The sequence below is a fragment of the Hemiscyllium ocellatum genome, chromosome 3 (assembly GCF_020745735.1).
Source record: "Hemiscyllium ocellatum isolate sHemOce1 chromosome 3, sHemOce1.pat.X.cur, whole genome shotgun sequence".
Classification (NCBI taxonomy): Eukaryota; Metazoa; Chordata; class Chondrichthyes; order Orectolobiformes; family Hemiscylliidae; genus Hemiscyllium; species Hemiscyllium ocellatum.
The window spans coordinates 63,173,996-63,318,174 of record NC_083403.1 but is presented as its reverse complement, the minus strand read 5'-3'; the positions used below and the strand labels follow the sequence as shown (position 1 = coordinate 63,318,174).

The following is a 144,179-nucleotide window of genomic DNA, read 5'->3' as shown; positions in this document are numbered from 1 at the left end:
ATACTCCTAATGTAAATACATTTCTATTAACATCCAAAACAATCTTTCCCAAACTATATTTTTAAAAAGGTATGAACATGCTACAAAAGTACTCGTAAGGTCAACATGAAACCTTTTCAGACTCAAGAAAACCAATAAATTAAAACTGAAAGAACTGCGGATGCTGTAAATCTGCAACAGAAACAGAAATTGCTAGAAAAGCTCAACAGGTCTGGCAGTATCTGTGGAAAGAAATCAGAGTTAACATTTCAGGTTGAGTGACCCTTCCCCCGAACTTCCTAGTTCAAAATTCAAAACTCCAAAATACTAATGTATTACATACTCAACATCAACTAGTTCATTTTGTAACAATCAATATAGCAGGTAAGTTGAGTGGACATGAGGCCTGATCTTTTCAATATCATGACTGACTTGAGAGCAAAGTTCACACACTCAAAACGTAAAATATGTGCAGCTGCTCTAAGCAGATTGGTATTACATGTTCAATGAACATCTGTGAGCTCTTCCAACTTTTACATCATTTTCTGACTTGATTTTCTCCCAAGCATTGGCAGGACTCACTACAAAACCAGTTGTTACAAACTGTAGACGAAGAAAGAACTCTTTGAAATGCGGTCCATGTGTCTAAATTTAACAATCGTTCATGACTCAAACATAGCTAAAACATCAGATTTTATTTCCACTAAAGTGAGTTAGTGTCAGTATAGAATTGATCTCAGGAGAATGTACAGGAAAATATTACTTTTCAGTCTCTAACCTGGCAAATTATGCAGCTGATTATAGTACTGTTAACAGGTTATTTCTTTATTTATTGAAAATCAGACTGCTTGCATCCATAATTTTGTTCTTCTACTGTGATGATGTCCTCGCAAATTCACTTTTGATCAGCTAAAGTACTCTTTTGTGCTGTGTGTTAATGAGGTGGTGACTCTATTCCATATGTTGGCTTAATATGTCCCATTTTCTTTTCGTGCTGGCATCCACTACAACAATTCTGATTTGTGTGGGTTGGGAAGAAACTAAAACAAAGAAAAATGCTATTAATATAGTGTCTTTTTACCTCAGAACATTCTGAAGAGTTTGAAATGTTGTTACTGTTATAATGTGCAGAAATGCAATGTGAAGTTAGAACACAGTAGGCTGAATGGAGCGCATGGGTCAATTTTGAAACATCTACTTAGTTAAGTAGTTGAGGAGATTTATTGGAGGAAGTTGGTGTGTTCCATCATCTCAAGGTCTGTATAGAGCTAAAGAAGGAAAAGGAGAGTTAGCAGTTATAACATTTGTCACAAAACATTGCAATCATGATTCCCACATATGACAGACGTGGAAACCTGATTGAAGGAACATATAGATAGAATAATGGCAAGGATGCACATTGATTTTGGAGGCAACAAAATATTCTGTATTCTAGAGCAAGGTTTGAGACAGAGGCTTTGCAAGAGATGGGAACAAAGCCTGAGAAAAGAAGCCATTTACAATGTCAGCTAGCACAGTAATACAGTCACTGGCCATTTGCTGATGTGTTTCTCTACATAACAAGAACAATATTTCAAAAGTGAACACCCTTGGAATGTAATGAAAAATTTGAAGAAGTTATATGGCATCTTTTATCCAGTTCTCAAGAAGGTTCACCGGACCTGAAACGCTAACTCCACCTTCTCTCCACAGATGCTGCCAGACCTGCTGAGATCATCCAGCAATTTCTGATTTTGTTTCTACATTAACTCTTCCTGGTCAGATGTTAGGCTGAGGCCTCATCTGCCCTCTCAGATGGTCATTAGGAAGCACATGGCATTTTTCTGAAAGGGGAGGGTGCCTAGGAGTGGGTTGGGGGAGAGGTTAAAGGGACATATGGTGTCATGATCTATATTTATCAAACAACATCATGTAAACAGATTATCTGTCATTACAATGTTATTATTTGTGGGAACTTGTTATGGACAAGTTGTTGCCATGTTTCTTACCATAATAAAAAGGGACAGGAGTAGCCTTTCAGCCTCCTCTACCATTCAATAGCATCATGGTTCATCACTGACATTCATCATGTCCACTTTCCTGTCCTTTTCCCATAACCTTTACCTCCACTACAGATCAATAATCTCTATCTATCTACCTATCTGTCTATCCATCTATCTACCTAGCTCAGCTAGCTAGGATTCTGTCCCGACAGCTGTCAGTGCTAAGAAATTCCAAAGACTCCCACCCCTCTGAGAGAAGGAATTCCTCCTCATCTCAGTCTATAATTGGCAACTGTGCCCTCTGGCCTGAAACTCGAACATTTGTCTGGGATTTTGCATTACTAGTCCGATGCCATTACAATTGTGCCACCACTTTCCCATTACAGCAGTTACTTCATTTCAAAACTACTTAATTGCCTGTAAAGTGTTTGATATGGCCAAAGTTTCTGAACAATAGCATATACGTGCAAGTCTTTCTTTTGTCTTTTAAATAAATGCAAAATATTTTTATGAGTCTAAGAGGTTTGTTACAGACTTAGTAATAAATAACATGCTGCTAAAACATCACTAAAGCCATAGAAGTATAAATTTAGCAGCTTTTGAGCTAGACAATTTAAATAACATTGTATTTTGACAATTTAAATATTTATTCACAGCCTCTAGCCACCATTTTGCTGACTGTACCTGGGATATGAGTGTTTTGTATAACAATAATTAATGACAGTCCCAACAACATTCTAAGACTAATTATACACACTTTCCCCTTCTGTTCTGTAGAAAACCACATTGTGCCATACTGTTCTCTAGTGGCCAGTTGTGGCTTAATTTGAGCTGCGCAGCTGATTCAAAGATAGGTGAAACCCTAAAAGAGCAATTTTTTTTTACCAGCCGTTCCACAGCTTATCTCAGAACTGACTATTTCTCCACAGAAGCAGAAATTAATGCTTTTAAACATTTCTTTAGATTCTGAGCATAATGTATGCTGGAAACTCAATGCAATACTCAGACAGCATTGTATTGTTAGGCAAACAGATAAAATGTGTCCTTTACCTAATCAAGGGATGATAATTAAAGAAAACCAACAACACTCTTTGAGATGTTAATTTGGTCTGCTGACCTTCAAGAAATTCAATGGGGTAGGGTGATATATTTATGTCTTGCAGGTACAATGTAAAAAAAATTACATTGCCATCTCAGAGTAAATTTACATTATCATCTCCTATTCAGAATCAATAAGAACATTGCAATTAAAATTCTGACCATACTCTGCAGTTAAAATAAGATTAACACCAGATCTTGCTATTAAGGGATGATTTACATTACATTGTTACTGGAGATAATCTGGTCATTGCATTGTGTTTTGAGTGGCATGTGACTGTGGGAGAATGACTGGGGGTTGACTTGTGGGCATTACTGACTGTGATGTAAAAATCCTCTAAAAAGGAGAGCTGTTCCCTTGTTCAGAGACTTCTCTTGACACGCTTCACAAACATTGCAAAAAGTGTTAAATGATCCTCTAAACCTTGTACTGGCTTAATAAACTTTGGCTGTTCACAGATGTTGCCGTATTGCAGTTGTACCAAGTGCATAGGAATGTCAAGAGAAAAAGAATCTAACTCTTGAAAAAGCAAGAAAAATGTCACTATATCTGGATAACAAACCTTCATCTGCCAGTATTACTCAAACAGTCTTTTATCAACCTGCTGTGTGTGGAAACTGGGTTATGAAAATCGTTTGATACTTGTTAATGTAAATAACAGCATTTACATTTCAAGAGCACTTTAAGATGCTGTGATTGTGTGCAAAGTGCTGCAATAATCCAGTTTCATTCATTGTTTGATGTACCTTGACTGAAGCACATTTCTTTAAACACAGTATCAGCTTCTCTAATACAGACAAATTCAATTTTATACCTCCATAACGTATCTTCAATTCAACTTGTGCCTGTTCAATGTCATAGAGTCAGAGAGAAAAACAGAAAAACAGACCTTTTGGTCCAACTTGTCCACGCCAAACAGATATCCGAACCTAATCTAGTCCCATTTGCCTGCACTTAGCCCATATCCCTCAAAACCCTTCCTATTCGGATATGGAAGATATAGACTGTAGGGAAAAAGATGGTGACATCTTGAAAAATGTCCAGATTACAGAGGAAGAAGTGTTAGATGTCTTGAAATGAGTAAAGGTGGATAAATCCCCAGGACCTGGTCGGGTGTATCCTAGAACTCTGTGGGAAGCTAGAGAAGTGATTGGTGGGCCTCTTGCTGAGATATTTGTATCATCGATAGTCACAGGTGAGGTGCCGGAAGACTGGAGGTTTGTAAACATGGTGCCACTGCTTAAGAAGGGTGGTAAGGACAAACCAGGAAACTATAGACCAGTGAGCCTGACCTCGGTGGTGGACAGGTTGTTGGAGGGAATCCTGAGAGACACGATGTACATGTATTTGGAAAGGCAAGGACTGATTAGGGATAGTCAACATGTCTTTGTGCGTGGGAAATCATGTCTCAATAACTTGATTGAGTTTTTGAAGAAGTAACAAACAGGATTGATGAGGGCAGAGCAATAGAAGTGATCTATATGGGCTTCAGTAAGGCGTTCGACAAGGTTCCCCATGGGAGACTGATTAGCAAGGTTAGATCTCATGGAATACAGGGAGATCTAGCCATTTAGATACAGAACTGGCTCAAAGGTAGAAGACAGAGGGTGGTGGTGGAGGGCTGTTTTTCAGACTGGAGGCTGTGACCAATGGAGCGCGACAAGGATTGGTACTTTTTGTCATTTACATAAATGATTTGATGCATGCATAAGAGGTACATTTAGTAAGTTTGCAGATGACACCAAAATTGGAGGTATAGTGGACAGCGAAAAGGGTTACCTCAGATTACAACAGGATCTTGACCAGATGGTAAAAACAATGACTGCAGATGCTGGAAACCAGTGAGCCTGACTGCCTTTATTCCTGATGAAGGGCTTTTGCCCGAAACGTCGATTTCACTGCATTTTGGATGCTGCCTGAACTGCTGTGCTCTTCCAGCACCAATGATCCAGAATCTTGACCAGATGGGCCAATGGGCTGAGAAGTGGCAGATGGAGTTTAGATTAGATTACTTACAGTGTGGAAACAGGCTCTTCGGCCCAACAAGTCCACATCGACCCGCAGAAGCACAACCCACCCAGACCCATTCCCCTACACTTAACACTCTGGGCAATTTATCACGGCCAATTCACCTAACCTGCACATTTTTGGGTTGTGGGAGGAAACCCACACAGACACGGGGAGAATGTGCAAACTCCACACAGTCAGTTGCCTGAGGTGGGAATTGAACCCAGGTCTCTGGCACTGTGAGGCTGCAGTGCTAACCACTGTGCCACCTGCCACCCATTCAGATAAATTCAGATAAATGTGAGGTGCTGATTTTGGGAAAGCAAATCTTAGCAGGACTTATACACTTAATGGTAAGGTCCTAAGGAGTGTTGCTGAACAAAGAGACCTTAGAGTAAAAAGTGAGGTCTGCAGATGCTGGAGATCAGAGCTGAAAATGTGTTACTGGTTAAAGCACAGCAGGTCAGGCAGCATCCAAGGAACAGGAAATTCGACGTTTCGGGCCAGATCCCTTCATCAGGAATCATGAAGGGCTCTGGCCCGAAACGTCGAATTTCCTGTTCCTTGGATGCTGCCTGACCTGCTATGCTTTAACCAGCAACACATTTTCAGCTCAGGAAAGAGACCTTAGAGTCCAGATTCATATCTCCTTGAAAGTGGAGTCACAAGTAGATAGGATAGTGAAGAAAGCGTTTGGTATGCTTTCCTTTATTCGTCAGAGTATTGAGTCCAGGAGTTGGGAGGTCATGTTGCAGTTGTACAGGATATTGGTTAGGACACTGTTGGAATATTGCATGCAATTCTGGTCTCCTTCCTATCAGAAAGATGTTGTAAAACTTGAAAGGGTTCAGAAAAGATGTTGGCATGGCTGGAGGATTTGGGCTATAGGGAGAGGCTGAACAGGCTGGATCTGTTTTCCCTGGAGCTTCGGAGGCTGAGGGGTAACCTTATAGAGGTTTACAAAATTATGAGGAGCATAGACAAAGTCTTTTCCCTGGGGTCGGGGAGTCCAGAACTAGAGGACATAGGTCTAGGGTGAGAAGGGAAAGATATAAAAGAGACCTAAGGGGCAACTTTTTCACGCAGAGGGTGGTACGTGCATGGAATGAGCTACCAGAGGATATGGTGGAGGCTGGTACAATTGCAACATTTAAGTGGCATTTGGATGGGTATATGAATAGGAAGGGTTTGGAGGGAGATGGGCTGGGTGCTGGCAGGTGGGACTAGATTGGGTTGGGATATCTGGTCGGCATGGATGGGTTGGACCAAAGGGCCTGTTTCCGTGCTGTACGTCTCTATGACTCTATGACCTATCCAAATGCCTTTTAAATGTTGTAAATGTACCAGCCTCTACCACTTCCTCTTGCAGCTCATTCCATATATGCACTAGCCTGTGCATAAAAAAGTTGCCCCTTCGGTCCCTTTTAAATTTTTCCCCTCTCACCCTAAACCTATGCCCTCTAGTTCTGGACTCCCCCACCTCAAGGAAAATACCTTGTCTCTTTACTCTATCCACGCCCCTCATGATTTTATAAACCTCTATTAGGTCACTCCTCAGCTTCCGATGCTCCAGGGAAAACTGCCCCAGCCTATTCAGGCTCTCCTTGTAACTCAGATCCTTCAATCCTGGCAACATCTTGTAAGTCTGGTCTGAACCCTTTCAAGTTTCACAACATCCTTCTGATAGGAAGGAGACCACAATTGCACACAATATTCCAAAAGTGGCCTAACCAATGTCCTGTATAGCCACAATATGACCTCCTAACTCCTATAGTCAATGTCCAATAAAGGAAAGCATATCAAATGCCTTCTTCACTAGCCTATGTACCTATGACTCCACTTTCAAGGAGCTATGAACCTGCACTCCAAGTCTCTTTGCTCAGCAACACTCCCTAGGACCTTACCATTAAATATATAAGTACTACTCTGATTTGCCTTTCCAAAATGCAGTGCTTCACATTTATCTTAAATTAAACTTCACCTGCCACTCCTCAGCCCATTGGCCCATCTGATCAAGATCCCATTGTACTCTGAGGTAACCTTCTTTGCTGTCCACTACATCTCCAATTTTGGTGTCATCTGCAAACTTACTAACTATACCTCCTATGTTCACACCCAAATCATTTATATAAATGACACAAAGCAGTGGACCCAGCACCGATCCTTGTGGCACATCATTGGTCACAGGCCTCCAGTCTGAAAAGCAAACCTCCACTACCACCCTCTGTCTTCTCCTTCAAGTCAGTTCTGTATCCAAATGGCAAGTTCTCCTGTATTCCGTGAGACCTAAGCAGTCTCCCATGAGGAACCTCGTTGAATGCCTTACTGAAGTCCATGTAGATTACATCAACCGCTCTGCCCTCATCAATCCTGTTTGTTACTTCTTAAAAAAACTCAATCAAGTTTGTGAGACATGACTTCCTATGCACAAAGCCACGTTGACTATCCCTAATCAGTCCTTGCCTTTCTAAATGCATGTAAATCCTGTTCCTCAGGATTTCCTCCAACAACTTGCCCACCACCAATGTCACGCTCACTGGTCTATTGATCCCTGGCTTTTCCTTACCACCTTTTTTAAATAGTGGCACATTAGCCAACTTCCAGTCTTCTGATATTTCACCTGTGACTATCAAACATACAAATATCTCAGTAAGGGTTCCAGCAATCACTTCCCTAGCTTCCCACAAAGTTGTGGGGTACACAGGTCCTGGAGCTTTATTCCCTTAATGCATTTTAAGATATCCAACACCTCCTCCTCTGTAATATGAACATTTTTCAAGATGTCACCATCTATTTCCCCACATTCAACAGCTTCCATGTCCTTCTCCACAGTTAACTCTGATGCAAAATACTCATTTAATATCTCCCCATCTTCTGTAATTCCACACATAGGCTGTCTTACTGATGTTTAAGGAGCCCTATTCTCTGCTTAGTTACCCTTTTGTCCTTAATATATTTATAAAGTTTATATATTTGGATACTCCTTAATGCTATTTGCCAAAGCTATCTTATGTCCCATTTTTTGCCCTCCTGATTTACCTCCTAAGTATATTCCCACTGCTCTTATACTCTTCGAATGATTCACTCGATTTATCCTGTCTATCCCTGACACATGCTTCCTTCTTGTTCTTAACCAAAACCTCAATTTCTCCAGTCATCCAACATTCCCTATACCTGCCAGCCTTGCCTTTCTCCCTAACAGGAATATACTGTCTCTGCATTCTTGTTATCTCATTTTTGAAGGCTTCCCATTTTTCAACTGTCCCTTCATCTGTGGACATCTTACCCCAATCAGGTTTTGAAAGTTCTTGGTAAAAACAAGGACTGCAGATGCTGGAAACGAGATTCTAGATTAGAGTGGTGCTGGAAAAGCACAGCAGTTCAGGCAGCATCCGAGGAGCAGGAAAATTGATGTTTCGGGCAAAAGCCCTTCATCAGGAATACAGGCAGAGAGCCTAAAGGGTGGAGAGATAGTGAGAGGAGGGTGGGGGTGGGGAGAAAGCAGCATAGTGTAGGAAATAACCTGGGAGGTGCAGTGGGAGAGGGACTCCCTGAGATTCTTGTAGAGAGAGGAGGAAAACTTCTTCAAGGCAGGCATCCTTGCAAGAGGATTCGCAGTAGGGTTAAAATCAACTATGTAAAAGCAAGGACTGCAGATGCTGGAAACCAGATTCTAGATTAGAGTGCCTACTACCATCAAAATTGGCCTCCTTCCAATTTAGAACTTCAACTTTTAGATTATGTCTATCCTTTTCCATCACTATTTTAAAACTACTGTTTGCTGGCCCCAAAACGCTCTCCCACTGACACATCAGCCACGTGTCCTACCTTATTTTCCAAGAGTAGGTCAAGTTTTGCACCTTCTGTCGTCAGTACACCCAGGTATTGAATCAGAAAAATGCCTAATACACACTTAACAAATTCCTCTCCAACTAAACCCTGAACACGATGACAGTTAAAATGCCCTTCTATAACCACCCTATTATTTTTATAAATAACTGAGATCTCCTTAAAAATCTGTTTCTAAATTTCCTTCTGACTATTGTGGGTGGGGGGGATCTATAATACAATTCCAATAAGATGATCATACCTTTGCTAATTCTCAGTTGTACCCAAATAATTTCCCTGGCTGAATGCCCAGCAATTTCCGCTTTCAGTACAGCAGTAATGCTGGTCCTTATCAAAAGCGCTACTCCTCTCCTCTCTTGTCCTTCCTATAGCATTTGTATCCTGGAACATTAAGCTGTCAGTCCTGTCCATCTCTGAGTCACATCTCTGTAACTACCATGATATCCCAATCCCATGTTCATAACCATAGCCTGAGTTCATCTGCTCTCCTTGTTAGACCGCTTGCATTGAAATAAATGCAGGTTAATTTATCAGTCCTATCTCATTCTCTGCTTTGTTCCTGCCTGCCCTGACTTTTTGACTCACTCCTTTCCCCAACTGTACCAGTCTCAGACTGATCTCTTTCCTCACTATTTCCCCCGACGGGTCCCATTCCCCGACATTACTAGTTTAAATCCTCCCAAGCAGCTCTGGCAATCTCCCTGCCAATATATTAGTCCCCTTCCAATTCAGATGCAATCTGTCCTTCTTATACAGGTCACTTCGATCCCAGATTACAATGATCCAAAAATGTGAACCTTTCTCCTTCTACCAAAACTTCAGCCATGCATTCACCTGCTCTACCCCCTATTTTTACCTCACTAGCTCGTAGCACTGAAAGTAATCCAGATATTACTATCCTTGAGGACCTCCCTTTTAAATTCCTGTCTAACTTTCTATATTCTCCCTTCCTATGTTGTTAGTTCCAATGTGTACGCAGACCTCCTGCTGGTCCCTCACCCCTTTGAGAACATTCTACACCCTCTCCAAGATATCCTTGATCCTGGCACCAGGGAGGCAACACACCATTCTGATTTTTTGCTGCTGGCTGCAGAAATGTCTATCCGTGCCTCTGACTAGAGAGTCCTCTATCACAATCAATCGCTTGGAACCCGATGTACCCCTCATTACATTACAGCCATTCTCGTACCAGAAACGTGGCTGTTTGTGCAAATTCCCCTGAGATTCCATCACGCCCTACATTTACCAAAACAGCATACTTGTTTGAGATGGGGATAGCCACAGGAGACTCCTGCACCACTTGCCTCCCTCTCTTACCTTTTCTGCAGTTATCCCATTTACCTGACTGTTTCTGCAGCTTTTATCTCTTCCTATAACTATCATCCATCAAACCCCCTAGCTCCTGTAAATTTCTTATTGCCTCTAACTTCCACTCCAACTGATCCATGTGATATGATGGATTCACAATCAAAGGTACTTCCATACACATAATCACCAGTAACATGGAAACTCTCCCTAAAATCCCATATTCAACAGGAAGAGCACATCATTCTACTGAAGGCCATCTTTGCTCCTTCACAATCTACAGACTTCGGGACATTAAATTGACAATGAGTCTGCACTTTATGCTTAACACTGATAAAGCTGAAATGATCCATGCTGTTTATCGCATGCCACAAATGCCATTCCTGAAATAAAAATAAAACACTGCAGATGCTGGAGATCTAAAATAAAAATCGAATGTGCGGGATAACCCAGCAGCTCTGGCAGCATCTGGAAAAAACTGAGTTAACATTTCAAGTCCAAAAGGACTCTGATAAATGATTTGTTCATCTGTTTTTGGTAGTAATGGCTAAACGCACAATGTTTCAAGAACTATAAATTCATTATTGTATCATGCCATAGTACCATTATGATTTATCTGAATGACAAAAATAGGCAAACAAATCCTTAATTTTATATTTCATCTTAAAGTCAGCACCTCTGACAACATAGCACTCACACAGCATCATACCGATTTATTTGCCTAGATAACTCAAAATTAGATTTACACCTTTCTGACTGAGAGGCGACAAAGCTATTAATTAAATCAAACTGATGTATGAATAGTTAATCTCATTATATATGCAGTTCATGTCCTCTGCTAAGTATCAGACAAAATTTAATACAGAAAATTACTTAAACCACTTTAATAACAAAAATAAGTGTCATGTTACATTTCAGTGAAACTCCACCTTTAAGCTTTCATTTCTCAAAATGTGCACAAATGTGACTTAACATTAGAGATGAATCTCTGAAAATAATCTTTGAATCTAATTCCCACTGGTATGACAAATTCAGAAAATTGGCCCTATTTTCTTGGCTCTGACAGATTTCTAATCATTATAAATAAATTATCAAAGGGATACAAATATGTAATTGCTTGCTTTATTGTGCTCAACTGCTTCGATATAATTCTTTTTTAGCAGTTCAAGTCTTCATTTCTCATAAAACAGTGTGACTTACAAGTACAAATTCATTCAATGTTGTCCCACAGAGACTGAAAAAAATGTTCTGTTGGCAAATTGAGAACCCATGCATGGTCTAGAAAATGAAATGATTTCAGCAACAGACTTTCTAAAATGTTAGTTTTAGGCATAAAGAGAACTCTTGGCAGATATCTGAAAGCCCAGTTTGAGTTTTGGTTGATTTCTTTCTGTTTTTCCAGAAGGTTACGTGGAGTAATTGCAGTAACTAAACCTAAACAGCTGGATAAACATTTACAGATGGCTCATAGATTCACACAACTGCATTCTCATGGCAACAACCCAAGATCAAATATTTAATGCTGTCACTTGCCATGATTCATTCAGTTTACTTGGGAAGCAAACATGAATGTTAAAGATCACAAAATAAACACTGGCAATCTCTTTTCTTTGAATATAATTTAGATTACTGGATGTCTTGTGACTTTATACTAATATTGAGTAAAAGTGCTGGATTAGGATGGAAACATTATTGTGCTCTAAATAAAGGTGTTGCATACAAATTCCCTCCCTCAGCTCATAAAACAAGACCGAAAACAGACAAATGAATGAGTTATTCATCACAATGTTGTTTGTAGAATCTTTCTGGAACAAAAAAATTATTGTGTTTGCTTATAAGAAGGAACACTCATGTAGGTAATAAATATACAAAGCATTTGACAAGAGTTTACGTAAGTTTATTTTGTTCCTGTATCTATTTATCATTTTCCTTTTCCCAATATTTGATTTTTCCCTTTGTTTTTAAAACACGTTCAATTAAGAGACAAACTTAGGTATTGAGGTTTGATAACAGCAAAGAATAAAGTGGAGGGAGAATCACTGTTTGGAATGATACCAGCAGAGGCAATGGGTGACTTGGATATGGGGAAAGAGTTAGAAAGTTTGAATTAAGCTGCACCAAGGGAGACTAGGGACAGAGAGGTCGAACTTCAGAGAACCTGGGGAACCAGTTAGCACCTTGCAACATTTGAGGAAAGAAGAGTCAGATATTGCTGTTGAAAACTGAGGTTTAGCAGTACTTGGAGATGAAGCTTGGGTTTGGCAACACTTGTAATAATTAAGGTCTTGTACAGGAAGAGATGAACTCACACTCCTCAAATTTTATTGATCTCAGTTGAGTCTAGTCCTGGTGCAATGCCAAACTTCACAGTACAGCTTTGGAAAGTAAGGGAGTCGGTAAAGAGAAAACAGAAGGTCAAGAAAAGCTATGTTTCAGGGAACCACATTCCTCTGAGTTAATGAAGGGCAGAATTTGACAGAGGAAGTATTAAATATGAAAGAACCAGAGTAGCCTGAGACAGAGGTTCAAATGGCATTGAAGATCACTGATGCAGCAGATGTGTACAGAGACATCTCAAATGAGCCAATGCAGTACAAAGATCTTGAGCACATGCAGAATCTGACAAAATTTAGGAACAAAAAAAGCTAAGTGCAGGAAAGGAACCAACCGAAAACCCATGATAAAAAGTTAATAACGTGCAATAGATTTGTAACAGTTTATTGCCAACTTTATGTTGTTTAGATCAATTGGCTAGATGGCTGGTTTACAATCCTGTGCGACACCAACAGCATAGGTTCACTTCTTTTACCAGCTGAGGATGCCATGAGGGACTCTCTTATACAACCTCCTCCCTTACCTGAGGCATGGTGACCCTCAGGTTAAACCACCACTAATAATCTCTCTTTCTAATGAGAGGACAGGACTATGTTGACTTTACATTTCCTTATTTAAATGTAAAAAGGTCTGAAAGGGTCAATACATGAGAAATGAACATAGCACTGCCAAATATAATGTTGTCATATTGAATGTTCAGGAAACAGTTTTGAGTTTTGAAAAATGAACAATAAACATCAAGATATCTTGCATAGCCTCAGTAACAACATCTGGACTTTAAATGTAACTTGTACCAAGTTGCTTTCCTGCAATAAATTACATCTTGTTTAAGACAAGAGCCTCTTCTCATTGTTGAACCATTTGGATTTCCTCTACCGCACTATACCAAGAAGTCCACATAGATCTCAACTCAGGGGTCAACCAGAAAAGAGGAACATGGCAGCCAATCAACCAGATGGATATTACACCATGATGAACACCATGAGGGTAGAGTCATACAGCATGGAAACAGACTCTTAGATCCAACTAGTCCATACCGACCAAGTTCCCAAATCAAACTAGTTCCACTTTCCTGTGTTTAGTTCATATTGCGCCTACCCTGCCATAATCATGTACTTATCCAAATATCTTTTAAATGTTGTAACTGTATCCACCACTTCTTCTGGCAGTTCATTTCATACATGAATCACTCTGTGGAAAAACATTGCCTCTCATGTCCTTCCTCTATTGTTTGTCATTTATATACACAATTTGGATGAGAACATTGTAGGCATGATTAGTAAGTTTGTGGATGACACCAAAATTGGTGGTGTAGCGGGCTGGGAAGAAGATTATCTAAGATTACAAAGAGGTCTTGATCAATTGGGTCAATGGGCTGAGGAGTGGCAGATGGAGTGTAATTTGAATATCGCATTTTGGTAAAACAAACAAGGGCAGGAATTAGGCAATTAATGGAAAGCCCTTGGATAGTGCTATAGAAGAGAGAGGCCCAGGGGTTCAGGCACATAATTCTTTGAAATTTGCATCACAGTAGACAGGGTGGCTAAGAAAGCGTTTATCACTCATGCCTCCATTGCTCAAACCGTTGAATATAGGAGTTGGCATGTCAAATTGAGGTTATAAATGACATTGGTGAGGCCTCTCATTGAGTAGTGGGTGCAGTTCTGGTTGCCCTGCAGAGGAAGGATATTATTAAATTGACGAGGGTTCAAAAAAGATTTACTAGCATGTTGCTGGGAATGGAGGGCTTGAGTTATAAAAATAGGTTGGATAGGTTGTGACTTGTTTCACAAGCATAGCAGGTTGTGGGGTGACATTCTAGAGAATTATAAAATCGTGCATAGATAACGTGAATAGCAAGTTGTTTCCCTGGGGTGGGGGAGTTCAAAACTAAGAGGCATATTTTTTAAGATGAAAGGGGAAAGTTTTTAAAAAGACATGAAAGGCAACTTTTTTTACACAGAGAGTAGTTCATGTGTGGAATGAACTGCCAAAGGAAGTGATGGTTGCAGGTACAGTTACAGCATTTAAAAGACATTTGGATAAGTACACGAATAGGAAAGGGTTGGAGGGATATGGGCCAAATGCAGGCAAGTGGAACTAATTTATTTTGAGAACATGGTTGGCATGGACTAGTTGGACCAAACGGTCTGTTTCCATGCTGAATGATTTTAACTTTATGGCTCTTGGCAAAAGGTTTCTTAACAGTTTTAGTAAATTTAACACTCAACATATCAAAACAGTAAATGCTGCAGCTGTACAGGAAATTGGTTCAGCCACTTTTGGAGCACTGCATGCAATTCTTGTTAGGTTCTTTTCCCGAGGTTTCACACACAAGTAACAATTCATATACACCAACTTCGACAAACAGTTAAAGTTTATTAAAACTTGTACAAGCTGGGTGACCCCCTCTGACCCTCTTCGCAGGCATGCGAAGTTAAGTCAAAGTGAGGCTCTGAACAAAGAAAACACATCACCTTTGTACAGGTTAGTTGGTCATGCTCACAGATACTCTGGCCACTCCCCCACAGTCACATGCCAGTCAAGACAACCCCCAGTCACTCCCTCACAGTCACATATCACCTCAGGTACAACTGGAGGATGAGGTCATCCTCGGAGATAATGCAAATGTAAATGCCCAAATTCTGGGGAATCGTTATGCAGACGATTTCCTGACTCAGTGATTCCCCAAGACAATGTAGATGTGATACACCTAGCTTCAGGAGATGGCTAGAAAGCATTTCTGAATGGAAGAGGTTGAATGATAGTTTAATTTGATAATAGTTGGGGAGTAGTGGCAAATGACTGTCTAAATGGAGTGGGAGTGGTCCGCATTCTTGCATGAATGTTGTTCCCACCCACTTCCAGAATGCTCACTCAGTGCAGTTTAACAGTTTAACATTAAATTAATGTCCAGAGAGATATTCCCATTTAATATTTTAATATTACTTTCTGGTCTCCCTCCTATAGGAAGGATACTGTTAAACTTGAAAGGGTTCAGAAAAGATTTATGAGGATTGGACCTCTAGGGAGAGGCTGAATAGATTAGCTTACCTACAGTGGGGAAATAGGCTCTTTGGCCCAATAAGTCCACACCAACCCTCCAAAGAGTGACCCATCCAGTCCCATTGACTAATTGACCTTACATTATGGGGCAATTTAGCATGGCCAACTCACCTGCACATCTTTGGAGTGTGGGAGGAAACTGGAGCATCCAGAGGAAACCCACACAGACGGTCACCTGAGGCTGGTATTGAACCTAGGACCCTGCTGCTGTGAGGCAGTAGTGCTAACCACTGAGCCACCGTGCCACTCTAATAGGCTGAGGTTATTTTCCCTGGATGGTCAGAGGCTGAGGGATGACCTTATAGAGATTTATAAAATCATGAAGGACATAAATAGTGTAGGTAGGTAAGGTCTTTTCCCTAGGGTAGGGGAGTCCAAATCTAGTGGGCATAGGCTTAAGGTGAGAGGGGAAAAATATAGAAGAGACCTATGGGGAAACTTTTCAACAGAGAGTGGTACCGATTTGGAATGAGCTGCCAGAGGAAGTTGTGGAGGCTGATATGATTATAACATTCAAAACGCATCTGGATGGGTACAGGAATAGGAAGGGTTTAGAGGGATATGGGTCAAATGCTGACAAATGGAGTTAGTCTTATATACAATATCTGCTCGATATGGATGAGTTGGATCGAAGGGTCTATTCCAAGCTGTATATGTCTATGACTCTAAAAAAGTTGATAGAATCTCAAACATTTAAAATATGAGGGTCTGGTGCAAGTGTAATTGGACAAATATGGGGTCAGTTTGACATTTAGTCAGGAGTTAGAATATGAATTTAATATCTAACTTTTCTATGTTATCTATTTACTTAATTTCATCAAAACCTTGAAACTGTGGGTGAGTTCCAGGCATACAGGAATTGTCCATCGGAATGTTCAATTTCCCAGAAAATTTTTTTGGCGTCTGATATGATGGGAATTCCAAAGGGTGCCCACGTACAATTCCCTTCTAAGCTGGCCTCCAAATCCAAGCTACGGTTGATCAAGAGGGGCAACCTGATACAGGCCTACAAAAGTATGAGAGATATGGATAAGAATAGTCAGAGGCTTTTTTCCAAGCTGGAAAGGTCAACTACAAGAGGGCGCAGGTTCATGGTGAGAGGAGAAAAGTTTAGGGGAGAAGTGTGGGGAAAAGTTTTCACACAGAGGGTGTGTGCCTGGAACACACTTGCCAGTGGAAGTGGTGGAAGCAGGCACATTAGCAACATTTCAGGTGTACCTTGATAGACACATGAATGGGAAGTGAGCAGAGAAATAGAAGCTGTGCATGGACAATAAGTAGGAGTAAGGATTAGGAATCGGCGTAGTCTTGATAGGTTGAAGGGTCTGTTGCTGTGCTGTACTGAATTGTATTGTATTATACTTGTATAACTTTGACAGGGAGGCAGTACAGACTGAGTGATGACTTTTAATGTAGATAAATTAAACAAAAAGAACAAATTATTCAAGGGTAGGTCATGCAAGATCCAAGTGTGTGGCACCAAGAGTGGCTCAATTGCAAGAGAAAAGGAGAAAAAGAAGTGACAGCAATACTGTCAGGGAATTCCATCATAACTTGCTGAGGTGACACAGACAGCGGATGAGGGCAGTACTGTGGATGATATGTGTTTGTACATTTAGAAAGCATTTCATTAGGTGCCCACATGGTAAGATGGTTAGCAAATTAGAAATGACTGGGATTGGTGGGTCCTGGGCAGCATTGATTTGAAGTTAGTAAAAGGATAGGTAACAGAGATATATAAAGATGGACATATCTCAGATTGGAGACAAGTTGAAAATGTTGTTGTCCAGGGATTGGTGTTGGGGCTGATGCTTTTCTGTAAATGATTTGGAGATTGGTTTCCAGTGCAAAATCTCTAAATTTGCAGATGATACTAAGTGAGGGAGAATACTGAATTGTGAGGATATTGCTGAGCAACTTCAGAGAGAGACTGACATGTTGGCCAAATTAGCAGACACTTGGCAAATGAATTTCAATGCAGAGAAATGTGAGGCAATGCATTTTAGTAGAAGAAACACGGAGAGACAATACAGGCTCAATGGTACAACCCTGAGGACAGTAGAGGAGCAGAGAGACCTCTTGTAGTTCACATACATGATTTTCTGAAGGTGGTTAGGCAAGTTAAGAAGGCCTATAGGATCCTTGGGTTTATAAATAGGCACAGAATATGAAAGGTAGTAAGTGATGCCATACCTCTACGAATCATTGGTGAGACCACATTTGGAATACTGTGTTCAGTTCTGGGCATTTTATTCATGGAAAGATGATAATGCCCTTGAGAGAGCCAAAGCAGATTTAATAGAATGATATCAAGAATGATTGCTTTTAGATACAAGAAAAGATTTACAGAAATTGGACTTATCCTTCTTAGAGCAAAAAGGTTTATCGAGGTATTCAACATTATGAACAATTTTGACAGGATCAAATTGTTATGTCAGTAACTAGTCACAATTTCAAGGTTGTCAGCAAGGAAGCTAGGAGTGCGATGAGGAAGAACTTCTTTACTCATTGCTAGGATTTGGAATGCTCTTACTGGGAGAGAGATGGAGATGAATTCCATATGAGGTTTCAAAAGAGAGCTGTATATATATTTAAAAATAATTAATTTAGTGGGCTGCGAAGATAAGGCAGGAGTATGGAACTAGATGGCTAGACATCTTAATCAGATGGGTCAATAGGTGGAGGAGTTGCAGATGGAGTTGAATTTGGGTAAATGTGAGGTATTGCATTTTAGTTAAACAAACAAAGGCAGGACTTATACAATTAATGGTAGAGTCCTGGATAGTGTGGCAAAACAGAGAGACCTAGGGTTCAGGTTCATAATTCTTTGAAAGTTGCATCATAGGTAGACAGGGTGGTTAAAAAAAATGTTTAACATGCTTGCCTTCATTGATCAGACCTTTGAGCATGTTGGTACGTCTTGTTGAAGTTGTCCAGGATTTTGGTGAGGCCTCTTCTGGAGTAACGTGTACAGTTCTGGTTGCCCTGATACAGGAAGAATATTAATAAATTGGACAGGTCCAGAAAATATTTACCAGCATGTCTCTGGGAATGAAGTGTCTGAGCTACAAAATAGGCTAGGACCTTTTTCACTGGAGCAAAAGGTGACCTGAGAGAGGTTTATTAAATCATGAGGGGCCTAGATAAAGTGAATAGCAAGGATCTTTTCCCTAGAGTGGGGGAGTTCAAAACGTGGGGGCATATTTTTCAGGTGAGAGGAGGAAGATTTAAAAAGGACATGAGGGACAACTTCTTTTTTACACAGACAGTGGTTGCTATGCAGAATGAACTGCCAGACGAATGCAAGTACAGTAACAACATTTTAAAAATTTTTGGATAAGTACATGAATAGGAAAGAGTCAGAGGGATATGCAGCAAACATAGGCAAGTAGGACTAATTTGGTGTGGGAACTTGATCAGCCTAGACTAGATGAACTGAAGAATCTGTTTTCATGCTGCATAACACTATTACCCTCGTTCAGGACTGGGTACAGGGTCGAATGGCCTGCTCCAGTACTGTAAAATCTATAGTTCTATAAAGGGGACAGAATAGGTGTTTCTGTGACCACATATTAGAAAATAGGATGGTATGTAACCTCCAAGATCAAGGCGGTAACATATCACTGAGTGTCTGCAGGAGGGAGAATGGTATCCATATCAATGAAATAGAGACAAAGAGGGATGAAGTTCCGCAGGCAGAATAAAGGGACTTAGGAAATAAATTAACAAATCAGGACCTCAGACGTAGTTATCTAGGGATTACTACCAGTGCTCTATGCTAACAAGACCAGGAACAGGAGAGTAGACTGAATTAGTTTGTGACTGGGGGGATAGTGTAGGTGGGAGGGATTTAGATGCTTACAGCATTGGGTTTGATGTTGGGGAAGATGGGACAAATATCCTCCTGGGTCATTTGCTAGTTCAGTCACAGAGGACTTAGTAGAGTGATGGGGCATGGGATTCTGCGTGGGGAGACAAGAGTGATGAAACAGTGATGGAGATAGACAATAGAGAGTAAAAATGGATGACAGAGGAAACAAGGACTAGCAACAAATAGGGTTGGAATACAAACAAAATATGTAAAAATGTCATAAAGAAATGCCTACAGGAATGATGATCTGAATGCACAAGGCATTTGCAATAAGGTAGATGAATTAACAGTGCAAATAGTTGGTATAGGGATTTAATATGATTGTGATTATTAAGGCTGTAGGGCAACCAAGGCTGGGATCTGAACATCCAAAAGAACATTCAATCATTAGGAACAACAGACTAAATGGCAACGGAAGTGAGGGAGTATAGTTAGTGAAAGCTGTAATCGGTACAATAATGAGAAAGGATATTGGTGCAGGCAATCTAGGAGTGGAATCAGTCTGGATGGAACTAAGAAGCAACAACTGGAGGAAAATATCAGTGTCTGTTGTCTAAATGCCTCCAAACAGTAGTGCTGAGGTAGGAGGTGGCATTAAAGAGGAAATTAAAAATGCATGCAACAAGGATGCTGAAGTAATCATGAGTGATTTTAATCTACATATTGTCTGTGCAAATTATATGAGCAATAATACTGCTGCAGATGAATTCCTGGTGTGTGTAAAAGATGGGATTTCAAGCTAGTTTTTGGAGGAAACAACTTGGAGGCAGACTTCCTAGAGTTGATTTGATTTTGTTGTGAGAGGTCCTTTAAGGAGAAATTTACCATGAAATGATAGAATACTTCATTGGAAAATGAAGTTGTCTAATCTGAAAGTAGGGTCCAGAAACAAAGGTTACAGAGGTATGAGGAGTATGTGGCTGCAATAGATTGGATCACTTCATACAAGATATGAAAGTGAATAGACAATGGTTAATATTTTAATTCACAAATGTGTGGCTTGGAGCAGTTACATATTTAGTTTGGGTCAAAGAACACAACAGGCAGAGTGGGTTAACCACAGCTGCAAAACAAATTTAGTATTTGAATAAAGAGAATTGCATAAAGTTGCTGGAAAAGTAGCAAGGCTGAGGACTGAAAGCAATTTAGATTTAGGAAAGGAGGACCAAGAGCTTGATGAGGAGGAGAGAAATAAAGTATGAGGGTAAAGTTCAAGGAACATAAAACAGACAGCGAGAGCTTCTGAATGTATGTAAAAAAAATTACTAAGAACAAATGTAGGCCCATTACTGACTGAAATATGAGAATCATAAATGGAGAGCAAGGAAATAGCAGAGCAATGAAAAAATTGCTTAGTTATGTCTTCAAAGAAGCAGGTCGAATAAATTTCCCAGAAGTGCTAGGGAAGCAACTTTCTATTAAAAAAGGGGGAATTTCAGGAAATTGGTATGTCAAAAAAACAGCACTAGTGAAAATTGGTAGGACTGAAAGCTAATAAAATCCTAGTGTCGGATAATCTATACCCTGGATACTAAATGAGGTGGTCTTAGAAATGGTTGGTTGGGCCACCTTCCAAAATTCTGTACATTATGGACAGTCCTGACGGACTGGATAGTGGCAGATGTAATCACACTATTTGCAAAAGAAAGGAGAGAGAATACCAGAGTTACAGAATTGGCTGAGTAGGGAAAATGCAAAAGAATGTTTTAGCAGGATACTTAAAAATACCAACAAGGTTATACAAAATGAATATTGATTTATGAAAAGGCATGGTACATGACTAGTGCTACATTTGGCTTTATTTATTTCTTGACAATTGCGCAGTGGTTTGCTGAACCATTTCAGAGCATGGTGGCTGACTGTTTTATGAACATCTCATAATTTGGCCTTTCGCCATGGTTCAGCCTTCTGGGGATACTTTTGTTCCCAGACTTCTTTTGTCTAAGCCTTGTTTTTGTGTATGGGCACTGCAGTTTGCTGATTTGTGAATGTTACTGTGGGAGCATGGCTGAGATGTTGTTGGGTGTGACGGGTATCTGACCTGTAGCATCTGACTGTGTGGGTCAGAAACCCTTCTTCCCATCTCCACTACCCCAATCCCAGTCAGGGAGGAGGTGGCTGAGTGGTATTATAGGGGCGGTATGGCGGCACAGTGGTTAGCTCTGCTGCTTCATAGCACCAGGGATCCAGTTTTGATTCCAACCTTGGGTGACAGTCTGTGTGGAGTTTGCATATTCTTCTCGTGTCTGCATAACTTTCTGCTGAGTGTTCCAATTTCCTCACATAGCCCAAAGATGTACAGGTTAGGTGGATTAGCTAAGCTAACTTGCCCTGCAGTGTACAGGGATGCGCAAGTTGGATGAAACAGCCAAGGTAAATACAAGGTTATGCAGATAGAGTAGGATGCTCTTTGGAGGATCAGTGTGGACCCGATTGGCGAAATAGCCTTTATCTCCACTACAGGATTCTATGAAGCCCATTTATCAGTCAGCAATTCTCACCAGCGACCACCCTTGCCACACACAAAACAGAGTGTACTTTGTCTCTTTTGCCCACAGTTAGTCACTTGTTCACAGGGCAGTTAAGAATCAGTGAAAACTCCAAGCAGCAAGGATGAATTTCGATAAATGGCTAAACAGTAGCTATCCTGTGAGGTTGTGAACAGGGGCAGAGAGATTTGACATGTTCATCATATTAGGGCTGTACTCACTGCCAGAACGTGGCCTAATCCTAAAATGCATGAGATCTAAGCCCCAACGTTTCACTATTAAAGTATCTACACTCGCACAGAATCGCCGTTTGCTCTCTTGCCCTGTGAAGTTGAAACTCGGTAAAGATAAAGCTCCGTGAAAGAGAAGACAGAGTTCGGTGATGGATGAAGCTGAGTGAAGCCAAAACTCAGTGACACACGAACAACTTGACAACACAACATGATTTGGAGATGCCGGTGTTGGACTGGGATGTAGAAAGTTAATAATCACACAACACCAGATTATAGTCCAACAGGTTTAATTGGAAGCACACTAGCTTTTGGAGCGATGCTCCTTCATCAGGTGATAGTGGAGGGCTCAATCCAAACACAGAGTTTATAGCAAAAATTTACATTGTGATGTAACTGAAATTATACATTGAAAAATTGATTGTCTGTTAAGCCTTTCATCTATTAGAATACAGTGATAGTTTCACTTTCATGTGTAAATCACAAAACTTTTTTTTAAAAAAGTTGCATTCTCGTGTTAGCTGTTAACAATGGTGATGGCTAGACAATATGTGGAAGGTGTTGGCCCCCACTATCACTTGATGAAGGAGCATCGCTCTGAAAGCTAGTGTGCTTCCTATTAAACCTATTGGACTAGAACCTGGTGTTGTGTGATTTTTAACTTGACAACAGACTGACAGGAAACGGCAAGTGTTCACGAGGCTTGCAAAAGTACGCATGCGCGATTCCGTCTCGCTCAAACCGTGAACTCAGTTCCCGCGGTGCACCGGGGTATTTCAAACTGAGTGAGCGCGAGAGCAAGAACCCGGTGAATAGGTGAGAGGCGGCTGTGCGCGCGGCGTAACGGCCCAATGTCCAACTGCCCGGGGGGCGGGGGGGGGGGTAACGGCTCAATGTCCAACTGCCGGGGGGGGGGTAACGGCTCAATGTCCAACTGCCGGGGGGGGGTAACGGCTCAATGTCCAACTGCCGGGGGGGGTAACGGCTCAATGTCCAACTGCCGGGGGGGGGGGCGGGGGTAACGGCTCAATGTCCACCACCTGAGTGGTGGGGAATAAACATTGCTCGCCTTGTGACTGTGTCTTGGAATTTGGGGAAGATGTGTTTGGGTGTCAGTGTTGGAGTAGGAGGGTCTGTGTGTGTGTCAGTCTGTGTCTGAGTTGGGGGGGGGGGGGTGCCTGTGTCGGGTAGGGGATGTCTATATCTGTCATTCAGTGTCGGAGTGGGGGGATGTCTATGTTTGTCGGAGTCGGGGGGATGTCTGCCTGTGGGTGCCTGTGTTGGAGTATGGCGGTTCTGTGTGTGGGTATCTGAGTGGGTTTGGAGGTCTCTGTGTGGGTGCCCATGACTGAGTAGGGGGGGCGGTTCTGTGTATGGATGCCTGTGTTGGAATTGGAGGGGGGGTGTCTGTGCATAGATGCCTGTGTCAGAGTAGGGGGCTGTTTGTGTATCGGTGCCTGTGTCAGAGTATGGGGGTCTGGTTGTGGATGCCTGTGTTGGAGTAGTGGGGTTCTCTGTGTGGGTACCTGTGTCGGGAGTGAGGGGTAGGTGGGTCTGTGTGTGGGTGCCTGTGTCGGGAGTGAGGGGTAGGTGGGTCTGTGTGTGGGTGCCTGTGTCGGGAGTGAGGGGTAGGTGGGTCTGTGTGTGGGTGCCTGTGTCGGAGTAGGGGGTGTCTAGTTGTGGGTGCCTGTGTTGGAGTAGTGGGGTTCTGTGTATGGGTGCCTGAGTTGGAGGGGGAGATCTGTGTCAGCCTGTGTCGGAATAGGGGATGTCTATGTGCGTCAGCCTGTGTTGGAGTAGCGGGGTGTCTGTGTGCGTCGGTCTATTACGGAGTTGGTGGTTTGAGAGTGGGTCGATGCCTGTGTGTGTCAATCTGTCGGAGTGGGTCGGTGCCTCTGTGTGTGTGTGTGTCAGTCTGTCGGAATGGGTTGGGTGTGTGCGTGTGTCAGATTCTAGATTAGAGTGGTACTGGAAAAGCACAGCAGTTCAGGCAGCATCCGAGGAGGATTATTCTTGATGAAGGGCTTTTGCCTGAAATGTCAATTTCCCTGCTCCTCGGATGCTGCCTGAACTGCTGTGCTTTTCCAGCACCACTTTTAGCTAGAATGTGTGTGTGTCAGTCTGTCGGAGTGGGTTGGCGACGGTGTGTCTGTCTGCGTCGGAGTGGGTTGGTGTCTGTGTCAGAGTGGGTAGGCGTCTGTGTGTCTGTCTGCGTTGGAGTGGGACAACGCCTGTATGGGGGTGTGTGTGTCTGTCTGGATCGGCGCCTGTGTGTCTGTCTGGGTCGGAGTGGGATGGCGCCTGTGTGGGTGTGTGTGTGTGTCAGTCTGTTGGAGTGGTTCGGTGCCTTTGTGTGTGTGTGTCAGTTTGTCGGAGTGGGTCGGTGCCTCTGTGTCTGTGTGTGTCAGTCTGTCGGAGTGGGTCGGTGCCTGTGTGTCTGTCTGGGTCGGAGTGGGACGGCGCCTGTGTGGGTGTGTGTGTGTGTCAGTCTGTTGGAGTGGTTCGGTGCCTTTGTGTGTGTGTGTCAGTTTGTCGGAGTGGGTCGGTGCCTCTGTGTCTGTGTGTGTCAGTCTGTCGGAGTGGGTTGGTGTCTGTGTCAGAGTGGGTAGGTGCCCGTGTGTCTGTCTGCACCGGAGTGGGTTGACACCTGTGTGTCTGTCTGCGTCGGCGCCTCCGTGTGTGTGTGTGTGAATCAGTCTGTCGGAGTGGGTCAGTGCCTGTGTCTGTGTGTGTGAATCAGTCTGTCGGAGTGGGTCAGTGCCTGTGTCTGTGTGTGTGAATCAGTCTGTCGGAGTGGGTCGGCGCCTGTGTGCGCGTGTTAGTCTGTCGGAGTGGGTCGGCCCATGCACGCGCGTGTCAGTCTGTCGGAGTGGGTCGGCACATGCGTGCGCGTGTCAGTCTGTCGGAGTGGGTCGGCGCCTGTGTGTGCATGTCAGTCTGTCGGAGTGGGTCGGCGCCTGTGTCTGTGTGTGTCAGTCTGTCGGAGTGGGTTGACGCCTGTGTGTCTGTCTGCGCCGGAGTGGGTTGACGCCTGTGTGTCTGTCTGCGTCGGAGTGGGTCGGCACCTCTGTGTGTGAATCAATCTGTCGGAGTGGGTCGGTGCCTGTGTCTCTGTGTGTGTGTCAGTCTGTCGGAGTGGGTCGGCGTCTGTGTGTGTTAGTCTGTCGGAGTGGGTTGGTGTCTGCGTCGGAGTGGGTCGGCGTCTGCGCGTCTGTCTGTGTTGGAGTGGGTCGGCGTCTGCGCGTCAGTCTGTTGGAATGGGTCGGTGCCTGTATGTGTGTGTGTTTGTCAGTCCGTCGGAGTGGGTCGGCGTGTGTGTGTGTGTGTGTGTGAGAGAGAGAGTCTGTCGGGGTGAGCTGGTGTCTGTGTCAGTGTGGGTAGGCATCTGTGTATCTGTCTGCGTCGGAGTGGGTTGACGCTTGTGTGTCTGCGTCAGAGTGGGTCGACGTCTGTGTGTCTGTCTGCGTCGGAGTGGGTCGGTGCCTGTGTGTGTGTGTCAGTCTGTGTCTGAGTTGGGGGGGTGCCTGTGTCGGGTAGGGGATGTCTATATCTGTCATTCAGTGTCGGAGTGGGGGGATGTCTATGTTTGTCGGAGTTGGGGGGATGTCTGCCTGTGTTGGAGTAGGGAGGTTCTGTGTGTGGGTGCCTATATCTGAGTGGGGTTGGAGGTCTGTGTGTGGGTGCCCATGACTGAGTTGGGGGGGGGGGGGGGGGGTTCTGTCTATGGACGCCTGTGTTGGAGTAGGGGGATTTTTTGTATCGGTGCCTGTGTCGGAATAGGGAGGTCTGGTTGTGGGTGCCTGTGTTGGAGTAGTGGGGTTCTGTATGTGGGTGCCTGTTTCGGGGGTTGGGTGGGTGGATGGATATGTGTGTGGATGCCTGTGTCGGAGAAGGGGGTTCTAGTTGTGGGTGCCTGTGTTGGAGTAGTGGGATTTTGTGTATGGGTGCCTGTGTTGGAGTTGGAGGGGGAGATCTGGGTGCGTCAGCTTGTGTCGTAATAGGGGGTGTCTGTGTGCGTCAGCCTGTGTCGGAGTAGCGGGGTGTCTGTGTGTGTCAGCCTATTACGGAGTTGGTGAGTATGTGTGTCAGTCTGTCAGAGTGGGTCGATGCCTGCATCAGTCTGTCGGAGTGGGTCAATGCCTGTGTGTGTCAGTCTGTTGGAGTGGGTCGGTGTGTGTGTGTGTGTGTGTGTGTGTGTGTGTCAGATTCTAGGTTAGAGTGGTGCTGGAAAAGCACAGCAGTTCAGGCAGCATCCGAGGAGGATTATTCCTGATGAAGGGCTTTTGCCCGAAATGTCGATTTCCCTGCTCCTCGGACGCTGCCTGAACTGCTGGGCTTTTCCAGCACCACGTTTAGCTAGAATGTGTGTGTGTGTCAGTCTGTCGGAGTGGGTTGGTGCCTGTGTGCGCGTGTCAGTCTGTCGGAGTGGGTTGGCGACGGTGTGTCTGTCTGCGTCGGAGTGGGTCGGCGCCTGTGCCTGTGTGTGTCAGTCTGTCGGAGTGGGATGGTGCCTGTGTGTGTGTGTGCGTGTGTGTGTGTCTGTCAGTCACAGTGGGTCAGCGCCTGTGTGTCTGCCTGGGTCGCCGCCTGTGTGTCTGTCTGTGTCGGAGTGGGTCAGTGCCTGTGTGTCTGTCTGCGTCGGAGTGGGTCGGCGCCTGTGTGGGTATGTGTGTGTCAGTCTGTAGGAGTGGGTCGATGTCTGTGTCTGTGTGTGTCAGTCTGTCGGGGTGGGTCGGCGCCTGTGTGTCTGTCTGCGTCGGAGTAGGTCGGCGCGTGTGTGTGTGTGAGAGAGATGTCAATCTGTCAGAGTGGGTCGGTGCCTGTGTGTGTATGTCAGTCTGTGTCTGAGTTGGGGGGGGGGGTGCCTGTGTCAGAGTGGGGGATGTCTGTGTGTCAGTCAGTGTCGGAGTGGGGTGATGTCTATGTGTGTTGGAGTAGGAGGGGTTTTGTGTTTGGGTGCCTATGTCTGAGTGGGGGGGGGAGGGGTGGTCTGTGTGGGTGCCTGTGTCAGAGTAGGGGGGGTCTGGTTGTGGGTGCCTGTGTTGGAGTAGTGGGGTTCTGTGTGAGGGTGCCTGTTTCGGGGGTCAGGGGTGGTGGGTCTGTGTGTGGATGCCTATGTCGGAATTGGGGGGGTCTGTGTATGGGTGCCTGTGTTGGAGTTGGAGGGGAGATCTGTGTGCGTCAGCCTGTGACAGAATTGGTGGTGTGTATGTGTGTCATTCTGTCGTAGTGGGTTGGGTGTATGTGTGTGTGTGTGTGTGTGTGTGTGTCAGATTCTATGTTAGAGTGGTGCTGGAAAAGCACAGCAGTTCAGGCACTATCCGAGGAGGATTATTCCTGACGAAGTGCTTTTGCCCGAAATGTCGATTTCCTTGCTCCTTGGATGCTGCCTGAACTGCTGTGCTTTTCCAGCACCACTCCAAGCTAGAATGTTTGTGTGTCAGTCTGTCGGAGTGGGTTGGTGCCTGAGTGTGCGTGTCAGTCTGTCGGAGTGGGTTGGTGCCTGAGTGTGCGTGTCAGTCTGTCGGAGTGGGTTGGTGCCTGAGTGTGCGTGTCAGTCTGTCGGAGTGGGTTGGTGCCTGAGTGTGCGTGTCAGTCTGTCGGAGTGGGTTGGTGCCTGAGTGTGCGTGTCAGTCTGTCGGAGTGGGTCGGTGCCTGAGTGTGCGTGTCAGTCTGTCAGAGTGGGTCGGTGCTGTGCCTGTGTGTGTCAGTCTGTCGGTGCCTGTGTGTGCGTGTCTGTCTGTGTCAGAGTGGGTCGGCATCTGTGTGGCTATCTGCGTCGGAGAGTGGGTTGGTGCCTGAGTGTGCGTGTCAGTCTGTCGGAGTGGGTTGGTGCCTGAGTGTGCGTGTCAGTCTGTCAGAGTGGGTCGGTGCTGTGCCTGTGTGTGTCAGTCTGTCGGTGCCTGTGTGTGCGTGTCTGTCTGTGTCAGAGTGGGTCGGCATCTGTGTGGCTATCTGCGTCGGAGAGTGGGTTGGTGCCTGTGTGTACGTGTCAGTCTGTTGGAGTGGGCCGGCAACTGTGTGTCTGTCTCCGACGGAGTGGGTTGGCGTCTGTGTCTCTATCTGCGTCAGAGTGGGTTGGCGCCTGTGTGTGTGTGTGTGTGTGAGTGAGAGAGAGAGTGTCTGTCGGAGTGGGCCTGCGCCTGTGTGTCTGTCAACGTCGGAGTGGGTTGGCGCCTGTGCCAGTGTGTGTCTGTCGGAGTGGGTCAGTGCCTGTGTGTGTGCGCCAGTCTGTTGGAGTGGGACGGCACCTGTGTGGGTGTGTGTCAGTCTGTCGGAGTGGGTTGGTGCCCATGTGCGCGTGTCAGTCTGTCGGAGTCGGTCTTTAACTGTGTGTCTGCGTCGGAGTGGGTCGGTGCCTGTGTGTGTGTGTCAGTCTGTCGGAGTGGGTCGGTGCCTGTGTGTCTGCGTTGGAGTGGGTCGGCGCCTGTGTGTGTGAGTGATGTCAGTCTGCCGGAGTGGGTCATTGTCTGTGTGTGCGTGTCAGTCTGTCGGAGTGGGTCGGCGTCTGTGTCTGTCTGCGTTGGAGTGGTTCGGTGCCTGCGTCGGAGTGGGCCGGCTTCTGTGTGTCAGTGTCGGAGTGGGTTGGCATGTGTGTGTACACGTGATGTCAGTCTGTTGGAGTGGGTCGGTGCCTGTGTGTACATGTCAGTCCGTCGGAGTGGGTCGGCGTCTATGTCGGAGTGGGTCAGCGTCCGTGTGTCTATCTGCATCGGAGTGGGTCAGCACCTGTGTGTGTGTGTGTTGGTCTGTCGGAGTGGGTCGATGCCTGTGTGTGCGTGTCAGTCTGCGTCGGAGTGGGTCGGTGCCTGTGTGTGCATGTCAGTCTGTGTCAGAGTGGGTCGGTGTCTGTGTGTCAGTCTGTCGGAGTGGGTCGGTGCCTGTGTGTGCATGTCAGTCTGTGTCAGAGTGGGTCGGTGTCTGTGTGTCAGTCTGTCGGAGTGGGTCAGTGCCTGTGTGTGCATGTCAATCTCTCGGAGTGAATCGGTGCCTGTGTGCGCGTGTCAGTCTATGTTGGAGTGGTTCGGTGCCTGTATGTGCGTGTAAGTCTGTCGGAGTGGGTCTTCGTCTGTGTGTTTGTCTGCGTCGGAGTGGGTCGGCGCCTGTGTCGGAATATGGGGGTTTGTGTCAGCCTTTGTCAGAGTGGGGGTTTCCTGTGTCGGAATTGGGGGGGGTTGCCTGTGTGTGGGTACCTGTGTCGGAGTTGGGGAGGGGTGGCTGTGTCGAAGTTGGGGGGGGGTGCCTGTCTCAGTGCTGGGGTCTTGTCAGTGTGTGGATGCCTGTGTCGGAGTGGGTGTGTGTGTCAGCCTGGGTAGGAGTGGAGGGATGTCTGTTTGTGTCAGTCTGTGTCGGAGTAGGAGGGGTGTCTGTGTATCGGTGTCTGTGTCGGAGTAGGGGGGTTTTGTGTTTGGGTGCCTATGTCTGAGTGGGGGGGGTTCTGTGTGTGGGTGCCTGTGTCAGAGTAGGGGGAGTGTGTGTGGGGGGTTGTCTATCTGTGTGGGGGTTGTCTGTGTTGGAGTAGGGGGTATCTGTGTATATCAGTCTGTGTTGTAGTGGTGTGGGTGCCTGTATAGGAGTAGAAGGGCTGTGTGTGTGTGTTCGTCTGTCGGATTATGGGGAGTCTGGCTGTGGGTGCCTCTGTTGGAGTAGGGCGGTTCTGTGTGTGGGTGCCTATGTCTGAGTTGGGGGGAGGTCTGTGTGTGGGGGCCCATGACTGAATAGGGGGCGTTCTGTGTATGGATGCCTGTGCCGGACTTGGAGAGGGTCGGGGTCTGTGTGTGGGTGCCTGTGTCTGTGTGTCGGCCTGTGTCAGAGTAGGGGGTGTCTGTGTGTGGGTGTCTGTGTTGGGGTTGGAGGGGGTGGTCTGTGTGCGTCAGCCTGTGTCGGAATAGCGGGGTGTCTGTGTGTGTCAGCCTGTGTTGGAGTAGCGGGGTGTCTGTGTGCGTCAGCCTGTGACGGAGTTGGTGGTGTGTGTGTCAGTCTATGTCGGAGTAGAAGGGTGTCGTCTGTGTGTGGGTGCCTGTGTTGGAGTAGCGGGGTGTCTGTGTGCGTCAGCCTGTGTCGGAATAGCGGGGTGTCTGTGTGTGTCAGCCTGTGTTGGAGTAAGGGATGTCTATGTGTGACTGTGCATCTTTTGGAGTGGAGGGGCAAGGTCTGTGTTGGTTCCATTTTCGGCGTAGTGGGGTGTCTGTGTGGGTTCCTGTGTTGGAGTAAGTGGTGTCTATGTGTGTCAGTCTGTGTCTGAGTGGGTGGTGGGTATCTGTGCGTGTGTGTTAGTCTGTGTGGGAGTGGGGCGAGTCTGGCTCTGGGTGCCTGTGTTGGAGTGGGGGGGAGGGTTCTGTGGGTGCCTGTGTTGGAATAGGGTGGGTCTGTATGTGGGGGCCTGTGTTGGAGTAGGGGGGTTATCTGTGTATCGTATCTATGTTGGTGTTGGGGAGGAGATCTGTGTGTGGGTGCCTGTGTCGGATTGGGCGGGGGGGTGTCTGTGTGTGTCAGCCTATGTTGGAGTAGCAGACTGTCAGCCTGTGTCGGAGTAGGGGGGTGGGGTGTGTGTGGGTGCCTGTGTCGGAGTAGCGGGGTATCTATGTGTGTCAGTCTGTGTCTGAGTGGGTATCTGTGTGTGTGTTAGTCTGTATTGGAGTGGGGTGGGTTTGGGGGTGGGTGCCTGTGTCAGAGTAGCGGAGTATGTGGGTGTCTGTCGGAGTGGGGGATTCGTCTGTGTGTCAACCTGTGTCGGGGTTGGCGGGGGTGTCTGTGTGTATCAGCCTGTGTCAGAGTAGGGGGTGTCTGTGTATCGGTGCCTGTGTCGGAGTAGGAGGGGGGGTCTGGTTGTGTGCCTGTGTCAGAGTGGGGGGGGGTTCTGTATGTGGGTGCTTGTGATGGAGTTGGGGGGTCTGTGTGTGGGTGCCTGTGTTGGAGTTGGAGGGATGGTCTGTGTGCGTCAGCCTGTGTCGGAATAGGGGGGTGTCTGTGTGTGTCAGCCTGTGTCAGAGTTGGTGGTTTGTGTGTGTCAGTCTTTGTCGGAGTAAAAGGGTGTCTATGTTGGCGTGGGGGGTGGGGGCGGTGGGTCTGTGTGTGGGTGCCTGTGTCGTAGTAAGGGGTGTGTGTGTGTGGCAGTCTTTGTCGTACTTGCGGATCTGTGAGTGTCAGCCTGTGTCGGAGTAAGGGGGCGTGGTTTGTGTGTGTCAGCCTGTGTCGGAGTAAGGGGGCGTGGTCTGTATGTGTCAGCCTGTGTCGGAGTTGGGGGGTGTCTGTGTGTGTCAGCCTGTGTCGGAATAGGGAGTCTGGGGTCTGTGTGTGTCAGCCTGTGTCGGAGTAAGGGGGCGTGGTCTGTGTGTCAGCCTGTGTTGAAGTAGCGGGGTGTCTGTGTCAGTCTGTGCGCCTTTTTTGGACTGGAGGGGTGGGATCTGTGTTGGTGCCATGTTCGGAATGGTGTGGGGGGGGGTCTGTGTATGGTTGCCTGTGTTGGAGTAGAAGGGGTGTGTGTTGTCAGTCTGTTGGGGTAGTGGGGGGATGGCTGTGTGTGGGTGCCTGTGTCTGAGTAGGGGGGGCGGGGTCTGTGTTGGTGCCATGTTCAGGGGGTGTGTGTGTGTCGGAATGGTGTAGGGGTGTGTGAGTGGGTGCCTGTATCAGAGTTGGGGCTGGTGGAGAGAGGTCTCTGTGTGGGTGCCTGTGTTGGAGTTGGAGTGGGAGGGGGAGATCTGTGTGTGGTGCCTGTGTTGGAGTTGGGGTTTTGGGGGGGAGGTCTGTGTGTGTGTGCCTGGGTCGGAGTAGGTGGCGGAGTCTGTGTGTGTCAGCCTGTGTCGGAGTGGGGGGGCAGGGTCTGTGTGTGAGTGCCTGCTCTGAGTAGAGGGCGGAGTCTCTGTGTGGGTGCTTTTTGTGGAGTGAAGGGGTTGGGTCTGTGTTGGTTCCATTTTCAGAGAATCAGGGGTGTCTGTGTGTGGGTGCCTTTTTTGGAGTAGTGTGGGAGTCTGTGTGTGGGTGCCTGTGTTGGAGTTGGGATGGGAGGGGAAGGTCTGTGTGTGGGTGCCTATGTCTGAATAGGGGGCGGGGGATCTGTGTGTGGGTGCCTGTGTTGGGAGTAGAGGAGTTGTGTGTGTGGTTGCTCGTGTCGGAGTTGGGGAGGAGATGTGTGTGTCAGCATGTGTCGGAGTAGGGGGATGGAGTCTATGTGGGTGCCTTTTTTCGAGTGGGGGCGGGGTCTGTGTTGGTGCCATTTTCAAAATGGGGTTGTCTGTGTGTGGGTGCCTTTTTCGGAGTGGTGTGGAGGTCTGTGTGTGGGTGCCTGTGTCGGAGTTGGGGCTGGTGGAGAGAGGTTTCTGTGCGGGTGCCTGTGCCTGTGTTGGAGTTGGGGTGGGGGCGGGAAGGTCTGTGTGTGGGTGCCTGTGTCGGAGTTGGGGCTGGTGGAGAGAGATCTCTGTGTGGGTGCCTGTGTCGGAGTTGGGGTGGGGGGTATGTCTGTGTGTGGGTGCCTATGTTGGAGCAGAAGGTGTGTGTGTGTGTGTGTGTGTGTGTGTGTGTGTGTGTGTGTCAGTCTGTCAGTCTGTGTTGGAGTTGGGTTGGGGGGGTTCTGTGTGTGTGTGCTTGTCGGAGTTGGCGGGTGGGGGTGTGTGTGGGTGCCTGTGTCGGAGTGAGGATGTGTGTGTCAGTTTGTGTTGGAGTAAGTGGGTGCCTTTTTCGGAATGAGGGGCAGGGTCTGTGTGTCGGTGCCTTTTTCGAAATTGGGGTATGGTCTGTGTTTGGGTGCCTCTTTCGGAATGAGGGGCGGGGTCTGTTGAGGGTGCCTCTTTCGGAATGAGGGGCGGGATCTGTGTATGGGTGCCTGTGTCGGAGTCGGGGATGTCTGTGTATGGGTGCCTGCATTGGAGTACGGTGTTTCTATGTGTGGGTGCCTATGTCTAAGAAGGGTGTGTCGGAGTGGGGGTGGGCCTGAAACGTCGATTTCACTGCACTTTGGATGCTGCCTGAACTGCTGTGCTCTTCCAGCACCACTAATCCAGAATCTGGTTTCCAGCATCTGCAATCATTGTTTTTAACTCGTTGATTTTAACACTACTGCTAATCCTCTTGCAAGGATGCCTGACTTGAAGAAGTTTTCCTCCTTGCTCTACCCTTTATTCCTGATGAAGGGCTTTTGCCCAAAACGTCGATTTCGCTGCAATTTGAGTGTTGCCTGAACTGCTGTGCTCTTCCAGCACCACTAATCCAGAATGTATGTAGTCTGTGTGTGGTTGCCTGTGTATCTGTGGAAGGGTTTCTGTGTGTGTGTAAGTCTGTCTCGGTGTTGAGGGGTGGTCTCTGTGTGGGTGCCTGCGTCAGAGTTGGGGCGGGGGGTCTGTGTGTGGGTGCCTGCGTTGGAGTCCCTGGTTTCTGTGTGTGGGTGTCTGAGTGAGTAGGGTGTGTGTGTGTGTCAGTTTGTGTCGGGGTGGGGGAGTCTTATCTGCGCGTGTGTATGTGTCAGTCTGTGTCAGAGTAGGGGAGGGTGTGGGTGCCTGTGTCAGAGTTGGGGGGTTCTAAGTATGGGTGTCTATGTTTGAGTAGGGGGTGTGTCAGCTTGCATCAGAGTGGGGGGGATCTGTATGTGTCAGCCTGTGTCGGAGTAGGGGGGTGTCTGTGTGTGTCAGCCTGTATCGGAATAGAGGGCATATGGGTGTCTGTCGGAGTGGGGGTTTGGTCTGTGTGTGGGGTGACTGTGTGTGGCTGCCTGTGTTGGAGTAGGGGCTGGGTGTCTGTGTCGGAGTGGAGGAGTATTTGTGTGTGGGTGCCTGTGTCATAGTTGGGAGGGGGTTCTGTGTGTGGCTGCCTGTGTCAGAGTAGGGCGTGTGTGTGTGTGAGTCTGTGTTGGGGTTGGGGGGTATGTGTGTGTCAGTCTGTGTCGGAGTGGGGTGGATCTGTGTGTGGGTGCCTGTGTTGTAGTGGGGGTGGGGGTCTATGTGTGGGAGTGGGGGCGTGTGATTCAGTCTGTGCTGGAGCAGGGTGGGTGTCTGTCTGTGTGTGTCAGTCTGTGTAGGAGTTGGGGGGGTTGTGTGTGTCAGTTTGTGGGGGGTTGTCTGTGTGTGTCAGTCTATCAGAGTGGGGGGTGTGTAGTCTGTGTGTGGGTGTCTGTGTTGGAGTGGGGGTGTATGTGTCTCTGTCTGTGTCAGAGTAGGGGTGTGTGTGTGTGTGTGTATTGGAGTGGTGGGGGGGGTGAGGGTGTGTGTCAGCCTGCATGTGAGGGTGGGGGGCGTGGGGTGTCTGCGCCTGTCGGAGTGGAGGGAGGGGTGGGGTGTGTGCGCCTATCGGATTGGTGGGAGTTGGGGGTGACTACGGGTGTCGGAGTGGGGGGGGGGGAGGTGGGGTGTCTGCGCCTGTCGGAGTGGAGGGGGATTGGGGGTGGGGGTGTCTTTCCCATGGAGGAGGGGAATGGGGATGTCTGCCCGAGTCGGAGTGGAGGGTTGTGTGTGTCTGTCCATGTCGGGGTAGGGGGTGTGTGTCTGTCCATGTCAGGGTAGGTGGGTGTCTGTCCATGGGAGGGTGGGCGTGTGTGCCTGTTTGAGTTGGGGGGGAGCGTGTGTGTGCCTGTCTATGTCGGATCGGCAAGGCTGTGTGTTTCTGCCTGTGTTGGAGTGACAGGAGGGGTGTGCTTGTGTCTGCCTGTGGCGGGAGGGGTGTGCGTGTGTCTGCCTGTGACAGTGGCGGGAGGGGTGTGCGTGTGTCTGCCTGTGTCGGAGTGGCGGGGCTGTGTGGGTCTGCCTGTGTCGGAGTGGCGGGGCTGTGTGGGTCTGCCTGTGTCGGAGTGGCGGGGCTGTGTGGGTCTGCCTGTGTCGGAGTGGCGGGGCTGTGTGGGTCTGCCTGTGTCGGAGTGGCGGGGCTGTGTGGGTCTGCCTGTGTCGGAGTGGCGGGTGTGTGTGTGTGTCTGCCCGTGTCGGAGCGGCGGGAGGGGTATGCGTGGGTCTGCCCGTGTCGGAGCGGCGGGAGGGGTATGCGTGGGTCTGCCCGTGTCGGAGCGGCGGGAGGGGTATGAGTGGGTCTGCCCGTGTCGGAGCGGCGGGCGGGGCGTGTGTGTGTGTCTGCCTGTGGCGGAGGTGCGCGCGTGTGAATGCCTTTTTCAGAGTGGCGGGAGGGGTGTGGGTGTCTGCCTGTGTTGGAGTGGCAGGGTCAGGGGTATGCCTGTCTGTGTTGGAGTGAGGGGGAACGGTGTTTGCTTGTCTGTGTCGGAGTGGGCGTGTGTGTGTGTCTATGTCTGTGTCGGAGTGGGGGGTTGGGGCGTGGGCGAATGTACCTGCATACATTCAGGTAGAACTCTGAGCTCAAAAACTGCATGAATTTATGTAAAACACTGTTATCTCACTTTTTAGATTAGAATCAATCTAAACATCAGGTCATAGATAGAGAACACAAGGGGCTAACACCTTCAACATATTATCTAGCTATCACCATTGTTAACATCTAACCCGAGAATGCAACTTTTTAAAAAAAAGGTTTTGTGATTTACACGTGAAAGAAGTGACACTATCACTGTATTCTAACAGACGAAAGGCTTAACAGACAATCAATTTTTCAATGTATAATTTCAGTTACATCACACTGCAAATTTTTGCTATAAATTCTGTTACGATCGAGCCCTCCACAATTACCTGATGAAGGAGCGTTGCTCCGAAAGCTAGTGTGCTTCCAATTAAACCTGTTGGACTATAACCTGGTGTTGTGTGATTTTTAACTTTGTACACCCCAGTCCAACACCGGCATCTCCAAATCATGACTTCTGTTGGAGTAGGGGGACAATGTGTGTCTCTGTGTGCATGGGTGGCCGTGGCGCAGGTGTGGCTGGTGATGCAGTTTGCAGTATCTTGCACCTCAGTACCAATCCCATATCCTTTTCTGAGTTTTCCAGTTTCCAGCAGGAAAGTGAGAGTGGAGTTTTGGCAGACAAGGGGTGAATGTAATTTTCTGCTTGGGCGCGGTTAGGTTTCATTTACAGTGTTTGATATACGCAACATTCAGCCAATCAGCGTTAGGTTTTAAAGTATTCACGCCCTTCAAAAATAAACTCAACAAGAGGGAGAAAATAATAACTAAGCACCACTCTAGGAATGACCGCTGCCAGTTGGATCTAATGTGAGCTGAAGATAGTTGTGAGATGATAACAACAACGTTGGCCTTTTTTTCTACTTGCCCATTAACTTTGTGGTTTTTAGACGTGGGTTTTTGATTGTCTTTAGACACTTAGTTTTGCTCCATTTAGAAAATACTTTGGATCTTTTTTGATCTCTGAGTGACCTCTCACTTCACATTGAATTTCATTCATCTCATTTGCCCTCTGTACAAATTTGTCAATGTCGCTTTATAATTGCTCCCATGTTTTACTGCTTTATTTACTGTACCACCTAAATTGATATTGCCATCAAACATGCATGTATAACTGTTTTTCTTTATACATGTATAAATTTAATGCAAATCTGAGGCTGGAAAGATTAATTTTAAACTGGAGACCCATTCTACACAATTAAATGAAATTAAAGTGGTATTCTTTAAAGTTGGGCAAGTTTATATAGAAACAGTTTTACTTAAAAGAAATTAAACTTTGAAACTGTTTAATACCTTTTAAAAAATATTATTGTCTTCAGCAAAGCTACTACAGAGATTGCTGTTAATTTAACAACAGGAATGGCAGTCATCACTGTGTAAATCAGATGCACTGCAGAGATTCATCAAAGATCCTCAGACAACCACCTTCCAAACCCATGACCATTTCCGTCTAGAAAGATAAGGGCAGCAAATACATGGGAACACCGCTACCTGTAAGTTCCCCTCCAAGACACTCACCATTCTGGCTTATATTGCTATTCCTTCACTATTGCTGGATCAAAATCCTGTAAATTCCCCCCATAATGGCATTGTGGATCAACTGACAGCAGGTGGACTGCAGTGCTTCAAGAAGACAGCTCACCACCACCTTCTCAAGGGCAACTAGGAATGGGCAATAAATGCTGGCATGCCAGTGATACCAAAATCCCACAAATGAGTGGAAAAAAAAGTCACGGCTAGTCAATTATGAATCAGTACAAGTTGACAGTTGATTTGAGCTGCTTTTCTATTAACTTTACAAAGACAGATCTTGTGCTTAATGTTCCTGTTGATTTACTTGCATGCTAATTGCCAATTGCTACTAAGTTGATCATGGCAAAGTCCTTTGGTAGTGTGATCATTTTTGATATTTAGGGATGTGTTGCCAATCAAGTGAGTTGCTTTACCTTGGATGGTGTCAGAGCATTTTTGGAGCTGCACTGATCCAGATGAGTAGGGAGTATTTCCTTCTACTTCTGACTTGTATCTTATAGATGGTGATAAAGTTTTAGGAGTTAGGTGGTGAATTACTCGCAAGGTTCCTAGCCACTGCCCTACTCTTGTAGCCGCAGTAGTTATTGTGTCAGCTTTCTGGTCAGTGGTAACCTCCACGTTGTTAATAGGGGATTGTGTATTGCTAAGGCCATTGAATTTCAAGGGAAGATGGATAGAGTCTCTTCTGTTAAAGATGGCATTAAATATCTCTTGTTGCAAGATTATTAATTAACTTCTTTCTCATTGCACAGAAACAAATTTAAAGTAGCCGGTTTCCTACAAAGTTCCTCAACATACTTGTCTGAAAAAACAATCTTATACGCACTTCAGGAGGTCACCTGTCACGTTATTGGTAATGTGGTTTGTTCAATGTATATGAGGATTAAAGTCAGTAATAATTACTGTGGCATTCTTGTTGGATTCATCTTTAAATACCTGTTTACTGCCGTCCCCTAACTTATCACTACTGTTGGTGTCCTAGAGGCTAATCTGACCGATGTTTTCTGCCCTTTGTTGTTTCTTCACTCCTGAATCTGCAGCTAGAAATCCTGCGCTAAGTCCTTTCTCATTTTTGTGCCAGTTTAATCTTACACTAACAAAGCTATCCCACCTTTATTTCCTTATGCCTGTCCTTCCTTCCAAAGTTTCAAAACGTTTTGGTGCAGAGGGATTGGGTGACTTTGTGTATGAGTTACTGAAAACTAGTATACAGGTACAGCAGGTAATAAGGAGGGCAAATTGAATTTTGACATTTATTATTAATGGAATGGAGTATAAAAGTAAGGCGGTGCTGTCACAATGTGCCAGGTGTTGATGAGACTGCCTCTTTGGTACTATGCACAGTTTTGATCCTCTTTCTTGATGTAATTGCCTTAATTCCAGAGATGACAGGCTTTCGCATGAGTGATTGAGCAATATTAGCCTATGATTATTGCAGACAGATAAGGGCAGACCTAATTGAGGTATGTAAGATGCTAAAGAAAATTGATAGTGTTGACATAAAAAGGATGCTTCCTCTTATGGGGCAATCTAAAATTAGGTCATTGTTTTAGGCTTAGGGTGGGGTCAGATTTAAAAGTTGTGAGGAGAAGTGATTTCTGAAAGTGCATTGAATTGCTGGAATTCACTAGCCCAAAGTGTGGTGGATGCTGGAATACTGAATACCTTTTGAGGAGGGGATAGACAGATTTTTAATTTGTAATGGTTTAAACAGTTGCAAGGAATAGGCAGCAAAGTGGAGCTGAGGCCAAGATGAGATCAGCCGTGATCGGGTTAAATGATGGAGCAGGCCTAAGGAACTGAATTAGCTGTTCCTCGCTTGTGATGTTCTTATGTTCCTAAAGATTGAATATCCTTCGTTGTTCAGTTCTTAGCCTTGGTTACCTTGCAGCCTTATTTCTGGTATTGTAATCATAGCGTATGACCTTACAATTATTTACGCTGTTGCTTCAAACTTTAAATGTTTTTACACATTTTGTACGTGGCCCAATTTGCTACTAACCCTTATTTCCACTTTCTTTCATTTTTCTTTTCTGTTTTTCTATACTTCATTTCCATTTTTGATTCTCTTTTTCTATCTCTCCACACAGGCTCTCATCCCTCAGCTATTCTATCAATACGTTTTATAACTCTAATGGCTCAGAATGTAAACAATTAAGAGTATGAACTCTGTCTTCCAGATTGTAAATTTTCAGGTACCTCTATTAAAATATAAGAAACAGGAGCATACCTGAATTAGTTGACCCCTTGGGTCGCTCCACTATCCAATAAGGTCATGGCTGATTGTCAGCTTATCTCCACATAAAGCTTGTACTTCTCTCTCAGTTAAAGAATTCAAGCAGCTGACACCAAAATTGGAGGTTTTGGATTAGACTTACAGTGTGGAAACAGGCCCTTTGGCCCAACAAGTCCACACCGACCCGCCGAAGCGAAACCCACCCATACCCCTACATTTACCCCTTACCTAACACTACGGACAATTTAGCATGGCCAATTCACCTGACCCGCACATCTTTGGACTGTGGGAGGAAACCGGAGCACCCGGAGGAAACCCACGCAGACACGGGGAGAACGTGCAAACTCCACACAGTCAGTCACCTGAGTCGGGAATTGAACCCGGGTCTCAGGTGCTGTGAGGCAGCAGTGCTAACCATTGTGCCACCGGAGGTGTAGTGGACAGCGAAGAAGGTTACCTCAGATTACAACAGGATCTTGATCAGATAGGCCAATGGGCTGAGGAGTGGCAAATGGAGTTTAATTTAGAAAAATGTGAGGTGCTGCATTTTGCAAAGACAAATCAGGGGAAGACTTCTACACTTAATGGTAAGATCCTGGGGAGTGTTGCTGAATAGACCTTGGAGTGCAGGTTCACAGTTCCTTGAAAGTGGAGTCTCAGGTAGATAGATAGGATAGTGAACAAGGCATTTAGTATGCTTTCTTTATTGGTCAGAGCTTTGAGTATAGGAGTTGGGAGGTCATGTTGTGGCTGTACAGGACATTGGTTAGGCCACTGTTGGAATACTGTACGCAATTCTGGTCTCTCTCCTATGAGAAGGATGTTGTGAAACTTGAAAGAGTTCAGAAAAGGTTTGCAAGGGTGTTGTCAGGGTTGGAGGGTTTGAGCTACAGGTAGAGGCTGTCCACGCTGAGGCTGTTTTCCCTGGAGCATTGGAGGCTGAGGGGGGTAATCTTTTAGAGGTTTATAAAATCATGACAGTAAATAGACAAGGTATTTTCTCTGGAGTGGGGGAGTCCAGATGTAGAGGGCATAGGTGTAAGGTGAGAGGGGGACAAATTTAAAAGGGATCCAAAGGGCAACTTTTTCATATAGAGGATGGTGCATGTATGGAATGAGGTGCCAGAGGATGTGGTGGAGGCTGGTACAATTACAGCATTTAAAAGGGTACATGATTCAGAAGGGTTTACAGGGATCTGGGTCAAGTGCTCACAAATGGGACTAGATTAGTTTAGGATATCTGGTCGGCATGGACATGTTGATCAAAGGGTCTGTTTCCATGCTGTGCTACTGACTATCATCAAAACTCCTCCCCACTACCTTCTTGTTCAATTATTTATGTTCATTAATCCCATCATTCAGGACCCCCCCCCCCCCCCCCCCCCCACCCTCCGACTCCAACATAGTCAGGCATACATACCCCCTCCATCTTTCAGCAAGGACCTATTTGTCATGTTGCTCCTATAGTGTCATTTTCAACTCTTACAGGGCAAAGAGTTAAGTTGAGGTGGAGAGTGCAGGACAAACCTATCTAGTGATATTCCCAGTGATTTCTTCATTCAGATTTTGTAGGATTAGAAATTTCAAACAGTAGCAAACAGCTTTCTAAATTCTTTTTCTTTTGAAGTATTTTGAAGGTTTGCAAATCCTGTTTTTGGGAAGCTTCTAGTTGGGAATGGAAAATATGGATAAACCTTGCCTTTTCAAATCTCCTTGCGAGCAGGAAAGTAAAAAGAAACAATCAGGTATGAGCTGACTGAATTGTGTGAAGTGGATTTAGTCAAATTTATCTCTCTAGTTCTGAAGACACTCTAGAGAAGACTGTGATAAGTTAGATAATCTTGTACACTATAACTTTGAAGTTGTCAGCTGTGGTTCCATTAGCACTCTTACCTCAGTAAGAATTTAGTTGTTTCAAATTTCTTTCATGCATTTGAGCACAAAATTATAGGCCAGTTCTGCATTGTTGGAGGTGCTTAATTGATGTCTTATCGATGCTCTCAGGTGGATCTAAAAGACCCCATTTCATTGCACAGCATCGAGCAGTTAACCCTGCTGCCCTGGCCAGTATTTGCCCCTCATCAGTATTGCAATGCTGTCTGAGAGCTTTTCAGTGTTCAAATTGACTACTGCAGTAGCTACACTTCATAAAACAGACAACTGGGAGTAAATTGTTTTCAGGATGTTCTGACATGGTTAAAATGTTCCACGCAAATGAAAGCTATTCTATTTAGAAGTCATTTTCAAATTCTTACTAAAATCATGATAAAACTGAGCTTTTACTTTTTATATGGCTGAAATCAACTCACTAAAGCAGTTTCCAAAGTAGGTCGAGAATTATTTGGTTAAAAATCACACAACACCAGGTTATAGTCCAACAGATTTAATTGGAAGCGCACTAGCTTTCGGAGCGACGGTCCTTCATCAGGTGATAGTGGATGAAGGAGCATAGCTCTGAAAGCTAGTGTGCTTCCAATTAAACCTGTTGGACTATAACCTGGTGTTGTGTGATTTTTAACTTTGTACACCCCAGTCCAACACTGGCATCTCCAAATCATGAGAATTATTTGGGTTGTCATGAGTTGCTATTTTCGGAATGTTTTAAATTGGTAGTCAATTTCTGTAGCTGAACAAAAGCAATTAGTTCCAGAATTTACAAAGTGCTTCTCAGAGATTACTCTTGATTTATTTTGTTGGTGCAAAGTAGTTTAAGTACTTAACAGGCACTTGCAATTTAATGTGCTTTTGATCAATATTATAGTAATGCACAATAAATGTGAAATTTCAGCACAAGGTCTCAGATATACACAAATGAAGTAAACTCTTTATAATCTCTATTTGAAATACTGACAGGTTCTTGGAATGAGAATCATAAATCTTTGGTCATTCCTGCTTCTCCCTTCATGAAGAAGTTAGGCTATGGCACTGGAGTTAATGTTTACCTCATGAAAAGGTTAGTCATTGAGTTTTGTGAAATTTTTTGACAACTTAATTAAATTCATTATTCCTTGTGATTCACATTTGATTGCATTCTCCAAATGCAAGTTTATGATTCAGACACCAATAGTAGAAATAACTATTGTGGTCATACAATAGATTCATGCAACCTGGTTTCTTGTAGATCCAATGTTGTCAAGTTTAGTTTTTGTAGTTGTTGGACTTCTGAAAGTCTTGACAATTGTCCTTAAGGATCCTGTTCTTATTTTTTTTGTTTTCTTTGTGTTATATCGCACAATGTCCAAAATGTATATTGAAAAGAATTCTTTCTCACACCAGACTTGATATAATTGCAGCTTTGATGGTTTGACTACTGAGCAGTTATTACAAATGACTTAGATCATAGTTAGGTGATATTGCTTTGGTGCTTTATGAATAGCTTAAAAAGAATTCCAAACCTTGCAAAATGTCACTTGTTACTGTACCCTCACATGGAGTATTGTTTGTTGATCACATCGTATTTTTAAATTTTGAGATGCTTGGCCAATTTTCTATGAATTCCATGAGCCTTGATAGCTTCACATAAAACATCATTATTTAGTATGAAAATCTGGTACATAGTTTGTTCTTTTTCAATACCTTGGTTATCTTCTTATTGCTATTAGTGATTTCCAAAATCAATTTGGGAGCTGTTGAGGCTATTACTGCCTGATTAAGTATTGGCAACATAAGATGTGCTATGACTTTTTTCCCATCATGAGGCAGCTCAGTGGTTAACGCTGCTGCCTCATATTACTAGGGACCAGGTGTTGATTCCAGCTGTTGGTGACTGTCTGATTGGAGTTTGCACATTCTTCCTGTATCTGCACAACTCTGGTTTCCTCCCACAATTCAAAGATGTGCGGGTTATAACCATGCTAAATTGACCCGTAGTGTTCAAGGATGTGTAGGCTAGGTAGATTACCCGTGGTAAAATGTGGGATTATTGTGATAGGGTGCAGGGTGGAATGCTCTACATAGGGTCACTGCAGCCTTGATGGGCTGAATGGCCTCTATTTGCACTGTAGGGATTCTATGAAACTGATAATAAGCAACTAAACCTGTGAAAACATATGGTATTCATAACATGAAAAAGATTTGTCCCTGCATGACTCCAGTATTATCATTGAATTGGAGTACAATAATGTAATTTAGTGATATTGCAGTCATGCTATTTTGCAAAAAATATTGTTTTTAGATCCCCCACAGGCAAATCAAGTTCTCCATGGGCTGTGAAAAAAATTAATGCCAAGTGTAATACAGAGCAGCAAAATATTTACTTAAAGCGACTTCAGCAAGAAGCCAAACTGCTGAAAGATATTGAGCATCCAAATATTGTTGGTAGGTTTGTTTACATGTTTAATGTAGAAAAATCTGAGAAAGCACAATATGAACCTAAGTAATTTTTTTTTAAATCAACTGTCACTCACTAATATTTATGCCACAAAAAAATTTGAATTATATAGTTCTCGTTAGTATTGCACATTGTACTTGTCTTTTCACACGTCTGTCTCAAAATAATATCAAAGTACATTCCTCCATTTATATCAAACAGCACTGGTCTGATTGAATCTGAATCTGCACTGGTTGTCACCTATAATTTGAAGTGATGCCTACAGTTTTAATTGGGTGAAGTGCTTCCACATCTATGCTTGGACTACTAACAAAAATTAAACTTTGTAGTGTCCAAAATATTATTGATTTTCTTATGGATAAAACTCTAACTGGAGATCCAATTTACGTAGTTAAATGGATGTTAACGAATTCATTCTAGAGAGAAGCAAGGAATTCTGATCCAGCTATAATCCTTCTATCACTGCCATCGCAAACAACTTGAAATTGTTGAATAATTATGGCACAGGAAAGCCTTTTGGCCTGTCATGTGTGTGCCAGCTGTCTGCAAGAGTAGTTCACCTGATTCTACTACTTAGCTTTTTACCTGTAGCTTCATATTTCTTTCTCGAGATAATTATCAAATTTGCTGTTGAAAGGCTTGATTGAAACTTTTCCCACAAAACACTCACTTCTGTTTGAAAAATATCTCTGGTACTGAATTTCTTCCTCAGCACAGTTACTATTACGTACAAACAATGGTTATGTTAGCTTTTGAATGGATATGCCATTGCTTGTTTTATACAGCTCCATTTTACCTAAATTCTAGTAAAACAAAACAGTGGCAACTAATGGAGAGGTTGCAGATGTAAACTTGCCGTTTTACTTTTTTAAAGTAAGGATTAGTCTCATCTTTACACTTCTAAGAAACTGTAGCAGTTTTAACTTGATACCTTCTGTCCGCAGGGTACAGAGCTTTTACTAAAGCAAATGATGGTACTCAGTGTCTAGCTATGGAGTTTGGAGGAGAGAAGTCTTTGAATGATTTGATAGAAGAAAGGAAGGAAAATGGCAAAGAACCTTTTCCTGCTTCTACCATCCTGAAAGTAGCTCTGCATGTAGCTTATGGATTAAAGGTATTTTGTTAAGTATTCATTTGAGATATATGCGTAATGTATTTGGCCAATATTTATTGCCCAGTTCCACTTTCTCTGGGGAAGATGATGAATTGCCTTTTTGAATTGCTACAGTTATGTGACATTGTTAGGGAAGAAGTTCCACAATTTTGAACAAGTGACAGGGATGTAACATTGATGTTCTGGATGGGAGAAATAATTGTTATGGGGTTCGGAGGAAGAAAGTAAATGTGAAGGGATTTTAGGGTCTGAAGGGATTTTAGGGTCTGGAGGGGAAGTAGAAAAAAGATGCAAAGAGGAAGAGGGAAACTGCAGCTGGAAAATAATTTTTAAAAGTCTGTCAACAAAGATAACTGGGAGTCAGGAAACATAGGATTTGTTACCTTTCAAATGAATATTCAATCTCTATATTCCATCTGCTTATATTCAGGCGCTACCAAATGAGGAATTATGTAATGAATGCTATAGTAATAAACATTGCATAAATAGTTAAATTTAATTCTAAGATTTAAGATCTGAGATGCAATAAATACAGCTATAACTGGCTAATTAAAATCTTTTAGTTTTATACATATACAATGGAAATTAATTAGCTGTGATCTCAACAATCTGTGGAAGGTGTTTACGGTAATGACCTTTCCTGTATAGGGGTATCAGTTATTTTGGGGAAATCAAACCTTAGTGGCCAACCTATGTTTGTGGTCTTGTCCCAATTTAAATATTGGTGTCAAATAAACGGATACTTTTCTTGCGCAATGTGGCTTTAAGTTTCATAGTGGATTGAAAATTATTGTTGAATTCTAATATTCCGTCTATGCGGTTAAATGGGAATACTCCATCTATCAGAAATGTTGAAGCTGCACTCCTTGAGATGAGTGGAGTGTTTAATTGTATTACTTACTTGTTGTTTTGTAGATGGTGGGCAGGTTTAGGGGTCTTAGGCAAGATATTTTGTTGATAATTCATAGCCCATTACCTGCTTTTGTAGCCATGTTATTTATCTGGCTAGTCCAGTTAATTTTCAGATGAATGGTGATTTCCCCCGGGTGTGGATACTTGAGGACATAGATATGGTTATATTGTTGAACATAGAGGGGAGATAGTTATACTTTTCATTTGTTTGGGATAGTCATTGCCTTGTACTTAGATGGCATAAATGTTATTGACCAACTGTCACTCCAAGCCTGAATGTCCAGATTTTGATGCAAGTAGGTATGGAGTATTTGTTTCATTATAAAGAGTTGGGACTGGAACTGGCAACACGGCAGCAATTAACAGCTCCACTTTGACCTTAAGGACCAAATTCAATGAAGCAATTTGAAGCTATTTCTGTCTGGGATACTACCTGAGAAACCTCTGCAGTGATCTTATTGAGCTGAGATGATTGGTCTCCAACAGTAACAGATCTCTTCCTTTATTTTAGGTATAACTCCAAATAGTTGAGAGTTTGTCTCTTTTTCAATTTTTTTTAGATTAGTTTTACAAAGGCTCATTAATGCTGCCAGTCATTGTCGTCCCACATCCAATGTACTGGTTAAAGTACTCGAGCATTTATTTGAGAGAATAATTTTGTGGCCAGTTCTCAGCACCAGTTTGTAGGTGGCATATCCATACCTTGCATAAGTGTAGGGTTCACTACGATGGTAAAACCACATAGTTTCTTCCACAACCCCTTGCCCTCCCATATTACATTATTGAATGCCTACTCTTTCACCATACTGTTGCATTTTTTTTCCTTTTCAAATACTTACTCAATTTCCTTTTGAAAGTTTATCTTTTAATCTACTTCCTTTTGGACAGTGCATTTGGGAATACACTATTTCTTTTTTACACCAATTATCTGAAATGTGTGCCTTTAGTTACTCATCTGCTGTCACTGGAAACCGTTTCTCCTTACTGCATGAAAGCTATTAGAACTTCTGTGTTTGCCCATTTCACAAATCTGAGGCTCATTCCTTTTCTCATTGTTAACAATCTTTCCAAGTTTCATGGCAGCAACAAACTTTGCAATTATGCCCCGATTACTGAATGTATATCAAGTAGAACGTTAGGTTAACTGCATCCCTCGGATATGTTGTCATGTACCTCGTTCCAACTTGTAAAATAATTGTCACTGCTATTCTCCAACTTCTCACTTTCCTACTTTTATACTCATGTAGCATGCTCTTGAATATCATCGGCTTCTGTTTTGCTATTCTGTGGTAACTTATCAAATTATTTTTCAAGTTCATATGAACAACAATGGTGTTGAAGGCACAATTTGCACAGGCAAAAATAGAGACATCAGGAGAAATGATTGATCAGAGCTAAATGTCTGGCTGCCAATCGTTCAGTGAGGAATACACAAGAGATTAAAGTTTAAGGAAGTGCAAAGTTTTAGGAGGGGTGAAATTAAACAGTTGAAATCAATGAGTTTGCTCATGGAAAAGCTGCTGCCAGAAATAAATGTCCACACCATGGCAAAATTATTGTAAAACTCCAGTTGCTGCTGCAGTTATGTTTTACAGGATGAAATGCTGCCATCTGTAGCCAGTCTGATCCCCTTGTTCTAGTTCAAAGTTACATGCTTGTTTTTGCCTGATTATTTTAATACTTAAGTAATTATTAAAATAAATATTCAGGAAGGCTCACTACTATCATTGTGTAGTACTTGTGCATACCTAATAAATCAGGTCTTAGCTAATTTACCCATTTTTCGGAACAAATTTATGTTTTAAAATAAGGACTAGCAAATGTTAGCTGTTATAATACCAGCTGATGATATTACGAGGTGAGTCAATCCCAGACTAAAATTTGGCTTGATAGGGTTTTATCTTTGTTTTGATAAGGTGCTCTTTCACTGAAACATAAACATTCGATGCTGTACATTTGAGTTTGACAATAAAACAGAAGCTTTCTAATGCAAATGATGTGAAGAAGAACAGAATAAACCAATCTATTTCGGTATAATACAAATTTAATAGACAATAAAATACAATCCTATTAACTGTAACAGTATCAATTGCAACAGCCTTTTAAAGTATTCTCACCAGAGAGAAATTTCTCCTGTTTTACATCTATGGAGCTGAGTTTAACTTGGGTTCAATTCCTATCTTGAGAATCTGTTAGTCTTGCATCTTTGTGCAATTTAGATTTTCTCAGTCTTAAATAATCCTTTCAGGGTTTGGTCTGCAAGTTTTAAACTAACCTCCTTGCACTGAGGTAACCAATTTCTTAACGGTCTTAAAACTCAGAAGCAACTGTTTTACACATCAAGCTTCAACCAAGATGTCTGCAAACTTCTCCAAACTGAAACTTTTTTTTTCTCTCAAGGTGTGCATGTTTCTGTTGAGTACAAAAAAACCCCAGAACTTTCTATCTGAAAAACTAGTGCACAACACTCTTTGCTTCATTTGCTTGTAAACTCTCTCAATGTAAACAAAACCATTTTATTCTTCAGGAATTGTTTCTAATAGTTTGTTTTAAAAGAAAACACCAGCTGTAGAAATACTTGCAAATTAAACATAAAATCCCTTCAGACACCTAAAACCCTTATGTCACTAGCTCAATATTCATATATCCAAAATAAATGATATTAAAATATATTTAAATCATACATCTTAAATTACAGTTCCAACTTACTTTTCTAAAATAAAAATTTTTTGGATTAAGGTTGCTGATGTTATTAATTGAGTAAATGAATGCTATACTAATATATCCTTTTGTGACTAAGCTGATTAAAGTGTCAAGATATAGATAAGAGTATGTCTTCAATTAGATTAATGGACAAAATGTTACTGATGGGATTTGAAAAGTCTATAGGATTGTTGTGTCACAGTGGTAGTGACTCTATCTTTGAGCCAGAAGATCTCGGTTTAAGGTTTCCCACAGCTCAGGAAATCTGGAATAACCTCTCTGAACAGATTGATAGGGAAGTATAAAATATCTGTCTCATGATGGATAAAGGAAAGTAATAGTACTGGATTTCATAAAATTCACAATTCTGTACCAGACTGTGGCATTATAAATATTATGATCATAATATAATGATTAAAACTAGTTTATGAAACATGCAATTCCAGTATAGTCTTAAGTCAATGTTATCCATACATTTTAGCTTCCTAATTCATTTTTGTGTTTTCCGCAATGACCTTTTGCCAATGCAGTTTAAAAATAGTACTGACATGTCCAGGAGCAGTTCCTAGTTAATTATCTGTTTTGTAAATTATTACTCAACTTGCTCATCCCTTCCCTTTACTAATGTAGCTATTATCAAACCATTTCATTACCATTCATCATTTGTTCTGCATTTTTCATTGTATATATTTTTCTAACACAGCCACTAAATTTGCAAAAATAATGTGTTTTTGCTCCACTTCAAGATGATTGGCTGCTATATCATACAGCTGCTGTGTGTTTAGCTAAGGTACCTTTGCAGATCTGCCTATTTCATGAGGTAGATGAGGTTTACATTTAATCATTTTGATTTTTTGCGTTAATATGTTGCATCATCTTTCTTCCTACAGCCTTGCATATTGGCAATTTATTAAAATATTTCATTTTAAAAAGAATAAACATTGAGATTTCTGTGTTCAGTAGCAACATCAAAAGTAGTTTACTTCGAGAATTCTCAACCTCTGCCTGTTTTTATTTCACTAGCAACATTTTAATACTACATTCTTACACTGATAAGTGCATTTCTGCAGAATTATTACTCTTAAATACTTATTTACTTTTGAAACTTTCAGTATCTGCATAATGAGAAAAGAATCTTGCATGGAGATATCAAATCTTGTAATATCGTCATTAAAGGAGATTTTCAGACCATTAAGATCTGTGACGTTGGTGTTTCACTCAAATTAGATGAAAACATGCAAGGTATGTGACAGTTCCCTTATCAACATTGGTAGAAATAAATTAGCAGGATGGACTAATTATTTTTCTTGTCCCACTCCTCCACTACCACAACAGTGTATGAATTTTAAAGGCAACTGATATTGCTAATCATAAATATTAGACTGTATCAAAAGCCAGTTTGCAAGGCTCCTTGAATTAACACGTGAAGAATTAGTTTTACTGTAAAAGACCATATTGTGCTGCTTAAAATCTTACAACATTCTGCAAGGGCAAAGATGTAAAATTTGCTATGTTTATTTTAAAGAACCTTGTTCAGATACAAAATAAAAACCGAAAGCACTTTGGACGCTGTAAATCAGAAACAAAAATAGAGATTGCTGAAAAAGTTCAACAGGTCTGGCAGCACCTGTGCAGAGAAATCAAAGTTAATGTTTCAGGTCTCGTGACCCTTCCTCAGAACTGTTGAGCTTTTCCAGCAATCTCTGTTATTGTTCAAATACAGTTATGTTCAGAAAGTAGAATTATTCAAATTGTCTGAATGCTGCTCTGCAGCCAAAGTCACTTTCCACACAAGCTATTGGTACTGGAGGTTCTCCCTTGATCAGTTATGGCTGGTCATATTCTCTCTGGGAATAGTGATTCAAATTTTTCCTTTTAAGAATCTGAGGTGGTGAGGTCTTCTAGTAGATTGAAAGAGATTTTGGAGAAAGGGAAAGCAAAGGTTTGGGACTCTAGACAGTTTCTTTGACTATTCAAATCCAATATATTTTGCTCCGGAAACTGGGTATGTGACATCTCTTTAAAAGTGTTGTAGATTTGGTTACTCCATTTAAGCAGCTAGCATTCTTTGTAAATGCATTATTTTTCTGCTGTTGTAACCATGTCCTTTTGGTTTGAAAGATCACTTTCAGTCAATAATATTCTAAATCAGTGAATCAATACATCCATCCAATGACTTAAGTTAATGATATTAACTTAAAATGATTCATCAGGAGTGTTTCATCACAATGACATTTTTGTTAAATGTGGCAAATTTTAATACTTGTCTAGTTGCATCTTTTCTCCTTTTTTCAAATTTTGTGTTCTCAATGCAATCATGTATTTTCACATAATTGAAAGTGAAGTTACATGGTGTGCAGGGTGTTCTAGCTAAGTGAATAAAGAACTGGTTGAGCAACAGGAGACAGAGTAATATTTGAAGGGAGTTTCTCGAAATGGAGAAAGGTGACCAGTGGTTTTCCACAGGGGTCAGTGTTTGGGCCATTGATGTTTGTGATATACATAAATGATCTGGAAGAGGGCACTGTTGGTATGATTAGCAGGTTTGCAGATGACACGAAGATTGGTGGAGTAGCAGAAAGCATAGGGGACTGTCAAAGAATATAGGATAGAGTTGAACGGAGAAGTGGCAGATGGAGTTCAATCCAGGCAAATGTGAGATGATGCATTTTGGGAAGTCTAATTCTAGAGCAAATTACATAGTAAACGGAAGAGCCTTGGGAAAAGTTGATGAGCAGAGAGATCTGGGAGTTCAGGCCCATTGTATCCTGCTGCACAGATGGATACAGTGATCAAGAAGGTATATGGTATGCTTGCTTCCATCAGATGGGGTATTGACTATAAGAGCTGGCAGGTCATGTTAAAATTGTACAAGATATTAGCTCGGCCACATTTAGAATACTGTGTTCAGTTCTGGTCGCCACATTACCAAAAGGATGTGGACGTTTTTTAAGAGAGTGCAGAGGTTTACGAGGATGTTGCCTGGTATGGAAGGTGCTAGCTACGAAGAGAGGTTGAGTCGGTTAGGATTCTTTTCATTAGAAAAAAGGTGATTGAGGGGGGACCTGATTGATGTCTACAAAATCATGAAGGGTATAGACAGGATAAGTAGAGATAAGCTTTTTCCCAAGGTGAAGGATTCAATAATGAGAGGTCACGCTTTCAAGGTGAGAGGTGAAACGTTTAAGGGAGATACATGTGGCAAGTACTTTCCACAGAGGGTGGTAGGTGCCTGGAACGTGTTGCCAGCAGAGGTAGTAGACACAGGCACGGTAGATTCACTTAAGATGCGCTGGACAGATGCATGAGTAGGTGGGGAGCAAAGGCATACAGATGTTTAGGAATTGGGCGACGGGTTTAGACTGTGGATTTGGATTGGCTCAGGCTTGGAGGGCCGAATGGCCTGTTCCTGGACTGTAAATTTTCTTTGTTCTTTGATCAAACCATTTTGATTTTATGGTACTTGCAGGAACTGTACACTGCATGTAAATTGTATTAAATTATTGCTATAAAGTTTTGAGAAGATATTTAGCTCAGGTTGAGGTTCTGGATGTAGGTTTGCTCGCTGAACTGGATGGTTCATTTTCCAGCATTTCGTCACCATACTAGATAATATCCTCAGTGAGCCTCTGGACGAAGCACTGCTGGTGTTTCCTGCTTTATATTTATATGTTTGGGTTTCCTTGGGTTGGTGATGTCATTTCCTGTTTTTTTTAGATTAGATTCCCTGCAGTGTGGAAACAGGCCCTTCGGCCCAACCAACCCTCCGAAGAGTAACCCACCCAGACCCATTCCCACTAACTAGTGCACCTAACTCTATGGGCAATTTAGCATGACCAATTCACCTAACCTGCACATCTTTGGACTGTGGGAGAAAACGGAGCACCCGGAGGAAACCCATGCAGACACTGGGAGAATGTGCAAACTCCACACAGTCGCCCGAGGCTGGAATTGAACCCGGGTCCCTGGCGCTGTGAGGCAACAGTGCTAATCACTGAGCCACCGTGCCGCCCCGCCCCAAGATGGGATCAAAGTCAATGTGTTTGTTGATAGAGTTCCAGTTGGAATAACATGCTTCTAGGAATTCTCGTGCATGTCTCTGTTTGGCTTGTCTTTGGATAGATGTGTTGTCCCCAGTTGAAGTGGTGTCCTTCCTCATCCATATGTAAAGATACTAGTGAGAGAGGGTCATGTTATTTTGTGGCTACTTGATGTTCATGTATCCTGGTGGCTAGTTTTCTGCCTGTTTGTCCAATGTAGTGTTTGTTACAGTATTTTGTAAATGACATTAGTTTTGCTTATTGTCTGTGTAAGGTCTTTTAAGTTCATTAGTTGCTGTTTTAGTGTGTTGGTGGGTTTGTGGGCTATCTGATACCAGGAAGGACACCACTTTGAAGTATGGTGACAAAATGTCTGAAAATGAACCTTCCAGCTCAGCAAGCAAACCTACATCCATTATTGCTATTCTTCAACTCCGAAATTATTTAGTTATTTTCATTATCCATGAAGACCAAGGCATATTTTGAACAGTTTGGACTTGAGGGAGTTCCTAGTATTTGCAATTAGTTTCAAAATTAATAGATCTTGTAAAGAAAAGAGCTGATGTGTTTAGGATTTCATGCTCAATATTGTGCTTGAATGCTGTCAATCTTTGGAAACTGCTATTTATGTCACCTTTAAAGTTTATTCTGCCTAATAATAAAAAATCTTGGACAGATTGACCATCTTTTGTGAGTGTTAGTCATTAGCGGGGTTCCTGAAGCACGATTTGTTTTGAACATAATTTTGCTCTTCTCCGGTTTCAAAATATATTGACTTAGTAGAAAGGAATGTTCTGTCATCTGTTATTGTTTTTGGTCTGTAGGGTGTTTGTTTTAAGTTGGCTTAAGTACAAATGCATATTCAGTTTATAGTTCATCTGAAAGTGCCTGTGTAAATGGTGAGGATATCCCCAACCATGAGAATGGGCTAAAGGGGAAAAAGATTGCTTGTGCACAAGAAAACTTTAATGTCTCACAAGTGTTGTCTCCACTATACCCAATCCATTCCCAGAACTGTGACTGCTGTAAATGGCAGACAAAAATACAAATTGCTGGAAAAGCTCAGGAGATCTGGCAGCAGCTGTGAAGAGAAATAAGATTTAGCATTATGATTCGATTGACTCTTCCTCAGAACTGTATTGTAAAAATAGTGTCAGGTGTTCTGAGGGTCACTTTACCCAAAATGCTAACTCTGATCTCTCTTCACCAATGTTGCCAGACCTGCTAAACTTTGTCAGCAATTTCTATTTTTGAGGCTATTCCATGCATTTGATCACGTTTAGTGTATGCCACATTCTACTGTTATTCTTTAGCTCAAAAGTGTTCCAAACACTTATTTTATAAGGTGTTAATTTTGTTTTAGTGTTTCCCCCTCATTCCATTTTTCAGTTTTTACTCAACTCAGTCCTGTTATTATGGGATAAGCCTTGATTGATGTTCCTTCTGTCAGGCTCCGGTGCTGGAACGCCTCCTTTAAAGTGTTGCTAACACTTTTAAGATAAAGATTTATATAATTCCCCCATCCACAGTGTAATTTTAAAATTTATTTTCCAGTAAGTGATCCTAAAGCATCATACATTGGAACTGAACCATGGAAACCAAAGGAAGCTCTGGAAGAAAATGGCCTAATTACAGACAAATCAGACATCTTTGCCTATGGCCTTACATTATGGGAAATGGTGACTCTTTCTATGCCTCATATAAATATTTCTGAAGGTAAGCTTGCACTTCTCTGGATTTCCATATAATTCTTTAATGATGTGGCTATTTCACTGAATGGATCTGAGAATTAGTATACAGAGTTTTCTGTGACTTTTCATTTATTAAACTGAGTGAATGGACAGAAAATCATGGACTGTTTCTGTTATTCCCTGTGTTCCATCCATTGGGACTTGCGAATTAACCACATCAATATCGTGACCAACAGCTAAACTGTATGTATATATGAACCAAAAATGAACTGGTCACTTAGCCCTTCAAGCCTGCTCAATCTTTCAATATGATCATAGCTGATCTCCTTTCAACCTTGACTCGACAACTTTGCATAATTCCAGTAATCTTTCAACCCTTGGTAATCACCACTCCCTTAAATATATTTAAAGATTATACAGTCACTGCCATTTGAGGAATGGAATTGCAGAGTTTTGTTAGTATGGTGATCAGTACTACACACAGTACTCCAGATCTGGTCTCACCAGTGCCCTGATCTATTAGAATTTTCAGAAGGCCTTTGACAAGGTGGTGTACTAGAGTCTGCTAAATAAGAGCCCATGGTGCGTAGGGCAAGGTGATATAGAGGATTGGGGCTGACTGGCATAAGGCAGAAAATTGGGTTTAAGTGGTATTTTTCAGGATGGCAGCCAATGACTATTGGAGTCCCAAAGGGGTTAGTGTTGGTTCCACAACTATTCACGTTATACATTAACAAACTGGATGAAGAAACTGAATGCATTGTTGGAGATGACACAAAACTAGGGACATGTGGTGTTGAGAAAGTGGGAAGGTTGCTGAAAACTTGGACAGGTTAGGTGTAGGCAAAGAACTGGCAAATGGAATATAATGTGGGAAAAGTGTGAGGTTTTGCACTTTGGTAGGAAGGAAAGAGACAGACTATTTTCTGAATTCCAGAACGTAAAGGGACTTGGGAGCCATAGTTCATGATTCTCAAAGTTATCGTTTAGGTTCATTGGCAGTTAGGAAAATAAATGCATGGGTAGTATTCTTTGAAGAAAGCTAAAATACGCAGGTAGTGATGTACAGTGGTATAAGTCTCTGGTCAGACCACAGTTGAAATATTGTTCCATATCTTGACCTACAGATATGCCCTACATCTGTGATTTTTATCATCTGCATAACTGAAACATAACCTGTGGGCGGCACAGCAGTTAGTACTGATGCTTCACAGTGCCAGATTCAATTCCCGCCTCAGGCGACTGACTGTGTGGAGTTTGCACATTCTCCCCGTGTCTGCGTGGGTTTCCTCTGGGTGCTCCGGTTTCCTCCCACAGTCCAAAGATGTGCAGGTTAGGTGAATTGGCCATGCTAAATTGCCCGTAGTGTTAGGTGAAGGGGTATGGGTGGGTTGTGCTTCAGCGGGTTGGTGTGGACTTGTTGGGCCGAAGGGCCTGTTTCCACACTGCAGGTAGTCTTAAAAAAAAACCTCATTTTCTTGTATTTAATTCCCTTTGCAGTAAGACATAATATTATTAAGGGGTTTGGCAGGATAGCTGTGAAAAGTGTGTTTCTCCCTTTATAGGGAGAGACTAAAGACCTGGGGGCCATACTCTGAGAATAGGGTCACTTATTAAAGACAGGTGGAAGCATTTTTTCCTGATTGTGATTCCACAGATTGTAATTACCATGATACACAGAGCTGTTCCTTAGTCTCTGTTTTGATAGCGCTGAATGTTTGTGGATATGGTGATAATCAAGCAGGTGTTTTGCTCTGAATGGTGTTCTGTTTCTTGTTTGTTGGAGCTAGAATTATGCAGGCAAGTGTGAAGTATTCCATCACTGATTTGCACCTTTTTTGTTTACATTTATTTTTCTTATGTTTACTAAATCTCATGTTGCTAGGAAAGTCATGTTTGTATAATGAAGATGGCATGGGACATGTTTTGTGTTGTGAGCTTCCACCATGAAAGATCCTAACTGCTACTTGCATATTAAATAACATTAATTATTGTTAATAAATTTAATAATTTGCTCATTTTAGTGATATTAATGCAGGTAGCTGTCAAGGTTAATAGTGGGAAGTATTTGTGTAGGCACTGTTCTATCTTTAGTATTTATTGGTAAAAGGAGTATACCTGAAAATTATTAGAATGCCTACTAAACATGTATGCTTGCATTTTATCCCTCATTGTGAAGCAGTGTAGAACTACTGAGTTTCAGATTACAGCCCACAGCAAGTCTGAAAACATCAAGTGCAACAAATCAGGACAAGATGAACTGTCCTTTGTTCCAATGGTTGTAAGAAATATACCTGGATAATTATACTGTATTTAAATACTTTTGATTTGTTCTTCTGTTCTAGACTCTGCAGATGAGTATGAAGACAGCTTTGATGATAGTTTTGATGAAGATGCTTATTATGCAGCTTTAGGAACGAGACCTGCACTTAACATGGAAGAACTGGATGATTCCTACAGACAGGTTGTTGAACTGTTCGTCGTTTGTACAAATGAAAATCCTAAAAAAAGGCCCTCAGCTGCAGAGATAGTAGAGGAATTGGAGAAAGCAACTGAAAAGAAATAAAGTGCAATGAAATCTTTTGTCCAACCTGTCTTTGTTTTATGAATGTACTTGTATAAAATGTATTGTACTAACCCACTTTTAAGATTCATGTTATTGTCATTTATATTTCACAAGTTAAACTGAATAAAATGCACGAGCAGCATATTTACAGTAAATGTCCTACGATTCAAGGTGTGACCTGTTCAATATACCATGTGGGACTTAGTTGAAATGTATGACTGGCCTGGCCTTGCACCACTCTTTTTGTTGATGTTATTGTGGAAACTTTATATTCAAGATACTGATTCTGATAGAGAATGAGAACGTGGCAGTTTTAATATTGCTTAAACAGAATTAAAGCAATTTCAATCGTGTGACTCATTTTAATTAAAATAAAACTATTCTTTCAAATATTCATTATTATACTGCCTCCAGATTTGTATTCACTGGTGAAATACTGTAGTATTCTACCTTTCATATTGTTCTTGTTATGAGATCAGCTTAATTTGTTACCAGTGGTATGCATGTTACTGAACTGTTCTGTTGTAATTAGTGTACCCGATGAAAAGTGAAGATTTTTGACAATCGAAGCTGAGAATAATGAATATCCGGACATTAGGTATAATCAACTTTTTATTGTGTTACAATGAGCAATTTCTACAGATACTAAGTGTTGGATCAAATGTTTGGAGGGGCCAAAAGCTGTTAAAATAGGCTTAGCAAGATAAGATTTAAAATTCACTAACTGTGATAACCTTATTATGCAGACATTTCACTTTTCTAAACTAAATTGTTTCTGAAAACTCATTCTAGAAGCCTGTATTATAGGCAGTTTAATGGACAAAGGTGAACAGCAATAAATTTAAACATATTTACATGTCTCAATCACTCCTTTTCATTTAGAATATTAAGTTTCCACAAATCCATTTTAACAACATAATTAACATAGTAACCCTTCAAATGAGTTTTGCAATTTATCTAAAAGCAAACAGTGCAAAGTGTGTCAGAAGCCTAGTCTGAATTTAACATCACGTACTGGGGACTGAGGCTGTGCCAAATTTCCTGAATTTTTAATTACCTGTTATCCGACATGTAGAAACCCAAATGAACTTAGTCAATGCATTTTGAGTCAACAATCCAGTGTGTCACAATGAGGTGGATCTTGAAAAACATAGTCCATTTAAAATTGCTGAATGCCAATTTGTATTTGTGGCTTGTATTGTAAGTTACATAAATGTCGAGGGGGTAAGAGAATATTTGGTTTCTGGACCTGTATTCAGAGATTGTATAGTATAAACTAAAGCAAATAGAGTCTTCCTTACCAATTAGTACAACATTTGGCAGGGTAAGTGATTACAGAGTCAAAACTCAGGTTAACCAATAAAGTTATAAACCAGGAAATTTGGAGTTTCACAGTATTTAGATGCAAAAAGCTTGCCTGATGGTGTTGGATCAGAGAAGGCAATCTCATTTTTATTCAGGCAAGTTCCATACATGAATGTCTTTCTGAAAAGAGATGAAAATACATTAAATTCAATTATATAAAATCCCAAATGCATTTTATAAACAGGAGAAGGAAATATTTTTTAAAATTACCGAACAATGTCCACCATTCTACTGGCAATTTGTTTTCTCCGCATAAAACTGAAGACCCAGATTCTGCTTATACCACAAATAGCCTCTTCTGGCACCGTAGAACATCTCCAGGCACGCTGATGTTCCAGTAGGTGATTGGTTTTTGTATTCTTCTGATCAGTAGGTTCAGATAGCACCCGAAAGGCCTTCAGAGGATATCCAAGAAAATTAAAGAACAAAATGCTTCAAAATAAAAGAATCTTCTCTACTATCTCAACCAAATTTAAAATTAAACTAAAAGGTTCCAGCAAGCTCCTCTGCAAAGGAGCCAAGTAATCAATATATTTAAAATTAGCTATAACAGCTGACTGTAGAATTGTTAATAGAGTCCTTCTGATTTTCCCTTTGTTACGGTTACCTTGTGCTGACCAAATATTTTTGTAAAGAAACTTAAATACTTTGGATGTTGGAAATCTGAAACAAATAAAATGCTGGAGAAACTCAGCAGGTCTGGCAGCATCTGAGGAGGAAGAAACAGAGTTAATTTCTGAAGTAATCATACTGGACTCAAACGGTTAACTCTAATTTTATAAGTCTCTGCTGTCCACTCTCCATTGTGCAAGTATTCTATCTGGCTTATTTCTTTAGATGCACTAAATTAATACTAACTAATAGTTCCATAGTAACTCAGCACAACAAATAGGAATACAAACACTTATCAAACCTACATTTGACTTGAAACATTAACTTTCGCTTTCTACAGGTGCTACTACACCTGAGTTTTTCTCCATCATTTTCTGTTTTTTTTTCAAACGGATTTCCATCAGCCACGGTACTGTGCTTTTGTTGGAAAGGAACACCTATCATAGGTTGGAACAAAGTTATTGTCAGGGATGCTTTAATAGGAGTAACTGGGAGAGAAGATCATTAAGACCAGGTAATACAGTAGGAAGGAAACAGTGGACGTTGGATCAGACGTTGGCGGGGGGGGGGGGCGGGGAGATAAATTATAGGATGCTGCAAAAAGGCATGAATCATGATGAGATGTGAAAAGTAGAACTGAATGCATAAAAGTATACTTTGGGGTCGAGGCAGACTTCAAAGTTATCTGGACTTGTACGATTCAGTCACTCCTTCATATGAGTTTTGTTCAAGATGATTGTGTTGTTATGAACACTGGGAACCAGCAAAAATATTAAAATTTAACTTTTACATATATGTCCGATTCTGGGATGTTAGCACTGCTGGCAAAGCCAAAGTTTTCTTTGCTTTCTTACCAACAATATGGGAGTTGAAGTTACTTTGGTTGAAATAGACCAAACACGGTCTTTCAGGTGTTAGCAAATACCTTATTCAAGCTAAGTGATTTCTACTTTAATAAGCTACCCTTATTTAGCTGTTGGTTTAACAAAACTTTGTGCCAGTGACATAAATGCAAATAGTAGATTTTATTTCACGATCCAGGAGCACTAACCTTTATAAACATGTAAAGCATCTTGGTTGCATGTTCATCAAAGAAATTCCTTACCTGTTTGATAGATTCTGTGATAAGACAGCCAACAATCCTCTTCTCATTTGAGACAAACATGTAGGTTTTACTTCGTTCTGGATAGCTTAATGTAGCTTGCTGAAATCCCAGTTCATTATCAACCAATTCTCGCACTTCCTCTACCTATTAAAAAAAATGTGTAAAATCACAACAAAAATATATTCTTTAATTTCTGTCCTTGATGCCTATTTTGAGCAGATAGTCATCTACTTGTTTTGTTATGGCAGTACACTTCCATGTTTCTTCTCTGAAATAACTTGATGTTACCAAGCACTGAATCAGTTCAGTCAGTCATCAGAGCTGGTTTGATAATATTAGATTTCACTGTTCCACATTCTTTAAAACCAACTTCTCTGACATCATCCTGGTGACCAATAACAACTTCAGACTGCTCAAATATGTAACTACTTGCTCAATTTTTATTTGTGTCCCGTCCAGTACCAAATGTGCACGGTGCATTTACATTTGTCTTTAAAAAGAACATCCACGCAGCTACTTGTGCTGCTTTCCTCCTGAAATATTTCACCCCTCTTCTGTTCGTATAGGCAGCAATCTCAAAAACTTGCATGAAATCTCACCTCGATTACTGAAATATTCAAAAATCTAAATTAAAATTTAAAACATTAAAGTACCTTAAAAATTGAATTCAGTTATTCTATTAAACATTTCATTCAAGATTGAAAATTTAATCAATAACTTTTATACTACAGATTTTGGGAGAAAGTTTATCAAAACATGCTTTTTTTTTACCTTTTTAAGCGCATACTTGGGGTCATCTGGCAGAATCAATATAATTTTTCCATCTAGATATTCTGCCACCACACGCTCTTTCTTCCATCCCTATATGTTGAATAGAAATACTTTTTACAACAATGCAATTTCAATAATTCAAAAGAATGAAAAGTATCATTGTGGAATAGTCCTTTCGTCATTCTGCTGAAATTTCCTCACCCTTCCCTGCAAGTATAACCTGCAACACCACACCTGGAAGTGAGGTGTTGTGCACACAGTTCCACCTTGGGGCCAAGGGAAGCCCGTAGTGGCGAGTGAGGAATCATTAACATTTAAAGAGAAATCTAAAAACCTAATTTTAACCAATAAAACCTTTTTGTTTAACTAAGTACAATCTTGTGGCAAAATGTACATTGAAGGAACTGCACGAAATAATTAACCTACAAACATGGATTATAACTATGTAATAAGAATTTTCTTACAAAGGCACATTGATCTTAAAGTTAATTATTTCTGTAGTGACTGCTATAGGTGCAGATCAGTCCTCTGGAGAATTTCCTCAGCTCCACCTTGTTTCAAGAGGTAAAATGCTAATATATCACCTCTTCACAGTGGACACCCCAATCCAACATTCTAGTCAATTTTCAATATTTCTAATCAATTTGCTCTCCAAGCTGCATAGCTGCTGGGTAGGCCCATGAACATCGATCAACATTAATTAAGGACATCCACGCACAGACCTCAGAGGTTTGAACAGCAACAATAATAAGAAAAATAATATTGCTTCCAATCCAATTTGACTGTTTACTTTTGTTTTCTAATAAGACAGATTACCTATTTTTGAAGCTTGAGACAATCTTGATTCTTCTCTCCCTCAAGATTCAAACAAAGTCCCACTAACATTCCATGCTATGAACAAAGAACCTAGTGTTTTTTTTTAAAAACTGCTTAATGTAGGCCTAGTTAACTATCACTTACTTGGCAATTTTCTGTCAGTGGACTGTAAACCACACATAGCAGTTCTAATCTGCAGTTAACTCTCTCAGCAAACATCCAGATAAATTGAATCCTGAATATTTTCCTAAGCTTCGCCCATCTCTACTACAATATAGCCTGCAGGCCTCAAACTGATGTCTAGATTAATTATCTCTCATTTACAATTTTTTTTTAGATTAGATTAAATTACTTAAATCTGAAGTAAATGGACTTTTACAACCTTCCAGATTCACTCAATGTTTTTAAACTAACCTAGGTCTGCCAAATGGAAGGCAGTTGTTCAAGGAGATACCTTACCTTCACCTCAAAGGCAACTAGGGATGGGCAATAAAATGGTGGCCCTGCCAGTAACACCCAATTCCCAAGAATGAATAAAACAAAAATGTATAGAGTATCTTCTGTGACCATTATAAGAAAAAAGTCATGTGAGTTATGCTTGTTTGGAGAAAGTGAGGACTGCAGATGCTGGAGATCAGAGTCGAGAGTGTGTATCTGGAAAAGCTCAGCAGGTCGGGCAGCATCCGAGAAGCAGGAGAATCGATATTTCGGGCATAAGCCTTTCATCAGAAGTCATCTTTGTTATTCTGCTTAACATTCATCCTTTAACCAATATTATAAAAAAAGCAGACAATCTGTTTATTACAACTCTTTTCTCCCCAGAGATTGCAGTTTGCAAATTGGCAGCTGTGTTCCTAACGTTATAACAGTGACTATACTTAAAAATGTGTAGTTGGCTGTATAATGCTTCCAGACTCCAATAGTCTTGAAAAGTTGGTAGGGCTGTAAAAATACCCTTCATCAAATGGAGCTACTAGTGACAGAAGCATATAATTAAAGTGCGACAAATTTGCACAAGCAAATTTCCTTAATAAAATGTATATACATGGGAATTTATTGGATTAGGGACAAAATTAAAATGGGAACTAGATATTGTTTGTAAATCTTGGTATTTATCCAACTAAACCCATTTATACTAAAGACTACACTTATTCTTAACATCACATAAAACCAGTGAAATGTTTATAATGTATAAAAACAAAATCAAGGAATTTGAAACCTTGAATTTGGACAAGATTGCATATAAAAAATTAATTTAAAACCTGTCATACCACATAACGGAGCCCTTCCAGGAATCTTTGGTGATATTGAATATGCTGTGCTTCATCCTCAGGATTGGATGCTGTATAAATCATTCCACAGGACCTGCACATGACAGCTCCAAAATGCTTCTGACCTGCATCCTGCAAAATAGCAAAAGTAAGAAAATTAATACATCTGCCAAAGGTAACAGTACATGTAGTCATTAACATTATTAAAGCTTTGAAATTATTTAAAATGCTTCAGTTTCTAATAGCCTTAGCATCACTTTGTCTCACAGCATCACTTAGAAGTTCATAAAAGATGGGTCTTAATTCATACAACACTTTCATGCTGTCAGGATATACTTTGCCATGAAATACTCAGCAAATATTTTCAGTCAAAGTAGCAGTCAATTCACACACAGCAAGGTTACACAAACAGCAATGAGATTAACTTTTCCAGTAATAATACAGTCATGGAAACCTTTACATTTGTAAAGTTAGTTTAAAGTCTCATCTGAACAAAGTTTCAGAAATTTAATCAACTTGTATGTTAGAGCATTATTTGCCTTTAAATAAGGCTAAGATGAAGAAAAATTTCTTCATTTAATGTTATGAAATATTTGAATTTTTTATCTGGATGATCAGTACTCAAATATTTTTATAGACATAGCTCAATATATTTTTGAGTGCTAAGGATAAGAAGACAATGTGGGACAATGAAACTGTGGTGGAGGTTCAACTAAGATTTAGCATAATGGTACAGCAACCTTAAAATTTATTTTGTATTATTATAAAGCAGAGGTTGAACCCCCTCGGAGAACTAAAATGAACTACTCAAAAATCACCTCACCTTATAACCTGTAAAAGTAATATGAAAAGTGATGTAACCTGCCTTTCTGCAACTTTTATTTATCTAACTCTAACAGTGAACAATTTTAGTAAACTATTCACAAACTGAATAATCCCTTCAAACTACTAATTGTTCCCATTCAAAGCAAGATTCTAATGATTTGCTGTTCCAATAAATATAAGGCCCATTTATATAAAAACAAATAGAATTTAGTCTCTTTAATTTACAGCCAAGTTACAACTTCCAAACTGTACGGTGCCTTCTCCTATCGTTCTATCAGGAATGCCTTCTTTGTCATTTCTTGTCTTTTCTTATTCTTTCGGTTGTTGGTACCGTTGTAAATAGATAGTGTTTTCTCCAAGAGCTTAGAGCTGTTATCTCTAGTAGATGGCAGTTAGTTCTGCTGATTTTCCAATTGCCCTCTTATTCTATACCCTTGATGACATATCATTATTTTTACAATCAGATTGGTCCTAGGTTGTCAAATATCAAATTTAAATTTGACAGATTTTTGGTATCGAAGGGCTTTAGATTAGATTACTTACAGTGTGGAAACAGGCCCTTCGGCCCAACAAGTCCACACCGACCTGCCGAAGCGCAACCCACCCATACCCCTACATTTACCCCTTACCTAACACTACGGGCAATTTAGCCTGGCCAATTCACCTGACCCGCACATCTTTGGACTGTGGGAGGAAACCGAGCACCCGGAGGAAACCCACGCAGACATGGGGAGAACGTGCAAACTCCACACAGTCAGTCGCCTGAGGCGGGAATTGAACCCGGGTCTCAGGCGCTGTGAGACAGCAGTGCTAACCACTGTGCCACCATGCCACCCATGAACCAGGCTTGGTTCAAATTTATTGGCTAAATTCAAAAGCCTGTTGTCTTGGTAAAAATGCTGCTTGGTCTGCTAACTGTACAGCGTTTCGATACAAATGTTTCAATTCGGGTGCTCTCTGCACACCTTCAAGCTGCTTTTCACAGACATCCATTTTAAATCTCCAAGCATGAAAAAAGCAAAATCATTTTACAGGGACCACACAATACTTCCCCCCTAGCATTTTACAAACAGCAAATTCTAATGTCCTGTATCCTAATCCACAATTATTCTACCCAACTTTGCAACAGTATGAATTGACAAGGGGTACCTCTGCCTGCATTCAAGTATCAGTATAGGTTCACGCGCTAAATCCATGGGCCATGGACCCAAAGACTAAATCATACGCAAGGGTGCTGTGAATGATACTTCCTGACATGCTTAAAACACAATAAATTAAAGAACATTTCATATTCATAGAGAAAGTTTTCTCCATTGAGTTCACTATTAGAAACCAAAACTTTATGTATCATGAAATCTCCATCCCTTCACTGTCACTAAATTAAAATTCTGCAACTCCACCATCATCATCATCAGCAGCAAAGTGGGTCTACTTTCACAAAATAGACTGCAGCAATTCAAGAAGGCGATTCACCACCACTTCTCAAGGACAACTAGGGATGGGCAATAAATGCTGTCGGTTAGCAAAGTCCACATCCCCTGAATGATTAACAAAAAACAGTCACAAATAGGCAAAAATGGTAGATTTCCTTTCCTAATAGGTAATGAACAAACCAGATGGGTATTTATGATAAACGATGATTGCTTCAATGTTACCATTACTGAGATTATCTTTCAATTCCAGATTTTATCAACTAACTGAAGTTAAATTCCATTTGCTGGCATTATGGGGTTTGAACCTATATCACTTGAATAATGGCCTGAGCCTCTGGGTTACCTATCCAATAATGCTATCTCTAAGACATATGGTAGCTGTACCAAAAACAGATCTATCAAGTTATTTTATACTGGGGTGGCTTCAGCCATATGGAATGCAAACTCTAACCCTATCTGATGGAATTGGTAATCAAACTTTCCCCTTTGCTGATCCTCGATATAAAATGACCATCTTTCTTAAGCAGCAGGAGACTCCCCCTTTCCTCTTTCCAGGTACTATCCGTTTACATTTTGCAATAGCTTCAGATGAGGTTCAGAAAAAGTATCTAGCTACTCTAGTCCCGTTCTAACATTTGATCCATAATGTGTTTTAAATGTTCATCTAAATATTTCTTAAATGTTGTTCATGTCCTTTTGTAGAATAAGATAAGATTTGTAATACAGATTTTATTCTGGCAAATTTCTGACAATAACACTTCATTTTCAGTTCCAGTGTGACAAAAAAAAGGACAAACTATTTAAGGTTAGTCACTAATCTTGTAACATGACATTGGAATTGATCGCAGAGGGAAAATATCTGTACCACATATCCCTCTCCTCTACTCAAACCCTGGCAAAATGAGTTCATGTCTTCAAACAATATCAGGATTCTGAGTGCATCAATATGCTTTCTCAATTGCATGCTCAAATTGTTCAGTATAATTTTTTATGCACAAAAAAAAGCCAGGTTTTTACATAGCTATCTTTTAAAAAAATGCAAATTATCTGGACAGACAGCTCAACAACCAATTTCTAGATATTTAATGTGATATATAATAACATTTGCAACATATCTCATGGTGGCACAGTGGTTAGCATTGCTGCCTCACAGCGCCTGTAGACCCGGTTCAATTCCCGACTCAGGCTACTGACTGTGTAGAGTTTGCACGTTCTCCCCGTGTCTGCGTGGGTTTCCTCCGGTTGCTCCGGTTTCCTCCCACAGTCCAAAGATGTGCGGGTCAGGTGAATTGGCCAAGCTAAAATTGCCTGTAGTGTTAGGTAAGGGGTATGGGTGGGTTGCGCTTCGGCGGGTCGGTGTGGACTTGTTGGGCCGAAGGGCCTGTTTCCACACTAAGTCTAATCTAATCTCCTTAAAAGAAAGTCAAATACAATTTTCTACTATAAACTGACCTTGCACTTGGTTCAATTTACATCACACTCATTCCCTGCTGCATACAACAGTTTCAAAAGCTACTATCTCCTGGACATGAAAAAAAAAGCTGATCTGTTCAGAAAATCAACTGGCATCGGAAAATAATGAAGAATCACAGCCTAGAAAACCATTTGGTCTATCACATCTGTGCCAGTTTATCTCACTCACAGAAGGAAATGGAGATGGAAACGTGGTTTGACGAGGGGTGTAGAAAATATGGTAGAGGATCTTAATAAGTACTTTCACAAAAGGAGGGAGATGATGCAGATATACTGGTTCAAGAACAGGAGTGTGAAATATTTGCTAATATGCTTTAATGGAAAGCCAAGTCCTAGAGGGATTGACCTACTGTGAGAGAGAGAGAGTGAGAGAGTGGGAGAGTGAGTCATTACACCTCAGTCAAGGGGAGTGGTAAAGGACTTTCACGGTAATCTCAGTCAGTATAGGAATTGAATTGAACCCATGTTGTTGCCATCACTCTGCATCACAAGACATCCATGTAGCTAAGTTAACTAATGGACTAGCTAACTATTGTTGTACAATTGTATAAAAGTGGTATAAAGAATAAGCCAAATAATTTTACATTGATCTGCCTGATTTGTTTAAGGAAACTGCTAGAAGCAATAAAGAGAGATAGAATTAACTGCTACTTCCAAAGATACTTATTAATCAGGGAGAGTCAGCATGGTTTTGTTAAGGAAAGATTGTGTGGAACGAATGTAATTGAATTTGAGGAAGTAACAAGGAAGATTGAAGAAGTAGTGCAGTGGATGCTATCCACATGGATTTTACTAAAGCATCTGACAAGGTCCTACATTGCTGACTGTTCAGAAAGCTTAAAGTCCAAATGATAGAGGGTAAGATGGTGAGTCAAATCCAAAATTGGCTCACTGAAAGGGAACAAAAGGCAATGGTCAACTGATGAGAGAGAGAGAGAGAGAAAAAAAAGAAAGAAACCCACATTGCTACCTGACAAAGTTAGCAATTACTGCCTTTGCTGTTGAATTCATGTATCGCTGGACATCGGAGTGCATCTGGGAAAATTACAAAACATTTGAAATTCACAATTGATCTTGGAGACACCTATTTGGGAAAGGTCACAGCACAAAAGCAGATAAGTGGATTTAAGTGTGGCCTTAAAATAAGTCTGCAGTAATGAGTAGAGTGGGTTCTTTTTTGATATGTTTTATTGAGCTATGTTTCTTGATTAAACTTAAAACGTAAGCCGTAAGTATTAATTTAACCTTGAGCAGTGTTTCGTAGAGGAATAAGGTGGTGCTATTTTCCAGGTCTGTAGATTGAAAGAAGCAAAAGTGGCCCTTAGTAGAGTGGTATGCTCTTCTTGTCGGATGTGGGAGTTTAGGGAGAGCTTACGGGTTACTGAGGATTATATCTGCAATAAATGCCGTTGATTGCGAATCTGATCAGATCGAACGGATTGGTTGGAGAGGCAGTTTGAGGCAATGAGGAATTTACAAGAGCAAGGAGATGTGATGGATGGCAGTTATGGTAAAGTCTCAGATACAGTCACATAGATAGGTTAACTAGAGGAAAGGTAAGAGAGGTAGGAAGGTAGTGCAGGAGTCTTCTGTGGTTACCCCCATTTCAAACAAGTACGCTCTTTTGGAAAATGTAGGGGGTGATGGACGCTCAGGAGTACGTAGCATGAACATCCAAGTTTCTGGCATTGAGACAGGCTCTAATGTAATCAGGTACATCAGGTTCCAAGCGATCAATTGTGTTAGGGGACTCTAGTCCGAGGTACAGATAGAAGTTTCTGTGGCCCACTGCAAAAAATCAGAATGGTATGTTGATTCCCTGTGCAGAATGTTCTTAAGGGGGAGAGGGACCAGCAGGAGGTCATTGTACACATTGGAACTAATGACATTGGAGGGAAAAGGTTGAGATTCTCAAAGGAGATTACAGAGGGTTAGGCAGGAATTTAAAAAGGTCCTCTAGAGTAGTAATATCTGGATTACTCCCGGTGCTACAAGCTAGTGAGGGCAAGAATAGGAGGATAGAGCAGATGAATGCATGGCTGAGGAGCTGATGTACAGGAAAAGGATTCACATTTCTGGATCATTGGAAGCTGTTTTGAGATAGAAGTGATCTGTACAAGGACAAATTGCACCTAAATTGGAAGTGGATTAATATACTAGCAGGGAGGTTTGCTAGAGCTGCTCAGGAGGCTTTAAACGAGTAAGGTGGGAGCAGTGTGTGTGTGTGTGTGTGTGTGTGTGTGTGTGTGTGTGTGTGTGTGTGTGTGTGTGTGTGTGTGTGTGTATGTATGTGTTGGGGGGGGGGGGGGGCGCGGAAAGAGAGTCAGGGAGACAGTGAGGAAAGATTTCAATCAGAGACTGCTACAGTTGAGAACAAAGCTGAGTCAAACAGTCAGGGCAGGCAAGGACAAAGCACAGAACAAGGTAGGACTGATAGATTAAATTGCATTTATTTACAGGAAAGGCAGATGAACTCAGGGCATGGTTAGGAACATAGGACTGGGATATCATAGCAATTACAGAAACATAGTTCAGGGATGGACAGGACTGGCAGCTTAATGTTCCAGGATACAAATGCTACAGGAAGGACATAAAAGGAGGCAAGAGAGGAGGGGAAGTGGCGTTTTTGATAAGGGATAGCATTACAGCTGGACTTGGGGAGAATATCCCCAGAAATATATCCAGGGAAGTTATTTGGGTGTAACTGAGAAATAAGGAAGAGGGGAATTACCTTATTGGGATTGTATTATATACCCCCTAATAGTCAGAGGGAAATTGAGAAACAAATTTGAAAAGAGATCTGTTACCTGTTAAGAATAATAGGGTGGTTATGATAGGGGATTTTAAATTTCCAAACATAGACTAGGACTGCCATAGTGTTAAGGGTTTAGATGGAGAGGAATTTGTTAAGTGTGTACAAGACAATTTTCTGATTCAGTATGTGGATGTACCTACTAGAGAAGTTGGAAAATTTGACCTACTCTTGGGAAATAAGGCAGGGCAGGTGACTGAGGTGTCAGTGGCAGGGTGGGCACTTTGAGGCCAGCGATCATAATTGTATTAGTTTTAAAATAGTGATGGAAAAGGACAGACCAGATCTAAAAGTTGAAGTTCTAAATTGGAGGAAGACCAATTTTGATGGTATTAGGCAAGAACTTTCAAAAGCTGATTGAGGGCAGATGTTCGTTGCAAAAGAGATGGCTGGAAAATGGGAAGCCTTCAGAAATGAGATAACGAGAGTCCAGAGACGGTATATTCCTGTTAGGGTGAAAGGAAAGGCTGGTAGGTATAGGGAATACTGGATGACTAAAGAAATTGAGGGTTTGGTTAAGTAGAAGGAAGCATTTATCAGATACAGACAGGATAGATTGAGTAGATCCTGAGAAGAATATAAAGGCAGTAGGAGTTTACTTAAGAGAGAAATCAGGAGGGCAAAATAGGAACATGAGATAGCTTTGGCAAATATAGTTAAGGAGAACCCAAAGCATTTTTACAAATACATTAAGTACAAAAGGGTAACTAGGGAGAGAATAGGGCCCCTCAAAGATCAGCAAGGCTGTGGAGCCGCAGGAGATGGGGCAGATACTAAACAAATATTTTGCATCAGTATTTACTGTGGAAAAGGACATGGAAGATATAGAATGCAGGAAAATAGATGGTGACATCTTGAAAAATGTCCATATTACAGAGAGGAAGTGCTGGATGACTTGAAACGCATAAAAGTAGATAAATCCCCAGGACCTAATCAGGTGTACCATATAACTCTGTAGGAAGCTAGGGAAGTGATTGCTGGGCCTCTTGAGATATTTGTATCATCAATAGTCACAGGTGAGGTGCCAGAAGACTGGAAGTTGGCTAATGTGGTGCCACTGTTTAAGAAAGGTGGCAGGGACAAGCCAGGGAACTACAGACCAATAAGCCTGATGTCAGTGGTGGGGCAAGTTGTTGGAGGGAACTCTGAAGGACAGGATATACATGTATTTGGAAAGGCAAGGACTGATTAGGGATAGTCAATATGGCTTTGTGCGTGGGAAATCATGTCTCACAAACTTGATTGAGTTTTTTGAAGAAATAACAAAGAGAATTGATGAGCGCAGAGCGATAGATGTGATCTATATGGACTTCAGTAAGGCGTTCAACAAGGTTCCCCATGAGAGACTGATTAGCAAGGTTGGATCTCATGGAACACAGGGAGAACTAGCTGTTTGGATACAGAACTGGCTCAAAGGTGAAAGAGGTTGGTGGGTGGAGGGTTGTTTTTCAGACTGGAGGCCTATGATCAGTGGAGTACCACAAGGAACGATTTATATAATGATTTGGATGTGAGCATAAGAGATATAGTTAGTAAGTTTGCAGATGACACCAAAATCGGAGTTGTAGTGGACAAGAAGACGGTTACCTCAGAATATAAAGGGATTTTGATCAGGTGGTCCAATGGGCTGAGAAGTGGCAGATGGAGTTTAATTTAGATAAATGTGAGGTGCTGCATTTTGGGAAAGCAAATCTTAGCAGGACTTATACACTTGATGGTAAGGTCCTAGGGGGTATTGATGAACAAAGAGACCTTGGAGTGCAGGTTCATAGCTCCTTGAAAGTGGAGTCGCAGGTAGACAGGATAGTGAAGAAGGCATTTGGTATGCTTTATTGATCAGAGTATTGAGTACAAGAGTTGGGAGGTCATGTTGCAACTGTACAGAACATTGGTTAGGCCACTGTTGGAATGTTGCATGCAATTCTGGTCTCCTTTCTATCGGAAGGATGTTGTGAAACTTGAAAGTGTTGAGAAAAGATTTACAAGGATGTTGCCAGGGTTGGAGGATCTGAGCTATGGGGAGAGGCTGAACAGGCTGGGGCTGTTTTCCCTGGAGCATTGGAAGCTGAAGGGTAACCTTATGGAGGTTTAGAAAATCATGAAGGGCATGGATGGGATAAATAGACAAAGTCTTTTGTCTGGGGTGGGGAAAGTCCATAACTACAGGGCATAGGTTTAGGGTGAGAGGGGAAGGATATAAAACAGACCTAAGAGGCAACGTTTTCACTCAGAGGATGGTATGTGTACAAAATGAGCTGTTACAGGATGTGGTGGAGGCTGGTATAATTGAAACATTTTAAAGGCATCTGGATAGGTATATGAATAGGAAGGGTTTGGAAGGATATGGGCCAGATGGTTGCAGGTGGGACTAGATTGGGTTGGGATATCTGGTCGGCATGGATGAGTTGGACCGAAGGGTCTGCTTTTGTGTTATACATCTCTATGACTCTAAATGTGATAAAATATGGACCATAAATTTTCTACTTCCATCATCTGATGTTTAAGCTCTGGGACTTTCATGGACTGAAATGAGTTCAGAAAGGAAAATAAAATCTTGAAAAAGACTGCAGTATTCACTGAAGCACAAGTTGAGCCAAGCTGCACAAAACCAACATTAAACAAGAACTATGTGCACTGAAATTAACATTTCTTAAACCACTGTGATCCATTTGGCGTAGGTACACCCACGATACCACTAAGGAAATTCCAAGATTCTGACTCAGCAAACCTGAAGGAATAACAATATATTTTCAAGTCAAGATGGTGAGTGGCTTGAAGGTGATGGTATTCCCATATATTTGCCACCTTTGTATTTCTAGGTGGAAGTGTTATAGATTTGGAAGGTGTTGTCCAAGGAGTCCTGGTGAATTTCTACAGTGCATTATGTAGATGGCAAGCACTGCTGCTACTGAGCATTGATGGTGGAGGAAATGAATATTTGTGGGTGTGGCGCCAATCAAATGGACTGATCTGTCCTGCATAACATCAAGCTTCTCAAGTGCTGTTGGAGTTGTACTCGCTTTTGCAAATGGGCAGTATTCTATCACAATCCTGACTTGTGCCTTGCAGGTAATGGACAGGATTTGGAAGTCAGGAGGCAAATTGCATGCTGCAGGATTCTAGCTTCTAACATGCTCTTGTAACTTTTGCCCTGCTTTTTGTGTACAGTACCTACCTGGGCAATGTTCCACATTTGTCAGGTAGATACTCAGGTTATAGCTGTATTGGAATAGTATGGCCAGAAGTGCAAGTAGTTCTGGAATACAGGTTTTCAGGGGCAGCACAGTGGCTCAGTGGTTAGCACTACTGCCTCATGGTGCCAGGGACCCGGGTTCAATTCCAACTTCAAGTGCCCATCTGTGTGGAGTATGCACATTCTCCCCATGTCTGTGTGGGTTTCTGCTGGGTGCTCTGGTTTTCTCCCACAGTCACAAAGATGTGCAGATTAGGTGAATTGACCATGCTAAATTGCCCAGTATTCAGGAATGTATAGGCTAGAGGCATTAGTCAGGGGAAATGTAGAGCAATAGGGTAGGGGAATGGGCCTAGGTGGGATACTCTTCAGAGGGTCAGTGAATACTTGTTGGGCCAAATGGCCTGTTTCCACATTGTAGGGATTCTATGATCTATTGTCAGAAACCACAGTTTTTAAACAGTATCCAGTGCCTCTAACTGTTTTGTTATTTCACGTGGAGTGAATCAAATTTTCTGGAGAGTGGCATCTATGATGTTGGGGACTGCTGGACAATCCAGAGTTGAATATTTATGTCTCAGTTCAGGGATGGTACTGCAATTGAAAATCAAGTTTGGTTAGTTAGGGTTGCTCTTGATGGAAATGGTCATTGCCTGGCATTGCTGTGATGTGAATCTTACTTGCCATTTGTCAGCCTCAATCTGGATATTGTCCAGGTCCTGCATTTGAACATGGACTGCTCCAGTGTCTGGAGAGTTGTAAATGGCATTGAATATTGCACAATACACAGCAAACATCTCCACTTCTGACTGAATGATGGAGGTGGAGATGTCTGGGCTTAGAACACTACTAAGGGGAACAGTTGTAGAAATAACCTGGAGCATAAATAACTAATATCCAATTGCAAACACTCTCATCTCACATTTGGAATCCAGCTCTTTAGTCCATCTTTAAATTAAGGATGCAATGAGGTCATGAGCTGAATGGCCACGGCAGGACCCAAACTGAGCCTCAATGAAGAAGTTATCGCTTTGCAAGTGCTGACTGATAGCACTCTTGCTATACATTTCATTACTTTACTGATGATTGAGAGTAGACTGATAAAGCAGGAGTTGGCCAGGTTGGATTTGTCTTGCTTTTTGTGTTCAGGACGCAACACCTGGACAACATTTCATGTTGACAACTAGACATTAGTGTTATAGTTATATTGGAGTTATATTGGAAAAACTTGGCTTGGGGTGCAGCAAGTTCTGGAGCATAAGTTTTCAGAACTATTGCCAGAAGGTTGACAGGGCACATTGCCTTTGCAGTCTCAGTGTCTCCAAAATGTTTCTGTGTATCACATGGAGTGAATCAAATTTGCTGGAGACTGGCACCTGTGATGTTCGGAACTTCGCGAGGATCAGAGATGGACCTCACAGTCAGCACCGCTGGTTGAAGATGTTGCGAATGCTTCAGCCTCATCTTTTGCACTGACATGCTGGGTTCCCACATTCTTCAGAATGGCGGTATTGATGAAATTATTTGTCGACCACCATTCACAATGTGATGTGGAAAGGCTGCCAGGGCCTTAGTTCTCATCTGTTGGTTGTGGAATCGCTTAGCTCTGTACATTCCTTGCTGTTTATGCTGTTTGGCACACAGGCTGTCCTGTTTTGTACCTTCATCACACTCACATCCCAGTATTAGGTATATCTGATGCTGCTTCTGTCACACCCTCTTGCACACTTCATTAAAACCTTGCTGATACCACTATGATCAAGCCAGTGAAGAGGGGCAGATGTGCAATGAATTGGAATTTGAGGTGTCCCTACCTCTGGGTGAGTGTGTCCGGGTTCAAGGCTGACTTGCTTAAAGGGTGTGGCGTAACACTTTTGAACAGGTCGGTTAAAAATATCTATAACAGCAGTTGACTCAAGTCATACAGCATGGAAAAAGACCCTTCGGTCCAACCACTCCATGCTGACCATAATCCCAAAACTAAACTAGTCCTATCTGCCTGCGTTTGGCCCATATCCCTCCAAACATTTCTTATTCATGAACTTATCTAAGTATCTTTTAAACACTAACTGTATCTGCATCCACCACTTCCTCCTGAAAGTTTGTTCCTGACACAAACCACTCTGTCTAAAAAAAATTTGCCCCGCAAGTCTTTACTAATCTTTCTCCTCTCACCTTGAAAATATGCATCCTAGCCTTGAACTCCCCCAGCATAGGTAAAAGACACGCACCATTCACCTTATATATCTCTCTTGATTTAATAAACCTCTCCAAGGTCACACTCCTCAACCTCCTTTGCTTCAGTGAAAAAAGTACCAGCCTACCCAAACTCCTCTTATAACTCAAACTTTCTTGATGTTCTGAGGGGTTTCTGCCTCTATGACCCTCACTAGCAGGGAGTTCCAGAATTCCACCATTCTCGATGGAAAACAAATCCTCCAATCCCCTGTAAACCTCTTGCTCCTTGCCTTAAAACTGTGCCCCATGGTTACTGACCTCTAAGGGGGAAATTGTTTCTTCCCCCTCAGAACTGTGTCCACCTCAATCAAGTTACTCCCCAGCCTTCTTTACTCAAACAAAAATAACCTCAGCCTCTCTAGTCACTCTTCATCGCTGCATTGCACCATTCCAGGCAACATTCTGACGAATCTCCATTGCACTCTCTCCAGTGTAATCACATCCTTCCTACAGCATGGAGTACTGCACACAGTACTCCACCTGTGACCTAACTAACGTCATCGACAACTCCAAACTTCAGGGCGGCACGGTGACTCAGTGGTTAGCATTGCTGCCTCACAACACCAAGGACCCAAGTTCAATTCCAGCCTAATCTTATCTTAAGAAAGTGACGTCACTGCTTCAGTAATATCTCCAATTACACTCTTTTGAGGGTCACTAACGAATCTCCCTCAGCAGTGATCCCTCTGATACTGCCCACTTTCTCATCACTGACTTATAGAAGACTTATACAATACCTATATAGTGTGGAAGTAGGCCATCCAGCTCAGCAAGTCCATATTGACCCTCTGACAGGTGCAGTGCTCCCTCAGTTCTGACCTGCACATTGTGCGGCGCTCCCTCAGTGCTGACTCTCCCATTGTGCGGCGCTACCTCAGTGCTGATCCTTCCGTTATGCGGCGCTCCGTCAGTGCTGACTCTCCCTTCATATGACACTCACTCAGTGCTGACACTCCCACTGTGCACAGTTCCCTCACTGATGACTCTCCCATGCTGCAGTGCTCCCTCAGTGCTGACCCTACCATTGTGCGGCACTGACCACTGTACAAAACTCTGGTGTGGCCACATTTGGAGTACTGCAAACAGTTCTGGTCACTGCATTTTAGGAAGAATGTGGAAGCTTTAGAAAGGGTTCAGAGAGTTACTAGGATGTTGCCTGGTTTGGAAGGAAGGTCTTACGAGGAAAGGCTAAGGGACTTAAGGCTGTTTTCATTGGAGAGAAGAAGGTTGAGAGGTGCCTTAATTAAGACATAAGATAATCTGAGAGTTAGAGAGGTTGGACAATGAAAGCCTTTTTCCTCAGATAGCGATGGCTAGCATAAGGGGACATAGCTTTAAATTGATGGGTGATAGATATAGGACAGATGCCAGATGTCTCAGAATAGTAGGGGCATGGAATGCATTTAAACGGTCATTGCATAAGCATATGGACGAGAATGAAACACTGTAGGTTAGATGGGCTTCAGATTGTTGCGTCGACCTGTGGGACAATCAAGGGCTGAAGGGCCTGTACTGTGCTGTAATGTTTTATGTTCTCCCTCAATGCTGACTTTCCCTCAGTGCTGACCCTACCATCATGTGGCACTCACTCTGCACTGACCCTCTGACCATGTGGCACCTCCCTCTGCACTGAATCTCATCAGTCAGCACGGTTTGAGTGGAATGTCCTGTTATGCATTTCCTTATTTAAGGAAGGATGGACTTACACTGAGGGCAGTTCAGAGAAGGTTCACTCTGGGGATGAAGGAATCTCTGTCTTCGCTGAGAGTTCAAATGGACGAGAGGGTGATCCTATCGTGATGGGGAGGTAGGGAGTATTTGACAGGGTGCAGTAATTGGAGGCTGAACAAAATCCCCCCACCATGGCAAAATCTAGAATGAGGATGGGGCATCCTGGTTGTGCTTCAGAACTGCAGTGACAGAGAGAGAAAGTCACTGAAGAATTTGAGAGAATGATGGAGGAAGGGAAAATCTGGATGGAGTGACAGGAAGACTGAAGTTTGGACAGAGTTGGGGGAAAGAGAAGAAATGAAGATTTGGAAAGAGATGGAAGAGGACAAGTTCTGGACAGACTTAAAGTTAAATTGAGCACTCTAAATCTTACTCAGTCACTTAAATCACTTGTGTATGACATGCATGTGCAAACTAAACATTTTAAATTAGCTAAAATTGATTTTAACTACACCCAGTAATCCAATGACAACCAACTTGTTAGCAAATATAACTTTTTACTTTGTCTTTCTTAAATTCAAATTCTGTTTATTGTCACTCACTATTTTAAAACAAAAATCACTTGTAGACATCTATTAACTTTTCACATTATACTAATTCAAACTTACTATTATAAGCTGGTCACTGAAAGCTTTGTCAAAATCTTTCTTTTTTTTGTTCTTCTGTAAGGATCCATGGCAGGACATCGCAGAAGCAGTAGGAAAAGGATTATGACATTCAACAGAACTAGTCTCATCTTTCACTAGTTCATGCCTAAACAAGAAAAAGAAATCATGACGAGATACACAATTTACAGAAATAGTTGTACTTTCATAAATTTATTTGGAATATTAGCATGTAATCAATAGAGGAAAGTGGGAATTGTTATTCACAAATACTTATTGCCTCTGCTCCTCCTCCTCAATGTATCTTTCTTGTATCTCAGACATCAAGTGGTCAATCCATGGACCAATAGACTTTTAAACATAAAAACTACTTTTTGCTGACTTCAATTTCCTTCACCACCAAACGAATATTACCTTCTACTCCTTATTCTCTTCAAGCCTTCACTAAAGTTACCTTCTCAAAAGCAAAATACTACAGAGACGCAAAATCTGAAATAAAAGTAGAAAATGTTATAGGCATTCAGCAGATCTGGCAGCGTCTACAAAAAAAAAAGTTACCATTTTGCGCCTGACATGATACTTGTTGAAGAGCTAAATTGGACTTGAAATACTGATTCGTTTCTCTTGCCACAGATGTTGCCAGAACTGTGGAGTTTCTACAGCAATTTTTAAAGTTACTAAATGTAGCTTCTTTATTCACCCAATAATGTGCTAGTTCAAACCCCTGACCCACATCACCAGGCTTGGATCTAACTAGGGAGTTTCTCCTCAACTACCAACCAGACTACCATTAATATGTTCCTGTTTTTGCTTCTCAAATCTTTAGCTAAGATAATTTCCTTGGTCCAGGCCGCAAGTCTTTTAACTGATTTGTATTTTGGGTAGATCACAATATTTGCTTGGCCCCACATCCCAACATATCTGAGTGTTTCTCAAAGTAAGTATGTGGCTTTGACTTCTATTAATCAGTCAGTCAGTAGCACCCTAGAATAAGCAGATCCAGGCTTATTTAAACACATGGCAACTGAATAAATCGCCTGTTTTGTTTTATGGTACCTTCATCAGCAACTTGATCACCTCTAAACCACTATGAAAGACATTGTTGTGCACAGTCAACTGAAGGAACCTCAATGGGACAAGCAACCTGAACAGGATGTTGACTTGCTTGAAACACCTCAATATTATGGCCCACTGGGATAGTGTGCTGTAAATCAAGCCCTGTTATTCCCAAAGTTGAACCAAAGATTCTTTAAGTTAAATACTTTACTCCAATTTACCTGACTTTCAAACCAAACGTTGACAGCAAGCATAGACCAGATTGCTGTACTAAACAAGCATTAGTATTTATAATAAATAGTGAGGTTACAGCTACAGATACAGATATAAACCTTTGCCATTAACACAGCTGACTAATTTATCCTCTTATAAATTCCATCTTACATACACACAGGCAAACAATAGGAGAAATAGATTTGTGGAGATAGAAAACACTATAAAGTCATTTCAGTGGCGTTTGCTTCCTAATTCTGATGTCGAGATGATCCTTATTCAGCTAATCAGGCACTTGACAGTCAGTTGTCTTTTCTGGAAATCTTTGCTGTTTTGTAAGAAGTGCATAGCAACTGACTCACTTGGAAAATGTAATTGATTGATTAATTAAAAAAAGTCACAGCTAACAGCAACTGCTGCAGCAAAGAGACTAGGTTTCTTAAAACCAAAGAGTTTTTTTTAAAACTGCAGAGAACAGACAGCTTCTGCTGGGGAGAACGACTGTGTCTTTCCTGTGTGTCTGTGTCTCTGTAACATGTTTCCATTTCCAAGCTGCTCAGTGGAGAGCCATTCGTGTTCACTTGTAACAGTCTTATAGTCCACAACCACCTGATGAAGAAGCAGTGCTCCAAAAACTAGTGCTTCCAAATAAACCTGTTGGACTATAACCTGGTGTTGTGTGATTTTTAACTTTGTACATCCCAGTCCAACACCAGCATCTCCAAATCATGACATTCACAACAGTTATCAAATTCCTTGCTGTAAAATTATGGAGACATCCTCATAAATTCCTGTTTTAAAATAATTATTTCTCATTGGAATTCACAGGATTTAAAGACATACAAAACAAAAGACACTGTCCTTACAATGGAATGCTGGTTTACCTGTCTAGCTCAGGAGCACTAATTCTGATGGCTTGGTTTTTAAAAAAAAATTTAAGTAGTTCATAATTAGTTGCTTATCTCCTTTCCTTTCTTGAAAGGATGTGTGAATATATACGTGGCTTGAATGATTTCATCAGGTTTTGATTGGAGTAAATAATCTTGATAATAAACGTCTATTCAAATGCAGTTAGAAAAAAAAGTGTCCTGATGCTGAATGTGCTTGTTACATCCAGACAATCTGAAGTTGAAAGCATGAAAGAATTCTGCACAAATTGAACAAGGGCTTTCAAATTTTTCTTTTGTTACAACATTCACAATCTGCTAAGCATCTCATTGCAATTTCTACTGAAATCTATTTTCTGGTAATTAATATTTACTTTATGGCCTTAATAATTTATATCACTTTTGTCAGTGATCTGGATATATGCACATCAGAGGTTTATGTTTCTGGACTAATTTAGACTTTATACCTGACACTTACTTATAAATCAATGAAATCCAGAAAGAACATTGTTTTCTGTTCCTGTCTGTACAACTTTAACAGGGACAGTAAATTGCTTAAAACAAATGTTTCCAATAGAATAAGAGAAACAGAAATTTAATAGGACAGCATTATACCCATATGCTTGTGTATCATGTCCTAAGCATAATGCACACAATACATACATAGCGTCCTGAAAACATGATCATATTTAATGACAAATTCATACCTTTTACTGCCAGTTGAAGTACGAAAAATGGGATAGATAGCATCAGCTGCTGATAAACCTAAAGAGGACAAAATGTACCCAAAAGTTAAACACTTTTTATAAATATAACAAAAAACACTAAATACAAAATCCAATATTTTAACTGTTATGATTATACGTATTAAAGTGAACATTTGTTCGTATATTTACAACACATTGATGCTAATTGGGCAGTCCGGGCCAAAAGCTAGAAGAAAGTAGCGATCTCAGGAAGATTGGAATATTCCTTGTTGGAATGTCCAGCATGGAACTATAATGATGGCATTATGCTCATCAATACATTAATCAGATTAGCAAATTGTCACAGGCAGCCGACCACAAATGAAAATCAAATCACTATTTAAAATACTTTTAAAAAATTGAAGATTCTGGCATAAATTGAAAATTAATACAAAAAGATGCAAGTTGAGATATATTTTGTTGAGTGGCAGAGCAGTCTTGAAGGGTAAAATAACACTCTTACCACCAGACCCACAGCTGTCATAGAATAATATAATACAGAAGAGGCCATTCAATCCATAGAGTCTGTACCACCAAATGGACGCTTGGCCCACTTTCCAGCACTGGATCCAACACCTCAAAAGTTATGGCAATTCAAGTGCTCATCCAAGTACTATAAAAGGTTCAGGTCACAAGCCTCATCTACCCTACCAGGCAGTGCATTCCAGACCTTTACCACCCTCTAGGCAAAGATTGTTTTCCTCTCAAATCCCCTCTAAATATTAAGCCTTTCAGCTTAAAAGTATGCCTCCTCGTTACTGACCATCCAACTAAAGGAACAGCTACTTTCTATCCACTCTGTCCAAGCCCCCCATAATCTTACATACCTCTATCGGGTTCCCCTCAACTTTCTCAGCTCCAAAGTAAACAATCCAAGCTTACCCATCAACGTAGTTGACTCTTAACTGCTCACTGAAACGGCCAACAAATGACTTAGTTCATGAGAAATTAGATAGGTAATATATAATGGCCTGATTAGCAATGCCCATATCTCATTAAAAGGTAAAACAAAGCGCAACTTCTACTGGAGTTTCAACAGTGTCAGGACTGTGGATAATAGAAATATTCAAATGAAAACCAGGAGCAACTTATTTGGTCCTGCTGCACAATTCAGCATGATCGCAGCTGATTCTCTTTCTCTCATATCCCTTGATGACTTTATAGTTTAAAAATGCACTTACCTCTTTCTTGGATATATTCATTGGCTAGGCCTCCACAGCTTTCTGTGATGGAGAATTCTTTGAGTGAAAATATTTTTCTGCATCACAGTCCTAAATAATTTACCGAGTATCCTAAGACTGTCCCCGGTTTTAGACACCCAGCCAGTGAAAAAAATCTTCTCTGCATCTAGAATGTCCAGCCCTGTTAGAATTCTATGTGTTTCAATTTGATTCCCCTCATCTTTGTAAACTCTAATAAATGCAGATGCAATTGAACAGATTTTTCTTCACTGGACAGATCTGCCACCCCCTGATATTAACCAAGTAAACATCTGCTGCACTCTCTTTATGGTTAGTATATCCTTTCTTGAGTAAGGAGACCAAACTACACTAGTGCTCCAAGTGTGAGCACCAAGATCCTGTATAACTGCAGTGAAACTCCTAAGCGCAAATCCTCTTGCAATGAGGGTCAATTTACAATTTGCCCTCCTAATTGTTTGCTGCACCTGTTTGCCTACTCCTACTGACTGGTGACAAGGACACCTGAATCTTTTGTACATTCACACTTCCCAATATACCACCAATTAAATAAATACCACACTGGCAAACTAGTATAACCCTGAAAGCACATCCAAAAGTAGAACTGAAAGCATACAATCTTACTATATCAACTTTTATTGTGAATTCGTAATTTTCAATCGTACTTTGAAAATCAATATTGAATCTTAGATGTACAGTCGCAGCTATTTCACTCATCCATTTTGGAATCCGCTCTTCTAAAGCTATGTCTTGGAGATGCTGGTGTTGAACTGGGGTGTACAAAGTTAAAAATCACACACACCAGGTTATAGTCCAACAGGTTTATTTGGAAGCACTAGCTTTCAGAGCGTTGCTCCTTTATCAGGTGGTTGTGCAGTACAAGATCATAAGACACAGAATTTATAGCAAACGTTCATAGGGCGATGTAACTGAAATTATATATTGAAAAAAACCTGGATTGTTTGTTCAGTCTCTCATCTTTTAGAATGAACATGTTGGTTTCAGTTCTTTCATATGTAAATCACAGAACATTTAAAAGTTACATTCTCAAGTGAACTTCAACAACGCGTGTCATGTCAGCCCAGACAATGCTTTTAAGCTGTGAGCTGCACTGTGAGAGACTGTCTGTGATGAGATTAGGTTTTCTACAGCGTGGAAACAGACCTTTTGGCCCAACAAGTCCACACTGACTCTCCGAAGAGTAACCCACCCATACTCATTTCCCTCTGACTAATGCATTTAACACTATGGGCAATTTAGCATAGCCAGTTCACCTGACTTGCACATCTTTGGACCGTGGGAGGAACCGGAGCACCCGGAGGAAACCCATGCAGATACAGGAAGAATATGCAAATTCCACACAGACAGCCTGAGGCTGGAATCAAACCCGTGTCCCTGGCAATGTGAGGCAGCATGCAAACAACTGAGCCACTGTGCAGCCTCAGTCTGTGTCTGCGCCACAATGGTCAGACTGATTCTAATCTAAAAAATGGATTTACAGAATCTTACATGGATTCATGTAGTTTTTGAGCAAAGTAAAATGTAATTCTGCAAGTACAAATTCACCCCACGAACCTATATGTGTATGTGTGCATGTGGGTGTATGGAGGAAGGGATTGAGTGTCTGTGAGAGAGTGTGCGTATGTTTGAGAGTGTAAAGAGGTAAGTCTGTGAGAGGGTGCATGTAAGAGTGTGGGACTGAATGTGTGAGCATATGAGAGAGGGTCTGTAGGAGAGTGTGTGTGTGTGTGTGTGTGTGTGTGTGTGTGTGTGTGTGTGTATATATACAGTGCAATGGGGTCACCTGTAGTGTGACATGAACCAAAGGTCCCGGTTGAGGCCATTCCCAATGGTACCGAACTCGGTTGTCAGCCTCTGCTTGGCCACTTTTTTCATTGTTGCCTGTTCCGAAGTCTGCCTTGGAGGACGGTCACCCGAAGGTCCGAGGTTGAATGTCTCAGACTGCTGAAGTGTTCTCCGACTGGGAGGGAAAACTCCTGTCTGTTGATTGTGCAGTGTCCATTCATCCGTTGTGTAGCTTCTGCTTGGTGTCGCCAATGTACCATGCCTCAGGGCATCCTTGCCTGCAGCGTATGAGACTACATTGGCTGAGTTGCATGAATACTTGCCACATACATGGTGGGAGGTATCCCTAAGCGTAATGGTGGTATCAGTGTCGATACTCTGACACGCCTTGCAGCGTCCAGTGTGACAAGGTTGTATGAAAGTGAGGCAGTTTGCTACGAACAATGATCTGTTTGGGGTTTGGTGGCTGTTTGAAAGCGAGGAGTGGAGGTATGGGGAAGGTCTTGGCGAGGTGCTCATCCTTATTGATAATGTGTTGCAGACTGTGAAGAACATGGCATAGTTTTTTTGGCTCCTGGGAAGTACAGACAATGAACTGTACCCTATTGGTTACAGCTAGTGTCTATCTCCTGAGGAGGTCATTACAGTTTCTTGCTGTGGCACGTCAGAACTGGTGGTCGATGAATTGAGCATTGTACCCTGTTCTAATGAGACATTCAACACATTATCAATGAGGTTGAGCACCTCGCCAAGACCTTCCCCACACCTCCACGTCTCGTCTTTAAATAACCACCAAACCTCAAACAGATCATTGTTTGTAGCAAACTGCCCAGCTTTCAGGACAATACCATACAACCTTGTCAAGGTGGACACTGCAAGACGTGTCAGAGTGTCGACATGGATACCACCATTAAACAAGGGAACACCACCCACCATGTATGTGGCAGGTACTCGTATGACTCAGCCAACGTTGTCTATCTCTTACGCTGCAGGCAAAGATGTCCTGAGTACATTGGTGAGGCTACAGAACAGATGGATGGGCACTGCACAACAATCAACAGACAGGAGCGTTCCTAACCAGACAGAGAACATTTCAGCTGTCCGGGTCTTTCGACTCGGACCTTTGGGTCACTGTCCTCCAAGGCGGACTTCGGGACAGGCAACAATGAAAAAAAGTGGCCGGGCAAAGTTGGCAGCCAAGTTCAGTACCCATGGGATGGCCTTAATCAGGACCTTGGGTTCATGTCACACTACAGGTGACCCCATTGCACTATACACACTCACACAGACCCTCTCTCATATGCTCACACATACACTCTCACATGCACCCTCTCACAGACTTACCCCTGTACACGCTCACAGACAATCATAACCCCCTGCCCACAACCCAAACACACCCACATGCACACATTCACAAATAAAAGTTTGTGGGGTGAATTTGCATGTGCAGAATTACATTTTACTTTGCCTCAAAAAAATGCCTGAATCTATGTAAGATTCTGTAAATCCATTTTTTAGATTAGAATCAGTCTGACCATGATGGCACAGACAGACAGTCTCACACAATGCAGTTCACACCTTAAATGCATTATCCGGGTGGACATGACACCAATTGTTAAAAGTTCACTTGAGAATGAGTAACTTTTAAATGGTCTGCGATTTACATATGAAGGAACTGAAACAAACCATGTTCATTCTAAAAGATGAGAGACTTAAACAATCCGGGTCTTTTTCAATAAATAATTTCAGTTACATCATACTGTAAACTTTTGCTATAAATTCGGTCTCTTACAATCTTATACTCCACAAACACCGGATGAAGGAGCAGCACTCCGAAAGCTAGTGCTTCCAAATAAACCTGTTGGACAATAAGCTGGTGTTCTGTGATTTTTCACCTTCTAAAGCTAAAGCTAATGATTCATGACATCTTATTTTTTGTTACCTCTCACATACAAACATACTTTGAGAGACTGGACCTCTGTAAACATTACAGAAGAGCAGACATATTTTGAATATATAATCATGGATGCCCATTTTTGAGGAAGGCATTAATGGATGTAAAGAAGTGAACAATTCAAAAAGAGCATTAAGATAGGGCACTACAAGGTCTCATTCCATACTGAGCCGTTGTCATGATTGATTGATTGATTACCTGAATGTAGGTTTGCTCACTAAGCTGGAAAGTTAATTTTCAGACGTTTCATCACCATACGAGGTAACAGCTAGCGTTTCCTGCTTTCTAGTTAAATGTTTGGGGTTCCTTGGATTGGCAATGTCATTTCCTGAGCTGACATAATTTCCTATGATGATGTCGTTTCCTGTTCTTTTTTATCCCCTTGGGGTGGTAAATGGGGTCTAACTCAATGTATTTGTTGATAAGAATTCCAGTTGGAATGCCATGCTTTTAGCAATTCTCGTGCGTGTCTCTGTTTAGCTTGTCCTAGGATGGATGTGTTGTCCCAATCAAAGTGGTGTCCTTCCTTATCTGCATGCTTGGATAATAGCGAGAGAAAGTCATGTCGTTTTGTGGCTAGTTGATGTTCATGTATCCTGGTGGCTAGTTTTCTGCCTGTTTGTCCATCCAATGTGGTGTTCGTTACAGTTTTTGAATGTATTTTGTAAATGATATTAGTTTTGCTTGTTGTCCGTATAGGGTCTTTCAAGTTCATTAGCTGCTGTTTTAGTGGGTTTGTAAGCTACCATGATGTCAAGGGGTCGGAGTAGTCTGGCAGTCATTTCAGAGATATCTTTGATGTAGGGGAGAGTGGCTAGGGTTTCTGGATGCATTTTGTCTGCTAGACAAATTCACACAAAATATCAACAGTGACAACACAGAAGCTGGATTAAAAAAAACTTATCTGACTGACCATTAACAGACACTAAAAAAGCAGTCTTAGTAAGAGGGTTAAATTGCAACTTCCAGGATATGGACAAGGAAGATTTCTTAGCAGCATTAGAAACGACACTGAAAGACAATCAACTCACAGAAAATACCCAGCAAACTATCACATCAACATTAAGCAGGAAAAAGGAAACACACTCAATACACAAGAAAGGAAAGCACTAGAAAGACTAAAAAAGATATTAAAAAAAATTGTTATACCACCTGCAGACAAAGGACGCTTGACAGTCATTTTAAATCAGAGACTACATTGAAAAAGCGCATGCACTTCTTACAGATACCAACACTTACTAACAACTGATGATAAACCCGACCCCACAACTAGAGAACCAAATCACAGCCCTACTCAAAAAAATTCAGAAATCTGAAGAAATAAATAAGACCCACTTCCAAAAAAATGAAACCAGACAGATTCAACACACCACACTTCTACCCAAAATTCACAAACCTGGACACCCCCATCAGACTCAGTCTCACTACCTGGAATACCAACTTACAGATTGGCCAAGGAGCTACACCATAGACTAGAACAGTTAGTAGAAGAGTCACACCACTCCATCCAAGAATTCCTGAAGACCAAGGTAGAAGAGGATGAAATAATGGTCTCCTTTGATGCAACAGCCCTGTTCACATAAATCAACATCAATCTAGCCAAGGAAACACTGACTACGCTATTAAAAGACCCAAAGACACATACACCAAACACCATCAACTTCATCAGCAAGGACAGTATTGTTAAGCCAGGGGACCTATGCCTTACCACCCACTTCACCTTCAACAACAAAACCTACAGAAAAAAAACGGAACATCTGTGGGATCTCCAATATCAGGATTCTTAGCAGGGACAATAATGCAGAGACTCAAACAAACAGGTCTGCCAACCATCCAACACCTTTGTCATCACTAAACGAAACAAATTAGAGGAAACCTTCAAGACCATCAATAATACTCTTACTGACATAAAATTCACTAAAGAGAAAGAAAAACAACAACAAAGTGGCATTCCTAGATGTCACAGTAGAGTGAACAGCCAATGGGGAACTTCAAACCAGTGTCTACAGGAAAACACCACATGCAGACCAAATATTGGACTACAGAAGCAATCATTCCAACATCCACAAACGAAGCTGCATCAGAACATGATTCCAACCAGCCACCACACACTGCAAATCACAGGAACTACGCAGAGCAGAGGAAAATCACCTATACAGTGTATTTGAAAAGAATGGGTACCCAATGAACACAGTCCACCGATTTCTCAGCAACAAACCCAAACAAGCAAATCGCATCCAGAAACCCTAGCCACTCTCCCCTACATCAAAGACATTTCGGAAATGACTGCCAGACTACTCAGACCTCTTGGCATCATGGTAGCCCACAAACCTACCAACACACTAAAACAGCAGCTAACGAACTTGAAAGACCCTATACAGACAACAAGCAAAGCTAATGTCATTTACAAACAGAGACATGCATGAGAATTGCTAGAAGCATGGAATTCCAACCAAAACTCTATCAACAAACACATTGATTTGGATCCCATTTACCACACCCTGAGAAGTGTGTGGAAGTGACATCACCAACCCAAGGAAACCCAAACATATAAACAGAAAGCAGGAAACACCAGCAGTGCTTTGTCCAGAGGTTCACAGAAGATGTTACCTAGTAACGTCTGAAAATGAACCTTCCAGCTCAGTAAGTAAACCTATATCCAGAATCTCAACCAGAGCTACAAATCTTTTCAAAACTTGCTACTTGATTACCTTTATTTATGTCATTATTTCCTTCAAATGTATTCTGATCTTCAAATTCCAAACCTGCTTCATGAGTATTCAAGTGCTGAAGATAAAAAGACAAAATTAATAATATAACAATAGTGCTTTCAAACTCCAATGATTAAAAGGTCCAAAATATATGTTATTTTAAAATTTTCTGGTGTAGCATCTATGAAAGGAATTGATATCTTAGAAATGTGAAAGTAGAGTGTATAAATGCAATTTTGTTCACAAAAAAAAAATGTACTATAACTAGTACTATAATTCCTTTCAAAAAAAGAATCAAAAAATAAAATTCATTCAATAAAATATTCAGTTCAGGAATAGATATTGGCTAAAGCCCAAGTCGTCATCAATGTTAAAACAATGAAACAAAAATGATTTTAAGTGTGAACAAGTTGAGGTTTTGTTTTTCTTAAAAAGACAACAAAAAGCAGTAGTTTTCTTTCTTTTCAGCAAGAACTGAAATCAACTGTCATGAATACCTTATGTTACAAAAGAACAGATCTTTTCTACATTGGCTTCAATTTGACGAGGGAACACCAACATATTTTAGATATTCAGAAGGCATTGTTTCTAATTACTAATTTATAAATGATGTGATTTTAATAACTTTGTATTTCAATGTGTGTTCACTAAATTTCAGCTAATGACATTAGAATTCAATAGAGCAACAGCAACAGCCCAATGTAACGAAATAGACAGTCCGTTCTGATGTAAAGCAAGAGTTCCATTCTCGTATGATCTCGCATTAAGAAAATCGTGCAATAGCTGTGCTATTTAAACTAACGGGGCTGGAATCGCGTTATAGCCAATACAGCTAAGGAACGTTCACATTCTACAAGTAACAGTCTAAATTCTTCAACTGTGTTAAAGTCAATTTGTGTTGACAATGCACACATTTAGCAGAACTGATTGTACTGGGATGGTGGTGTATTTTTCTAAAATTACTGTTGTTAATGCATTAGAATCCACTTTTAAAAGTTAGTGGTCTGCAAAAGAAATATATTTTGAGATGAGGACCTAAAAGGAAATTAACATCAAGTTAGTTATGTCAGCTTGTTACCCAGTGATGATATAAAGTAGAACCACAGAACTGTTACATGTAGAAGAAAGCTATTTCAACCCATTGCATCTATATTGGTTCTCAAAAGTTTTACTCAGTTATCTCCTGCCTTCCCCCCCCCCCCCCCCCCCCCCCCCCCAAATAACCCTGCGCATTGTTTGAATAGAAACAATCATCCAATGTTCTCTCAAATACCTCAGTTAATTCTCCTTCCACCATATGTCCATGGCATTCCACGCCCTAAACACACACTGTAAAAAATGTTTTGTCTCACCTTCTACTGGTTTATTTTGCAAAACAAAAAAAGATATGCTCTCTCAATCAATTTGTGATTGGGAACAATTTATTTCCATTGCAGGTGTCTCATTATTTTGATAATTTCAATCAAATCTCTCTTTTCCAAGGAACACATCCCAAATTTTCCAATCTTTCCACATAACTGAAACACTCATCCCTGGTACTACCCTCAAAAAACCAGCTCTATACTTATGCAATGTATTTACATTATTTCTACAGTATAGCACACAGAACTACATAATATACTCCAGCTAAGGTATAACCGGAATTTTAGATGTTGATCTCAGCTTCCTTGCATCTTCCTATTTATGAAGCGGTAAAATACCATATGCTTTAATCAATAGGTCTCTGAAGACTTATGTACACATAGGTCTCTTTGCTCCTGCACACCATTTACAATAAAACTCTATTTCACACAGTCTCACTATGTTGATGTACCAATGTGCTTCAATTGTTACCTACTTAATATTTCAAATGTGTCAAAACCATTTTGGAAGTTCTACAATGTTCTCCTAAAAAGTTTCTTAACACTTTGTTACTTTTGTCTCCACATTGCGACTCCAGGTTTTATTCTAAATGCTAAAACTTTCATTCAGAGATCAGTCATAAACACAAGCCAGCTATGTGGCAAATATCCATATTATGCTGTGATACAAACAGTGGGATGTGTGTGTGTATACATCTTAAATTTTATTTGCTGGGAGTTTGGGTTTCTGGTTTTTGAGTTAGAAAACAGTGGGTTTTGTGTGTGTCTTAAGTTAATAATTTTGTTTGCATTTCTGTAGCCATGGAACTTTTCTTATAAACAATTTTGAGGCTAGGCTTTAGAATGGATGGATTTTGAGCAGTGCTAATGGACATTTATTTACTTAGGTAGTTTAGCGACTCAGCACAGTAAATAACAAGACTTCAAGGTTTGCTTGTGTGTTCTAGAAGATGATTTTCTTTTAATAAAGCTGAACAGTAACATTTATTGCTAAGAAACATTTAGATCACTTATGATTTTGAATGAGGCAGTCCTTTGAAGCCCTTGGAATTGGATCGCTATATAAATCCATGGTCTCGAGAGTAGAAGCATATATGTAATGAACTAGATTACCTCAGAGTGAGGAGTTAGTGTTGGTTGCAGACATGAAGTGTTGGATAAAACCCTGAAGAAATTAGTTAAAGCAGAGTACACTTAAGCACGTATATGATGGGACTATCTGCAGTTTTACTCTAAATATTGATTTCACAAGTGACTTAAACTACACCTACAAGGATGCTGGTGTGAGTATTGCATGAGTGGTGCTTTGGGTACTGTACCAGGCATGGTTGGTACTATACAAATACTGTCTTGTGTATTTCTAATTTATAAAAGGAGTTTTTTTGAAATTAATGGGATTATACTTTTACTGTTCATTCAATAATCTTTGAATTTGTATTATAATAGATAGTTTGCACTATTCTACTTTATCTTCAGTCCTTTTGTTATAAACTTGTTTTATTGATAAAGTAAAATCTTCAATACTGTGTGCTTATGGTTCAGTGTGAGACCCACTTTGTTACATGTTTCATCAAAATAAGTTTCTTTCTGGGATCTGGCTCATTTGGTAATAACAACAGCTGGGATCACAAGACCAACAGTATATTTCAACATTTGTCACCAAGGCATTGCATTCATTTTATTCTCATTCATGTGTATTTATATAGTATCTTCACCATAATTAAAACAGAAAACATGGCATTGAACCACAAACAGATAATAGGGCTGAATTTAGTCAGATGCAAGGAGCATCTAAAGAAGAGATTGAAAACAGCCTCATGGATGGAATTCCAGAACTTCAAGTTTGGATCAAATCTGACACCTAGCTTACAAGTCTGGTTCATTCTCAGATAATTGCAATGGACAGTAACAGACTGATGGTTAAGCAAGTTCGTTACAGGGACTAATGACAATGTATTTTGTCATCCCAATATTCCACAGATAATTTTCTGTTCATCCAGAACTGGATATCAGACTTGCAGTTTGTACTTGCTGGATTTATTATTGCATGACTGTATTTAGAAACAATCATCCAAAAAGACAAAACCAAAATACTGCTCGTCTAGAGATCTAAAATTTATAAAAAGAAACAGCAAAACGCTTATAAACTTTTCCCAATTTTGATGGAAGATCATAAACCAGGAACATTAACAAGTTCTCTTCCCACAGATACTGGCAGAGTTGCAAATTCCTAGCATTTTCAGTTTTTAATCCAAATATATACATTTTGTAAAAAAAAGTGTGCACTCATTTCATAATAACTGGAAAGACTCTAAGAGAACTTTCCAAACTGAATTTCAAAATTCAACTGTAGCTTACCTCAACATTCAAAATGTCATCTTTATCCTTTTCAGTCTCTGAATCTTGAAACTGGTCAAACCACTATCGCAAAGAATAACCAAAACATAACTGTAGGTAAAGCTTCAAAGCAACAGTATATATAATCTGTTTTGATTTTCATTATATAATTGCTTTTCATTAAAACATAGTCTTTTGATTATGATAATTATGAAAAATCATTCAACACCATAAACATTATTCTTCATATCACTACATCTTAATAAATATTCACATTACATTGTTTGTATTAAGCAGATAAATGGCCAATCATTACACAACATGTGTCATAACAGTCACATGGGACTGCATGTAACTAACGAAGGGGTAGTGAGCTATGACTTGATCAATCTAGCATTACTTATAGGCTGATTCAGTGACAACATGAACAGAAAAATATACAAGCCCTCAAGACAAGTGCAAAAGAAAAAAAGATTACATTAATCCAACACATTTTACAATCTTTGGGCATTCCAAGTTGCTTTACAGCCAATGAACTTTAAATGTAATTACTCCATTTCCAACATTGAAGAGTTATCAATTTATGCACAGCAAGGTTCCTCAAACAGGAATATGGTAATAAACAAATAGTCTGTTTTCACACCATTGCATAAAGCACAAATACATTAGAAGACAGTACACAGCAAAACAATACAGAAAACAGCTCTTTTGGAAGCTTCAGACAAGCTGTAAAATTAGACTGTCTGAGAATGAATTATTTGAACAGAAATGTAGCTTGCCCCTATTATCAATGATATTATCAATGCCGATAAGTTACAAAAACCAGCTAGTACAATTTGAATTTATGTTTGTGCAGCTCATTCAGTATTGTTCATATCTCACAAATAGCAAATACTATTTAAACGCATTGCTTTAATAACTGAATTTATGCAGCACTTTTGAACACAGTAAAACATCCAACATTCATCACAAAACAACCTAGCAGAAACATTTCTATTTGTATAACCACAGGTGAGGTGCTGGAGGAAGGAGGGTGGCTAATATTTATTTAAGGAAGGCTGTAAAGATAAACCCGGGAACTCTGTTTGTGAACGTCACGTGGGTTAGTTGTTGAAGGGGATTCTGAAAGGTAGGATTTACATATATTTCACAAATACATAGTCTTTCAATTATGACAATTATGAAAAATCATTCATCATAAAACATTATTATTCTTACCGCTACATCTTAATAAATATTCACATTACATGATTAGGGACAGTTAGTGTGGCTTTGTGCAAAAGAAATTGTGTCCCACAAACTTGATTTGAGTTTTTTTTGAGGAAGTAAACAAAGAAATTAATGAGGGAAGAGCAGTAGATGTTGTTTATATGGACTTCACTAAAGCCTTTGACCAGGTTCTGCATGGTAGACTAATTAGCAAAGTTAAATCACATGCAATTCAGGATAGCCTGTCAGCAGGATACAAAATTGGCTTGGCGGTAAGAGATAGAGGATAGTGGTGAAGGGCTGTTTTTCAGACTAGAGACTTGTAATCAGCGATGTTCCATAGGAATCAGTACTGGGTCCACTTTTGCTTATCACAGATATAAACAATTTGGATAATAATAGAGACATGATGAGTAAGTTTGCAGATGACACCAAAACTGGTCGTACGTGAACAGTGAAGAAGATTCTCTCAGGTTACAAAGAGATTTTAATCAATTGGGTCAATAGGCTGAGTGGTGACAGATGGAGTTTAATTTGGATAAATGGGAGACATTTTGGTAAAACAAACAAGGGCAGGACTTATACAATTGATGGTAGGGCTCTGGGAGGTGTTGTAGAATAGGGAGACCTAGGAATTCAGGGACAGAATTGTTTGAAAGTTGCGACACAGAGTAAACAGGGTAATTAAGAAAGCATTTAGCATTTTTGCTTTCATTGCTCAGACCTTTAAGTATTTTTAGATTAGATTAGACTTACAGTGTGGAAACAGGCCCTTCGGCCCAACAAGTCCACACCGACCCGCCGAAGCGCAACCCACCCACACCCCTACATTTACCCCTTACCTAACACTACGGGCAATTTAGCTTGGCCAATTCACCTGACCCGCACATCTTTGTGACTGTGGGAGGAAACCGGAGCACCCGGAGGAAACCCACGCAGACACGAGGAGAACGTGCAAACTCCACACAGTCAGTCGCCTGAGTCGGGAATTGAACTCGGGTCTACAGGCGCTGTGAGGCAGCAGTGCTAACCACTGTGCCACCGTGCCGCCCACTTTTCAAATAAGACAAGCAAATTTGTGTTGGGATATCATGTTGATGTTGTACAGGATATTGGTGAGGCCTTTTCTGGAGTTCAGTGTGTAGTTCTGGTTGCCTGGCTATAGGAATGATATTATTAAATTGGAGAGGGTTCAGAAAAGATTTACCAGGATGGTGCTGAGTATAGAAGGTTTGAGATATAAAAATAAGCTGGACAGGCTGAGACTTTTTTCACTGGAGCATACGAGGTTGAGGGGTGATCTTCTAGAGATTTATAAAATCAGTAGAGGCATAGATAATGTGAATAGCAAGGATATTTTCCTTAGGATGAGGGAGTTCAAAACTAGGAGGCATATTTTTAAGATGAGGAGAAACTTTTAAAAAGATGAGGGGCACCACATTTTATATAAACACAGAGGGGTCATGTGTGCAGTGAACTGCCAGAGGAAGTGGTGGATGCAGGTGCAGCTTTAAAAGGCATTTGGATAAGTATATGAATTGGAAAGGAAGGATATGGGTTAAATGCAGGCAAGTGAAACTAGCTTAGTTTGGGAACAGGTCAGTGTGGACTAATTGGATCAAAGGGTCTGTTCCCATGTTGTATGACTCTATACGCTACAATTGAACACAGCCCTAGTGGGCATATAGTTTGGGATTTGGAAGAGTGGAATAGAGCTGGTAAATCTTTTTTTTCCTTTCTCAATTTTAAATTTTAAAATTCAGTAGTCAAAAGATTGAACAGGGAACTGACTCACCTAACTAAGGGACAGTCATCAGTCAGACAATTACATGAAGCATGAAGTCTTCAATGTGTGTGCACTACAATTGAAGCTTAATTCACAAGAGTCATCTCAAATCACCTCAGCTCCATTTAAGAGAGGACCTGTTGAAATCGCATAGCCAATAAATTATGGATGGTCACGAAGGAGAGATCTCATTTGGATTGAGACATAGCTCAAGTAAGTACAGAGGAACCTCAATTATCGGAATAAGATCTCAAGGTCCCGCAAAAACATTACATCAAAAGGGATAAGCGTGTTTGGATTACCTGTACTGAAGAACATGTGAAAATGCTGGCAAAAACAAAGAAACATAAGGACCTCAAGCATCAGTGACTGGACATTTTTTAGGTAAGCATTAGTTACCGAGCCCTAATTACAAGTAAGTGCTTTACAGTATTCCTGTTTATTTTACTGGACCATTCATGAAAAAAATGGCAGAGAAAGTAAACACATGCGTGAGGTAGTGCTTCTGTCTTTCTGAGATAAGGGGGCACAAGTGAGTTGTACTTTCTCTGTTCTTTTACAAGTTCTCTGTGAACATCTTGTAGAAGCTTCACACCTTTTTAAAAATACATGAAAAAAATGGCCGAGAAAGGGCTTATGCTCGAAACGTCGAATTCTCTATTCCTGAGATGCTGCCTAACCTGCTGTGCTTTGACCAGCAACACATTTGCAAATGCATGAGGGAGGCAATGCTTCTGCCTTTCTATCGTGACACGGAGTTCACAGAAACTGACAAATGCTCTAGTGATCATAGTAGCTATTTGGGACCTTGCTTAATGCTGGAATTTCATATATTTTTGTGGTGGTAAGGGTTTAGTTCTTCTCAGTTTCACCTGCAATTGGCAGAATGCAAAGATTAGTTTGTTTAAATAGCAGAATCATCAAAATTATAGATTTAAACAAACTCTCTGGTAGAGCACAGCATTGTTAGATTTGTATGACCTCCCTTATTTAAAGTCAAATCGATTACCCAAATAATCAATCATCTGAATGCAATAGTGCCCGCCCATCTTATTCAGATAATCAAGGTTCCTCTGTATACAGTTCAGGGAATTCAGAGGCTGAGTAGGAATTCAGTGCAGAGGAGAAGAGCTGCTTTTTGCTTGCTTTTTTTGAAGAAGTTTGTAAGGTCTTTTCACAGGATAAATTTAAGCACTGGAACATGGGGCCAGCACAAAAGAAAGAGTGACATCCTAGGTAAACCTATTTATTAGCTGTTAATAATACTAATTTGACTATCTATTATAGGTTACTTTAAAACTGAAGGTAAATAGTTACAAAGTACAGACTAAAGACCAGGAGGATTATTTTTAAAGAAATCAAATTAAGAACTAAGTAAACAAAATAGAGACAAAAATAGAAATTGCTGGAAAAACTCAGCAGGTCTGGCAGCATCTGTGGAGAGAAAGCAGAGTTAACATTTTGGGTCCAATGACCATTTTTTAGAAATGATTCTAGTGAGGAAAAGGTTGATTATATATGCTGAAGGTGGGGTAGTGGAGGACCTATCTGGCTCATCAACTCTAGCTCAGAGTTGTTAAGAGTCTGAGCTTCAAACACTATGATATATCAGAGAGCTGGAAGAGTTACTTGGACACAGTGTTCCAGGAGACAGTCACACCCCTTAGATTAATCAATTTAAATTTAATTAGTAGTCAGGGACAGGAGAACATGACTACAAATGAGGCAAATACAGGGATCCAGGAGGTAGTGCTGAAGGAGCCCTAGCCATTGAACACATCTAATAGATTTGAGATTCTTGCCCAGAGTGAATGAGAGCAGCGACAGTAGGAAGGGTGAGCAAACTGACCATAGCATCATGGAACAGGGAGGTAAAAACAATGACTGCAGATGCTGGAAACCAGATTCTGAATTAGTGGTTCTGGAAGAGCACAGCAGTTCAGGCAGCATTCAAACAGCATCGCTGCTCTGTGGATGCTGCCTGAATTGCTGTGCTCTTCCAGCACCACTAATCCAGAATTGTGGAACAGGGAGCTCATCAAGAAGGGCAAGTAAAGAGAAATGAATTTGTAATCTCCTTAGTATAGTCAGGGTACAGACAAGGTTCCCTGTGGTCAGGATTGAGAGTCTGTGTTGCCTGTCTGGTGTCTAGGTTCAGGATGTCTCATTTGGGCTACAGAGGAACTTGGGAGTGGGAAGATCCAATTGTCATATCTCACGTAGGTATCAATGATATATACAGAAAGGGGAAAGAGGTTCTGCTGAGAGTATTAGTAGCTGATGGCTAAATTAAAAAGCACAGCTAACAAAGTAATAATCTCTGGATTACCACCTGAACCACAAACTAATTGGAACAGGCTCAACAAGATTAAAGTGATAAACGCAGGGGTTGAAGATTAGGAGAAATGGATTTAAATTCATGGGACATTGTGAAGCTGATCAAATGAAACTGACTCCATGTGAATTAGGCTGGATTCGAATGCATGGAAAAGTACGGTAAAAGTAGTGGGGATGTGGAGCTTAGCAGAGGTTATTAGAGTTTCCAGAACAAGTAATATCAGAGTATGGAAAGGCTTAGGAATCTAACTTCAGGCACAACAGTTAAGGAGACAAATATGAGAAGGGGCATTCAATGTAGGACTGCTGGTGTTGCACTCATATTCAAGTAGTATATGAAACAAGGTAAATAAGCTTGTAGTAAAAAGTGAGGTCTGCAGATGCTGGAGATCAGAGCTGAAAATGTGTTGCTGGTTAAAGCACAGCAGGTCAGGCAGCATCCAAGGAACAGGAAATTCGACGTTTTGGGCCAGAGCCCTTCATCAGGAATGAGGAGAGTGTGCCAGGCAGGCTAAGATAAAAGGTAGGGAGGAGGGACTTGGGGGAGGGGCGATGGCAATGTGATAGGTGGAAGGAGGTCAAGGTGAGGGTGATAGGCCGGAGTGGGGTGGGGGCGGAGAGGTCAGGAAGAAGATTGCAGGTTAGGAGGGCGGTGCTGAGTTCAAGGGAATCGACTGAGACAAGGTGGGGGGGGGGGGGAAAATGAGGAAACTGGAGAAATCTGAGTTCATCCCTTGTGGTTGGAGGGTTCCCAGGCGGAAGATGAGGTGCTCTTCCTCCAACCGTCGAGTTGTTATGTTCTGGCGATGGAGGAGTCCAAGGACCTGCATGTCCTCGGTGGAGTGGGAGGGAGAGTTAAAGTGTTGAGCCACGGGGTGGTTGGGTTGGTTGGTCCGGGCGTCCCAGAGGTGTTCCCTGAAGCGTTCCGCAAGTAGGCGGCCCGTCTCCCCAATATAGAGGAGGCCACATCGGGTGCAGCGGATGCAATAGATGGTGTGTGTGGAGGTGCAGGTGAATTTGTGGCGGATATGGAAGGATCCCTTGGGGCCTTGGAGAGAAGTAAGGGAGGAGGTGTGGGCGCAAGTTTTGCACTTCCTGCGGTTGCAGGGGAAGGTGCCGGGAGTGGAGGTTGGGTTGGTGGGGGGGTGTGGATCTGACGAGGGAGTCACGAAGGGAGTGGTCTTTGCGGAACGCTGATAGGGGAGGGGAGGGAAATATATCCCTGGTGGTGGGGTCCGTTTGGAGGTGGCAGAAATGACGGCGATGATACGCTGTATACGGAGGTTGGTGGGGTGGTAGGTGAGAACCAGTGGGGTTCTGTCTTAGTGGCGGTTGGAGGGGCGGGGCTCAAGGGCGGAGGAGCGGGAAGTGGAGGAGATGCAGTGGAGGGCATCGTCGATCACGTCTGGGGGAAATCTGCGGTCCTTGAAGAATGAGGCCATCTGGGCTGTACGGTATTGGAACTGGTCCTCCTGGGAGCAGATGCGGCGGAGACGAAGGAATTGGGAATATGGGATGGCGTTTTTACAGGGGGCAGGGTGGGAGGAGGTGTAGTCCAGGTGGCTGTGGGAGTCAGTCGGTTTATAGTAGATGTCTGTGTTGATTCGGTCACCCGAGATAGAAATGGAAAGGTCTAGGAAGGGGAGGGAGGAGTCTGAGACAGTCCAGGTGAATTTGAGATCGGGATGGAAGATGTTGGTAAAGTTGATGAACTGTTCAACATCCTCGTGGGAGCACGAGGCAGCGTCGATACAGTCATCGATGTAGCGGAGGAAAAGGTGGGGTGGGTGCCAGTGTAGTTGCGGAAGATGGACTGTTTCACATATCCTGTGAAGAGACAGGCATAGCTGGGGCCCATGCGGGTGCCCATGGCAACTCCTTTAGTTTGGAGGAAGTGGGAGGATTGGAAAGAGAAGTTATTCAGGGTGAGGACCAGTTCAGTCAGTCGAAGGAGGGTGTCAGTGGAAGGGTACTGGTTGGTGCGGCGGGAAAGGAAGAAGCGGAGGGCTTTGAGTCCTTCGTGATGGGGGATGGAGGTGTACAGGGACTGGATGTCCATCGTGAAGATAAGGCGTTGGGGACCGGGGAAGCGAAAATCATGGAGGAGGTGGAGGGCGTGGGTGGTGTCCCGAACGTAGGTGGGGAGTTCTTGGACTAAAGGGGACAGAACCGTGTCGAGGTTCGCGGAGATGAGTTCGGTGGGGCAGGAGCAGGCTGAGACAATGGGTCGGCTGGGGCAGTCAGGTTTGTGGATTTTGGGCAGGAGGTAGAAACGGGCGGTGCGGGGTTGTGGGATTGAGGTTGGAGGCAGTGGATGGGAGATCCCCTGAGGTGATGAGGTTATGATGGTCTGGGAAAATAAATAAGCTTGTAGCACAGATAAATTGGTGGACATGATGCTGTGGGTATCACCAATGTAGTTGCAAGGGGATCAGGGCTGGGAACTAAATATCTAAGAACACATGTCCAATCGCAAGGACCGGCAGATGCATAGAGCTGGTGGGTTTACCTTGTTGTAAATAAAATTAAAAAATAGATGGTAGGAAGTGACCGAGAGTTGAAGGCATCAAATCTGCGGATAGAGTTGAAGAACCACAAAGGGAAAAAAGACCCTGAAGGAAGAGGCCTTCTACCAGTAGTCAGGATGTGGGGCAAAAAATAAATCAGGAAACTGAAAATGCAAATAGGATAAACACAATTATAAGGGACTTCAATATACAGCTGGATTGGTAAGAGGATCCCAAGAAAAAGGAATTGACAGAATGCCTACAAATTGATTTATAAGTGCAACTTGTGACAGACTCCATGATGCAATAGGCAATTCTGGATTTGGTGGTGATGTGTAATGAGGCAGATTTAATTAGGGAGCTTACAGTGAAGCTCTATTGAAATGTAAAGAGTATTGAGGGGCCTGGGAAGAAGGAATGCGGAGATGTACGATCTAGTAGGACCTGAGGGCACAGTGTCAGTATGAAGGAACGACACAGAGGTGGGACATTGCTTTATTGATAATGGAAATCATCACAGCAGCATTGAGAGAGGTTGTTCTCGAAGGGAATTCAAATGAAGCCAGCTGGGTAGAGCTTAGTGAAAGAAAGGGGCAATTACTTTTCCAGGATTATGCTACAGGCCTCCCAACTGTTAGAGGGAGATAGAGGAGCAGATCACAGATGGTGAAACAGAAACAGGGTTATAATTTTAGGGAATTTCAACTTTATTAACATTGACTAAATCACCTTAGTTTGAAACAATTAAAAAGGATACATTCAGGAGAGGTTTTTTGTGCCAGCACACAGATGGTCATACTAGAGCTGGGAAGTGTTTGACATAATCCTAGGAAATCAAGCTAGTCAAGTGATTGAAGTTTAGGGGGCAAACATTTTGGGGACTGTGACCATAAGGTTGTATGGAACATCATTATGGAATAGCATATGGATAGTACTGAAGTTGTGTGTTTTAACTGGGAAAAGCCAATTTTAATATCATTGAACTTAGACAGGATCTAACAAACAGACTGGTAGCAGTTACTTACAAGTCAGTATTTGCAAAGTGGAAATCAGCATGTTCCCCTAACAGCAATGGCAGCAAGTCCAGGGAACTAGGCTTATGCCCGAAACATCGAATTTCCTGTTCCTTGGATGCTGCCTAACCTGCTGTGCTTTAACCAGCAACACATTTTCAACTGTGATCTCCAGCATCTGCAGACCTCACTTTTTACCCCAAGAGATATTATGAGTCTGATAAAGTAAAGGAAGGAAGTCTAAGTCAGGTCCAGTGCATTAAAAACAATTTAGGTGCTTCTAAAGTTTGGAGAGTATAGGACGTTGCTGAAAGAAAGAAACTAGGAGTGAAAAGAGGGGCCACAAAATATCTTTAGCAGATTAAGGAAAACCCCAAAGCTTATTAAAAGTATAAGAGTAAGAGGACAGAGTGACACTATTAGAGACCAAAGGGGCATCTATCATACAAGTAAAAAGTGAAGTCTGCAGATGCTGGAGATCAGAGCTGAAAATGTGTTGCTGGTTAAAGCGCAGCAGGTCAGACAGCATCCAAGGAACAGGAAATTCGACGTTCGGGCATAAGCCCTTCCCATTCCTGATGAAGGGCTTATGCCCAAAACGTCAAATTTCCTGTTCCTTGGATGCTGCTTGACCTGCTGCGCTTTAACCATCTATCATACAACCCGAGGATGTGGGTGAGGTCTTAAAAATGAATATTTCTGATTTGTATTCACATGTGCAGGTGGGACTTGAACCTATGCCCGCTTGGTCAGAGGTAGGGACATCACCACTGCATACAAGAGCCCTTTAACCTATGCTTTTATGTACCAACGTTTCACTGTTCACAACACGGTCCATAAAGACAAAAAGCTTAGACACTCCTCTGTCTACATCTTCAAATAGAGTGCTACAAGAAGAAATAAGAATTCATCAAGTAAACTGGAGTATTCATTAAGTAACCCAATAGTTCATATAAAAACCTAGATACCAATGGGGAAAAAAGAAAGCAAGAATTTAGAATTTTAAATCCAAATTTTTTATCTTACTTTTGTTGCTAAATCTCCCTGTTGAAATGACTTCTCCTTGGTTACTGATGCTGGGTGTTTAAATTGTGTCACATCAATTTTCTGAAGCATCACTTTCACCTCACTTGTAAGCAATACCTTGAACAGGTTAGAAGGCAGATGCATGCATTTTTCAGTTTTTCTTCCCACTTCTGCTTTGGTTTTAATTTTGTAAGAGCTCTGTCTAATCTCATTACATGTTGCACTATCATGATTATATGCTTGAAGAACTTCTTTGTCAGTTTTATTGACATCATCTTTCATGTCTCTTCTATCCTGTTCATGTTGGACCCAAGTATTTGATGAAACTAACTTGGCATTGAGTTCTGGCAACTTCTTAGTGAATGACATCTGTGATTTTCTGCCCGTGGAAAAGAAAGCTGCACCTGTTTGGATTCTTGATTTCTGCTGTACTTTTTGGCCATTTACTTTTGAATTGAAAACAAGTGTCCTGGTTATAGATCCATAATACGCATTTTCATTCAGATCCCTGGTGTTGTTAGATCCACCTTTCTGTGTTACTCTGGTTTTCTTGGAATCCATTAGATGTTTCGAACTGGAGCCAACTGCCAACTGTACTTTTGTTTTGATATGCTTTTTCATTTGCAATTTTGTATTTTTCATCTTGGGTTGTTCATCTACAATGTCACACTTCGAAAGCTTGTTTGCACCCACCAATTTTCTCTCAAGAGGTGTGAGGTATAGCTGCCTCCCCTTCCCATAGAAAGATGTTGCAGGTACAGTAGGTTTCTGTAAATACTCCTTTCTAATGAGAGAGTGTCTGGAGACTCTATTCTGTAAATTATCTTGACGTTTATTAATAGATAACTTCTGTGGTGAAATGCAGTTGTCACAAAGAATTTCTTTAACAGAATCAGAATCTCTTTGTGACCATCTTAACATTGGTGAGTCTGCTACTTCCAGGGATGACATTCTTGATGGACAGGAAACTTCATCAAAATCAAGGATTCTCTTCTTTGTCAGTGCTCCTGATATTGCTACATTGATGGGAGTATGATGTTGACTGTTAAAGAAAACAAAAAAAAAGTGACTGTTAGAATCATCGAAAATCAATTATTTCACAGCAAAGCTTGACTCCAATATGAATTCAGTAACTTGTGAATAAAAGCTCCCAGCACTAATTCACAAAGGAATAAAATGCAAGCAAAAACACAATCATATTTCACATGTATTTCGCAAGCAATCCCAAATCATCGTTTGAATTGTATTATTGAAATGTTATATAGCCCACAACATAGGAATAAATAAGATTATTTTTCCAATTATTTTAAAACAGTTTCCCATCTCACTCCATACATATGCTTTTCTTTAAAAGTTATATTAATTTCAATCTATGAACTCTCTAGGTTTTCAACACATATCTAAAACAATTCAGATTTAAAAATACCATGTGGTTGGTTCCCATGAAATCAGATTAATAGTTAATTAGTTTATTTTGAACATAAAATTAATGGAGTAGGCGACGGTCACAAATAAAAAGTACAATATACAATGTACATTTTCACTCAGTCTGGAAGAGATACCTCCAAAACCATATAACTTTAGAAACAAATTATCCTATATTCAATAGCAATAAACTGCAGAATGTCACAACTTACCAGTCATCCTTTGAAGAGCTATGTTTCCTTTTTCTTGGAGTAACAACAGGCATTTTTACCCTTTAAGACTGAAAAAAAGAAATTGAATCAAAAATAAATAGACAGAGGATGGTGGTGGAGGGTTGTTTTTCAGACTGGAGGCCTGTGACAGGTGGCATGCCACAAGGATCGGTGGTGCGTCCTCTACTTTTTGTCATTTATATAAATGATTTGGATGCAAGCATAAGAGGTACAGTTAGTAAGTTTGCAGATGACACCAAAATTGGAGGTGTAGTGGACAGCGAAGAGGGTTACTTCAGATTACAACAGAATCTTGAGCAGATGGGCCAATGGGTTGAGAAGTGGCAGATGGAGTTTAATCTAAATAAATGCGAGGGGCTGCATTTTGGGAAAGCAAATCTTAGCATGACTTATACACTTAATGGTAAGGCCCTAGGGAGTGTTGCTAAACATGGAGACTTTGGAGTGCAGGTTCATAGCTCCTTGAAAGTGGAGTCACAGGCAGAGAGGATAGTGAAGAAGGCGTCTGGTATGCTTTCTTTTATTGGCCAAAGTATTGAGTACAGGAGTTGGGAGGTCATGTTGCGGCTGTACAGGACATTGAGTAGGCCACTGTTGGAATGTTGCATGCAGTTCTGGTCTCCTTCCTATCAGAAAGATGTTGTGAAACTTGAAAGAGTTCAGAAAAGATTTACAAGGATGTTGCCAGGGTTGGAGGATTTGAGCTATTAGGACAGGCTGGGACTGTCTTCCCTGGAGCGTCAGAGGCTGAGCGGTGACCTTATAGAGGTTTATAAAATTATGAGTGACATGGATAGGGTAAATAGACAAAGTCTTTTCCCTACGGTGGGGGAGTCCAGAACTAGAGGGCATAGGTTTAGGGTAAGAGGGGCAAAATATAAAAGAGACCTAAGGGGCAACTTTTTTTTAAACACACAGAGTGGTACGTGTATGGAATGAGCTGCCAGATGAAGTGGTGGAGGCTGGTACAATTGCAACATTCAAGAGGCATTTGGATGGGTATATGAATAGGAAAGGTTTGGAGGGATATGGGTCAGGTGCTGACAGGTGGGACTTCGGCATGGATGGGTTGGACCGAAGGGACTGTTTCCATGCTGTACATCTCTATGACTATACTGCACTACATAAAATACATGGAGTACACGAAACAACAAGGACAGAGTGCACCCTACATTACATGATTCACTGTCACTAGACACCTTAAAACTATACATTTGGGTACACAGTATTACTTACATAAATGAACAAGCCTCTACTGGCTACTTTGTAAAGCCAGAGCTATCTACAATTTAAGTTAAGTTCATGACGTTAAAACAACCCTTCCATTTCATGGTACACCGTTACAGTAATAACAATCTGGGTGCTAGATACAGCAGCATTCTGGTAATGTTATGAGAGAAACAATCACAGTTCCAGTCTAATGATCCAGAGACAAAAGCTTAAATTCCATGATGGCAGAAGTTGGAATTTAAAGTCAATTCATTTGAAATATAAAGCTAATCTCAATAATGGTATTACAGAACAACTGGATTGTTGTAAAAATCCATCTGATTCACCAAAGTCCTTTAGGAAAGGAAATCTCCATCCTTACTAGTCTACTCTACATTCAAGTCGAGATCAACAACAACATGGTTGACTTTTAACTGCTATCTAAAATGGCCTGACAGGTCACTCAGTTGGGCTAAAGCCATTACAGGAAAGTCAATACAATATACAACTCAAGAACAGGCCCTTTAACCCATCAAGGATGTGCTGATTCCTAGTCCTTAGTTGGACCAGCTAATTATTGCCCTTACATGGTTTCATTTCTCCTCTTTGCCTCCTGTTTGTGTGTCAATCAAGATGCGCCTTCAATGTTGCTAACTTGGCTGCTTCCACCTTCTCTACTGGCAGTGCGTTCCAAGCACCCATCACCCATCACTGAAAAATATTCGCTGCAGTTCTCCTCTAAACTTTCCCACTCTCACCTTGGATCTGTGCCCTCTTGTAATTGACATTTCCACACGGAGGAACAAAAGCCTCTGATTATCTATGACCACCCTATCGATGCCTCTCAGAACTTTGTAGAACTCCATCAGGTCATCTGTCAGGCCTTGTCTTTCAGTGAAAACAATCAATCAGAGATTATCCAACCTCTCCTCATAGGTAAAACTCTCCAGACCAGGCATCTTGGTCTCCACACCCTATCCAAAGCATCCACATCCTTTTGCTAGTGTGGCTATTAGAACTGCATACAATATTCCAAATGTGGCCTAACTAAAGTTTCACACAGCTGTAACATAACTTGACAACTTTTATATTCAATGTCCTGGCTGATGAAGGCAAGTCTTCTATATGCCTTCTTGTCCATCTCACCACCTGTGTTACCACTTTCAGCGATCTATGGACCTGTACACCCAGATCCTTCCTCAGGGTTCTGTTGTTTAGTGTATAATTCATTCACATCTTCCAAAACTTATCACCTTGCATTTGTCTGGATTAAATTCCATTTGCCACATCTCTGTCCAAATTGAATCATATAGTCCTAGAGATGTACAGCACGAAAACAGACCAACTTGTCCATGCCGATCAGCTATCCCAACCCAATATAGTCCCACCTGCCAGCACTTTGCCCATATCCCTCTAAACCCTTCCTTTTCATATACCCATCCAGATGCCTTTTAAATATTGCAATTGGACTAGCCTCCACCACTTCCTCTGGCGGCTCATTCCATACACGTACAACCCTCTGCGTGAAAATGTTGCCCCTGAGGTCTCTTATATCTTTCCCTTCTCATCCTAAACCTATGCCCTCTAGTTCTGGACTCCCCCATCCCAGGGAAAAGACTTTGTCTATTTATTCCATCCATGCCCCTCAATTTTATAAACCTCCAAAAGATCACCGCTCAGCCTCCAATGCTCCAGGGAAAACAACCCTAGTCTATTCAGTCTCCTCCTCTAGCTCAGATCCCCCAACCCTGGCAACATTCTTGTAAATCTTTTCTCAACCTCTTCAAGTTTCTCAACATCCTTCTGATAGGAAGGAGACCAGAACTGCATGCAACATTCCAACAGTGGCCTAACCAATGTCCTGTACAGCTGCAACATGACCTCCAAACTCTTGTACTCAATACTCTGGCCAATAAAAGAAAGCATACCAAACGCTTTCTTCACTATTCTCTCTGCCTGCGACTCCACTTTCAAGGAGCTATGAACCTGCACTCCAAAGTCTCTGTTCAGCAACACTCCCTACGACCTTATCATTAAGTGTACAAGTTCTGCTAAGATTTGCTTTCCCAAAATGCAGCACCTCACAGTCATCTGAATTAAACTCCATCTGCCACTTCTCAACCCTTTGTATTCTGAGGTAACCGTCTTTATTGTCCACCACACTTCTTATTTTGGTGTCATATACAAACTAACTATACGTCTTATGCTCACATCCAAATCATTTATATAAATGATGAAAAGTAGTCGACCCAGCATCGATCCTTGTGGTACTCCACTGGTCACAGGCCTACAGTCTGAAAAACCACCCTCCACCCACCAACCTCTGTCCTTCACCTTGGAGCCAATTCTGTATCCAAACAGCCAATTCTCCCTGTATTCCATGAGATCAACCTTGCTAACCCGTCTCCCATGGGGAACCTTGTCGAACGCCTTACTGAAGTCCATACGGACCACATCTACCGCTCTGCAATCATCAATCCTCTTTGTTACTTCTTCAAAAAACTCAAAACGTTTGTCAGACATGATTTCCCACGCACAAAGCCATGTTGACTATCCCTAATCAGTCCTTTCCTTTCCAAATACATGTACACCCTGTCCCTCAGGATCCCCTCCAACAACTTGCCCACCACCGACATCAGGCTCACTGGTCTATAGTTCCCTGGCTTGTCCCGGTCACCTTTCTTAAACAGTGGCAACATGTTAGCCAATCTCCAGTCTTCTGACACCTCACCTGTGACTACCAATAATACTAATATCTCAGCACAACAGGCCCAGCAATCACTTCCCTAGCTTCCCAAAGAGTTCTCGGGTACACGTGATCAGATCCTGGGGATTTATCCACTAGTATGCACTTCAAGATATCCAGCACCACCTCCTCTGTTATACGGACATTTTTCAAGATGTCGCCATCCATTTCCCCACATTCCATGTCATTTTCCTCATACTGATTACTCATTTAGTATCTCCCCCCCATCTCCTGCAGTTCCACACAAAGGCTGCCTTGCTGATCTTTGAGGGGCCCCATTCTCTCCCTAGTTACCCTTTCGCCCTTAGCGTATTTACAGAGTCCCTTTGGATTCTCCTTAACCCTATTTGCCAAAGCTATCTCATGTCCCCTTTTTGCCCTCCTAATTTCCCTCTTAAGTATACTCCTATTGCTTTTATATTTTCCTAAGGATTCATTTGATCTCTACTGCCTATAATTGGCATATGCTTCCTTTTTTTCCTTAACCAAACCCTCAATTTCTTTAGTCATCCAGCATTCCCTATACCTACCAGCCTTTCCTTTCACCCTAACAGGAATATACTGTCTCTGGACTCTCATTATCTCATTTCAGAAGGCTGTCCATTTTCCAGGGTCCCTTTTCCTGCAAACATCTGCCTTCAATCAGCTTTTGACAGTTCTTGCCTAATACCATCTTCCTCCAATTTAGAACTTCAACTTTTACATGTGGTCTATCCTTTTCCATTAATATTTTGAAACCATAGAATTATGGTCATTGGCCCCCAAAGTGGTCCTCCATTGACACCTCAGTCACCCGCTCTGCCTTATTTCCCAAGAGTAGATAAGGTTTTGCACCTTTTCTAGTAGGTACATCCACACATTGAATCAAAACATTTTCTTGTAAACACAAATTCTTCTCCATCTAAACCCTTAACACTATGGCAGTCCCAGTCTACGTTTGTAAATTTAAAATCCCTTACCAAAACCACTCTATTATTCTTACAGATAACTGGAATCTCCTCACAAATTTGTTTCTCGTTTCCCATCTGAAATCTATCTATATCCAGCTATATCCTTTGACAATCTTCTCACCAGCTGCAACTCTGCTAATTTTTTATTATCCATCAACCTACTTATCAGACCACCTACATGTTCCTCCAGGTCATAGATATTTTACAAACAACAAAGGTTTCACCACTGAACCCTGCGGAACGAGTCAAAAAGCAGTAAAACATAATAGACTAACCTTATACTCACTTAGTCACGAGAAACAATGAAAGCACACATTGCACAGTTGACCCTGCAAAGGCCCCCTCACTAGCATCTAGGCACATACCAAAATTTAGTGCTGCCTATAGACAAAAGTCCGAAAAAGTTATACTCCATAAATTATATTTTACTCGTGTATCACCATCTCTGGATATGATGTTTCCCATGAGAGGGACCATCGATGGTGCTAGCACACAAATTATGCTGTATGATAATACCACTCTGCTATATCAGAAAAATCTAACCGATCAAACTTGGTCTACAGCACCTCCCTAGTTGCCTATCGGATTCAGAATTATAATTCTAATGTGTAGATTCATAATCTGACTGATGCCTAATTTTACCAATATCTTCAAACCAAGAGAACAACAAGATGTCCAATGAGATATGGAGGGGAGCATTCCAGGAATACCCAAAGATTAAGTGCTAAAAGTTACAACAAGGCATACTAAATGGTAAAAGCAGCATGTGATAGCTGGGAATAAGCAATCCAATAATCCATAGATCAAATCAAATCTCTGTGATCCCACCATATCCAATGGTGAATGGTAGTAGTCAGCAACTACTAATGGGAGGAGGTGGTTCTGCAAACATCTCCAGGTTTAATGATGGCAGAGTTGAGAATCAGTGCAAAAGATAAAGCTGAAACATCTGCAGCCAACTAGAAGTGGAATGGATAATCCATTTTAATTTGAGACAGGTCCCATCATTACAGATGCCAGTTTTCAAGCAATTTGGATCGCTCCACACAAAAAGCTTGAAGCCACTGGTACAGAAAATGCAAAGGGCCCTGACAATATCCCAGATGCTGTGCTTGTGCTCCAAAATAATGCCCAATGTGTTCCAAAATGTCTAAAACTACCATCTACCTGACAACACAGATAACTGCATATGTTCTGTCCTGTCCACAAAATACTGGATCGATGTAATCTGGCCAACTGCCCGTCTGCGCTTCAAAAACCGCCAAATAGATGCTTTAAGTCACACTGCCATCAAATCACACCCCCCTCAGCAACGGTCTGTTCACTCAGTTTGGATTCTTCCTGCCCTTGCTTCAAACATTGACTAAATTAGTGAACGGAAGAGAAATGACAGCTGGAGGGGGGGATACGTTGTTTATGATTTAGAAATGATAACCAAGTGTATGGACCACAAAAGAGAAAGGGGGTGTGTTCAACCAAGTTAAAATCTTCAAAGCGGTTGAGAAGATCAAGGAATAACAATTGAACTGTTGTAATCGATAATATTTGTAATAAAGGGGGAAAAAATGGAAATGCTCAGCAGATCAGGGATCAACGCTGGTGAGTGAAGTTAACCTATCATTACTGATCACGATTTCAATTAAGGACTTTGCAGCGCTATGGCTACGATTGGGAGCTAATCGACGACTCAAATGTGAAGGCATGAGAAAAGATCGGCAAGGAGTTAGGAGACAATTCAATGAAGACCCCGAAATTCTGTTGGAAAATCTCTCCAGTGAGGCGTCCGGGAAGTTACCGTGTGCTTGATGTCGAAAACTTATTTCGCTCCACAGACCTGACTAGATACCGGGTTTTGCACAGCCTCCTCACCTCATCAGTTTTGGGAAAGGTAACTCTGGTCCTTTCTCTCTTTCGGTAGCGGCAGAGTCCGACTCGAGCTCTGCTGCAGCTTCAAACCGCCACTTTCCCGCGGGCTTCCAAAACCCGCGCCTTCTGCTCGCGCGCCTTTCGCTCGGAGCCTCTCTCATTAGTCCCCGTGAGTAGGGGCGGGGGCATTGTGGAGACCGCGTTCATATTCCACCTATTATTGGATGGAGGATCTGTCAATCGTTTCCGAAGACCGCTCGGATTGGACTAAGCAGCGCAGTCCAACCCTTTCCCCATGGCCTCGAACTTCCGCGGTTCGATGTGGACAGAATGTAAGAAATTAGATCAAACATCTTCAGTGGCAATATGGAAGGTAAACCAACTTTCAGAGTGCGATCTGCCCAATTTTTCAGACTGTTACTTTTTTTTAATTGCAGCGGGAAAAACACACGAAGAAATGAGAGGTTGACATCCGATCTGCTCTGTTTCAAAAAAAAAGATTTTATGCATATGAGTGATTGCAGAGCACTTAGCTGACCGGGTTTCAGTTTGACTGCATTGCTTATTTCTTCCGTCCTGAAACGCTGTGGAAAACTCTTGCTGCAGCTTGCACCCAGAGGCGCTTGCAGCGCAGTGATCACGTGGCCTCAGCGCCGGCTCCTCCATTGACTCCCCATCGCTCTGAGCCTGAGCTGGAGTCGACTGACTGACCATGGTTTACTATTTCACCAGTAATGGTGAGTATATCGGCGGCATTTGTCCATCGAAAATCTCTGTTACTTGAAGCCTTCTTTGAAGTGGTTCTAAACTTTAACGTTGTTCCTTATGAACGGTGTGGGGGAGGTAGGTTTTTGACCATGGCCTAGTCTCCTCCCAGGGAATTGCCTCCTTTCATGATTTCCTTTGGGATAACTTTCCTTTTTGTCCTGGAAAGACCGCTTCCTTTTTAGCTTTTACTTTATACTTCATATGGTGTTCGTGGAAAGCAAAGTATTACAAATGTCGGCGACCTTCCCTCAATTAGAGCACTTTATTACGACGCTAACAAAAACGGAAATTGCTGGAGAAAATCAGGTCTAGCAATTAACGTTTCAGGTCTGGTGACCCTTCAGAAATGGAAATAGCCAGGTAAGGTTGAAATGTGAGCTCCTGATTTGGTGGGAAAGAGAATAAATAACGTGGAGATGGTGTCCAGAGAATATTTCCGTCCCATTCTCCCAGTTTCTCAGTCACATTAGTTCTGATGGTGCCATCTGTCTGGGGGGGGGGGGTCAAAAATGTGCATCTTTTTCCACACAAGGATTCCTCACCACTGTGGTTGAAAGAGCCCTCAGTCGTGCCTGACCTGTTTCCCATACTTCTGCCATTACCTATTCTCTTCCCTCCCTCTCCTCTCACAGTCGACACTTTCCACCCCAAATAAGGACAGGACTTGTACAATTAATGATAGGACCATGGATAGTGTTGTAGAACAGATATGTAGAGTACAGGTATGTAATTGTTTTTGAGGTTTGCATCACATGTAGATAGAATGGCTAAAAAGCTGTTTAGCACACTTGCCTTCATTGCTCAGACCTTTTAAGTATTTGAGTTGGGATGCTATTTTGTACTGGACTTTGGTGAGGCTTCTTCTAGAGTATTGTGTTCAGTTCTGGTCGCCCTTTTAGGGAACGCTTTTGTTAAGAAAATATTTACCAGGATGTTGATGGAAATGGAGTGTTAGAATTATAAGGACAGACTGGAGTTTTCACTGGAATGTAGGAAGCTGAGGAGTGAATTTGTAGTGGTTTATAAAATCATGAGGGGTGTAGATGAGGTGAATGGCAAGTGTCCTTGCCATGTGATCACAGAAGGTGCAACACTTGTCAATTTACTTCTTTCCTCTTCACTATCCAAGTGTGAGAAACAAAGCTCAGTCACTTCAATAATTTCAGTCTGAGACAAAATCTGAATCAGTAGTGTCCTTTATTTAACTCTTTCAAGAGGCTGTGAAATCCACTGTCTGTCTCTCTGTACAAGGCAAGGGACTCGCACACCGAATTCAAGGAATACTCGATATTTATATAATTTGGTTCCTTTTTTTATTTCATTGCTCCCCCCCCGTTTACATCCTCCACTTCCCTAAGACCGGTACCCATTACTCCTGTTTATCTCTTGTCTTATCCAGCCTTGTCTGTGACAAAATGCTTATTCCTGGCCTCACAAGGCCATTTGACCTCATCCTGCTGTAGGTCATTGTTAGGCATATCCTTTGCTTACCATTATCTACTCCCTCCGTCTGTGCTGCCCCTCACAGCATCTTATCATTAAGACCCTTTTAATTGGGGTTTGTTCGTGTGTTTCTGTAAAAGTGGGAAACAGATGTTTATACCTATTGTTTGTATAGGCATATCTAGCTTAACTGCCTCTCTTCACAGCATCTTATCTAGTTGCCTGTATTTCTACCAATGTTTTGCAGTCCCGTTTCTTTCTTGCATACATTTTTAGCTAATACAAAAAGAATTATGCATTTCCTCCACATAGTTTCCATTCTTGTTGACTCAGCTCTTGGCTGAAACAATTACACACTGGTGTGAGTTCATTTACTTTGTATAAGCAATTATAATTGAAGAAGTAACATTACTTTACCTATACCCCACACAAGGTACCAGACACAATTTCCAGGTGAAACAGTGATTTGCCTGTATTTCATGCGATCTAGTCCACTGTATTTGCTTCTCACAATATGGACTCCTCAACACTGGGGAGACTAAACACAGACTGGGTGATTGTTTTGCCTACATTTTGGCAGTAAGAAATGACCTTGAGCTGTCAGGTGCCTGCTATTTCATCAACCAAACATGTTCCCATGTCATATTTTCTGTTTTGGCCTGCTGCAGTATGGCTCAATGCAAGCTGGCAGAGCTATGCTCCAGTGTGGGCTGCAGCACAGTCAAGTCATTTTCAAACATTTACACTTCTTGTTAGCAGTTGTCTGTGTCAAATCCTCATCACTCATTCTACCCTTCAGCTATCTATCTCTCAATTTTCTTTCTACAGATGCTACCAGACCTGTTGTGTTTCTCCTGCACTCTGTTTTTGTCTCAGATTTCCAACATCTGTAGTTCTTGTTTATTTAGTTACTATCTTAACTGCTTCCTTCTTATTAACGTGTAGGCTGGAATTCCCCTAGAAACTGGCATATTTTATTAGAAGGTTATCATCAATGGTGAACTAAGTTTTCCCTGTGTGTTTGTCATGTACCTCTAAACAGCCAGTTTGTACCCAAGGTTACTTGCAACAAAATTTAAAATATAATTTGGTCAAATAGGAAGTGGAAGGGAAGAGGAATAAAGGGCTATAGAAACAGTAAGGATTTATCCTTTAGCTTATTGTTTTTGGGAAGTAATGGCAATGCATGCAAATTGAATGCCTTGTTTCAGTTAATGGAAATCATAAACAGTCCAGTTATTATAAGTAAGATTGTGTAGTTTCTTTTCAAGATTAGTTAAAGAATGTGTATGATCTGTTTGATTATAATTAATAAAGGTACTTCAGACAGATGTGTGTTTGCTGTGTAGAATGAATACTGGAAAAATTTGTTCCAGATCAGAGCCACAACTGATGGCCTTGGGATCCAGAGTAAACTGGTAAAATGTTACCTTTTTTTAATTTTTTCATATTTTTGAATATGTTAGGTTATTTATGTTTGAGGTTTCATTTCCACAATATTATAGCTTAGTTTTTGAGAACTAACGGATTATTGCCTAGATCACCTCTGTTATGTTGATCATATTGTGTGAAGTCTTGTTAGAATATTATGTAGGTTTCTATGAGACCCCTCCTAACCCCATTCTTGTAAACTCCAGTGAATAGATCCAATCTCTTTTCATGCATCAGTCCTATCCCAGGAATCAGTCTGGCAAACATTTATTGCATTCCCTCCATAAGCAGAACTTCCTTCCTCGTATAAAGAGACCAAAACTGCACACTTGATTCCAGGTGTGGTCTCAGAGATGCTGTAATCCTGCTGCTTACTTGAATCCTTTTATTATGAGGGCCAATGTACAATTTTCTTTTTTTTTCCACCACCTGCATGCTTGCTTTCAGCAACAGGTGAATAAAGATGTCCTCGTCCTCACGCTTCTTATTATTCTTCCCGTCCCAGCCACCGCCACCACCAACAATCTATCACCATTCAGATAATTTGCCTTCCTGAGATTTGGTACCAAAGTGAAAACTCTCTCATTTTTCTATATGCACTCCTATCTGCCATGCATCGCATCACTCGCTGAGCTTACCAAATCACGCTGAAGCATCTGTGTTCCCCTGACAGTTTGCTGTCTCCAGTATTTTCATGCTGAAACCAGTCCTCTTTTTTTTTTGTTAAACTATATCACCATACATCAGACAGCTGATGAGTTCCTTTTGGCAACAAATTTAGCTTGGTCAATAAGCATAGACAATCCTCTAGAATGATCAATTCAGAATATACTAGTTCTGTTCTTCATGCATTTGTGTACTTAATTTTGGATGGCATGATGGCTCAGTAGTTAGCACTGCTGCCTCATAGCGCCAGGGACTCAGGTTAGATTCTAGCCTTGGGCAATTGTCTATCTGTTTGCACATTCTCTCCCTGTCTATATGGGTTTCCTTTGGTGCTTTGACTTCTTCCCACAGACCAAAGATGTGACAAGTCAGGTGAGTTGGCCATGCTAAATTGCCTACAGTGTTAATGCATTAGTCAGAGGGAAATGGGTCTGGATGAGTTACTTTTTGGAGGATTGTTGTGGACTTGGGCCAAATGGCCTGTTTCCACACTGTAGGAAATCTAATCTAATCTAATCTTTGTTGTTAAGATATTAATACAGATAATCCAACTAGAAGAAAATCAAACAAACTTAAGACCACTATTTGTATGACATTTCTTCCCTTCTCATTCTTCAAGAGAGGGACTTTACAGGAGAGCTGCTGAGAAGGTAATTCCCCGGCCTGGGGAGTCTAAACAGAAAAAATGTTTTGCTATTTAGGGGTAAGATGAGAAGTCCTGCAGTCAAAATACTGTGAACAATTGGAATTTGGACTAATGAGCAAAGATATAGCTGAGGTAGCTAATTGGCAATTATCCTAATGAATAATTGAGCAGACTCAAGAGGCTGAATGACCACTTACTGCTTTTTAAAAAAAGTATTTTAGTCCTACCCTAGAAATATTTCATAATGGTTGTAATCTAAAGTAGCTGGCTGATTATTTGCATCAGGAGCCACAAGGAACTAAGATGTTACTTGTAAGGCAGCTGACTGTTAGTGCATTGTGCATTGTGTATGTCATAATTTGAAAGATAGCTTGGGTTTCACAAAGTATTCTAAATGAGAACTAATGCTAGAAATTAAGCATTTTTGAGTTTTCCACTATGTTTCTTTATTCACAGTTGAACATGTTTGGATAGGAATGGTGGAATCAGTGATGAAAGATTACTATGCTACCTTCTGCATGTAAATTGCAAATGTGTTCCAGCGATTTGGGAACAGGGGAGCATGGAGAACCTGTGAAAGGTCATATTTTGAAGTTGTTAAACTCATTAACAATGAAGGGCTTATGACCGAAACGTCGAATTTCCTATTCCTTGGATGCTGCCTAACCTGCTGTGCTTTAACCAGCAACACATAGACATAGAACAGTCCAGGCCCTTTGGCCCATGATGTTGTGCAAAGCATTTATCTTAATTTAAGATAATCTAACCTACACACCCCTCAATTTACTGCTGTCCATGTGCTTGTCCATCAGAAAATGGGAGCAAGGTGGTTTTTTAATGGCAAACGATTGAAAAGTTGGGATCAGTCTTACAGAGAGAGCAGAGATGTTCCTCAAAGCATTCACTTAATCTGCTTGGTCTCGCTAATGCAAAGGAGACCAGGCTGTGAGCAGCGAATACAATCGACTTAAGTTGAAAGAAGTACAAGTGAAAAGCTACATCACTTGGGAGGTGTGTTTGGGCAGAGAGGAGGGAGGATGTGAAATAAGTGTTGTATCTTACTGTTTGTAAGGAAAGTTATGTGGGGTAGGAGGGAGAAGTCATAGAGAGGAAGGAGTATTAGGAGAAGTGGATGTGTGGACCAAGGTGTTGCAGAGAAAACAGGCCTTGCAGTATACTGACAGTGGAGGGGAAGATGTGTCTAGTGACAGTATTCTGCTGAAGGTGGCACGAAGGTCAGAGGATGAATATTTTGAACGCAGAGAATGGTGGAGTAGAAAATGACTTGCCTCCTGAGGCCTAGATTGTTAGAAAATTGAGAAACTTCTCTCGTAAGGTTTGCAGTTTTTGCCAAGACTTTCACGCAATTGGATGGTGCCCTTCTTGGGCCTAGATTTGTTAAGTTGGCCTTTCTTTCCTAATTACAAGCATTAACATTTCAACTGAAGTATTTTTAAATTTAGAAGGCTTAATGACCTGAAGAGACAACATTGCAGAAGTCCCATTTTTAGAGACCCTTTAACTTGTAGCAGCTGAGCAGTACTGAATTTTTCTCGAACAGAATGGGGTTTTCTTTAGAGATCGCTGAATGTTCTCAGGCTCTGATGTGAATCAGCAGTTGGAGACACTGATGGAAGTTAGGCTGGTTTCTAAGCACAGTTGTGCAAATGGGTGACAGAATAATTGTTTCAGTGCTGTTTCAACATTAAGAAGGTATAGTATTGCATCTCTGTTATCAGGTAAGAGTATGCTGTGTTTAAGGATTGGTTCGAACAAAACTAAAGTTTTCTTTCAATGATTATTACCTCTGGTGAAATGGATCTAATTGGTAGAAGGAGCAGCACAGTTAACACCTCTAAACTGTCTCTGTGTTAGAGACAGTTTAGAGGTGTTAACTGTGCTGCTCTTGAAACTAACTGTTTCAGTGTGAAAGCTATGAACTCTGTAATTAAAGTTCAAGCTTGTTGCTGACTATTTTTCTTGTTTATGCTTAGTGTCTGGATGTGATAGAAGCAATTGATTGAGTAGATCATTGAGCCCAAATCCAAGTTTGGCATCGTATAGTCGTAGCCAAATAGTGTTTTAATCAGCCAATTAGAATCAGGGGCATTTCTTCTAGGCACAATCTACCAAATGTTTCTGATCCTCTGAAATTGCAATATTCATCTCAACTTATCTCTCTCCTCTGCTTGCCTCCAGTATGTATGAATCACCTTAGTGTGGCAGTTTCTTTAAACTTATCCTTGTAGAGACTGATAACATTTTAAAAATAAAGTAATACCCACAACACCAGCAAAAAGAAATGTGCTGGACAAGATTTCATTTTTTAAAACTTTTACTGTTTTGTATCAACTAAAATCAATATAATTCAAACATTTGGAGGCAGAGGATATTTTAAACAGATAAATTTCACTTTAAATAATTGATACAACACATATGTCTTAAATTAGAAGTGCTTGTGTTTTTCACAAATAAGGCACCACATGCAATCTGTCTTTCAAACTCTGCCTCTGCAATGCAGGATTTCTCACTTCCCGTCCAACAATTTTGGCACTTGAGATACACTTACTAGGAGCCAGATTCCATCTCATTGTATTTGTTGTGTTAAATTACTTGCGTGATTTAATTTGTATTGTAATAACCTGCTGACCGTTGTATTTGTTATTTAGTTACGTACCAGCTGGGAGGTGGAGGTGCATACTGTTAAATTCCTTATACAAGTAACCATCTCTCTGTTCCATATGATAGCTTCTTAGTAGTGACTACTGTTACACTGATGCCAATTGCCTCAGCTTAAATCTACAGACAAGCAGTTTGCAATAGCCACTGGACATATTAGAAATTAGGAAATTCAGCTGGTGGTTCTTAATTATAGCCCCTTGCTGCTATATTAATAAGGAGGCAGACAGTACTTGGCCCTTTGCTGAGCTGAAAGTACTGGATGAGCAGGAATTTCCTCTAGCTAAACATTCAACTGAGTCTTTGTCTTCCGGTTCCCAACACAAACTTGATTTTGTCACTACTCACCCTCCTTCCTGGCAACTGAAGATGAATTGGACTGTTCGGGAACTTGGTATCACTTGCGCTCAAGCTGAGTTTCTAACCACATCAGTAAAACCATCCATATCCAGCTTTATAACATTGCTCAACTCAAGCCCTGTGTTGATTCGTGAACTGCTGAAACTTCCAGCTGTACTTCTGTTATGCTCTAGACTTAACATTTCCAGTACATTCTTGGCCAGCCTCTTGATTTCTACTCTTCACAGTAAACCATACCACCACATCTTAACTTGCATCAGGTCCTGCTAATCCATTCTTCTGTGTTCCCTGACAACATTTGTTTCCAGGTGAGCAACACCTGAATTTTTAAAACTCTCAACAAAGTTTTCAAATCTCTTCACCCCCCCCCCCCCCCCCCAAGAATTTTTTGTTTATACTCAGTTGGCACATTCCTGTCCCTAGTTTCTTTTCAAAAAGAAGATGGTGGTGAGCTCCTGCCTTAATGCTGTAGTCAACCTTCTGTAGATAAACTCAGTCACTAGGGAGGCAATTTCCAGGGTTTTGACCCTGTGACAGTGAAGGAAGGGAAATATATTTCCAAGTCAGGACTGGGAATGGTTGGGTGGGGAACTTGCAGGTATTGGTGTTCCCGTTTTTCTGCTGTCCTTGCCCTTCTGTTGTGGGAGTGCTTCCTTTTACATTTGGAATGTGTTACCTAAGGATCCTTGGTGACTTTCTGCCTTCTATCTTGTAGATAGTACACGCTGATACTGAGCATTAGTGGTGGAAGGAGTGGGGAGCATGCCACCCCATGCTTGACTTGTAGATAGTGGACAGGCTTGAGGTGGTGGTGAATTACTCATTGCGGTATTCCTAGCCTCTGACCTAATCTTCTAGATCACTGTATTTATATGGTAAGGCCAGTTGCATTTCTGATCAATGGTAACTCCAAGACATTGATAATCGGTGATTCAGTGGTGGTTGTGCCATTAAATGTCAAGGTGAGATGGTCAAATCGAGCATCTGTAGAAAACATTGTCTGGCATCTGTGTTGTATGAATGTTACTTTCCGCTTGTCAACCCAAACCTGGATATTGTCTGGATCTTATTGCATTTGAACATGAACTACTTCGTTACCTGAGGAATCATGAATGGTGCTGAAAATTGTTCAAACATCCACGAACATCCTCATTCCTTTCTTATGGAGGAAAGGTCACTGACGAAGTAGCTGAAGATGGTTGGGCCATGGGCGCTACCTTGAGGGTACTGACCCCCCCAACAACAGAAACCAAGTTCCTCCATGCCAGGTATGACTCCAGTAGACAGCTTGCCCCCGATACCCATTGATTCCTGTTTTGCTCAACTCCTTAATGTCAGACTTGGTCAAATGCAGTCTTAATGTCAAGGGGTGTCATTCTAAGCTCACCTCTTGAATTAGGTGCTTTTATCATTGTTTGAGCCAAGGTTGTAATGAAATCCAGAACTGCTTGCCCTGGAAGAACCCAAACTGGTCATGTTAGTTGTTGTGGTTCTGCTCGCCGAGCTGGAAGTTTTTGCTGCAAACGTTTCGTTCCCTGGCTAGGGAACATCATCAGTGCTGTTGGAGCCTCGTGTGAAGCGCTACTTTGATGTTTCTTCCGGTATTTATATTGGTTTGTTCTTGCCGCTTCCGGGTGTCAGTTTCAGCTGCAGTGATTTGTATGTGGGGTCCAGGTCGATGTGTCTGTTGATGGATGTTCTTGCCGTTTCCGGGTGTCAGTTTTAGCTGTAGTGGTTTGTATATGGTGTCCAGGTCAATGTGTCTGTTGATGGAGTTTGGGGATGAATGCCATGCTTCTAGGAATTCTCTGGCTGTTCTCTGTCTGGCTTGTCCTATGATAGTGGGGTTTTCCCAGTCAAATTCATGTTGCTGGTTGTCCGAGTGTATGGCTACTAGAGATAGCTGGTTGTGTCGTTTTGTGGCTAGCTGATGTTCATGGATGCGGATTGTTAGCTGTCTTCCTGTTTGTCCTATATAGTGTTTTGTGCAGTCCTTGCATGGTATTTTGTAAACTACGTTAGTTTGGCTCATGCTGGGTATTGGGTCCTTTGTTCTAGTGAGTTGTTGTCTGAGCGTGGATGTTGGCTTGTGTGCTGTTATGAGTCCTAAGGGTCGCAGTAGTCTGGCTGTCAGTTCTGAGACGCTCCTGACGTATGGTAGAGTGGCTATTCCTTTTGGTTGTGGCATGTCCTTGTTCTTCGGTCTATCTCTTAGGCATCTGGTGATAAAGTTGCGTGGGTATCCGTTTTTGGCGAAAACCTTGTATAGATGTTCCTCTTCCTCTTTTCGCAGTTCTGGTGTACTGCAGTGTGTTGTGGCCCTTTTGAATAGTGTCCTGATGCAGCTTAGTTTGTGTGTGTTGGGGTGGTTACTTTCATAGTTTAAGACTTGGTCTGTGTGTGTTGGTTTCCTGTGTACCCTTGTGGTGAATTCTCCGTTGGGTGTTCTCTCTACTAACACGTCTAGGAATGGGAGTTGGCTATCCTTTTCCTCTTCTCGTGTGAATCGGATTCCTGTGAGTGTGGCGTTGATGACTCGGTGTGTTTTTTCTATATCTGTGTTTTTGATGATTACAAAGGTGTCAGCAACATATCTGATCCAGAGTTTGGGTTGGATTTGTGGTATGGCTGTATGTTCTAACCTTTGCATAACTGCCTCTGCTATGAGTCCCGAGATTGGTGATCCCATGGGTGTTCCGTTGCTTTGTTCGTATATCTGATTGTTGAATGTAAAGTGTGTGGTGAGGCACAGGTCCAGTAGTTTAAGTATGCCGTCCTTGTTGATAGGTTCGGCCTCCTGTGTTCTGTTATGTATGTCCAGTAGGTTGGCTATTGTTTCTCTGGCTAGGGTTTTGTCAATTGAAGTGAACAGTGCCGTCACGTCGAATGATACCATGGTTTCTTCTTTGTCTATGTGTGTATTCCTGATGACGTCCAAGAATTCCTGTGTTGATTGTATGGAGTGTTTGGATCCGCTGACTAGGTGTTTCAGTTTTTGTTGTAGTTCTTTGGCCAGTTTGTATGCTGGTGTCCCCGGTAGTGATACTATGGGTCTGAGTGGGATGTCTGGTTTGTGTACTTTGGGTAGTCCATAGAATCTGGAGGTGTTGTTGCTTTCAGGTTTCATTTTTTGCTGGTCCACTTTGGTTATCTGTCCGTTTTTTTTGTAGATTCCTTAGTGTGTTGTTTATTCTATTGGTGAGTTGTGGTGTGGGGTCGGAATCCTTCATTTGGTAGGTGTTGGTGTCTGCGAGTAGTTGTTGTGCTTTACTGATGTAGTCTGATTTATCTAGGATGACCGTCATTCTGCCTTTATCTGCCGGTAGTATGATTATGTTTTTGTCATTTTTCAGTGCTTCCCTCTCCTTGGTGTTGAGGTTATGTGTTTGTCGTTTTCTTACTATCATGGGTACTACCGTTTGTCTCACTGTTTGTTGTGTCTCTTCTGTCAGTCCATTGTTCCTGAGTGTGCTTTCTAGTGCTGCTAGGAAGTCTGCTGTCTTGGCATCCCTGTGGTTGTAGTTGAGTCCCTTGGCCAGTATAGTTCTTTCCATGTCTGTGGGCTGTCTGTGGGAGAGGTTTTTAACCCAGTTGTGTGTTGTAGTGTCCTCCTTTTTGTGTGTTAGTTTGTCCATTTTTTCTCTTAGTGCTGTTTTTTTGCGGAGTGTTGTCCTGTTCTGTCCTATAGTGATAGCCTGTTCTATGGTCTGGGTCCATTCCTGATTAGTGGTTTTTGAAATTAACGACTTTTGGCACGCAATTTCTTGCTTGTATCTGTGCACTCGGTTGTGAGCATCTGTGATCATTACCTGGACCATCCTGAATCCGTTCTTCTTGGCTGTTTCCCTGGCTTGTGGGTTATTTACTGGAGGTCTGTACTTGACACATTGTGGAAGGATTTGATTTTTTCTGCATTCGTGGAGGAACCGGAGTTGTTCATATGTTGCGCTGAGGCGGTTAGCGCAGGATTCCCATCTCCTGGCTTGTTTCAGCGTTTCTCGCCCTTAAGTGTTTAAAATCTGATTGAAGCCCGTAAAGCACAACAACTACTCGCAGACACCAACACCTACCAAATGAAGGATTCCGACCCCACACCACAACTCACCAATAGAATAAACAACACCCTAAGGAATCTACAAAAAAACGGACAGATAACCAAAGTGGACCAGCAAAAAATGAAACCTGAAAGCAACAACACCTCCAGATTCTATGGACTACCCAAAGTACACAAACCAGACATCCCACTCAGACCCATAGTATCACTACCGGGGACACCAGCATACAAACTGGCCAAAGAACTACAACAAAAACTGAAACACCTAGTCAGCGGATCCAAACACTCCATACAATCAACACAGGAATTCTTGGACGTCATCAGGAATACACACATAGACAAAGAAGAAACCATGGTATCATTCGACGTGATGGCACTGTTCACTTCAATTGACAAAACCCTAGCCAGAGAAACAATAGCCAACCTACTGGACATACATAACAGAACACAGGAGGCCGAACCTATCAACAAGGACGGCATACTTAAACTACTGGACCTGTGCCTCACCACACACTTTACATTCAACAATCAGATATACGAACAAATCAACGGAACACCCATGGGATCACCAATCTCGGGACTCATAGCAGAGGCAGTTATGCAAAGGTTAGAACATACAGCCATACCACAAATCCAACCCAAACTCTGGATCAGATATGTTGCTGACACCTTTTGTAATCATCAAAAACACAGATATAGAAAAAACACACCGAGTCATCAACGCCACACTCACAGGAATCCGATTCACACGAGAAGAGGAAAAGGATAGCCAACTCCCATTCCTAGACGTGTTAGTAGAGAGAACACCCAACGGAGAATTCACCACAAGGGTACACAGGAAACCAACACACACAGACCAAGTCTTAAACTATGAAAGTAACCACCCCAACACACACAAACTAAGCTGCATCAGGACACTATTCAAAAGGGCCACAACACACTGCAGTACACCAGAACTGCGAAAAGAGGAAGAGGAACATCTATACAAGGTTTTCGCCAAAAACGGATACCCACGCAACTTTATCACCAGATGCCTAAGAGATAGACCGAAGAACAAGGACATGCCACAACCAAAAGGAATAGCCACTCTACCATACGTCAGGAGCGTCTCAGAACTGACAGCCAGACTACTGCGACCCTTAGGACTCATAACAGCACACAAGCCAACATCCACGCTCAGACAACAACTCACTAGAACAAAGGACCCAATACCCAGCATGAGCCAAACTAACGTAGTTTACAAAATACCATGCAAGGACTGCACAAAACACTATATAGGACAAACAGGAAGACAGCTAACAATCCGCATCCATGAACATCAGCTAGCCACAAAACGACACAACCAGCTATCTCTAGTAGCCATACACTCGGACAACCAGCAACATGAATTTGACTGGGAAAACCCCACTATCATAGGACAAGCCAGACAGAGAACAGCCAGAGAATTCCTAGAAGCATGGCATTCATCCCCAAACTCCATCAACAGACACATTGACCTGGACACCATATACAAACCACTACAGCTGAAACTGACACCCGGAAACGGCAAGAACAAACCAATATAAATACTGGAAGAAACATCAAAGCAGCACTTCACACGAGGCTCCAACAGCACTGATGATGTTCCCTAGCCAGGGAACGAAATGTTTGCAGCAAAAACTTCCAGCTCGGTGAGCAGAACCACAACAACGGATACCCGAGCTACAAATCTTCAATCAGATTTTGGTCATGTTAGTGTTGGGCAGGTGCTGCTTCATAAGTGTCGATGACACCTTCCATCACCTTACTGATGATTGAGTAGACTGATGGGGCAGTAATTGGTTGGGTTGGATTTGTCCTGCTTTTGTGTACCTGGGCAATTTACTACATTATTGGGTAGATGCCAGCATTGTAACTGTACCGGAAGAGGTTGGCTCGGGGAGTGACAAATTCTGGAGCTTAATCCTCGATTATTATTGCTGGAATATTGTCAGAGCCTATAGTCTTTGCATAGCCAGTCCCTCCAACCATTTCTTGATATCACGTGCCTTGTCTTTTGCATTGACGTGTTGGTCTCTTCCATCATTGAGAGTGGGGATATTTTGTGGAGCTGCCTCCTTCACTGAGTTCTTTAATTGTCCTCTGCAATTAGATGTAGCAGAACTCCAATCTGATCTGTTGCTTGTGCGATCTTAGCTCTGTCTATCACTTGCTGCTTCTGCTGTTTGCCATGCAAATAGTCCTTTTTGATAGCTTCATCAGGTTGACATTTTTCAGGAATGCCCGCTGCTTTTCCTGGCATGCCCTTCTGTATTCCCCCCATTGAACTAGGGTTGAGTGGAGGCTATACTAGCCATTAGGTTGCAGATAGTGCTGGAAAACAATTCATTGATGGTTCACAGCGCCTCATGGATGCCCAGTGTTGAGTTCCTAGATCTGTTCAAAATCTGTCCCATTTAGCACAATGATGGTCCAACATGATGGAGGTTATTCTCAATGTGAAGGGAACTTCATCTCCACAAGGCCTGTGTTGTGGTCACTCTTCCAATGGGACAGGACGTAGTCAGGGATGGAGATGGCACTGGCTGGGGCATTGACTGACTGTCAGGTATCTTTCTGTGAGTATGACTGTCATGCTGTTGCTTGACTAGACTGAAACAGCTCTCCCAATTTTGACATCAACCCTCAGATGTTAGTATGGAGGACTTTGCAGGAATAACAGGACTGATTCTGATATTTTTTCTGGTGCCTAGGTCAATGCAAGGTGTCCGCCTAATTTCATAGCTTACAGCCTTCAAAGCGATTGATACAACTGAGTGGTTTGCTAGGTCATTTCAGAGGCCAGTTGAGAGTCAACCACATTACTGTGACTGCACAGTTGTATGCAGGGCACACCAGGGGAGAGTGACAGATGACTTTCCTCGAAAGATATTAGTCAAATGGATTTTTTTCGACAATCAGCAATTGCCCCATGGTCATTAGTGGATTCATTCAATTTTTTTTAAGTCACATTTGACAATGTGCAGTGGTGGAATTCAAATGTAGGTATCCAGAATATTAGCTCAATTTCTGGATTAATTATCTAGCAGTAGTATTACCAGGCCGTTGCTCCCTGCTCTAGTTCTGTAATGTCCTACAGCATTCCAGTTCTTGCCTTTTAAACATCCTTGATTTTAATTGCTTTATTGTTGGTAGCAGAGTAACTGCCATGATCCTACATTCTAGAAATCCGAATTTAGATCTCTTTGCCTCTACCTTTCTTTCCTCATTTAAGTTGCTCTTTAAAACCTACCTTTGTGACAACGCTGCTGATAATCTGTCCTAATATCTCCTTCTGCAGTTCAATGTAAAATTTTGTTTGCTTTATGCTTCTGTAAAACATCTATTGTCAGTCACTTTAAATTCAAGTTATAATTCTTAAAAGACATTTACATGGTGGATGGCATAATTACAAAAGAAAATTCTTAATTGTGAGCTACTTATAACCTGCTGCGACTTACTGATGACATTGTTGCATCTGTCTGAGTCAGATTTTGTGTAGCTGTCTCTAGAAACTCTAGCACAAGACCTAGGCTGGCTCTCCATTACAGTATTAAGAATGTTCTGAATTGTCAATGATGTTGCCTTTCAGAAAAGTTGCTAAACCATGTCTGCCCCCTTCGATAGATGGAAAAGATAATGGCACCATTTCAAAGAGCATGGGAGTTTTCTTTCCATGTGCTCAACCGGTGTCACTAAAAATTATCTAGTCTTTATTGCAGCCATGGTGGGAAGACTTTCAGCCGTTTGGGACAGAATTAAAATCATTTAAATTCTATTTTAATTTTTTGTGTAGCCCCTCTTTCAACTATTGCTGCTCTGTTAATCAAGGAAATGAGACCTCCTACTGATAAGACAAATATTAGTGGAGAAAATGAAATCAGAACTTGATGAAATAATGTCCTCTAAATCTAAATATAATGTATAATTAGTGGTGAGAGATCATTAGAATTATAAACTCACAATGTTGTGATGTGAAATGTGAAGTTTTGGAATTTATAAATCTCTAGCTTTTTAGATTGCTTTTTCATTTTTGATACAACACTATAATTATCAAATTGAAGTACTTCTATTTTATTGCAGTGATTTCTTCACCATATACAATCTATATGGGAAAGGATAAATATGAAAGTAAGTATTTCCTTTTCACTAATCTGATGAAGGATTTACAGATGCTGGTTTCAAGTGATCTCAGAAGAAACTATCAGTTTTGTATAATTTTAAGAAACGATATTTGGTATGAGAGAGAGCAAGGAAATCCCACCCAAAATATAAAAAAATGTTAAATCACTAAACTGGTCAGGACTAGGAATATTTTGCCAATAAATTGAGGTTTTGATTGAGGTTTTTTTGTGCTCTCTGTATTATATTTCAGAAGATAACTATTTAATCAGAATTTAAGATCACACTTTTATGTCAATGCTTTATTTCAGTTAGCCACATTTCATAAAGCTGACCCCCCAATTAATTTACTAGCTCCCATTTTTATACAGACATTTCAAACAGTTAACCTTTAATTCATTCATTACATATTGCCTCATTTCATTGGATTTTGGGCATTTCTTCATATTAGTACTGGAAGGTAATGTCTTCAGTTAGCATGTCCATGTCTGCCTACAATCGACTTTATTAATCAGCACAAGTTGCCATGCTTTCCTTTAGTATCATTAACTAACTGTTCAGCTTATTGCTATGAAAAGAGTTTTTGTGCCAGAGAAATTGGTGTTTATGACATGAAAAACTGCATGATGATTAAATTGGCTGTGTGAGGATAGAATGCCTTTGACATTAGGCTCATTGCGCTATTATTGGCTTTGATGAAATAATAATCAGCTGTGCTTTGCTTGAAAGCTGCAGGGAGGGATTGTTACGATTATAATTTCAGTTACTGTTTGCAATATCCTCTTCTAGTCTTTTACCTAGGATTAAAAGAAGGATTTCTTTATTGCTTCATGACCAAAGTGGAGGGTTATGAATAATTTACTATTTAGAGATTCATCTGAGTGTATCTAACAGGAATTAGCAATTCAATGTGTCTTTTAAAGATAATCGAATAGTATTTGATGTTTTGAATGAAATCATCCAGCTGGCTAACAAATTGGCATTGTGCAACTTGTGTGTTTTTTTTTAAAATGTAGATGAAGACCTAATAAAGTATGGATGGCCAGAAGATGTTTGGTATGCTAATATATATCATTAGTTAAATGTCTGCTTGTTCTATCCAAATTTCAAGCATTCTTCTTATTACAATATTTTCGTAATGCTGCTCATCCTTTTTGTTGCAATTAGTGATGAGCAGATGGTGTTGCAGTCTGAATCGTATAATGCATTGGTTTTTGTCATCACTAGTATGTATAGAATTGTTCTCTTGGTTTTAGGTTTCACGTGGATAAATTGTCTTCAGCCCATGTGTACCTCCGACTGTACAAGGTAAGATGTACAGGATTCCTTTCCCTTTTTTAAGAAAGTGGCTTTATCAATTTTTTTTAAAATTGCCATCTATGTGTATTACAATACTGTCAATTTTCAGGCAGGATTTATGGTAATCCTGAGAATTTAATTTCACCTTGTCCCTTAAACAAGTGGCCTGATTACTTGAATATTTGTCACATGCAAATAACTAATGATTAGTTCCATATATGAAATAGAAGTTGTTTCTTTTGATACAACTTCTGTTTCATGTGTTTTAAAAACTAATCTTGGCAGGATGGAATAATGGGCTACTGACGCAGGTAGGCTAGAATCTTACATGCTTGAAGTCTGCTCTGTATTGAAGTATTTGATCTTAGCCAGGTTTGATGGGTATTGGAGAGTGAGATTGGTTTTTAGAGCTACGGAATGGAAAAGTCTGAGAATTTCTGATTGTTACCCAGTGATCTGTGATTTCTAAGTCATTTGTGTGGCTTTTGTGCAAAAGTGAAGTCAGGCTCCATTGCAGAGGCTGTTATGTTTTTGATATTGACATTCACTTTCTGCACTCTCATGACTGGGTAAGTTACTGAAAGGTAATTAATGCGTACGCTATCTCGTGAACAGATGCTTTACGATGAGGTGGGATAGAGTTGAAGAACATTTTTTTTGAAAAAAGACTGCTGAAATATAAACAATTATTTGTAAGAGTTTTGTAAATAATTAATTGCATTGTGCTTTAATTGAGATATTTGTTGCTAGGTCCACTTCTTCAACAGGTTGAACTAATTGCTTAGCTGAACTGGTTAGTTGCAATAGATCATTAATAGCGAAAAGTCTCTTTAGCAAAAGCATGCGATTACTTAATCAGGCATTGAATTTTAATTAAAATGTCATGAAGTATATAGAGAAATGCATGTTAACATTTTTTTTGTCCTAGGGGCAGGCAATTGACAGCATCCCCAAAGAAGTACTAATTGACTGTGCTCAGCTAGTAAAAGCCAATAGCATACAAGGTAATTATAACATAGGCCAATTTTCATACAACTTTGAGGAGAATCAGGTGGACTGCTGAAGATTTTTAGTGATGAATGAAAAAACATAGATTGAAACCAACTATTGAAAGAAGAGTTTAGAACAAAAGAGCAAAGATACTAGATTTTATGCACATTTTTGTCAGCGCATCATAATTGTCCATGGGGAAAGCACTAGTAGAATTGTCAAAATCAGTCACATACCCAGAAGGTGACCACTTGAAAGAGCTGTCTGAGTTTTGTCCTTTCTCCCTGTGGCCCTTGAATACCTTTCTCCAAGTACAGTATCTGTCCAATTCCTTTTGTAACTTACTTTTTAAGTCTGCCTTCACTACCCTTTTCAGCAATGCAATCCAGTTTGGAGGAGCTTTAATTTGTCCATCCTATCCACTAAACACTCTCTCTTTTGCTGTCCTGGCTATCCGGTCTCTTGTTGGTGTAAACAATTCCTCCTCATTTGCCCTATCATAGTTTTCAACACTCTTGTTCTGATTTACTCTCCCCTTGCTCAGTTCTGTCAAAAGCCTCCCAACTCTTCAAGCATTACTCCATGTGCTTACCAATGAACTTGACTTCTTGCTAAATTGTGGTGCCCCAAAATTGGATGTAGTCCTCTGCTAAGGATTAATATGTGATTTATAAAGATTAACATAACTTATCTTTGTACGTATGCAAGTACTTATAATGCCTAGCATCCCATAAGCTTGTTAAATAAACTCCTCTCCTAGCCTTGACACTTACAATGAATTGTGTTTGTGTGAACTGCCTAGTTTCTCTAATTCTTCGTATTTAATTTATATGTTTAATTTATATTGAATCCTTTCCTTCCTTCCTTCCTTCCTTCCTTCCTTAATGCAATAATTAACATTTCTCCACATTGGATTTAATTTAAATTTCTGTACATTTCATCATTCTGTTCTCCTAAATCTGACTCTTTACCGTATTTTCAAATTTTGTCCTCTGGGAACAATGGCATGATGCCCTTTTTGTACCCACACCAAGAAATTGCGTTATCTTACAATTTTTTTTAATGTAGTGTGATGAAAGACTTTCATATGTATTGTTTGAGTTTTGATTTAGAATAGTGACAAATGGGAGTTTGCTCATTTCCTAAAGAGTTTAAAAAGTAACTAGCTCAGGCACTCCTTTCACAATAGTGACTTAATCCAGTATGTATTAAAGAGCAGGAGGCCCCTGGAGTTTAATAGCAATGTTTTTATTGTGGTGGTTTATGGCAAGGAGTGTAAACAATGAAGACTATTGGATTGTTTTTGGCTCAGGATAACTGAGGATTGATTTTAGGTTAGATAACCTAGAGACTGAAAGCATTTATGTAATTCAGAAGAGACCTGGCTGATCTGGTAGAAGCACAAATAGTTTCTCTCCTATAATAGAGTATACGTCAGTTCAGGGAAAACTCAATATACTAATTTAATTTGTAAAACTTCCAAATCAGAAGTGTTTGGTTAGAAATCTGAAGATAATCTGCTGAGAGAGTAGATTTCATGGTTCACAGTAGGTGTGCAAAAAAGTTGGAATTATAAAGATTTGATATAGGGTTTTTTTCATTATTTGAGTCTCTAATGACTAATATCAGGAAGTCGGGTATGACTGTGTTTTGCTGCATGCTTAAAATATTTGAAACTACTTTTATATTTAAATAGCTTTTTGTCTTTGTAATGTTAAAGAAACTCTCTGGAAACTCATGGCTATATTTTAATCCCTGACCACCACATTAACCAAATTTTTTAAAAAGTATACATTTATACTAAACCAGATTTCATTCTGCAACTCTGACTTCAGTCCAATAGCTGGGATCATAACACTGGAAGTTTATTAAGCCTCTTTTAGAAGTTGATATGCACATCACCTGCATTATCTTTATCAACCTTTTCTTTCCTTTCCTTCGGAGATAAGACCATATCAAGTTGTAGAATTGGTCCAGTTAAATAATTGAAAGAACATTGAAATAGGCTAGACACTTGCACATAATAACTCCACATGCATTTCGGATAAAAGCCAAAGCAGGCTGAGCCAAATATCCCATTGTATTGAATTTACTTCTAATTTTGTGGGAAAAGTTATTAAAGCTGATAATGCCCTGATCTTAATTAATATGCCTCAACTGCTTAGTTTCTCCCTTACTTGTTCATTTTGTTATGAATTGTTGCATTTGTTAAAAATCAGGCTTGCCACTATCTTGTCCAAAATATTAAGAGTAATGTATTGTTTGTAATAATAAAATTACATATGCCTATAATGATTTCATTGTTTCTGTTTACTAGGATGCAAAATGAACAACATAAATGTTGTGTACACTCCATGGTCTAATCTGAAGAAGACTGGTGATATGGATGTGGGTCAAATAGGATTTCACCGACAAAAAGACGTAAGCATCGCAACTTGATCTGGAATTACTGTGAACTTGAAATAATTGCCAATTTGACTACTCCATTTTGTGAGCACACTGGAGAACTGTTAATTGTGAATATGGATTTTCATTTATAATTCTTTTGTCAACATGTGAGATCTCGAATTCTGAAACCAGGAATTTGGAACTATCAATAATTTGTGTTGAGTAGTTAAAACTAAAATGTGTGAGAATAAATGTTGATTATATTAAAAGTGCATTTTGAGTTTATGCAGATGAGTTAAAGATTCACCTATTACAACTGTATAGACCAAGATTAATAACAAACGTTGCATGCAGCTGTCCTCAGATAAGTTACATTTTTTAGTCATTGTTTACACAATTTAAATATAGGTGAAGGTAATTACAGTGGAGAAAAAAATTAATGAAATTTTAAACCGGTTGGAGAAAACTAAAGATGAGCGATTCCCAGATTTGGCAGCAGAAAAGGAATCCAGGAACAGAGAGGAGCAGAATGAAAGAAAAGCACAGATTCAAGAGATGAAGCGAAGAGAAAAAGAGGAGATGAAGAAGCGAAAAGAAACTGAGGAACTTAGGTTTGTATCGGCATAGTGGGAGAGCGTACATGCTTTCTCTGTTTACTTTACCCAAATATGTTGTTTTAAAGTATTATGCCCAAAACTACTTGGAAGTAAGACAAGTTTTTTTTTTAGGTTGTGCAACCCATCTTCATCCAATGCCTCTTGACTATTAGTTGCATGGGACTACGCTCAACTGTTTCCATACTTATCTGTGTAATTTTCAACCCTCTGCAGTGTCGTCTTCTCCTGCACAATGTTTTTCAAATCTGGTGTTCTCTTCGTCATTGCCTGCCTTCAACATTCCATCTACCTGCTGTCCACTCCCTATAGATATCACCTACAAATGCAGCATTCAGTTTCACATGTAAACTGACAATGCCCAAATCTACTTCTCCACCATTTTTCTGTTGTCACAAAGTTATCAGAATGTTAATCTGACCTCTAGTAGTGAATGAACAGAAGTTTCATCTTAAATTTTGGGAAGCTATTGTCTTTGGTTCCTTAATCACATCTTGCCCGATCTGTGAAAACTGAGGCTATGACAGACTGACTGCAACCTGGGTGTGAGATGTGACCCCAAGATGAACTTTACATGTTATATGTTTAAACCATTATTTAGATCTTTATCTTAGCTACCTTTAACGTACCCTGGCTTTGCCCCTAACTCGGCTCATCCGCTGAAGCATCTTGTAGATTTGTTTTTCCAGTCCCCTCTTAGGAGGCCTTGCGCTGACTAATGTTTAGATACCTGCGGGCATCTAAAAACTGTGATCTTAGTTGCATCAATTTTCATTTATCTAATGCCTTATGCCTTATTCCTTGACTAACAGTTACAGAACCGTAGCTTCTTGAGCATCTCTTTAATTTTCAAACAGCTTCATAATTGTTAACTGTATTTTCATGGCTCTAAACTCTGGAGTTCCCTCTAAATTTTATTCCTGCCTCTGTATTCCTACTTCCATCCTAAAGAAGTCCTTAAACTTTGGTATCTGCCTTAATGTTTCCAAATTTCTTGCTTTATAATGTGTACCCTTGTGATACACCTTGGAATGTCTTATTATATGTAAGTTGTTGTGATTCCAGAGGAGCAATCTATTTCATTCAATTACATCAGTTATTGTGTGAATTAACTTAACTTTTTGATGACCTACTTCAAATGCACTTGAGTTTGCAGGGCATTGTAAAGGTAGATGCTGAGAGATTGTTTCTGCTGGTCAAGGTATTGAAGATGCTGGGGCACAGTTTCAGGATGAGGGTTCACTTAGGACTGAGATGAGGTGAAATTTCATCACTTTGTGTTGTGAATCTTTGGAATTCTCCACCCAAGATAGTTATGGAATTTCCATTGTGGAATCAATTTAAGGCTGGGATAGATGGATTCTAGTGTCTTGGGGAGTCGGGAGATATAGGGAGTGGGCAGGAAGTTTAAGATCATCGATGATTATGTTGAAATGGAGGGCAGGCTCAACAGACTGGTGTATGATCTACTCCTATTTCTTGTGTCTAGGCTAAAGAAGCAAAATGGTGTTAACTGGTATCTCCTGGGAAAAGAGTTTGCGACAGTATCCTTACTGGGAGAATAACAAGTTGGTTGGAATCTAAACTAATGTGGAGAGATAACCAGGTGGAAAAGAGGAAAAAGGTGAGGAAAGAAGATAGGAGGAGTTAAAAATCAGGATTGTGATATGTATGTAATTTTGAACTGATTGAAAATATTCAGAGTTAGAGGAAATAACTGTGGAAGGAAATGATGTGCAATTACAACATCTGTATTCTTTTTGGATATCCATATATTCAACATTTTCAAGATGGTTGTAAAAGGGAAATTTGTGTGGGCTGATAATGTAAAGGATTTTAGGGTGTAATAATGTTCTATGGACTTGTTCTGAATCCAGATAAATTTAAGTTGGGAAACAAAGGGAAACAATGCAGTTATCTATATTGCAAGTCACCTAAATGGTTGACATAAAAGCAGGTTTATAGGCAGTCTAAAAAGTAAGGTACTAAAATGGATAGCTTGAACTACCTGGGGATAAACTAGAGTAAAGGTAATTATCAGTTCAGTGAGAATTGCATTCAGGGTCACTATATTTATGATGGACTTTTTGATTCAGAAAAGATTTACAAGAATGTTGCCAGAGTTGGTGGGTTGGGGCATAGGGACAGGCTGAATAGGCTAGGGCTGAGGGGTGATCTTATGGAAGTTTATATAATCATCGACAGCATGAATAGTCAAGGTCTTTTTTTTCCCCAGGGTGAGGGAGTCCAAAGCTAAAAGGCACTTTAAGGTGAGAGGGGAAAGATGTAAAAGGGACCGAAGGGGCAACTTTTTCGCACAGAGGATGGTGTATGTATGGAATGAGTCGCCAGAGGAGGTGGTGGAGGCTGGTACAATTACAATCTTAAAAGGCATTGGATGGGTATATAAATAGAAAGGGTTTAGAGTGAAATTGGCCAAATGCTGGCAAATGAACTAGATTTATTTAGGATATCTGGTGGGCACAGACAGGTTGGTCCGAAGGGTCTGTTTCCATGCTGCACATTTCTATGACTCTGTAATTGTGGGACATGAGCTGGAACAAAACCTGAATTTAAGAGTTGTGGCAATAACTGCTTCAAAAGCAAACAGAAATTGCTGGAAAAGCTCAGCAAGTCAGCCAGCATCTGTGGAAAGAAATCAGTGTTAATGTTTCTGGGCAAGTAACCCTTCCTCAGAACAGTTTGAGGAAAGGTCACTCTTTCTGCAGCAATAACTTTGAGTTTGCTCCACGGATGCTGCCAGACCTGCTGAGCTTTTCCAGCAATTTCTGTTTTTCTTTGATTTACAGCATTCGCAGTTCTTTTGGTTTCTACCTTTGTTTAACCTGTTTGTTTAACCAATTCCTTAGGTGCTATTCTTCACTTATGAAGTCTGAAAATATGAGCAGCAATCAGGTAAGGATATTTAATTAAAATTGACTGCATTGCCAGTCACCCTTTCCTTAGTCATATTTAATTATTGCTCACTGTTAATTTGGTCAGAATATGAACTTTTTTTTATCCTTTTCTGAAGACTTTGACTAATACTGGGTTGCACTTCAGTAGACATAAGACATCTGGTGCTTCTTCCCAATGGCTATGCTTCCCTTAAATCTGGATCGTAATACTGTTGAACTTAAAATCTGATTGAAGATTTGTAGCTCGGGTATCCGTTGTTGTGGTTCTGCTCGCCGTTGAACTCCTTGACCATGACACACTGTTGACTCCTGTTCTCGCGCAACACACATCTGTATGGATCCATGCACCATTTCAGCAATCCTCCAAGAAAGCATACAGGACTCCCAGATGACTTTCCACTGCTAGTCCATGGTTCACTATTCTGTAAATTACTTAAACCTCTATTTGGGTTCTTGACAAAACAAATGGTTGGCAGGTAGTATTTCTGGTGTTGCAAATTAGGAGGATTTATTAAGTAACAGACAACTGACACTTTGCAGTCACGTGTGACCTTGTCTCTTGAGACAGCTCAGACACAGATTGATGCTGGGATTGGTTTGAGTTGCTCTGCTCTTTCATTTTGCTTCTGTGAACCTGCACAATTGAACAGTACCCTTCAGAAAGACCTTTTACTGTGTGGGTCTGGTATTTTTCACTTATTGTATAGTAAAGTCCCACCATCCACAAGGAATATGTACCCAGAAATCTTTGTGAATAGTGAAATCACAAATGGCAAGTATAATTAGCGTCAATTGGATAGGATTCCAACAATATAAATGTTCGATTTTCTCCAAATGTTTCCGTTATGGGGCAGCATGGTGGCTCAGTGGTTAGCACTGCTGCCTCACAGCACCAGGATCTCCAGTTCAATTCTGGCATCAGGCGAATGTCTGTGTGGAGTTTGCACATTCTCCTGTGCCTGCATGGGTTTCCTCCAGGTGCTCAGGTTTCCTTTCACAGTCCAAAGATGTGCAGGTCAGGTGAATTGGCCATGCTAAATTGTCCATAGTGCTAGGTGCACTAGTCAGAGGGACATGGGTTTGGGTGGGTTACTCTTTGGAGGGTCGAAGGGCCTGTTTCCACACTAGGCAATCGAATCTAATCTAATCATAAAAGTAATAATAATGAATACTGTAACTCTTAACTCTACAGCTGAGATTTATTTTGATGAAAAATGCTGCTAACCAAACAGAATAGCTTCATTTTGATTAGAAGAGTTTGAACTTTATTATTTTAGCACAATTTGGTTTTTTAAAAACATGGTTATTTTCCTCCCTCTCTCTGTGGAGAGTATGATCTCTATGGTGACCTGGCCAACTTCTTCACCACAACCTGCAGGAAAGCAGAACTGTTCATATCCAGAAAACCCACATACTTCATTGTCATATGAAGTAATTTCTGATTAAAACAAGTAATCACTCTTGGCAGAAAATGTTCATTCTAGAGGAAAGTATTAGCTGATTATTAGGTAGTGATTGGCACAACGTGACCGATATTAGTTTAAACCTCAAGAATCAAATGTGCAATTTGTCATGTGAGGTTTTGTACATGACATTAGGCAAGCTTTGATGGTGTGGTACATTCTATCGGGGCAAATGTTAATTAATATCATGCTTGAGCTCAAAACAGTAACAAATTTAAACATTTTAGAATGATTGTACACAGAGGTTTCACCCAGTTACGTTGTATTCTATGATAATTGTAGGTATGCAAATATGTGCATTAATGGATGATATGGTGCATAAATGTTTAATTTCATAAATTTGTTAATCATCCCTTCACAATTTTTCCATATACTTTCATATACCAGCAGTTAAGTCTTTGCCTGCCAAAAACCAAAACACTGTATAAAGTACAGTACTTAAATACAAGGAAATAAAACATATATTTCAGTCACTAAGGCTGTTTGTAGCATCTTGCTTGCACTCTGGAGTTCAGCACTAAGCTGGGATAAAATCTGTGCTATTTAGTACATTAGATGCTAGATTTTCTGATTTGAACCATTAGATTTTTTTTTTATTTTAATGAATAATATTGGAACTGCCTATATCACCAATTTGCAGATTTAAACAAGGAGGTGCAAATAGTTCAAGTTGGGAAGTGTTACTACAATTATACGTTGCCATCAAGGGTAAGACTTGGAATTAATGGGAAACTAGGAAGTGGCAGAATCAATAAACATTTGTTTTGTGCAAGAAGCATCCCAAGAATATTTGAATATTAAGGGGTAAAAGGGAAGGTGGAACTTGAAACAATTAAGGAAGAGTCATTAAGAAACTGTTAGAACAAAAAACTAACAAGTGCCAGGTTCTGCTGGCTTCTCTCCTATGGTCTAGATGCAATATTTGTTAGCTTCCAAAATTTCCTCAGTTCTGCAAAGCATCCAGAGGATTAATGTTGCTAATGTAATGTAATGCATCTACACTGAAGGTGGGAAATGAAAAGCTGGAAACAACAGATCAGTTGTACGGTGTCTTGGGGTAAATGCATTAAAACGAGTTTTGCATTACTACGGGATAATTAGAAAAATCATAATACAGACAGGCAGAGAAATGGTTTTGTGAAAAGAAAATAATTTGAGTAATTTATTGTTAGAGGAAGTAACAAACGAGGCTAATAAAGATTTTGTGCATGAATTTCCAAAAGGCATTCAATGTCATGCCACTTCAAAGGTTACTTCACCAAGTAAGAGCTTGTGGTGTAGGAAATAACATTAGCATGGGTAGGCTATTGGTTACAGGTCACTTTTGGATTGGTGATCTGTAATAAGAGGATCACTGGTTAGTGCTGGGCTCTTGATATGCAATCTAAGTTAATTACTTGGATTAACTATATGTATGGTAGCTAAATTCCCTGATGACACAAAGGTAGGGAGAAAAGTAAGTTGTAGTGAATAAGTGCAGTGTTTCCAAAAGGATTTAGACAGGTTACGTTAGCGGGCAAAACTATGGTAGTCACAAAATAATTTGGGAAAATGTAAACTTGCCTGTTTTGGTAGGTAAAATAGGAAAAACAGTATATTGATTGATTGGGAAGAAATATCTGCAATAGACATCTGATTGTCTTGTCACACTAGTTACAATGTTAATATATGTAGATACAGCAAGTGCTTAGGAAGGCTAATGAAATGTTTGTGTTTATTGCAAGGGGCACAAAGCTTCAAAACAGTAAATGTTGATATAGTCATACAATGCCTTGGATTGCGCCTGGAGTGCTGTGTGCTATTCTACTGTTCTTAGTTGTGAAAAGAGAATTGCAGATGGGAGAGGGTTGTTCTGAACATTCCTGGGATAAAGGAATTATGAGGAAAGGTTGGACAAGTTTAGCCTGCAGCCATTGGAGATTAGAAGAGTGAGATGGGCAGCTTTGTGGCACAGTGGGCAGCACTGCTGCCTCGCAACGCCAGAGACCCAGGTTCAATTCCCACCTCAGGCAAGTGACTGTGTGGAGTTTGCACATTCTCCCTGTGTCTGCATGGGTTTCCTCCAGGTGCTCCGGTTTCCTCCCACAGTCCAAAGATGTGCAGGTTAGGTGAATTGGCCGTGCTAACTTGCCCGTAGTGTTATTAGAAGGGGTAAATGTAGGGGAATGGATCTGGGTGGGTTGCGCTTCGGCAGGTCGGTGTGGACTTGTTGGGCTGAATGGCCTGTTTCCACACTAAGTAATCTAATCTAATTTTATTGCAATATACACAATCCAAATTAACCTGACTGGATGAACTTTGAAAAGGTGTTTCCCTTTTTGTGGAGTCTAACTAGGAGGGGCAATTTAAAACTAAATAATCTCCCATTTAAGACTAAGATGAGGAGCTTTTATTTCTGAGAATCATTGGTCCATAAATTCTCCTCCCCAGAGTGCACTGCCTGTTCAGTCACTGATTCAGGACTGAGTTAAGTAGATTTTTAATAGAAATGAGGGATAAAGAAGTCATACTAGTAAATTACAATTAGATCAAACAGAGAAGGCCCAAGAGGCAAAATTATATATTTGGCTTGAAGAAAATTTTTGAATTTGCAAAATGCCTTTATAGGGACCTATAAGTGTAGCTCTCTTCAAATGTGGGAAGTGTGATTATAACCTTGAATACATCAAAATTTCTCAAGTAGCAAAATGTTAATAATCAACTGATCTATTTTGTTGGCACTCATTGAGGGATGAATATCAACTAGGATATGAGAACTGTTCTTTGATAGTAATGTGAGGTCTATTGTGTCAGTTTGAGAGGGCACATTTAGTTTTGAACCTCAGCTGAAAGTAGCACTGAAGCTGTCAGCTTCTATTTTTACATTCAGGGCTTTTAAGTGGGATATGAACTTATGACCTTCTGACTTAGAGGAGGGGACTATCACTGAGGCATGACTGATGACCAAAGGTGAGATATAAATACTCACCACTTTTACAATACAGGGCACCAGTTGTAGAGACCAATGTTGATGTGATACTGCAGTTATTAATTCTAGACTTTTGGATTTGTTTAAGTCATTCCATTGTGCAGCGATTTGGAAGTGCTAATTCCTAATATGTTCTACTTTTAGTATAGTCTGCGATCAAAAAATATTTCCTAATCTTTTTTGTGATGCTGTCTTTCTTTTGTTTCGCTCTTCCATTTGTAACATTTGAATGTGGATCAGCCATTAAAGTAGAAAATTTTGCTGTTTGTTTGTACAAAGTAATCATTTGTCTAATTTTTTTTCTTCATTTAGGATTGTGGCTATGACTCGGATGATTTCATGTAAAGGCCACTGGATACTAAGATATAGACTGTTTGAAATGGAGGTGTGGGCCTACCAAATAATGTTTCTCCTTTGACTATATCTTTTCTCCTGTGGACCAGTGCCATTATGTTACCAGATTTCTGCCTTGCCCTAAGAACAACAGAGTGGAAAATGACATTTTTCTTCAAAATTTCCTCTGATTTTGAAATTTGAGTATGAAAATGCTGTTTTGACTTGAGCTTCACATGGTCGTGTTTTTGAGGAAAATAGCTTATTGTTAGAAGTATTGTTGCTGGAATTCTTTAAATGCCAAAAAGATATGGGGAGGCTATTAAAATAACGTGTCATTGAAAAATGTGTAGATCATTCAGGCATTGTTGAAAAGAGTTCATGGTTTGATTTATGCTGCACTTGGCATAAAGTTCAAGCAGTGTGACTTTGCATACATTAAATCTTTCATCTCTTTCTTTATTTTTTTTCTTGTACATGAGTCAGATAAGCAATAAACCTAAATCTTGCTGTTATAGATGTATTGAAATAACTTGTCATTTGTATAAAATTGTATAAGAATGCACGCCGGTGTGTATAATTAAAACAAAGTGAAATAAAAATGCTGGAAACTAACGTATTAATGAGTCCTGAAGCTGAAATGTTAGTTCAACTTTACTTTATGGCAGCTAATTGATATCTTTCCATTACTTTTGCCCGAGTGATTTTATTCAAAAATTATAATTTATCTAATTTGTTGTTTAGTTTGTGGTTATAACTTTCTGATTTCACCTGAGGTCCTTTGGATTCTATCGCTGAATGTATATTATTGAACTAGGATTTCGGGCTATGTAATGCATTAGATGTGTTTGGTTTCTTCTTACCCACTCCAAAGTAAATATGCAACCACATTTCAAAGTTTGGGAGAAGATTTGTAGCTTGGGTGCTCGTTGTGGTTCTGTTTGTCAAGCTGGGAATTTGTGTTGCAGACGTTTCGTTCCCTGTCTAGGTGACATCCTCAGTGCTAGGGAGCCTCCTGTGAAGCGCTTCTGTGATGTTTCCTCTGGCATTTATAGTGATTTGTACCTGCCGCTTCCGGTTGTCAGTTCCAGCTGTCCGCTGCAGTGGTCAGTATATTGGGCCCAGGTCGATGTGCTTATTGATTTGAATCTGTTGATGAGTGCCATGCCTCTAGGAATTCCCTGGCTGTTCTGTTTGGCTTGTCCGATAATAGTAGTGTTGTCCCAGTCGAACTCATGTTGCTTGTAATCGGAGTGTGTGGCTACTAAGGATAGCTGGTCATGTCGTTTCATGGCTAGTTGGTGTTCATGGATGCAGACCGTTAGCTGTCTTCCTGATTGTCCTATGTAGTGTTTTGTGCAGTCCTTGCATGAGATTTGTACACTACATTGGTTTTGCTCATGCTGGGTATCGGGTCCATCGTCCTGGTGAGTTGTTGTCTGAGAGTGGCTGTTGGTTTGTGTGCTGTTATGAGTCCTAGTGGTCGCAGTAGTCTGGCTGTCAGTTCAGAAATGTTTTTGATGTATGGTAGTGTGGCTAGTCCTTTTGGGTTGTGGCATGTCCTCATTCTGTTGTCTTTCCCCTAGGCATCTGTTGATGAAATTGCGGGAGTATCGTTTTTGGTGAATACGTTGTATAGGTGTTCTTCTTCCTCTTTTTTGCAGTTCTGGTGTACTGCAGTGTGTTGTGGCCCTTTTTTTTGAATAGTGTCTTGATGCAACTTCTTTTGTGTGTGTTGGGGTGGTTGCTTTCATAGTTTAGGACTTGGTCTGTGTGTGGCTTTCCTGTATACCTTTGTGGTGAATTCTCCGTTAGGTGTTCTCTGTATCATCACGTCTAGGAATGGGAGTTGGTTGTCCCTTTCTTCCTCTCTAGTGAATCGGATTCCTGTGAGTGTGGCGTTGATGATCCAGTGTGTGTTCTCTATTTCTGTGTTTTTAATGATTTACAAAGGAAGAAGAGCACCTACACAGTTTATTCGCCAAAAAACGGATACTCCCGCAATTTCATCAACAGATGCCTAAGGGAAAGACAACGGAATGGGGGTATGCCACAACCCAAAGGACTAGCCACACTACCATACATCAAAAACATTTCTGAACTGACAGCCAGACTACTGCGACCACTAGGACTCATAACAGCACACAAACCAACAGCCACTCTCGGACAACAACTCACCAGCACGAAGGACCCGATACCCAGCATGAACAAAACCAATGTAGTATACAAAATCCCATGCAAGGACTACCCAAAACACTACGTAGGACAATCCGGAAGACAGCTAACAGTCCGCATCCATGAACACTAACTAACTAGCCATGAAACGATATGACCAGCTATCCTTAGTAGCCACACATGCAGATGACAAGCAACATGAGTTCGACTGGGACAACACGACTATTATCGGACAAGCCAAACAGAGAATGGCCAGGGAATTCCTAGAGGCATGGCACTCATCTACAGATTCAATCAATAAGCACATCGACCTGGGCCCAATATACTGACCACTGCAGCCGTCAGCTGGAACTGACAACCGGAAGCGGCAGGTACAAATCACTATAAATGCCAGAGGAAACATCACTGAAGCGCTTCACAGGAGGCTCCCAAGCACAGAAGATGTCACCTAGACAGGGGACGAAACGTCTGCAACACAAATTCCCAGCTCGGCGAACAGAACCACAACATGCAATTACATCTTTTTTTGTATTAACATCCACAGCATTATATGAATCACTCTGATCTTTGTTCCGGTATAGCCACATGTTACATTTTGTAAATTTTGATTTGTTGAACTTTACAACTGAACACAGGATGAAAAGAATAAACCGAGACAGCTTTTTCTGATTTTTTTTTTAATTGTGTATTTTTGACTTTGCTCCACTATTTGCATCCTCAAATGTTGATGTAACAGGCTCCCATTTTTCATGAATTAGTTATGGTTGCATAAATAATGGGGAGCTCCTACTTCTACTGGGAATAAAGGTGTTCTGTATTTTGAGTACCAAAAGGTTATTTTAATTTATTTTTGATGCTTGAGCTTCTAATCGGCTTTTTATCTCCAATGTAACGTTGAAACAATTCTAATCAATTCCACAAATATCTTCATCTGTGACTGTGATGCACTACTCTTTTTCGGTCTTATAATATCTTGGTAGCACTTGATATGATGAAACAGATGCCTGCTTATTTTGATTTGAGTCAAATGCTTTGTTTAGGAAGATGAATACAATGTAAAATGCTCAGTGTCGTTCTTGTAATTTGACAGACAAATTCAGGAACAAACAACATGTCAAAGGTTCCTCCGCGAGATTTAAATAGACATTGTATCTGGATAATTTCCATAGTCACTGGAAGAAAGTAAATCAGGAGATTGTGTTTAAGGATTTTTCCTACCATGGATAAGACATTATCACTTAATTTTCACAGTATGATTTATCTCCCTTCTTGAAGATAGTTCCAAGTATTAAATTCCTAAAGTCAGTGGAGATGTTTTTTTTTCTTGAATCCATAGGAGGAGTGCATGGAGTCTTAATGTGTGAAAAAGCCCATCAGCTTTGAAGACTTCAGTTGGAATAACAACATTGAGAGTTGTGACTTTGTTTTTATCACAGGGCATTGTGGTATAATCTAGAACATATCAACTACCACTGGACTCAATTTAGGGGGTTGAAAACTTACATCCTACTGTTGACAGTTGGTTTTCTCATCCACAGGAGAGAAACACCATCCTTTGGGTGAAGAAATTTTATTCACTTGAAGTTGGTCCATAAATGCCCTGGTGATTTGAAAAAAGCTTTGCGTGTAACAATGGTTAGAATTGTTAGATCGCCTGGGCTTTCTCTTACCCTCACATGGCTTTTATCCTCTTAATTGTTCTGTGAATGTTAAACATAAACCTTTGGAATGTTGCCACCTTGATCTGTGACCCTTGGTTGCTCTGCCAGACAATGATGAGTATCATTTGTGTTATAGGAGTTCATATTTCAGCAGGACATTTATCTCCTCAATTCTGTTGTCTACAGTGGTAGACCACATTGGTTTGTACTTGGGAATCTACTACAGTTTGATTTGATTCCACTGCTCTCAAGCAGAGTTTGATTTTTAACATTGTGAACAACACTTGGGATTTCTTTCTTCAGTCAGCCTAGTTTAGGGTTGAGATATTATTACCAAATGGATGTAAACACTGAGCAATTTGATCTATCCAACAGGCATTGATAACATAATTCAGGAGGGTTAAGTGTTTAACCGAGGACGTCACCACATAGTTCTGTATTTGACCCTCTGGATGATAGTGTTTGTTATAACGAGGCTCTGCTGAGCACACTTGGTTAGCAGGTGAACACTAGTTGCATTGACTTTTTCCACCACATTTTTTCTAATGATCCTGCTTCAGATATCAGACTCTGCCAATCCTAGCATTAAAGAAAGATCTTTTCAGGTAGTGTTGAGGACCACTTAAGTTATGATCTCACTGAATGGCATTGTAGGTACGTAATGGGTCAAATGGCATTCGGAGTTGTCATAGGTATTGAGGGTTCAGGATATAAGCATTGACTAGAGTGCCATATCGAAAAAGACTGAGCTTTGACAAGATGTCATTTATACATTTGAGGAGTTCTGGGCGCTGTATTTCAGGAATGATGTGAATGCATTGGACAGTGTGCAGAATAGTTTTATGAGAATGGTTCCAGGAATGAGGAACTTGCATTATGAGAATATGTTGGAGAGATTATAAGTTTTGCTCACTGGAATATTTGTTCTTCGACTTTTCATCAACATGCGAGGTAATTTCTTTAGTTAGACTCTGTTGAAGCGCTGGTGTTCTGTCGCACTTTCTATTTGTCTGTCTTAGTCTGTTGTGGTGGGCAATAACACTTCCACTTCTTTTTCTGAGGGGTTTGTTAATGGGGTCCAAATCGATGTGTGTGTTAATGGAGTTCTGGTTTGAATGCCAGGCCTCTAGGAATATCCGTGTGTGTCTTATTTTGGATTGTCCTAGTTGAACTGGTGTCCCTCATTGTCTGTGTGTAAGGATATTAGTGATAGTTGGTCATGTCTTTTGGTGGCTAGTTTCCTGCCAGTCTGTCCAATGTAATGTTTGTCGCAGTCCTTGCAGGGTGTTTTTATGTATGACGTTCATTCTGCTGGTTGTTGATACAGGGTCCTTTTAGATTTATCAAGAGCTGTTTTGTGTGTTGGTAGGTTTGTGGATTACCATGATGCCAAGGGGCTGGAGTAGTCTGATTGTCATCTTAGATGTCTTTAATGTATGGTAGTGTGGCTAACGTCTTTGGGTGTGTTGTGCTTTGTTTGTATAGGTTTGTTGTTTAAGAATTGGTGGACTGCTTATTAGGTACGTGTTCTTGAATTCATTGTATAGGTGTTTTTCTTTTGGCATCTTGTAGTTCCTGGGTGCTGCAGTGTTTTGTGGCCCATTTTAAATCATGTCCTGATGCAGCTCTGCTTATGGGTGTTGGGATGATTGCTACTGTAGTTGAGTATCTGGTCTGTGTGTGTCACTGGTCTGCAGTATTCCTTTGGCTTTTTTTGTTCTACTATGACATCT

General features: G+C 41.3%; 3 protein-coding genes across 4 annotated transcripts; 2 read left to right on the top strand and 1 right to left on the bottom strand.

Annotated features, from left to right (window-relative positions):
- The first annotated feature begins 22,957 nt into the window (after positions 1–22,957).
- On the top strand, positions 22,958–57,017 carry pbk (PDZ binding kinase). The gene is made up of 9 exons (XM_060821035.1): positions 22,958–23,027; positions 37,784–37,884; positions 40,895–41,012; positions 42,121–42,220; positions 43,442–43,584; positions 44,542–44,711; positions 49,439–49,568; positions 53,921–54,082; positions 56,403–57,017. The coding sequence occupies exons 3-9, from the start codon at positions 40,943–40,945 to the stop codon at positions 56,621–56,623; spliced, it is 996 nt and encodes a 331-aa protein (XP_060677018.1). The 5' UTR covers positions 22,958–23,027; positions 37,784–37,884; positions 40,895–40,942; the 3' UTR covers positions 56,624–57,017.
- A 230-nt stretch (positions 57,018–57,247) lies between these two features.
- esco2 (establishment of sister chromatid cohesion N-acetyltransferase 2) lies at positions 57,248–109,591 on the bottom strand. Its single transcript, XM_060821021.1, has 12 exons — positions 109,454–109,591; positions 102,659–102,726; positions 101,022–102,063; positions 91,165–91,227; positions 87,446–87,521; positions 79,737–79,794; positions 76,877–77,021; positions 62,564–62,695; positions 60,477–60,566; positions 59,706–59,849; positions 58,199–58,383; positions 57,248–58,108 (listed from the first exon to the last, which is right to left on the bottom strand). Exons 2-12 carry the CDS (start codon positions 102,709–102,711, stop codon positions 57,976–57,978), a joined length of 2,121 nt encoding a protein of 706 aa, XP_060677004.1. The 5' UTR covers positions 102,712–102,726; positions 109,454–109,591; the 3' UTR covers positions 57,248–57,975.
- Positions 109,592–109,722: 131 nt separating this feature from the next.
- On the top strand, positions 109,723–139,211 carry ccdc25 (coiled-coil domain containing 25). 2 transcript variants are annotated; one of them, XM_060821006.1, is made up of 10 exons: positions 109,723–109,782; positions 109,888–110,187; positions 125,599–125,646; positions 126,654–126,693; positions 126,894–126,945; positions 127,865–127,940; positions 130,244–130,347; positions 130,723–130,925; positions 133,799–133,844; positions 138,590–139,211. In XM_060821006.1, the coding sequence occupies exons 2-10, from the start codon at positions 110,163–110,165 to the stop codon at positions 138,620–138,622; spliced, it is 627 nt and encodes a 208-aa protein (XP_060676989.1). In that variant the 5' UTR covers positions 109,723–109,782; positions 109,888–110,162; the 3' UTR covers positions 138,623–139,211. The 2 variants fall into 2 exon arrangements, 1 of the variants encoding a protein (XP_060676989.1); XR_009640951.1 differs by lacking the exon at positions 138,590–139,211 and adding an exon at positions 132,418–132,552 and having other exon boundaries at positions 109,771–110,187.
- The last annotated feature ends 4,968 nt before the right edge of the window (positions 139,212–144,179 follow it).

What these genes read in the sequence shown, in the direction of transcription:
- pbk (XM_060821035.1), top strand. Translation starts at nt 40,943, where the DNA reads ATGGAAAATATGGATAAACCTTGCCTTTTCAAATCTCCTTGCGAGCAG. An exon ending in ATGTAGCTTATGGATTAAAG is followed by an intron (nt 44,712 to 49,438) that starts GTATTTTGTTAA and finishes TGAAACTTTCAG; the next exon opens with TATCTGCATAATGAGAAAAG. An exon ending in TCATATAAATATTTCTGAAG is followed by an intron (nt 54,083 to 56,402) that starts GTAAGCTTGCAC and finishes CTTCTGTTCTAG; the next exon opens with ACTCTGCAGATGAGTATGAA.
- ccdc25 (XM_060821006.1), top strand. Translation starts at nt 110,163, where the DNA reads ATGGTTTACTATTTCACCAGTAATG. An exon ending in GGATGGCCAGAAGATGTTTG is followed by an intron (nt 126,694 to 126,893) that starts GTATGCTAATAT and finishes TCTTGGTTTTAG; the next exon opens with GTTTCACGTGGATAAATTGT. An exon ending in TGTACCTCCGACTGTACAAG is followed by an intron (nt 126,946 to 127,864) that starts GTAAGATGTACA and finishes TTTTTGTCCTAG; the next exon opens with GGGCAGGCAATTGACAGCAT.
- esco2 (XM_060821021.1), bottom strand. Translation starts at nt 102,711, where the DNA reads ATGCCTGTTGTTACTCCAAGAAAAAGGAAACATAGCTCTTCAAAGGAT. An exon ending in AGGGAGATTTAGCAACAAAA is followed by an intron (nt 91,228 to 101,021) that starts GTAAGATAAAAA and finishes TCTTTGCGATAG; the next exon opens with TGGTTTGACCAGTTTCAAGA. An exon ending in AGAATGGTGGACATTGTTCG is followed by an intron (nt 58,109 to 58,198) that starts GTAATTTTAAAA and finishes ATCTCTTTTCAG; the next exon opens with AAAGACATTCATGTATGGAA.